General features: G+C 42.1%; 1 protein-coding gene across 3 annotated transcripts; it reads left to right on the top strand.

Moving 5' to 3' along the window:
* Nucleotides 1–21,103: 21,103 nt before the first annotated feature.
* PANK1 (pantothenate kinase 1) lies at nt 21,104–79,644 on the top strand. Of its 3 annotated transcripts, none has more exons than XM_073240716.1 (7): nt 21,104–21,806; nt 45,617–45,969; nt 66,182–66,435; nt 70,887–71,063; nt 71,530–71,653; nt 75,167–75,292; nt 78,159–79,644. In XM_073240716.1, the coding sequence occupies exons 1-7, from the start codon at nt 21,119–21,121 to the stop codon at nt 78,216–78,218; spliced, it is 1,782 nt and encodes a 593-aa protein (XP_073096817.1). In that variant the 5' UTR covers nt 21,104–21,118; the 3' UTR covers nt 78,219–79,644. The 3 variants fall into 3 exon arrangements, with proteins under 3 accessions (XP_073096817.1, XP_073096818.1, XP_073096819.1); XM_073240718.1 differs by lacking the exon at nt 21,104–21,806 and adding an exon at nt 22,501–22,722; XM_073240717.1 differs by lacking the exon at nt 70,887–71,063 and having other exon boundaries at nt 21,174–21,806.
* Nucleotides 79,645–144,179: the final 64,535 nt, after the last annotated feature.

A 144,179-nucleotide genomic window follows, 5' to 3' on the forward strand; every position in this document is an offset into this window, starting at 1 on the left:
CCCATTGTCACCATTGCCTGTCTTTAATAGTCATGGTCAAATGCACTCTTTTCTTTCCTTTTTACTAGTTTTTATAAAATATGCATTTCCCCCATTTAAAATATAGGCTCTTCATAAGCCTTTTTAATGGCTGAAGGTCTTATCCTACAGCTACATTACAGTTGCCTTAACTAGTTTTCTGTTATTCGACGCAGAGGGACTGTCTTCCAGAAAATCCGCTCTTTGGGATTCCATGCCTTGCATCTTAAACTGCCATTGGTGTACATGGCTAAGTGTCAGGGGTTTTTGGATGCTACAGGATAAATATCTTCTTAGAGTAACCAATTTTCCACAAAACTGGAAGAGGACATTAATTCTAAAATAAACACAACCCACTCATATTATCAAACAGAACTAGAAATGTATATATTTTTAAATAATGCTATAGATGGAACCTGCATTTTTAGAACTACGTGGTTGGTCTCTTGTGATACTTAATTTTGCATCTTCTTGATGTATACTTAAGAAAGCAGTGTCTGTATGAATATATATGAAAACAAATCAACCAATCCTTGCCTTGCTTTTATTGAGAAATTTCTATTGGTGTGGGCACAGGTAGGAAGGGTAAGGGGGATAAAGGTTTACAACAATTCTCAATCATAATATAACTTGGTCACAGAGATGGAAGTGCAGCATGGAGAGTATAGGCAATGATTCTGTAACATCTTTCTATGTTGACAGACAGTAACTGCACTAGTTGGAGTGAGGATTTAGTAATTGGTGTAACTGTTGAACCATATACTTGAAACCAATATGTTATTGTACATCACCTGTACTTCAATAAAAAAGAATAGAATTTCTAGGACTGAGTATCTGCTCCGTGCTCCATTTGAAGTATGTATAACCTTTGCTTGTATTTTACTTAACAAAACAAGAAAAGAGCCCTTTATTGTTGAACATATCGACATTATTTTCCTTATTTTTCTTTCTATTTGCATTATTTGAAGTGAGATTTATTTTATGTATGCTTTTCTTACTTATTCAAAACATTTTATGTTTAAAAATGGATTTATGAAGTGGCTTTTATAGCTCATTTTTTTCCAAAATTAAAAAACTATTATTAAAAAACAAAATTTACCCATCTCAACCATTTTTAAGTGTACAGTTCAGTAGTTTTAAATATATTTACATTGTTATGAGACATATCTCCAGAACTTTTTGTCTTACAAATCTGAAATTATATATCCATTAAACAGTACCTCTTTTCTTTTCTCCCTCACCACCAGCCCCTGGTAAATGCCATTCTACTTTCCTTTTTTATAAACTTGAGATACCTCAAATAATAGAATCATACAATATGACTGGCTTATTTCATTTAGCATAATGTCCTCAAAATTCATCCATGTTAGCATGTGACAGGATATCCTTCCTTTTTAAGGCTGAATGATATTCATATATATATATATATACACACCAAATTTTGCTTTTCCACTCACCCATTAGTAGACATTTGGGTTAATTCTACTTCTTGGTAATTGCAAATTGTGCTGCTATGAACATGAGTGTGCAAATATCTCTTTGAATCCCTGCTTTTGGTTCCTTTGGGTATACACCCAGCAGTGGGATTTATGGATCATATAATGGTTGTATTTTTATTTCTGGAGATCCTCTATACTATTTTCCATAGTGGTATTACCCATTTTTTTAAAAAGAAGAAATGGCAAAGAAATAGCATACTGGTGGAGGGTCATGTTGGACCAACACCCTAGATTCCCAAGGGGTAGGAATTCACTTCTGCAATGTCCCCTGTCCCCATTCCTTTCTCTGACAAAGCCCTGATTTCATTCAAGTGTTTACTATTCCTTCAGGAGGCTCATGAGTCAAAGGAATTGAACTTCATCCCCAGCGTTGGGAGTATATCTTGCTTACTCTAAACCACTCATGATGTGACCACTACCTTGCCACTGAACAGCTTAGGAACTCAGGCTGCAGTCATTCAGGAACAGCTTTCCTTGGAGAGGTGTTATTGGGAGAGGTGTGGGCTTGTGACCTAAGCTGGCCCAATCAGTTTTAAGGGAAAGGTTCCATGGTACAGTTGGGTAAAGGGTTTTCTTTTTCACCTTTAGAATATGAACAAAGAAACATATGACCCCATTTGCCCCTGTAAGCTGTTTATTAACAATGAGGGGCCATAGTCTGGAGACAGAACTGATAAAGGAAGACCAAACCAAAAGAACATCAAACAGATGGAATGGAGTCCTCTTGGCTTTGGGCCTGGAACCCTTCTGAAGTCTGGACTGCCTGTTAGTAAACTTCTTTGTTTAAGCTAGGTTTAGCTGGATATTGTTACTTGCAGCCTAATGCGTCCTACGTGATAAAACTCTCCTCTGTGTTCAGGAACTTTTGGGGAAAAGTTTGAGAATCACCTCTTTACATATTGGCTGGTCATTGCAGTCTAGTCTTTATATTACCAACCTGGGGACATTATGCCTAAGGACATTTTAAAATCTGAGAGGTTTCTGTTCTGTTGCTAAAGGTTGGATGAAGAAGGGGTTACCTCTTCTGCCAGGAGACGCCCTGTGACTAGATCTAACCTAGAGGAGGTGAGGTGGTTCCTTGGTGGTGACTTTGTAAGGGATGGAGTGCGTGCAGGATTGCTTGCCCATACTACCTTTATATGTGTACTTGAAAAAAAAATGCCCTTCCCAAGACACTTTACATCCATACAAAGGTAAACTGTCATAAGATACTGAGTATGTTAGCACAAAACATTTTTCTTTTGTTTGCCAGAAAATTTTCATAATGAATACACAAGTGTATGGGAAGTGAACAGCTCCTTCTTAGTTAGATCTGGTGCCATAAGCATGGCACCATCTGGACCAAGGAATGTGCAGCCTGTTGGAGACAGAATACAGAATGCAGAGCAGATGAGGAAGCTGGTAGAGATGTACTTACAGTTCATTGTCTTTTAGTTCAGACAGAATTTTGGTAAGAAAACAACTTTAATGAATAAACCAGAGAGAAAGTCTTTTTTTTTTTTTAGTTTTTCATTTTAAAATAATTGCAGACTATCAAAAAAGATGCAAAAAAAAAAAAAACCCCACACAAAAAACTCATCACCAAAAACCAAAAATCAGTTCTCATATATCCTTCACCCAGCTTCCCAGATGTTTACAACTTATGTAATAGTAGTACAACTTTGAAAAGCAAGATATTAACTTTGATACCATACTATTAACTAATCTACAGATCTTACTCAAATTTCACTGATCGCACACTACTATTTTTTATAGTGCTGAATCTGATCCAGGATCACACATTGCATTTAATTCTCATATTTCCCTTATCTCTTTCAACCTAAGATAGTTCCTCCATGTTTCTTTCTCTTTCATGACAATATGCTTTTGGAGAGCACTGATCATTTGTTTTGTAGAATGTGCCTGATATCCTCATGATTAAATTCAGGTTACACACTTTTGGCAAGAATACAACAGAAGTGACACCGTGGCCTTCTAGTGCATCATTTCAGGAGTCATGTGATGTTGATATGTCTCATTGCTATTGATGTTAAGTCTGATTACTTGGTTATGGTGATGTACACCTGTCTTCTCCACTGTAAATTTGCTCTTATTCTCTTTATAACTAATATCCTTTTTGGAGATGCTTTGATGATATGCATATATCCTGTTTCTCATCAAACTTTGTCCCACTAGTTTTATCATCCATTGATGATTCTTACCTACAACAATGATTTACTGTGGTATTGGTCAAAATTGGCCAAGATTTGAGCTTCATAATTAAGTTTAGAAAGATGCCTCAGGAGAAGGTGAGAAACATCTTGCAATCTGCGATATAATGAGTTATAATACATATTTGGTCATTCAGATGACCAAATATATATTTCCCGGGTATATTTCATCTTCATTCACAGTTCCTGAAAACACTTCAGGGCCTTAAAGGTGAAATGGGTGTCTTGTCATGTTAATGGACTTTTGGGACCCACCCAAGGGTGGGGCTGCAGGCTGAATCAGCCAATATCCAGTGATTTAGTCAATCATGACTATGCAATGAGGCCTCACAAAACGCTGAAAAGAACATACCTCTCTCTTGGATTCTTCTTTTCTGTAGGAGAGCTTCTGCACTTGCAGAACCAGAACGCTTCCATGCGCTATTCAGCCAGGCTGCAAGCTCCACAAGGATTAGAAGCTCCTTTATTGGAACTTTGCCCTAATGTATCTCTTCATCTGGTTGTTAACTTATATCCTTTATTAAAGTGGTAAACCTAAGTATTTTCCTGAGTTCTGTGAGCCTCTCTAGCAAATTAATCAAACCTAAAGGAGAGGTTGTGGGAACCTCCAATCTGTAGCTGGTTGTTCAGAAACGCAGGAAGCCTGGGGCTTGCAACTGGAGTCGAGTCGGGGATGGAGGGCAGTCTTGGAGGATGGAACTCTTAACCTGTGGGACGTGGTACTGTCTCTGGGTAGATAGTGTCAGAATTGAGTTGAGTTCTTGGACACCCTGCTGGTGTTGGTGAATAGATTGGTGGTGTGTGGGGGATGACTCCCTCACACACGCACATGCACATGCACACACACTGGAATCGGGCATGAGAACCCGAAAGGAGTTATACTATTACTGTGTACATTATTGCCTTATATTGAAAAAATACACAATCTGATAGTATAATGTGGTGACAAAGAGCAGGAGCTTTGCAATCAGACAGATCCAAATAGACATACTGACTCCATTGTGTATTAGCTGCATTATTTTAAGCGATTTAACTTTTCTGGGTATCAGTTCCCTTATTGGTGCAGTAGGGATTATGGAGTCTACCTTATAGAGTCTCATGATGAATATAACGAACATAAAGCACTTTGCAAACTGTCTGGCACACAGTAAATGCTAAGTAAATGCTAAGCTATTATTATAATGATAATGGTTATTGTTATTGAATCAATCTTCAGCAGAAAGAAAACCCAAAGGTACTTTCTTGGTTTAGTTACTTATGTGAAAAATACCCTTTCTTTTTTCAAAATTTGTAGTCTTTTATGAAATCTACCTGGGAAGAATATACTCCTGATGTACCAGTTAAATGAGCAAGAAACTAGATTCAACACACACATACACCCCCCACATGCCCATAATTTTGAGTGTGATGACAAAAGAGAGAGACTGGCAAAGATAAAAGTTAATATAAACATGGAATCTAGGATTACTGAGCACACCACCGACACTGCTGGGTTTTTGTTTTTGTTTTTGTTTTTTTTGACCCAGTAGTTGATACCCTGTTCACAGTAGTAGAACTCTACTGTGTGAGCAAATGGAAACGTGCCACCCTAAAAAAAAACCTTTATTTCTCAAGTTCCCTTGCAACCAATGGTGGCTAATATGACCAATAATCAAAAGTAAGTAAGCAAAAAGAGCTACAAATATTACATGTTGACTACTAACAGCTCCAGTTTGGTTAACAAAAATGCCCAGGCAGTTCTCTGGCACTTCATCTTTTACTCATGCCAGTAAATAAGACCAAATAGTAATAAGCAACTCATGATGAGTGTCACCACCAAGTAGTTGCTACCCAAAGGGCTCATCTAAACAGCATGGCCTGAGACAGAGGTGGCAAAGAGATGGTATTTATGTTTTGATTGGCTGGTGTGGATGTTTAATAAATTGTGTGAGTTATTAAGTATCACACAGTAATTGAGATTTCTTGATGTTCTTATAAAATTCTAGGTCTGAGGTTTTGGGTGGTACCAGTTAACTGCAGCTGCCCCACTCTAGCACACCTTTCTATTCGATATTGCTTTTCTTACTGTTTCCAACTATCATCAGGTTTGTTCTACTGTTCTTCTTATAATAAAACATATTTTAATTTTAACGAATATTTGATCTCTGTCTAAAAGAAAAATAGATGGATAGAGCTTTGTTTTTTATACCTCATGCACTGGCAATTCAGTTACCTGCCAGAGGGCACAGAATTTGAAAAAACATTCAAACACATGCTTTCCAACTTCATCTGCAGATCAGCAATCCTTCTAGCTCATTCCCAATGCCCCATTTCATGTATGTTACTTTAGCCACCTTCACAACCACCATTGAAGGAAGCATTAGCATCTCATTAGGATGGGAGATATTAGAATGATTTTTCCGAGGTATTGTTGTGTAATTACTGTGCTGAAATTTTGACTGCTGTTTTGTTGATTTGCAAAGTTGTTATCTCTGAGTGTTCTTTTTCAGAAAACAGGAATGGGTAGAATAGGTAGACCAAAGGACATTTGTGTCACCTAAATTGGTGACCTCACATCATTGCTTCTTCACCAACCTTTTCCTTGTCATTTATAATGAGCTATTATTATTGAGCACTGTGTGACAGGCATTACACTGAGGGCTTTACCTCCACTGAAAAAGTTAATCATAATAACAACACTTTGAAGTCTGTTGAAAGATTAATTTCTTTTTAAGTTGACTCAGGATGCATATATAAATATAACATGAACATGCATCTGTGATTTTATTTAACATATCAATTAATGATGAAATAAGTAAGATGTTACAACCAGTTTAAGGGAGAACCCAAAGAGCAGACATATGTGTTTATCCCTCAAGAAAGCTAAAATGAACTTACTTTATAGGTGCAAAACTGATCTAGTCACAGGACAATTGATCGTATACCGCTAGACACAATTTGCACATCTATGGACAAGAATGATTTGCATTACTCTGTTGTCTACAACTTACAGAGTTGGAAATAGCTCAAAAACAATGGAATGCAGAGATGTTTTAATGGGATATCCCACCAGTCTTTTTTTATTTTCATTTCATAGTTTTTCCTGAAAAGTACTTCTATTGTTATTCCCCCTTTAAAAATGAGGAAATTGTAGCCAAAAAAGGTTACATACATTTTCCAAGATCTCATAACCAGTAAGTGGTGGAAGCATATCTGAACACAAATGTAACTGAATCTGGAAAAAAATAATTCAGTTTATTAAATCTGTTTTCCTCTTGGATTCATTGTGCTTGCAAAATTCAATTCAAAGCAAGCAAGAATCAAAAAACAGGAGCCTACTCCTTCTTGCTTTCCATGCTATAGCTGTTATAAACTGGCAGCCTGAATTCAGCCCAAGGAAATTTTTTTTTACTTGCTCAACTTAAAAAAAATTTTTTTAAATTAGTTTTGACCATTATTATTTACCTGTTACCATGCAACAAAATTCCTTCAAACTTAGTGGCTTAAAAACAATAAGAATCTATGGTCTCAGTGTCTTACCTGAGTGGTTCTGGCTCAGGGTCTCCCAAGAGTTTGCAGACAGGATGTTGGCTGGCACTGCATCACCTGAAGGCTTGACTGGGAGTTGGCTCACTCCCCTTGTTGGCCTGGTGTACAGGCTGGTCGCTGGGAGTTCTCAGTTACTTCCATGTGGACCTCTTCCCAGGTTACCTGAGTGTTCTCATTTCAGTGTGGCTGGCTTCCCCCAGAGTGAGTGATCCCAGAGAAGGCAAGGCAGTCTTTCATACCTTTTATAATCTAGCCTTGGAAGTAGCTCACATATCTTCAGTTCTGCCCTATTTTATTGGGCACTCAGACCAACCCTGATGCCGTGATACAGTGCCCAGGACACATACCATGGAGAAAGGTTATGAGGCAGTCTCAGAGACTGACTACCACATGAACATTTGAACATCATGAGATTTCACCTCAGAATATGGATTTCTGCCTTCTCTTGAACATGCCAATCTGGCACCTCTGGGCCTGCATTTACACTTGACAATAAACAGTTGTGAAGTTGAAGTTGAATAGCTACTACTCACTTTGGAAGGGGCATGAACCTCCTGGATCCATCCTAGTTCCCACTCAACTCATTTACATAACCCGTTTGGCCCTGTGACATCTTTTTCGCATTAAAAGTAATGCGCAAGATCTCCTTGTCTTTTGACAGGCTTTAAAAAAAATTTAATGAATGACAAAAGGAGAAAAATGTAAAGGTGATCGGGTTTTCTGGGTGCTGCATGTTTCCCTCAGTTGGAGTGCTATCATCCCCTTCCCTGTTTCCCACCGGCCACTGTGTGTCTACTCCCTTCTGCTTTATTTGATAGTTACTGTGTCTGTGAGACTGTTTGGGAGTTGCTAAGTGTAACTCCTAGGGAAGTTTTGAGGTGGGAAGATGAACATTATTCCATTTGGTGACCTTTCATGGGGAGAAAGTACATAATTTTTTCAAGGCATGTAATCAAGATAAATCCAGGTAATTTCATGATGAGGGCTTGACAGGTAAAAGGAAATATCCTTATGAAAAACTGGGAAGTATGCCTTGACCTTATTTTAGCTGGTTGTCACTTCATCCTGTAATATTTTTTCCATTGCTCCTTTCTCCTTTTTCCATTGTTCCTTTCCATTTCTTCTTTCTTGACTAATGTCAGTCAAGTTTTTAAATAAATTATAACTCTCAATGCAACTTGAGATAAGAGTTGACCCTGGCCATTAGCTCTAGGATTGCATGTGTGACAGTTCTGGTAAGGAGATCCAAGTTCCCTGGCTACATGGATCAGTAAAAGAAGACAGTGACCCAACAGGACCCATCAGAACTGATCCCAGGACTTTTTTTTTTTAACTATTGAAGGTCCTACCTAAGGATGAGGCTAACACAGAAGTAAGGAAAGTTGAGAGATTAGAGACTGATTCCTGATGATACTTTTGAACACTTGGATCTAACCATGTATGACTAACTTATCGCTAAACTTTTCAGTTACATAAGCAAATAAATTCCCTTTTTCACTTGAGTCATATTGAGTGAGGTTTCCATTACTGTAACCAAGAGTTCTGAATAATACAGCAAATCTGCAAATGAGACTGACTTGGGTTCCAGTTTTGGTTCTGCCACTTACCAGCCATGTGACTTTACACAAATACCTTAATCTATTTAAACCCTGAATTTTCTCATTTGCAAAGTAGGAATAAAACTAGAACTTAACTCATGAGGCTGTTAGGAAAATGAAATGAAAAAGTCACAAAATGCTTAACATAGTATTTGACAGAGAAAATACTCAGTAAATATTTTCACAGTTCACAGGTTCTGTGCTGTACAGCAATGATTTATTTTAGTCATTTCCTCATACACCTCACAGTAGGGAAGGTAGGTGTGATTTTCCTCACCCTAGAAATCAGGATACTGTGTCTTAAAATAGTTAAGATACTGGCCTGAGACTTTTTTGAAGTGTGGTTGACAGACAGTATTTTGTTAGTTTCAGGTGTACCACAAAGTGATTCAACATTTGTATACATTGCAAAGTGATCACCATGATAAATTCAGCTACCATCTGTCATTGCACAAAGTTGTTACATATTGTTAACTACTTTCCTGATGCCGTACATTGTATCCCTGTGTCTTACTTATTTTATAAGTGGGAGTTTGTACCTTTTAATCCCCTTTCCCTATTTAGCCCATTCTCTCCTCCCCCTACCCACCCTGGCAACCACCAGATTGTTCTCTGTATCTGTGAGTCAGCTTCTTTTCTGTTTTGTTTGTTCATTTGTATTGTTTTTTTAGATTCCACATATAAGTGAAATCCTATTTGTCTTTCTGATTTATTCCACTTAGCATAATACCCTCTGGCCCATCCATGTTGTCCCCAAAGCAAGATTTCATTCTTTTTTATGGCTAAGTAATATTCTATTAGGTTGCATATACCACATTTTTTGTCCATTTGTGGGTGTACCACATGTTCTTTGTCCATTCATCTACTGATGGACAGTCAGGTTGCTCCCAAATCTTGGTTATTGTAAATAATGCTGCAATGAACATAGGGTGTATATGTCTTTTTAAATAAGTATTTTTGGGTTTTTTTGGATAAATACCCTGAAGTAGATTTTGCTGGATCTTTTTTATTTTGAGGAACCTCCATACCATTTTCCACAGTGGCTACACCATTTTACATTCCCACCAACAGTGCATGAGGTCTCCCTTTCTCCACATTCTTGCCAACACTTGTTATTTCTGAAAAAAACCAACTCTTTATTGACTGAAATAAGACATGTCATCTGCCACTGAGCCCAGAGTTCTTGCGGTTTGTGTCTGTCATGGTTCAGGAAACAGAGACTAATGTGGGTATTATAAGCAGAAATCACTTAATTATCTAAAATAGTTGTTTATAATTCCATTTATTAGGTGGGGGAACTCTGCTTTTAATATCGTGTAGCTAGGAGTTATAATGGACCAACCCATGCCACAACAACCTAGTTAACATATATATATGTAAGTGACTTTCTACATCTAGGAGTGCAGCTGCTGGATCCCAAAATATATGAAAATTCAACATTATAAGATTATGTCAAATTATTTCCAAAATGGTGTCTCATTTCACAATCCCACTCCAGTCAAAACTGCCACCACTAGCTGTCCCAGTCTGTCCCCTACCTGCTCTGCTTTCATTTGTTCATGTGGGAGTCTCCCCAGAGACCTCCTCTTCCTTTCTGGCAATGAGAGATACTTCACCGAGTGTGTTGTACTGGAGGAACCTTTGAGGTAGGGCAGGAGGATGGGCTGAGGACGAGCACATAGACAGGACAGACGTTACTGGTTAAGTTTTAGCCATTGGGTTGAAAGTGGGCTCATGAATGTTACTTGCATTATTATAAACAAAGATACAGGCAAAAATAAATAATGGAGGTAAAAAAAATTTTTTTTAATATACTTCACTGGAAGGACTGAAGGACTGGCTTCAAGTGGAGTTTGCAGAAAGCACTCCCAGAACCTGACATAACTTACCATACAGGGATGCCATACACTGGAGGCCAGGACAGCTGAATTCAAGAACAAGTCATTGTATCTCCACTGTAAGCTAAAGATTGGAAATCACAGAGCCACTGCGATTGCCACTACAACTTGATACCTGGAAAGCTGAAGAATGGATGCTGGAGAAAGCTGCTGCAGGAAAACCTGTGTTTCCTAATACGCTTGCAGTAGGAAGCAGCCAGTGAGGCCTCTGCCTCATTTCCTACCTTCCAGAGCTCATTTGGGTGCACCCAGTTGACAGAACTGAATTAGCAGAACCAAATTAGCATCCGGAAATCTAGCTGCAAAGGAGTCTTAGAAATGTTTTAGCTTTTCAGCCTTAGAAATATAGAACGTTACCCCAGAAGGATGAAATGGAAACCAAGCAAACTAATCAATAGTATCTATGGCAGAGACAATGCTGTTTTCATCAAACCCACTTCATTTTCCTGTCAGGCCTATAACTAAACTACATTCCCTTCTTCCCAAGGTCAGTGAAGCCATATGGCTGACTTCTGAATATGTCAAATGAAATATGTGCAGAAGTGATCTGCCACTCACAAGCTGGGCTCCTAAAACATCCCTGGTGGTCATCATGCTCTCTATCCTCTCCCAGCTGCTGGCTGGATACCCACACTCTGGCAAACTTAGGAGTCATGCTTTGAAGATGGTTGGAGCCTCTGCTAGCTTTGGCTCTGTTACTTGACTGCATGGAGCAGAGTTGCCTCTCAACCTCCCCCCTCTACATTGGACTATAGAGTGAAAAATGAACTTTATTGTGCTATTGTGTATATTGTGTTAAGCCACTAAGACTCAGAAGTTCTTTTTTTGCAACTAGCATTAATACTATGATGAAAACCACAAATGGAACCTTGAAGTGCGAGGGTCGCTCCAAAAACAAAAACCTAAAATAAGTGGCACTGGCTTATGATGCCAGCTGTAGGAACAAAGGAAATTGATTCCAAAGGCAGAAAAGGTGGCAGTCCATGCTGTGTGATGGCAAAACACTCAGTAAAAATTCTCGCTTATAATTACTTAAGAGGCAGGACATATGCTTACTGAGCTGTCCGCTCTAAGAGAAGCAGTTGGAAAGACCCAAGCTGTTAGTGTGAATTGGCTGCTGCTGGCTGGCAAGTTCAGGCAGTTTGCAGGAAGAAATGTGAGAAAATAAGAAAATTATATAAATTGGTATCTTGAAGTGGACCACTTCTAGGCCCCAAACAGTAGGAAGTAAGGTTCAGAAAACTATGAGCAACAAAAGCCTATGACAAAGGTGACATTAAAGTTGTGGTCTTCCCGCTCAGTCCTGACAGATTCAAGGTGGGTGCCACCATTAAGTTGAAAGAAGCATGAGGATTAGTAAAAAAGACACAAAGAAAAGAACTATGTCTAGGAAAGTATTTTGAGTATAGTTGGTGGCACAAGAACTATCTAAAAGGAAATCAATGAGAAGCTTGTTAAGTTTCTGAGGAAATAATATTTCCAAAGAAAACAAAAGTCTAAGACAAAGGCTAGTTAAGGCACAAAACAACACTCAGCCTTGGACTCCCAGCTTTCCAGAGGAAGGAAACAGACTCCAAAGTAGGCATAGCCCCAGAAATAGCTTCCTCCCTACCACCCCCTTCAGATATCTCCATGGAGGGTAATGGCCAATCCAAAGAATTCCCAAAGACAGGAACCAGGGGGCACAGAGAAATATGGGTGAAGTAATTCCTGTCCTAGAAGAGAAACAGAGTCCGATCAAAGACATTTAATGGTACTTCTGGTCGGGGAAACGTCATAATGCCCTCTGACTGCTTTGGACCACTGTCAACTTTGTCTTTCATTTCTTCCCTTTCCAAATAGGACACTGAATTTATTTGTCTGCTTGCTTCTGTATAATTGAGGATGAGAAAGGAGCAGGTATAACTTCAGCTTGTAAATTACTCAACCAAAAAGAACTACATGGGTACCAGATGAGGATGACTGAGCATCACTCATGGCTTTTAGCTGGATTCAGTGGCTTTGGAGAAGGTTCTCAGGGGTGGAGGTGGGGAGGAATTTATTCTATACTGGGAGGAAGAATGAATGGGAAATTCTGTTGAGCAGAGAGCAAATAGTGGCAGAGACAGACCATATGTTTTCCAAGCTCATTTCTCTTTCCTCCCAGGCATTGAACTACAATTCTCAAACTCCTAAAATTAGATGGAGGCCACTTGATTGAGTTCTGGCCAACAAGATGTGGACAAAGAAGCTGTATTATATTTCTAGGCCTAGTCCCTAAAACATTCCCCACATCCTCTATGCTCTTGTTTGTCCTTCATCTCCTATCTTGATGTCAACACGGCGGGTAACACTAGGCTCCTAAATGACTGCCCAGAGTGGAAACCCCCATCTGACCACTTTGAGAGCAACAAAGAAGTTTTTATTGTTTTAAGTCACGGATATTTCAGAATTATTTATTACAGAAACTAGTGTTAATTATGTTAATAAAATCTCCACAGTACTAATGTAACATGCTAAACGTTATATGAAAAATGGGCAGCTAGATGTTTACTCAGAGACTCCAGACCTTTTAAATACATTATTTCAGCTGTTAGATGATCACAGACCAGCCCATCTGATAAATAAATTTCAATTTTCTAGGGACTGCATTTCTGACACAAATATACCCACCCACAATGAAACAATGGATATATCTTATCTAAGTGTGCCTGAGGGGTGGGCCAGAAAGATGCCAAGTGAAGTGGGGAAAGCCTTAACATTGTTTACAGGTACGGTTCCAGATCGAATCCTGCATCAGTGTCACAGATGGTCTGTCACTCAAGACCCAACCCAGGGAAGAGAAACCACCTGCATGTCTAGAAGACAAGAACTATGGGGCAGGAAAGAAGGAGAGGCAGAGAAGCTAATCAGAGACAGCGAGGCAACGCAGACATGAGCAATGTAAGAAGCCACTACCACCCTCAGACTGGCAAGACACAGGGGCAGGTGGTATATTCACAGCCCAGGAGTTGAGATCACCCAGCAGGAGAGAGAATCAAGGCAGACGGGTGCCATAGGCACTGGAGACCTCAGAAGCCAGAATGCCTCCCAAGGTGGTGTGGGAAGGAGAGGAAGACCCTGCCATTCCCTGTCCGGTGTGTCCCCCTGACTAAAGCAGCACAAAGACAACCAACCTGGGAGCCCAAGAAAGACCACCTGTGGGAGCCTGCCTGCCCACTTCACTGAGCAGGGCAGGGGGATGTCAGGCAGAGGATCTGGGCTCACACAAGCATAGGATCCACAGAAACTGCCCTGAGACTGCCATGCTATGTGGAAGGGTCATGTGGAGGGAGAATGATGACCAGCCAGCCCCAGGTTCTCTAGTCATTCCAACCTGGTGCCAGACATGGAAATGAAAGAGCCACCTTGGACATTTCAGCTCCAGCAGACACGAGTTAGAGAAAAACTGAGGAACCAAACCACAGCTAGAATTTCAGTCTCAGAGATACAAGTAAATAAGGCCCCAGTTAAACAAACCACCCCACTATCCAGTCATCATTAAATAGACGAGCTATTTCTGAGCTCTGTCCAAATTCCAGATCCACAAAATCAGAAGCATAACAAATGTTATTTAATGCCACTAAACAAACAAAAACTTTTTTAGTACACCATGAGATTTGAAAAAGATAACTTGAATGAGACATACTGGCTGCAAGAAGTGCCATTCCTACCCTAGCCGCTGAACTGGATCCTATGTAAAAAGCAGTTGCTCACCATTGGCATTGACTTTGATTCCAAATAACATGTGTGACCTCTGCAGAGCAGCAACAGGGATGCCAGCTGAAGGCTCATCCTGGCAAAGTTCTCTTCTGCTTGAGCCCAGAGGACAGGGGAGATCTGTGAAAGCTGGCACTCTTCCAACTGCTGAGGGGCGCTCCAGCCACTCTGTTACCTGACACAGCAACCCCGTCTTGCCGTACCGGGAAGGCAGAGAAAGATCTGGCTTTGTTTAACTACATTATTGGGGTTAAATGAACCTCACTTAATGGGCATTTAATAATAACGATAGCTAATATTTACTGAGCATCTCACAAATGATTTTAAATTCCTTATCACCATTCTCAAATGGTCACTCAAACTGCCTGGCAGTTTCAGAAGTAAGCTAAATACCCATCTTCTCTCAATACCCACTGCCATCCTCTTTCTCCTCTCTGTAAGCTGAGGACCTCACCTCATGTTTCACTGTGATCTCCAAAACTAGACTTCTTCCTGCCATCTGATTTACTTCTTTTCTCTTTCAACAATGGAGGAAGTACCCCTCCTCCTATTAAAGACCTCCTTCCATTTGTGTTCTAGATCATCCCACCACCTTCACTCTCTCCTCTGATCATTCTATCAGCACTCAAATAGGCTCCACTTTGAAAACTTTGCTTTGACCGCTAAGGTCCCTCCAGGTACTGCCCTGTTTCTCTCCTCATCATGGGACCCTCACTGCTTGGAACAATGGCTTGCACATGGTAGCATCATTTTTAAATATTTGTTGAATGAATATACAAAATAGAGATTGTTAGAGCTAGGACATTTTTAAAAGAGAAATGAGGCTCTTTTGGAAACAAGATTCAAGACCAGACTGCAAAAGAAATAAGAGGACCCAATAATTGTGATGAACTGCAGTACTGTTCAGGCACTGGAATATCATAGCAGATGTTCACAACCATGGTGTTAGGTAATACGAGATATACCGCCTTTTGGGAGGCACTATGGGTGAGTTATGAAGCATGCAGTTTCTAGAGCCACCTAGACCTGAGTTCAGTGTCAGTTAATCATTTTTTGCTTTGTGAACTTGGATGAGTCAATGAGCCCCTCTCAGTTTTAGGGGTTCCTGCAACTGGAACATGAGGATAGTAATAGGATCCATTTCACATGACTACTCTGATTAAAGAGACAACACTTACAGTGTAAATATTAGATAATAAGACTAAAATTTTGCTAAACCCAGCTCCATTCCTAAAATTATGCCCAATACTTAGGGTCACTCTGAGTATAGCCTATCACATTTCTAGGCAGCCGTACCCCATCCTTAACCAAATCATAATTAGAAGATACTCAAAAAATATTGATGACTGACAGGGAATTTGTTCATGTGGGGTATGTTTCATTGCGGTACAGTTGTTATTGGTAGTGCTGATGCTATATTTTCCCATCTCTGTTGACCAAAAAAACCCCAAGGAACCTAAATAGGCAACAAGAGTATTAGGTAGAAAATACTCCATCAGCAGGGAGAAGAGTAACCAGTTTAGATGAACAATAACAGAAAAGGACTGGCCTGGGCCTTCTCCAATGATTAGTTCCAATAGGTAATTTTCCTTACATTTGATTTATCCTAATGGGAAGGACCTTCTATTCAGCAAGTATCTGTGAAGTGCTACCATATTTGATACAGCATACGCTAAGAGTACCTCCTCTACGTCCACCCCAACCTTAGTTAACCTCTATTTGATATTTAGAGTTCACCTTGGGTATCATCTCCTCCGCTAAAGCTTAAGACAAGGTCAGGGCACCGGCGGACATGTTCTGACAGCACTGGGAGCTTTACCTTTCTTGCACTTTGCAGGTGCGCTTACACCTTTACTTTTGTGGTGATTGTGTGTTGAACGCCTGTCTTTTCTGGAATCTAGATAAGGATAGGGACTTTGTCTGGTTTTGCTCAAGCTTGTATCTCTGGTACTTAGCTTGGTGCCTGCTCTGTAGTAGTTGCTCAATTCCAAGGAAAGGAAAAGACTGAGGCTCTGATGAGGCTTTCATGTCACTGTTAATGACAAACACTGCAGAGCAGGTTTTGCTTGTTTTTGGTGACCTCTCACTCCCCAAGGCAGCTCTGCTCCTAGGGCCCTGCAGAAAGCAGTATGAAAGCCTTTTTATATATATATATTTTTTTTCATTAAAATATAATTTATATACAATATTATATTGGTTTCAAGCATACAACATAGTGATTTGACAGTTAAATACATTATTAAATTAAATGCTCACCTCCACTAGTATAATTACTGTCAACATAGATGTTACAGAACTATAGACTGTATCCTCTACGCTGTACTTTCATCCCCATGACTCCTTTATATTATGATTGAGATTTTGTGTCTTTTTATCCCCTTCACCTGTTTCTCCCACCCACCCATGCAAATCATTTAAAATAGTCTCTTGTATTTCTTGCATGATGTGCTCCATGGCAAATCTCTAAAGAAGGTGCCAACACCAATAACAAAACAAAAATGAAAAAAAGTTCATCTAGGATCAATATTATTCTGGTAGTCAAAGTTCTAGTAATTCTTTTTGAACTATGCCTTGAATTGTCTTTTCTGGGTGCTCACACTGTAACATAAATGTGGGTAAGTGGATGGATGCTTGGGAATGCTTGATGCTATCTCCATTTTAGCAAGTACCTAAAATTTCTATAGTGATAGTGTATAATGACGGTGTGGCAACGGGTTTTGTGTGTGTCTTCAGAAAGTAACAGTAAATCACCTCTTATATGGTATTTTCCAATATTATTATATTTGGTCTCCCAGCTAAGGACTTCCTCCCCCAATCCATTCTCCAGCCTGCTACTAGAGGTCCTTACAGAATGTAAATCTTGTAGTTTCTGACAGCCTAGAACTCTTGAATAATTTCCTGTGGCCCTCAGGAACAAGTCCAAGCTCTTTGCTATGTGCAGAAAACCATCTGAAATTTGGACCCCCATCTAATGTTTTCAGCTGCTATAGCTCACATCCTCCATTGGTAAGCTGTCCTTCAGCCTTATGGAACTCTTGGCAGTTTCCCAAACATGTCAGGTGGTTTCATACCACCCTCAAAATCTACTCCCTCAGGTCTGAATGGATTTCCTTCAACCTAACCTGAAGAAATCCCTTTTTTTTTTTTGAGAGGGCATCTCTCATCTTTATTGATCAAATGGTTGTTAACAACAATAAAATTCTGTATAGGGGACTCAATGCTCAATGCACAATCATTAATCCACCCCCAGCCTAATTCTCATCAGTCTCCAATCTTCTGAAGCATAGCGAACAAGTTCTTACATGGTGAACAAATTCTTACATAGTGAATAAGTTCTTACATGGTGAACAGTACAAGGGCAGTCATCACAGAAACTTTCGGTTTTGATCATGCATTATGAACTATAAACAATCAGGTCAAATATGAATATTCGTTTGATTTTTATACTTGATTTATATGTGAATCCCACATTTCTCCATTATTATTATTATTATTATTATTTTTAATAAACTGCTGAAGTGGTAGGTAGATGCAAGATAAAGGTAGAAAACATAGTTTAGTGTTGTAAGAGAGCAAATGTAGATGATCAGGTGTGTGCCTGTAGACTAAGTGTTAATCCAAGCTAGACAAGGGCAATAAAACATCCATGGATGCAGAAGATTTTTAAGAAATCCCATTTTTATTAAAAATTCAGCTTGAGGGTCATTTCCTCCCTGAAACCTGTTTTAACATTCATCTCAGTACCCCCTACACTTTCCCTACCCCAGGCTCACTCTCTCGAGTCCTCTGGAGTTACCTCTCATTGCACAGGTGACATACTTCACTTTGTTCATTGTTTCTTCCCTTAAAGCAGCCAGGGTAATCTGCAAAAGACCCCCTGCCTTTCTCCCTAAGAGAAAGTGACCTTGCCTAAAACAGTCCTAACTCCCCCACCTCCCGTCCATAAAATCTTTCCATTCTGTGCAGTTCTTCAGAGCATCTCTCTCCTTGCTAGAGGGGATGCTACCCAATTCATGAATCCCTTAATATAGCCAATTGATCTTCAAATTTACTTGGATGAATTTGATTTTTTAACAGTACGTACTGGAGATGCTAGAAAACCATCTGACTTCTCTTTCCCCTGAATAGTAAGCCCCTCGAGAACAGTGAAGGCACCTATTTTGTCTTTGTATTCCCACCATCTTTAGTGTCCACAACATAGCACACACTTAAAAAAAGATTGGTAAATAAATGAGTGAATGAATGAAGGGAAAGAAATGGCTTGTGGGTTCCTTTCTCCCTCATGTTCTTCCAAACGTTACTTGTTCCATGCCCCTGGTGGATGGAGCACGTGATAGCTCATGCCTCTGAGTTACACCGCTGAGACACACCCCCCTGAATAAACCTGTGAGATGCCACCTGACTTCCTACCACATGCCGGTGTAACTGATCCAGTGTATCAGCGTGACAAGGCGGGAGAAAGGAAGCAAGTGGAGGACATTCTGTCCCCAGGACCAGTACTTCTGCTCTGCCTGGGGCTGAGCCACCTGGCTCAGGCTTTCCTCACCATGCCTGGGAATCAAGCTGAAGAGAACAGATCCTTGGAGATACTGCATTGCTAAAGCTCTTATTTGTATCTCTGATGTAAATTGCTTCCTAAACTACTCAGCTTAAATTATATGGGAATTTGAAAACTTATCTATTTGAATATTTAGAAGTGGCAGTGGAGATTTTTTAGCAAATATACAGTAGAAAGTAAGAGACACTCTGGGTGAAATATCACCTAAGTCATCTATTCAGTCATAAATAATTACCAAGAGTTTCCTAGGGATACAATGATGAGTGAGAGTCATCTGCCTTAGTGGAGATCACAGTGCAGTGGGGGGAGACAGACAAACCAATAGTATTATCTGACTTTTTCATAGCACTTATGATGTGCTGGGCACTTTACATATATTAACTTATTTCATCATTGTAACAATTCGGTGATGTCCTATTATTATCCCCATTTACAAATGAGGGAACAGATGTATTGAAGAGTCATAAACTGAGAGTCATGAAGGTGAAGTATAGGGAGTAGAAAGACAGTCTAGTCCTAAGGATCAGGGAAGGTGTCTCTAAATCTAAGAGGTTGAAGTGAAAATCTGAGGACTGAGTTGGGATCTAGTAGACAAAGAAGCCTGAGGGAAGAGAGTTTCAGGGACTGGAAACAGCGATGCAGAGGGATAGTCATTTGTTCGAGGAACTGACTGACAGGCTGCTCTATAGCAGGGGAGGCAGGCAGAGGCCACAATCACCTAGGTTTTTTCCTCTATGTCTTCAAATAGTATAATAAGGTCCGAGAAGTAGAGAGAGATTTGGATTTAGTCGTAGCTTTGCTCTTAATATATAATAGCCTCAGTCATTTCTCTGTGGCTCAGTTTCCTTATCTGAAAAAAATGAGTGGATGCAACAGAGTCCTCAAGAGGTCCATACGCTTCTAGAGTTGGGGTTCTAGGTCAGGCTCTGCTAGAAGGAAGTGCCAATCTGAGGTGCAAGCCCAGGCTGTTGCTGAGCATGCTAAGGCCCAGGGGACCTGGCAACTCAGTGGACCTGCCAGCATTTGCCAGCAGGGACTCCTCTGTAGATTGAATAAATACAAATGATAGAGAACATAACATGTAATAAATCATACGGTAAGTATGACTGTGAGCATGGTTTGTTCCCCTTGCTTGAAATGAAGGGTGTACTGTTAACAATGACAGGGTAATAATGATAACTACCTCTTTGGAGCATTTACTGTGTGCCAGGAATTGTGCCAGGTACTAAGTACATGTCTCATAGCTCCTTGTTAGATTCAAAAGCTGAGGCCTCAAGGGATTACATAACTATGGGAAGGTCCTCACCACCCAAATTTGTCCTGCCTACTGAACATGCCTAGTCCTGTTTTCTAATGCCAGGTGTGTTAACTTGAGCAATGACCTTCTCTGGGTTTGCTCAGTGACTGAGTTGGAATCTGAACCAGCTCTGACTCCAAAGCTTATGGTGTTGCCCACCATGCAATGCTACCATCCCTTCTTAAAACACAGGCAACTCCTTACTCTATAAATAGAATGACATTGTCTCTTGAAGTTCTTTCTGGGTGAGGAAAGTGCTTTTTATAGCTTGGACTACTTCTGTTTACTTGATCTCTTCCAGCACTGGTTAATCCTGTCTACAGCTTTGTCCTTCACTGTCCTTACACTGTATTCCTAGGTTTCCTCCCTGCAAAAGACAAGTCCACGAGACCACATGGTGTCTATATGTGTGCCAGCAAAGAAATTTCACTCCCTGCCTCCCTAGATCGGCGTACCTTTCTATAAATAATCATTCTTCTTCTTCCCCTCAGGCCTGTGACTAGTTTGGTCACTTAACCACACAACCACACACACTCACAAAGCAGGGAAGGAGGGGTCAGCGGGGACACGGGTGGGAGGGGGCAACGTGAATGACCTTGCAAAGGTATTGAGCCCACTGGGAGCAGGATTAGCAAACCTGAAACCTGCACAAATGTTTGTCTTCCTCTCCGTTCCTCCCGAAGCTGCCTAATCCTCTCGCGCCCTCTCGGCTCTCTCCGCCATACAAAGCCCAACCAGCCCATCTCTTTGCAAACCCAGAGAACTTCAGTCCCCATGTTGAAACTCGTCGGTGGCTGTGGCGGGCAGGACTGGGCATGCTCAGTAGCAGGTCCAGGTCTGGGAGGCGAGGAAGCCGCGTTTGAAGTCGCGGGGCCCGGGGGTCCAGGGGAGGCGGGCTGCGGGGGCCCCGGCTGGGGGTGCGCGGGGATCCCGAGCTCTGCGCCCGGAGCGGACATGCTCCAGGCCGGGGCGGCGGGGCCGGCGCGTGGGGGCCAGGGCGCGGAGGAGGCGGGGGAGCCGGTAGGAGGAGGGGAGGAGCGCCCGGCTCGCCATTCCCCGGCGCCCGCTCTGCGGCTGCTGAATCGGAAGCCGCAGGGAGGATCCGGGCAAATAAAGACGCCCGAGAATGACCTCCAGCTAGGCCGCCTGAGCCGGGGCCCGCGCGCTGCCCCACCGGCCTCCGGCATGGGCGACCGGGGCAGGCAGCCGGAGCGCTCGGCACCGCACGCCCCGGGAGCCCCCGCGGACGCCGGCGCTGGCGCGGTGAACGGGCTGCTGCACAACGGCTTCCACCCACCGCGCCTCTGCAGCCGAGGCCCCGCGAGCGGCGGCGACACTGCGCCCCCGCGCCTCCCGCTCCTGCCCGAGCTCCAGCCGCAGCCGCCGCCCCCTCTGCACGACTCCCCGGCCAAGAAATGCCGGCTGCGGAGGAGGATGGACTCGGGGAAGAAGAACAGGCCGCGTAAGTCCCCCGGGAAGGTAGCGCCGGCGCGAGGCGGGCGCAGCGTTCGGGGCCCGACGCCCGGGATCCGAGGGGCAGGCGCCCCAGCGCACCCGGTGCGCCCCAGCGCCCACCATTGGGGGTGGACGGAGGGGGCGCCCGGGTCTGGATCTTTCCCTAGGGGCGCCAAGCCCTAAAGATCGCTGCCTGAACCTGACCCTTGTTTGCTTCCATCTGTAGAATGGGCTAGTTGTACGCGGAGCCTGAGCTGCGGCTTAGGCTCAATAAAAGGCGAACGCATTGCCCGCCTTCTAACTTGTTGGTGGGAAAATGCACGTGTGGGAACATTTAATGGGGTCCGGAGGTAGGGGTAGAGTAGAACCAACAGCCGGAGCTGCCCCCTCTCCCTTCTCGCGCTCTTCCTTTCTCAGAGAGCTCCTCTTTTGGGGACTGACGCTCCAGCAGCCAGCTTGCCCTTTGAATTCCAGAGTAGCCTTCTGCACCGTGGGTTTATTGGCGATCTCAAGGCCTGGAGGCGTGGAGTTTGACAACCCTCCAAATCACAGACTATTAAACGCTGCTTCTTCGCAGCCAATGAGAGGACTTGTTGGGAGGGACACACCCACTGATACCATGTGGGCCGGAACTATCTGGACCAATGAAGATTGGAGGTGAATTTTTTTTTTTCGGTGAGAGGGGCGGTAGAGTTGAGGGTTTCAGTGGTAATGCACAGCGCAGAAAGCTGGAATGCATTATTTCAGCATCTACAGCTTGTGTATAAAATGTTCATTTGTAAAGAGTACCTTCCCCGCAGTACGTTCTGGGATGTAAATTTGTAGACCGAGTTTACAGCCGGATTTTCCTAGCTGAGCTGAACCTCATTCAACTGGTCCTTTCTGGTTGGCTTTCATGAAGCTTTTAAATGGCAAAAAGCAAAGTAAGTAGAGAGCGTTCTAATAAGTGCATTCAATAAGTGATGGCTTTCAAACATGCACGTTTTGCATACACTTTAGTCTGTCTGATATAGGGAAATTGCTAGAGAGCTTTTGGATTTATCTGTGTGAAAGCTTGTTATTTGGCTAACAGGTTCTGTTTGGCAAACTTGTTTCTCTCTGTTTCTCAGTTTAGACTCTTAGCTTTTCGGATCCAATTAAAGTCCCTGAGACATCGGAAAGTATTTGAACGTGACTGTAGGACGAGGTGACTGATAACTTGTGTGTTGCAGTTCTGAAATGTTTAGGTTGAAAGTAAGGTCTTCTCTGGAACTTAGAAGCCACACAGCAGATTTGGCTACAGTTGTAAGGAAAGCATCTAGCACCAGTATTTGTATTTGCTTTTGTTTTTGAGACTCATTAGGAAATGACTTTGTTTATGGACTTAATATTGATTACTTATGATTTATTTACCCTTTTACCTTTTCGGAAGCCATGTTCTAGTTATTTCTCTGATCTGCATTCACAGGTTATATGAGAGTTTGCAATTTAGTAGCTAAAATAAAATGAAAGAACTGTATTGAACTTTAGTATCGCTAGCTAAAATGGCCTATATTTAATTGAGGGCATAACAGCTCTTGAAATAATTCTTGAAGAATTGACAATATACTGTCTTAATAATAGCCTGGAGGCAGAGAAAAAAATAACCTTTAACCTTAACTTGTGCTTGTGAACCTACAGGAATTATTATTTTACAATACAAGAAAATATAACTTCATGCCTGTGTGCTTTCTGTCAGAAGTTGAAGCAGTTTGTATGTTTTACAAAATAAAAACCTCCATTATTTAATTTTAGGAACGATGATACTGATTTATAAACTTTTAAAAAGTATTCATCGAAATTGACTTCTTGTTTTCCTATCATGTTTTGTTTTCTCAAATTTGAACAAAGATTTATGAAGTTTTACCTATTCCAAGTCACATTTGCTATGTTCACTACCAAAATTTCTTAGTTAAAACTAGTTTTAATATCTTTATGCTTGCCTATTTACATTTAGAAATCTTTTTTATTTAAAAAAACATGTTACTCAATCAGTTGATATTTAGGTACAATTTTTGATGACTGGCAGGTTTTATATAAACAGTTATTAGAAAGAGTATTGGGTGCTTCAAATGGAATTTAAGAGTAATGTTGGGGTGGAAGCATCAAAGGTGAACAACTAATTCCCACTTACCAATTTACGACATCAGATGCCTGCTTCTGTCCCAATCAGAAGCAGTGCCTGGAATGCATATGTGGGTAGGTGTGTTTCTATTTGGTGATATTTTGGGTGGAGTGCAATACACATTAAAATACTTAATGTTTAAAAATGATGAATTGAATGAAACAATACAGTAGTGTTTGATTATTTTAAAAATTTAAATCTGAACCCTTAGTGCAGGACTACTCACAATCTTATAATCTAAAAAATCAGGCCAGTGTCAGGTTGACTTTACTAAACCAGGGAAGGAGAATATTGATCCTCTGTTTTCATCTCACCTATCATTGTCTTAACTCTACTTATCCTTGGAAAGGTTTTCTAAGACTGACTGCTTCCTCAAGCTTCCTTAGTTACTTTACCTTACCCTGCTACTTAGCAGCCGAGTGACCTCAACCAAGTTACCAGCTCTCATCTTGAAATGCTGGAGTTGTCTTAGGTGATCTCCAGTTGTTGTTTCTTGTACCCCTAAAACTGATGATACTTCGGAGCTTAACAGTTCTTCCTATATGATCTATATGATGTCTACACTAGTTACTCCCTCTGCCACATGACTTAGCATTTAATTATGCTTTGTTTTTGCCAATTGTTTCATGGTGTTGCTTGTCTTATCTCCCCAAGGCAGTTGGCAGTCTAGGTATAGATGTATTTTTTTCTCCAGGCCTTACACCCTGGGCGCCCGGGTATTTGACTGTTGTCACAGAAAAAAAGTACAAGTGACATCATTACCACCTCACTAAGGTAGTTGATTCCATCCCTACAAAGATGGCAAAAGGCCTTCAGTGGAGTTTCCATAAGGTAGCAGTAGGGAGAGTCCTTTTGTATGTTCCTTGGTGCTCTGATTCTTTGACACATACATAGTACCACCTTTCAGAGTCAGTTCATTTCCCAAATATTTTGAAACTAATGATAGTCCTAATTAAATGCTGTGAGGGCCTAATATGTTGTAAATGGTGTACCCATTCAAACTGGAGAGGGCTTGAGTTTCAATTGTAGCTGCATGATGTGGGGCCAATTACTTAATCTTTATGCTTCAATTTCAGTTTAGAAAGATGTATATAATCATTGTTACCTCACTGAACTGGTGTGAGGATTAAATGAAGTGGTGTATATAGAGAGAGACGTTAGATCTCTGCTTAGCATCTAGCAGTTATTTAGTAAATGCCAGCAGTCATCGCCGTCTACTGAACACCACCCACTGTTAGTCCATAGGACAGGGCAGTTGAGCTGGCAGAGACAACCTCAGATTGACTTTCTTACTTAAAAAAAAATTCAGTTCTAGAATAAGAAAGACCAACATGTTTTATTTGATTAGCTATAACACTCTTATCCCACAATTACTTTTTCTCTTACCCTTTCCCAATAAAAATACTGGATAATACAAAAATGTAGGAAAAAAGTAGAAAAAAGTACTCACAATCCTATTACTCAGAGAAAACAACTGTTTAAAGGTAATTTTTTAAAGCCATATTTTAAAGGTAATTTTGGATCATACAGAGATAAGACTTTGACAACATTTTTATTTGAATATTATATCATATCCCCTAACATCTAAACTACATTGATCTATAATAACTGCACTAGAGGGAATAAGGATTTAATATGGGTATCTGTTGAACCACTGTTGTGTATTTGAAACTAGCAGAAGATTGTATACCAATGATACTTTAATAAAAAAAAATTTTTATCATAAGACTTTTCTTACGGCATTAAAACATCATTTTAGTGGCTATATTATATTCCCAGTGTTCCATTATGTGGATATATCAGATTTATTTAACCTGTCTCTCATAGCTATAGGCTACAGCTAGGGTCTCCACAACAGCAACTTTGTACATAACTCTTACATTACTTTCAGTGAAATTGGTGAATACGTACTTTTAGAGGAGGAACAGAAATGGCACAAAGTGGTATATATAGATGTTGCCTTGAAATCCTGGATATTTATGACCCCAGGGACACTGTTAAATGAGCCACACTTGCAGACCAAGGAGAAAAATTGTTTGAGTCACCCAGCACAATGCTGCCAAAAAGGCAAATATTTGAGCATCATCAGAAGGCTCGGGGATAAATGCTGCCCTCTTCCTTCCCTATCCTGTTGGGTGGCAACAGGCAGGAATATGGCCTGGACCAATGCCAGCAGCCTCCTTGGGAAGATCTGACTTCCAAGTGGTCCAGATAGCACACTGGCAGAAAAATGGATGAGAGTTCATTACGCTCTTGACATACCCTGGGTACATGCTGAAGAAACCCAAAATCTGTTTCTCTAGTTTTAGTAACATTGTGAAAGTTCAAGGCTTTAATTTTCTAAATAATGGGATATTTAGTTTTGGCATTTGGGCTTTCTACTACCTCTGAATCAGGCTAATTAGGAAAATGAGGATTAAAAAAATAAGGTAGAACTTTCTGGTTGTATCTGCATAGAGGATGGGCATATATGTGGTCTTTTTTTTTTTTTTAACATGTTTGATACTTCTGAATGGATAGGAAGCATTGCAAATTCAAGAACAGAAGACTAAAATGGAAAGCAAGGATGTACTCTAGTACTGCTACCTTCTAGGATATGGTCAGATTCCCAGGTTTATCAATAAAGTTATGAATTGTGCAATGCCCATTTGCACTGAAAATTAAGAATTTATGGCCCAAGAGTCCAGCGTCTTGAGTTTAACTCCGGTATCAGGATCTGTTAGACATATGAATACCACTTTTCCCCAAAGACCAGTTAATGAATTTCAACATTAATACAAGGCATGTTTAATTTGGCATACTGACCAAAGATGAAAAGAGTGCTGTTAATTTTTAACACATGCAACATTTAACACGTGAATAAAACAAAATTCATTATGGTTTTGGAGATGAAATTAGTAGGGAAACAAAATTGAGGTTTTTTTGCATGTGATAATTTGTAATAGCATGCATGTATGTGTGTGTGTGTTTTAAAACAAACCAATTACCATGAAAATAATAAATCAATGTTTGACTTCTACTGTATGTAATTTCATGTGCTGTAATATGTAAGCCAGCATTCTATCTTGGGATAACAGTATTCTGTATCAGATATGGAACCGTTCAGTGTACCCAGCGTGACGCACAGAATTTCTAAGTAGACCTTTTCTCTAGATAGTGCAGCTGTCAAGCTTGGTATCACATTACTTAATCTATGATGTCTTCTAGATGCTTAGAGTTGGCTAATCATATGTGTGTCTGTGTGCGCATGTGCATTTTCTCCTTGGGAACATATCTGAAAGCGGCAATTTGAAGGGGTGAAGGAATTATATTGAAATAATAATCTGGACATTCCAACAGTTTGGAAAGAGGATGGAGAAATTCATGACATAGTGGCTACCTACAATAATCACTCTGAGTAATTAAAGTAGCTATTATTGAGCACCAGCTATGTGCCCATTGTTCTGTATATGTTTCTACAAAAGCCTGCAATTACCACTCCCACTCTCCATTTCCCAGAAGGGGAAAGAGGCTCAGAGAAGTGAAGCACCCTACCCCAAGCCCTGTAGTCAGTGAGTGGCAGGGCCAAAATGCAACCCCCAGTCTAACTCCATTGCCAGCTAGCTGGCTTTCTTTTCTGCCACAGTAAGCCTGTTATTTATGTTGGGAAAAGGAAGTGTTCTACAAAACTTCAGAAAAGATGAGTGTGTGCAGTCTGTGTACCTGTGGGAAAAAGCTCATCCATGTGTCTGTGCAAGTAACAGTAGCCAGAGTTAAAGGGCATTACTCTGTGCTCGATACGGAGCTAAGCGCTCTGGGTGGATCATCTGATCAAATGCTCCCAGACCTGGATTCAGAGCCTCATTGCACTGCTTCCAAACAGGGTAGCTGAAGATGGGATTCTAACTTCTCAATGACTCACTTTGGTGAATAGTGATAATGATGCCCATCTTATCAGTTGTGAGGCCAAATGTGGAAAATATAGATAAAGTGTAGACTAGAATGCCTGTACCTTGGTATGTGGGTGGTAAAAGATATTTCACTATAATACTAGCTAATATTAATAAAAGGCATTCAATATTAATATTATTGCTGTTAGTCACAGAGGCTTTCAAAACTTTCGGAAATCTCAGGATTTCCATGAACTCATCCTGCCCCAACTGAGAACCTTTGGAATTGGGTTTCAGGATCTGACATCACGTCTTGAATGGAAGCTCCCTGATTCCCTCTGACGCTTTTACAAGCAGAATGCATGACCTGTGTCACAAGTCTTGACCTCACTGTCACTTTCATAATTCACTCCACTGCAACTCCTGTGACCGAGTAAGAGTGTGCCCTGTCTGAGAGTGCTCTTGGCAACTTTGTGAATTAGAAAACTGTGTCACTTATGTTACTGCTAATCTAATGTCAGGACAAAGTTATTTTTTAAAAAGAAAGAATCTTCCTTTGATCTTTACTGTTGGATGTCTCAACCCTTGAGTGAGGCAGATATGCAGGAAAGAGATGAGAAGGATTAGGAAGGTGGGCACTTCTCCTTTATAAAAGCTGCATGAATTGAACAAGGCTTCAGAATTCACAGCAGCTGCATCCAGCTCCCAGGCCTTCTGTGTAATTCACAGACTAGCAAACTGGCTTGGCAGAGGATGAGATGCACATTTCTGGGCACTTGTTGCCTTAAAGACCAGCACATGAAACTTCTCGTGTGCCTGGCCTTGACTCTGTGCTGAATCAGAGGTCACAAGGACTTAAGATAGCAGCTCAGGACAGTCTGGACCTGCATGAACCTCTGTGAACTGTGGCCAGCCTGGGCAGTGCCAGTTACTAGGAATTCTCTGAGGCTTCTGGACAAACAAATCCTTTGCAGCCTGAGATGAGCAGTCCTGGAGTGCAAAAGGGAGGGATGTACTTAGTTGTCTTCAAGTTCAATATAGGTCAGCAGTAAGGCAAGTCTTCCATCAAAACATAAACACTCAGTAAATGTCAGCTATTATTATGGCGGGTGGTGTTAGATGTCCTTCCTTACACGAAGTCAAGATCTGCCTCCCCATAATTTCCACCCTGTCTTCCTTGACAATGCAGTGTTCTATCTTATATATGACATCTCATTAGATATTTAAAGACAGCTATTTTATCTTGACTTTTCCTTAAGGTCCTACCTTCTAAAGAACCAAGACCCACACTCTCGCCTGCTAGACTCCACCACCCATGTTATTCAGCTTGGGTTGTACTGGGTTGCCGGAAATTATTGCAGCTTAGACTGGAGGTTGGCTTCTTGGGGTTGTCTTGAAGGGAATCAGGTTAAGTATTGACTAGGGTGACCTTGAATGGTGAGATTTAGTAACCCCTATGGTTTCCACAAAGGTTAACCAACTTTATTCCTTTGAGCCAGTTAGACTCTGAATGAGATACTCAGCTTCATATAATACCACCTGGAGTGTAGCCTGAGACCAGTTGCCTCACTTGATTTTACTCAAATGCTACGGCAGTTCCATAAGTCACTAAACTCTGTATGATTGGAAGATTGAACATAATTGCAGCTGTTTATCATTCCCCAATTATTTGTATTTGTTGAAAAACATCTAAAGAAATGCTCTGTATTTAGGGGAAATGTCATGTATTTTAAGAAAGGTAATGTCAGTTTGGTCAAGGAGATAATCTTCTTACCTTTCATGGAAGGTTTTTACTATGAGGATGTGGTTTGAATGTGATTTATTCTTTGGGGTGACCACATAATATTTCCTCAACAGTTCTAAAGAGTGGTAGAGGGTACCATTAATAATTATGCCAGGGCCACAGTCATACACTGGGATTATCCTTGTCAAGCCAGGAGTCCTCGTGGTGTGCTGGAGCTGGCTGCCACAGACTCTGGGAGCTGGTTAGGCACATTACTTCCCAACTTTGTACTCAGTGTCCTTGCATTGGTGAGGCACAAAATCGTCCATAGTGGGTGTATTTGCATAATGGAAACTGGAAAATGCTGAAAATCAGGGCTTTATTTTCAGAGAGCCAATTGTTAAATATTTACCAGTACACCACTGACTGGGATACAGGTCACAGGTCACTCAGAGAACAGTCCCAGGGAGGGAGCATCAGTAATACAGACTGAATTATTAAAATAATTGAGGCAGAGAATGAGAGGGAAAGGTCAGCCTGGCCTCTGCTAAGTAGGACAATAGCAGAGGATGAAAAGTTAGACAAGGGAGATTCATTCTCAGGAAAGAAAGTACTGTATTCTACAAACTGAGGCCCACTATGAGATAAGGTTAGAATTTAGAATCACGTCATTGTCTGCCTCCCTTTCTCCCTCTTAAATTTCTACTTGGAGTATAGCTGGGCTCAGTGCTGGATTATCCAATAGATTGAACAAGCTGGTGTTAGTGTACCAGCAGTGCAGCAGGGGAACCAAGGAAAGGAGAAAATATACATGCCTTTATGTATATACATAGATAGACATTATATGTATATAGACTGATAGATGTTGTATCTATCTGTATACTTGCGTGCAGCAAAGTTATATCACAGGAAAGTCATAACTTGGGTCTTTATACTTATTTCATGATTCGCTATTGTTTTTATTTTGAATGACTTGAATTATTTTGAGTTATGTGTTATTATTTGTGGTTTGAGGAACACCAGTATTTTTTTCTTTAAATAGGGGTCAATCAGGCCCCAGGTGAGCCTCGTACCTTTCTAGGGTACTCGGTCCCCTTATTGCTGCTGCAGTGGCAGGGTGGAGTTGCCACAGTGTCTTCATTTCATATTTCTGGTTAGTGCAGGCAGGTTGAAATTTGTCCCAGCCAAGAGGGAAAGGAGTTTGGTATGTTTGGTTCCGTAAGTAGGATCTGTGAGGAAAAAGAGGGACTTCCCCAGTTCATCCCCATTTGAATTTTACTCCAAAGGTAACTCATTGTGCTCCGTGTGACCTCACAGTCTCCTGAATGAGTATTTGGAGCGAGTGAAAAGATTTTTAAAGAGATTGTTTTATTTAGGAGAATTTCAAGTGCTATACAAAACTAGAGTGTACAATATAACTAACTGCTAATTCCTCACCACTCAACTTCTATAATTATCAACCCATGTCCAATCTTATTTTATCTATTACGTACAAGCCTTCACCTCCCAAACTGGATGATATTGTAGTGAATCTCAAATATCATATCATTTCAGTGATAAATGTTTTCATCTGTATTTCTAAGAAAAAACTCCTTTTGAAAGACATAAACATAATCTAGTATTTGCTGAAAAAGTTAACAATGTGTTATACCTAGTTGAGACTAGTATTTTGTGATGCACAGTCAGGTGAGTAAATTCAGTTATCTAGCCACAGTTAAAATTGTTACATCCTGTTTGTTGAAGAAAAACTGATATTCTTTTGCTCCAGAGGTTTATTTGTTTGCCAGTACCTGTTATGTTTGTTTATGATTAATTTTTAACCAATTTTTCTCGGTCTGAGATTTGAAACCTCATTCTTGGAATGAAATAGTCAGTGCCCAAAAGGGTGCTTTGGGATCACCTCAAAGTCACTGGACTAGAAGTGATTAGTATCTCCAATGTAGTTTTTGTCTTGAAATTGAGATGAGAGATTAGGAACAGTAGTAAAGGAATTCCACCCCTCTCATTTCCCCTGAAGTCATTAGGGTGGGGGCCGGCAAGCTAGCACTCACCCTAAAGAAGGTGAGAAGTGAAGGATGGGGCTCAGGCCTGGGAATCTGGAGGTGCTCGATTCAGAGTTGATCCTGGGGTTTATAGGAGGTTAACAGGATGGGTACTGCTGAAATGTGTTGAGATTTGCAATTCTAGGTAACCTTTAGACCTGTGACTCTGTATTAGAGTAACCGCAAGAACAAAGGAAAAGATCCCGAATCTATGTAGTATCTGTATCAGTTTTGTTTGGCAAGCGTTCCTGGGCCTGAAACCAGTTAAATGTCAGTGAATTCTTATCTGTATATAACTGTCAGGACTGGTTTAACTTTTGTCAGTTTTATGAAAAATGTGCTTCAAGTACATTTTATACACCCCTGCCTTCTTTGAAAGAATAAGTATAATTTAATATTTTCAGATAATTTAGGGACAACATTAATACCTGTTTTTATACTAGGCTATATAAGTAATGGGGTATAAAGTGTTTAGGTTTGCTCTTTTGTTTTGCAGTGAATGTATATTTGTTATCAGCTATGTGTAGGATGGAACTTCCAAGGGCTCCACGTGTTTCCTTCAAAATTCTTCTTTAAAAATATTTTTGTCTATTTAAAAGTTTTAATTAAAAAGCATACTGGACATGGAGAAGACAAGTAATGACTCCATAGCATCTTACTGCACTGATAGACAGTGACTGCAGTGGGAGGGTGGAGGACTTGATAATATATATATGGGTGAATGTTGAAACCACAATGTTGTTTATGTGAAACCTTAATAAAATTGTATATCAATGATACTTTAATAAGAAAAAAAAAGCATGCTGGAGACCACCTAACAAATATTTGGGTGAGTTCTTTAACCTCTCTGAACCTCAGTTTCATCATCCATAAAATGGGTATTATAATAATAATGCCTATCTTGTTGGGTAATGAGAATTAAATATTGCATGTAAAGCTCCTAGCACAGTACCTGGCACATAGTAAACCCTTAATGTTAATTGATAGACAGGCTGCTGCTGGATTAACTCATTTTTTATAGACCTTAGAATAAGCTTCTTCTGAATTATTATTAACAGACCATTGATTGGCAAGTTTGTAGCTCTGAAACCTCTTTAAAAGTTTGGGCTGTGCATGTGTGTCCACATAAAATTGCACAAGCTAATATACCACTTCAGCACAAGTATATCACACTTGATTAAATTTTAGGCAAGGCTCAGGCATACTTATTTGGCAAATTTACTAGCTTAGGTTGGTTACATAATAAGCAAAAGAGTAACCTGTCAAGTCCTGATAAGGCTGCCTTAGTGTTTTAGCACTTATTATAAGGTCTAGATGCTTTTGTTTGGTGAAATTACAGTAAACTTTTGTGAAACAGTTCAGTAAATTCAAGATACTGAATCATTTTTTATTCAAAAATCCCTGAGATTGCAAGGAAAGCAGTTCAAAAATCAGTTAGGCTTTGCACCTACTCTCTGTGAATCAAGCTGTTCCCCATATTGTGTAATCCAAACAAACTCCAATAGTAAATCGAACACTGAAGTTCATGAAACTGCCGCTATCATGTGTAGTGGCAGTTCTCCAGCCTTTGTGATTCTCAATACAGCAGCCTTCTCCCTGATGAACTGTATATTAAACATGTGGTAAGTTTTGTAAAATAAACCAATGTAAATAAGATGTTGCTTTTATCTCTTTCACATGTGAGGTCCAGAGTTAAGATGTGATTAAAAGGTTTCAGTGCTAAGGAGTTTGAAAATCTCACCTTAATGATATAGAACAGCACTCTAAATGGCACCAGATAAATAAAATATTTTGAATGTTCATACTTACACTTTTACAGTTTTAATCTCTTCTCCCAATTAGTTATTATATCTAGCTGTGACTTTGATAAAAATTGTTATAGTAAAAAACATTTCTTACTAATTACAATGATCATCACTCTGGCCACTTGCCAGCGGTAATCCAAGAGGCAGCTCAGAACCTGGGAGGACAACAAATTCGGTGCTGGAAAGTAGGTGAAATTGGAGAAGCTTGTGCATTTTGTACATGGAAGTACTTCCTGTGCTCTGTTTCTTCTTACCAAAGTCACAGTTTTAACAGACTTGATTTTCTGGTTACTCTGCATTCATACATAGCAGTTTTGGTATAGACCTATTGTAGCAACACTGATAACAGCAAGCAATCAACAGCATTAATTCAAAAGCAAGACACAGAAAGCTTTGTAACAGAGACAAAAGAATAGTCAAACTGTAGCAGCCTGGAAAGCACAGGGTTAGGTGGTCCCTGAGGGCATCAGTGTATATGAGGCATAATAACTGATTCTCATAGGACCCTGAATCATCAGAAAGAGCAAACATTTTTTTCTGTTTATTTTCTTTACAATTATGGGAAAGTGGGTCATGCATTTTAGAAAGATTTCCTTCAAAAACAGTTATAATTTGGCATTCATATTTTAAAAGTTATCTATAAATGGAAGGTTGAGCCAGAACTTTATATATCTATAAAATCCACTTTATTGAGGTATAATTCACATGTAAATTTACCTATTTAAAGTATACAATTCAGTGGTTTTTAGCATATTGACAGAGTGCAGCCATCACCTCAATCCATTTTAGAATCTTTATCACTCCCAGAAAACTTATATGAGTAGTCACTTCTCTTTTTCTCCACAACTCCCAACCCTAGGCAACCACTATTCCTTCGTCTCTATAGATTTGCCTATTGTGGACATTTCATATAAATAGAATCATATAATATGTGGTCTTTTGTGATTTCACTTAGCATGGTATTCTTAAGATTCACCCATGTCTTTGTGTGTATCAGTATTTTGTTCCTTTTCATCGCCAAATAATATTTCACCGTATGGAGATAGCCCACGTTAACTTCCTGATGGATGTTTGAGTCATTTCCACTTTTTGGCTATATGAATAGTGCTGCTGACAGTTTAAACATTTACATACAAGTCTTGTGTGGCCATATGTTTTCGTTTCTCTTGGGTTTATACCTAAGCATGGTTTTGCCAGATCATATACTAACTTATGTGAAACCTCTTGCAGAATTGCCAGACTGTTTTCCAAAGTGACTGCAGTATTTTATATTCCTGCCAGTGGTGTACGAGGGTTTCAATTTCTCCACATCCTCAGCAACACTTGTTATTTTCCATTTTTTAAGTTATAGCCATGCTAGTGGGTTTGAAGTAGTATCTCCCTGTGGTTTTGATGTGTACTTCCCTAAAAGAGCTCGTATGCCCCTCCAACACTAACATCTTGTGATTTTAAACTTTTTGTAGGTTTGAATGTCATCTCCAGCTTAATTAGAAGATTCTTGAATGGCTAGGAAGTGTCAGGCTACATTTTGTGATAGTTACTCTGCTTAAGAGGGAACCTGCATAAAGCTGGCAGAGTTTTCACTCCTTTCCAGACTGTTCTTTGTTAATGATCAGTCCTTACGGGCTAGATCCTAAGTGCCAAGGGGGCAAGTTCATTGCTGCATGTACCATAGTGCCTCACACTGTCTAGGAACAAAACAAATAACTGTTCAATGAATCAGTCAATGCATAAGCATGAAGTTGGTCTTGGATTATTTGAAGAGGTTGCTGTGATCTCCTCTTTCTTTCAGCTTGCATTGCCATGTGAGCAGTTGGCATGTCTTGACTTAGTCCCCACCCAGTTTGACTTCAAAAATTTACCAGACTTCCCCAGTGGAGCAAAAATAAATGAATAGAACCCATTTCTGGTAGACCTGTTTGTTCTGCCTGGCAGTACCGCCTAGCAATCTGTTCTCCCCAAAGCCTCTCTAATTAACCACTCCCTGGTAATAAATTGTCAGCAGTATCCCTAGAGTGAGTAAGCTTGCTCTGGTGGCTTATCAAGATATAAAGCTAAACCTCTTGGTGGTTTAAATTGGGATTTGTTTAAGTAGGTAATAAGATTACCATCTTGAGCCTTGGTGTGGGCATTAGGTAGCTGAAGGAGCCATTCCTGGGTGGATGCTGTGACCAACTGTGGTGGCTGAAATGACCACATTGGAAATAGACATACAGGTGCACTGAACTCATGTCCCATGGCACTTCTGTGCACAGTCAAAACTATGAAATCTTCTTTTTAGTGCAGGGATTGTATTTCTGTTGACGAAGGTAGCATAATTAAAGCTGAGGTTGATGCTCAGCATCCATTGCTTCTCTACTGGGCAGGGCAGGCAGCTTCCTGACTGAAGAAATGGAGATGATGACCATAACTGTCTGCAGTTGTGTTTTCCTCCCATCTCCTTAGCCTGAGAACATTACTGTGGGATGGGACACCAATTTCCTACCATTTCCCCTCCTGAAGACCTAGCACAAAAATACAGGGCTTGACTACAGGGGCGACAGGGAGAAGATGAGCTCCGTGATTACTAGAGTGACACCTCTCTTTCTGCTCTGATGTCTTTCATGAGGGTGGCAGGGAGAGGCTCCAGGACCTTGGGAAAGAAACTGCACCTCACTGAGCTGCTCGGGGACTTGATGAAGAAACTCCAGGAAAAGTTCAAGCCCAAAAAGTTGACGTTTTGGGCGCCATTAGCTCTAGCTGCATCTTGCCCCTTCTTGCTCATCCTGGCTCACATCCGAGCTAAGAATATATTTATAGAGGCCACCAGAATGGCACCCTGCAAGGGCTTTTTTTCCACCCAAATCTTAACCTGAAAAAAAAAAAGGAACATAGCTTTTATGTTGGTGTTTCTGTTTGTTGTTCTGATTTCATGTGGTTGCCTGTGTCAAGGTCAGCCACGTGGGTTGCGAATCAAAGAATGTCTGCCTGCCTGACCTCAATACATGAGGACTGTTGCCAGAGCTCACTTTTTCATGGAAGAATGCAGGGTTACCTCTCAAATGGGAGTCACTGGGAGAGAGGAGTGCACTGGTGAAATGTGATCATATGCGAAACATTCCTAAAGCCATAGCCATGGGGTTTAGTCATGGATGGATGATAACTTCAAAAGATGTATTTAAATTTGAAAATCACCTGCAGCATTCACATTATAAATGGTTCATAAATAATTTCATTAACTAGCAATTAGATGTGTTCGAATCCCTCCTGGGAATGGGACGTCTGGTGGGACATTACTGTGCATTGCCTTCAGCTGTCAGCCTGAGTGCTCTTGCAGTTAGTTACAAGCAAGGGTGGCTCATTCAAACTCTGACTTTTCACTTTTACACTGTGGTCTGGCTACTTACAGCATTCATTTTTATTCAGCTAGAACAGTGGTCTTGATCTTGCCCAGTGAGAATTCCAGGGCCCCCTCACTGAAGACATTTTCTCCAGTCCCACTGCACTGGAATCTCCAGGTATTTTTAACAAGTGCCAAAGGTGGCTTTTATGGTGAGGTGAATGTGAGAAACACCATGGTTGATTATAGCCAGTTATCTTTAAAAATAATTAAACCTTTGACTTTAAAATTTAGTTGTACCACATACTAAAATTAAAGTCTCTTTAAGGAAATACAATTGTAGGCAACACAGAGAGACCTAGTTCAAATTGCAAATGCAAAGTAGACTCTGGCCAGGTATCCTGTCAGTTCCAACCTTGGGTGGGGGTGGAGCAAAATGTAAATAGAGGGTCACGTTCATGGACCCCGGGCACCTTGGCCTTTAGTCCCCTTCCTTCATGCAAAATAAATAGAAGTCATATTTTGCGACTGTGTTGGTGTACAGATGAATGTATTGATATGAACATGACAACATTTTCTTTGACCTGAGAGTTCATCTTTTTCTTCTGATTTTAAAAGAAATTATAGTATTTCATGACTGCTTAAAAATCTTGCAGCTCCTGGGTACTGAGTCTAATGTGCCTAACAGGTAATTTGGGCCTGCGTGGCAGGATAGTGAAATTCAGACTTCGGGTCTGGTGGCTGATGTGAAATATTTCTTCTTGCCTCGGAAGTTCTGAAAGGTATCCTCGCTGTTCTCTTTTACCCTTTCGTATGTGGGAATTTGATCAGCCCCATCGTTCCTGCCCTTGTCTGGGTGAGGAGAAAGTTGATGGGATCCGAGGCTGTACCAGTGGCAGGAGGGCTCTTGTCACACGGGGTGCGTGGCCTTCCCCTCAGTGATCCTTCGCTGCAAATATGCCTACACTCCCGGAAGGGTCTAAAGTCACCCCGTTTAACATACAGGATTTGTCCTGACAACAGGGTAGGTGGGTGATGAGGACTTCCTACTCTAAATTCCCACCTTTGGGGGCCCTTGTGATATCAAGAGCCTAACTAGCTAAACAGCTCTGCTCTGGGGTGTCAGGCTTTCCCCGCCAGTGTGGGTGGCTTGTGTCTCAGCAGTTTCAGTAGCAGGCTTGATGTGGCTAGGGGACGGCCTGAACAGGGGAAGCTGCTGACCTGGGGAAAGCATACTGTTTTCACGGGCAGGACCACAGATGCTCTCTGCTCGTTGAAGCAAAGTTAAAACATTGGGTTTTTCTTTTGCATCATTACAGAGAAGTTTTTGATTGAGAATTCTAATATAATTCTGATTATGAAAATTAATGTATTGATTATAAACTGAAGTGCATCATCAAAAAAGTTGGAAGAAGAAAAAACACAAGCTAATCTATGATCCAGAGATAATGGCTGTTAACATTTTTATCTCATTTCCAGTCTTGTTTTCTGTGTACATAACCATTTAATTTTCACACAGAATTCTAATCATATGAAATGAACGATTTACTCACCTGCCCTTTTCACCTATATATAGGTGAAAACAATTCTAAATACTGTGGTGAAAATATTCAAGAAATTTTATTGGTAGTTGATGACTCTAAAACAAAGCCTGTTTCTTAAAGACCTTTTCAGAACACTGAAATAGTCTCTGAATATATAATGTATGTATATATTCAATATATATATGAACACTTATATATTGAACAATATACATATATATATAATGAACATTTTCCTTACATCATTAAATGCCACCCTACAAATGACTTTAATGTTGGTATGTTGTTCCTTTGCATTGATGGATGATCATTTATTTAACCCGCTCTCTATTTAGGGGCAGTAAGTTAGTTCTATTATTAGGAGTAAAACTTCAATTTTTTTTTTAAGATAACTTTTGGAATGCATGCATAATCACTTCTATAGGGTAAAGTGCAAGTAAGGTATCAAAGGGTATAAGAATCTGAAGCTTTTTAGTATATATTTCCAAATACCCCCATGGAAAGGTTACACCAGTTCACATTCCCATTCCCACTGGCACTCTCAGTGCTCTTTCCTTTTCCCCTTGCCAACACTGGGTATTGCCATGTGACTAAAATTCAAACTAAAGAAATCTGGTATGCATTACTTTTAAAGAAAACATGACTCAAGTTTCTTTGCATAAAGTATTTAATGTTTAGCAGATTGCTCTGTGTGCAATAATTATGGGTTTCTTTACAGTGTTATGGAAAACCTTTTATTACATTTTACATTTACCACTTTCTTCAAGGTCCTTAAATAGTTCTTTGGTTTTCAACTTTTATGTCTGATGCAGTTGTAAGTATGGTTTTGGAGAGCTTTGTGTGTGTGTACTGAGGATGACAGAATGTGAGAACCAAACAGAACTTTGGTATTTAGTTGGTGCACCTCCATCTTACAGCTTAGTAAATGGCCCAAGAAAGAAACTTGCTCACAATCATTCTGTTTGTTTGATGCTCTCAATTGCAAGTGACAAACAACTCAGCTCAGACTAGCTTTGAAAAATGGGGAATGTATTGGCTCATGAAGATCAAAATGGATTCTGTACCTACTGTGGGTAACCTTGGACAACTCCTTGATCTCTCTAAGCATTCATTTTTATATCCTTAAACAGGGTGTTGGACTCGACTGAAGGTCCCTTCCTCCTCAGAGTGTTAAATGCCTCTGTAAATATATTTGCAAAAAATTACATTATACTCTCAACCACATTTAGATGTCATAAAGGGAAGGCTGGCCCTCTGCAAATTTTTAAAGAAATACAATCCTATTACTCACCTGGATTCTAAATTAACAAACTTTTTTTTTTTGGAACATATGGTAGTCCTTAGGCAACTTCAACATAATTAGTATTGATGTTACTGTAAAAATATCTCTGAAGTGCTTTAAAATTCTTTTTATTTTTCTGTCAATTACGCAATCCTCAGAACATCTTTTCCACCTATTAGTTTGCTTAACAAATCTATTCACAAATAGTGGGAGAAATTCAGTCCTGCTGGTCTCTATTCACAACTATTACAACAAATTCTGACTCGGTGGAACCTTGAGATATCTGTTGAGCTGCCCAGAACAGCAACTGGTGACTGAGTCAGACTCAGTGCCCACAGGAACTAATCCTGAGCTCTCGGAATTTACATACAGAAAGAAATATTGGTGTTGGGGAACCTTGCCTTTCCAGGAACACCTCTTAAAGCTCTGTAACTTGTTGTTCAGGAGGAGATAGATTTTCTAATGTCAGACTCCCTTAGCCATTAGAACTGTTTCTTTGTTAGGAAACTTTTTCTGTGTGTGTGTGTGTGTGTGTGTGTGTGTGTGTGTGAGAGAGAGAGAGAGAGAGAGAGAGAGAGAGAGAGTGAGAGAGAGTGTGTGTGTTTCACTCTGCTCATTTTTTGCTATTTGGAGTTCACTGTATAACCCTTGAAATTTACTGCTGGAAAAATAAATGCCCCTCAGAGACTATTCCACTGTTCTGAAAAGGTCTTTAAGAAACAGGCTTTGTTTTAAAGCCATCAACTACCAATAAAATTTCTTGAATATTTTCACCAAGTATTTAGAATACAGATTCATTTCCTCGTTTTTATGATTACTAGGTTACCAATCTTGGTTTGATGTTTGGAGGAATTTTTAGACAGAAATAAATGCAGCAGGACCTACCTACCTTTTTATTAACACTCAGCTACCACATTTATCAGCAGTACTGACAGTCCCTGGATCTAGTCCTGTAGGAGAGGAATGGTTCCAGAGGAAAAAACCAGCCAAAGATTTTGATGAAAGGTATTCATCAGGATAGGCAAGATCATGCTGCAGTAACAAATAACCCTCAAATCTCAGTGGCTTTAAACAACAAATGTTTATTTTTCCTTCATATTACAAGTTTATTGAGTGGTGGTGGGGGCTCCATTCAGCCTTGTCTTCACTCTGTGACCCAGGTGATGGAGCAATCATTATCTTAGATTTTTCTGGTCATGCTAACAGAAAAAATTCTGAAAAGATCTCATACCAGCCATAAATTTCTTGCCTTGAAGTGACATACACCATTTCCATTCACAACTCCCTGGACAGCTAAGGCACATTGCCCAGCTCAGTTATAAAATGTCTTGGAATTGCATGTAGTCTAACCCCTATGGGCCTAGTAGGAGGAGAACCAGAAATATCCGGTGGCAGCACTAGTGACCGCCACAATTTGCTTTTTTGATTACCAGGTATTTGGCTTGCTTTCCCACCTTCAGGTGGAATACAGTCATCTTGTCTCCAAAGGGGCAACCTGCAAGCCCCACCCAGTCACGGCATCTGGATGCTGCCCAGGGCACTCTAAATTAGGGGGTGATACAAAGTCATTTTGACACAAACTTTAGACCAGGGTCCTCTTGAGCTCGAGACTTCTGAACTAAGAGAGGCAAGTTTTCTGATGTTGACCCCCTCCCCCACCTTGTATATTACTATGTAACAGTGAAACCAAAATTGGAAAACCCTTTGTGCACTGCAATTCATAAAGAGGGCAAGTGGAAGACATCCAGTCACTGGTCCTCAGTCATTTTAAAATGCTGAAGCCATTCCAAAATCCCTCTGGGATCCTGCCTTGTCCGTAGAGAATGTCTTGATTCTTCTCTTGGGGAGGTCCTCCCCAGTCTATTGCTGTCTTTGGCCCTTGGCATTTTCCAGTAACCTCCTTGACCACATCTAAAGTTGAGCACCGAAGAATATGCCCTCCTTAGGGCCTGCAGCCACTTTTTCAGCTGCTTCCCAGCTTTAAAGGGTTGGAGGCTTAACAGTTCTTTAGGAAAACTTTTCTCAGTTTTCCCACCTTTTTAGGTTCAGGCTGGTGGTTTCTTTAGCAGTACAACTCTTTTCAAAAAGACATAGGTTTCTTATCTATTTAACTCTAGATGATTCCATATGCCAAGCCCTCAGTTCTTGGCATGCTTTTATTCACTGTACACCTGAGGGCTTTTGCTTCCAATCTCTTAACATTTATTGACTTAATTGATGATACTTTGAACCTATCAGGCTTTGGTGGGGAAGCCACACCTCAAGTCTCTTTTTCCTATGCTAATTGAAAGAATTAACTAAGAAGCCACAACTTTAACTGCCTCTATTTGGAGACCTTCAATCTTTCAGTGTCAAGCCATTAAGCCAAGTGAGTGTGACCGCCATGCTCTTCCTTTAACCACACCCCAAAGCAAAATGCTAATTGATGTTTTTCACGCAAAGCCTTTCTCAGTTTTATCCTTTATCTGTTGGGGAAAAGAAGCAGCTGGTTTTTCCAACCTTGCAAGGCTGATTGGTGGACTCTATTCCCTTTCCTTGTTGCTTGTGAAGTGTCAGTTATTTAATGAGAGCATCTCTCTCTTTTTTTTTTTTTTTGGTTACCCATTTTAAAATGCAGCCAATAGTAGCCAATAGTAACCAACGCATGCTACTAACAGATGACTCTCAACCTCTCCCACAGAATCTACTAATTCTTTAGGTATGTTATCTGCCCTCCAAGTTACAAATTGGGTTTTATCAAATGCTTTTGCCAGCTTCCAGATCCGTTTCCTTACTCCCTGCTGCTTAGCCTCTAAGCCAGTGCCACATTTTTTGTTGCTGTTAAAGCAAGTCTTATTTCAAGAAGCAGTCAGAATAGGCCAGGCTCTGTTCTAACAGACAATACCCACATCTCGGTAGAGTAAAGGTTTATTTCATGCTCGTAGTGTATGTGCAATGAAGACTGGCTGCATCCTCCCTCCAAGAGCTAGGTTGACAGGTCAGCCACTATCTGGAATGCTTCCCATTGCCATGGGAAAGCTCTGTAGGGTTCCATGCCTGTACTTACCTGCTCTGGCCTGGAACTGATGACCTGAACATCACTTTTCACCATTAAAGCAGTTTTCCTTCAGCGTCATTTTTGAACTGTATCCATTTTGAGACATATAAATCTAATTGATCCTTGAAGTTATATAGTATTCCATCATAAACCACATTTTATTTACATATAGATGGACATCTAGACTGTTACCAGGTTTTTTATTATTAATATTGCAACAGTGAATATCTTTGTATATGTCTCCTAGTGCTCATGTGCAAGAATTTCTTTAGGAAATAGTTCTTTTTATTCTTTAGAATATGCTGAGAGAGAGGCTGGACCTAAAGTGAACTACTGATCTATACAGCACTTTGTTTCATGAACATCAGCTTCTAGTGTATACACACCTCACTGTGGTAAAAACCGTTTTGAAGGAGTACATCAGTTTCTTTGTTTGCAGTATTATTCTTGTCCACTTTCAACCCGGTCTCCTGCTGAGCATCATGATGCATATTCTAGAAAAATTTTTAAATGGCATCTAGTTTAAGGAGGAGGAGTAAAGGGTGAATGCAAACATTCTGAATCTAGAACCAGCATCACTTCTGGCAAACACAGAACAGACGCTTATCAGTGGTTCAGCTGATTTTATCAAAGCATCTGGGTATCCTGGATTGGAGAAAACATGCGTCATGTACAATAGCTATGTCAGGATGTCCGTCCTTCCCTTCTCTTCTATCTCCATCCACAGCTTGTATATGGGAAACGTAGTTTAGGTAGACCTTGACATCAGGAAGATGAATAAAACTGTATGCTTAAAATATGACAGTGTCCCATAAAGGCATTAAGATGTGATAGAGGAGCATTCAATTTTTCATGAAAGTAATAAATGAGCATAGGTAATTCAAAGCAGTTTCCATCACCATTTAAACTAATGCAGTATTCCAATTTGCCCATTTTATCTTAACCAAAACTGCTGTTAAATATTTAACTGAATCATCAAAACTTTACACTTTTTTCCACTGTTTTGTTGAGTTGCCAGCAAAAGCTTTGAAAAGACTCAAAAGTGAGCAGAAAGTAGGAAGGAGAAACCAGGATTCTAAATGACATATAATGTTTCAGTGTCTCCTGTTGCGTTTTTAAAAGTGAATCCTCTTTGTAGTTGGTTGTACTTACCAATATCCAACCAAACCAAAGGCCACATAGGGACTCTTCGTCCCACAGGGCTGGTGACAGCTGTGGCTGGGTGAATACTGAATTTCTGGTACAGAACTAGATTATTTTCTGGGTTTCACACAGCTTGTTCTGTCCATTCTATGCTGAGAGGTCTCGATTTTCCATCCTCACTGAATTCTTATTTTTTTTCCTTCTGCATGTCCTTAAAGTTCTAAGTGTAGAACTGTCTCCATCCCCTTATCTGATCTCTAGCCTTCACCCACACAGTCTGCTCATCCTGCGACCCCCTAATGATATTAACTTGAAGGGTTGGCCTTCTATACCTTTCTGTGTGTGCATATAATCATAAACACATAGGGGTCTTCCTTCCACTGTCCTTCCTTTTCTTACTCTCTTCCTCCCTTCTTCCCCTCCTTTTTTCAAACCAAATTGGGTAAATACATTATTTACACTTCTAGGCAGCTTTCAGTTTTCTCATTAACAAAGGATTGTGGCTATCTCTGCAGGCAGCTGGGCTAGATTTCATTCATTTCAATGGCTGCCCAGTATTCTGTGGTTTGGAAGTCATACACTTTACAGTGTCCCTTTTAAAGGGCAAGCACGTGTTTCCAGATTTTTTTGTTGTTGTTTTTAAATTTGGCTGCTCTAAAAGGTGCTGCAGTGAACACTTATACCTATCTTTGAATACTGGTGCTTTTCTTTTCTATGGACCAGGACATGAATTAGCTGGATTAAAAATATATGTGTACTTTTAATTTTAGTAGATATTGCCAGTGTCTTTCCAAAATGTGTTGCTTTCCTAGCAATGTTCCAGAATACACTTCCACCATGCTGTCCAGGAGTAGGTGTCTTCCCTATTTTGATAAGAATGGATTATAACCGTAGCACTGATTGCATAGCCCAGGCATCTGTTGACAAGTCATATAATATTTCGGTAGAGTTTAAAATGAGGGTACTGGTCAGCCTGTATGATTGAGGGGTGGTTGTGACTTTTTTTTGTATTTCTTAAAGTATCCGTAGGAAGCTTATAGTGGGGAAAGAACAGGAAACCTTTCTAATGCAATCCACCCTTTCACATGTAGGGGAACTGAGGTCCAGAGAGGTGGAGGGGTTGCAGTGAGCAAGTTCCTGTCTGCTGCTTCTGAATCCCAATTCGAGGCCTTACCTACTATCTACACCAGGCTGACTGTGAATTTTAAGCAATGGACCAAAAATGTTCTCTGTGAGCTGAATTCGACTAGTAGGCATGAACTGTTGCCGGTTGTCTCTGACCTCCTGTTAGGGCAAGCAAGCTTCCCAGCCTACACTGGGCTCTGTGGGATTTGCTTTGCAAACTTCTGCACAGAAAATAAGATCGTTGTTAACGTGGTTTTGTCAGTGGAATTTGCTGCTTTTAATCTTTCTGGGAGTTTAGGATTTTATTTTTCTATACTGTTAAGAGTTACTGCTTGCCTAGTGTGGAATAGCTGGCTTGGATCACAGCTAAAGTGAATCGCTGTTTCTTTAGCTGAGATTCTGATAAAACAGCATGTGGGAGCCATGATATATGCAAAATATATACAGATAAGGATTGTGATTACATGCAGCTTGGTGAGACGCTCAGGCCCTGTGAAGTACATGGGAATTGAGACTGGCCTAGGGAACTGCAGAATCCTAGTTCTCATCTCCCACTCAGTTCCAAGGCTGATTCTAATTGAGAGTACAGTGTGAGCAGAATCATGGACACCATCTAAATTGTAAATTTCTCCTTGCCAGTCTCTTCTTTTAGGCACAGAGAGTTGAATTCGTGTAAATTGAATGTTAAATGCATATGTGACACCACTTCATTTCATTCTTGAATATTCAAAAATTGAGTGTGTCTTTAAATGTACAAAATTCAGCAACACTGTCTTTCTGTCCACTAGCCTTCCCGTGGTTCGGCATGGATATCGGTGGAACGCTGGTTAAACTGGTCTACTTTGAACCGAAGGATATCACAGCTGAAGAGGAACAGGAGGAAGTGGAGAACCTGAAGAGCATCAGGAAGTATTTGACTTCTAACACTGCTTATGGGAAAACGGGCATCCGAGACGTCCACCTGGAACTGAAGAACTTGACCATGTGTGGTCGCAAAGGGAACCTGCACTTCATCCGCTTCCCCAGCTGCGCTATGCACAGGTTCATCCAGATGGGCAGCGAGAAGAACTTCTCCAGCCTTCACACTACACTCTGTGCCACGGGAGGCGGGGCTTTCAAGTTTGAGGAGGACTTCAGAATGGTAGGTCGGGCTTGTCCTTGCCAAAACAGCAAAACCCCCTGTGAGAGAAGGAAGGAGTGTGTCTCCTGCCCGTTCCCTAACTATGAGCCTCCTACGGAGGAGCTGGCCGATTCGCTGGGGGCTCTCGTTACTTCACCTTCCTTGCCTGCGTCTATACAAACAGTTTCTTCCTCAAGGGATTGTTACATGAAGGATTAAATGAGGTGATACGTACTTGGCATTTAGTAAATGCTCAGTAATTATTAGCCATTCTTGTCATCATTATTTCTGTTGCAATTACTACTGTGCAATGTGGTAAAGATGATGTAAACCCCCTTCTGAGGTATTTCAGTTAAGAATTTTCCATCCTCTCACTGCAGGTCCATGAAAAGCATAATCATTATGCCTGTTTTATAAATACATAGACTGAGGCCCTTGGGAAAGGCTATAACTCCTATGAAAAATTATTCTATCTATCCATTTGCTCTTTTGTGTTTTATGAATGTCATTCAGAAGTTTTGTTCACAAAAAAAAGTAATACCAACAATATTGATATTATTTATAAGTGAGTTGCTTTATTAATGAATAAGATTTAGGGAGTGTGGTTCTACATAATAATAATGCTGTAACCTGACCGGTAGTGCATACCATCTCTGTGTTGCTCATTTAGATTTGACAGATTTGGCTAAATGGAAAACATGAATGAGAAGCATTGAGTCCAGACTTTCTTTTTAGTTAGCAATCCTTTAACAGCTATGTGTTCCAGTTTTCCCATCTCTATATCCAAGATACTTTCTATAATGTCCAGCCTCATCTCATAGGGAATAAAATGAGAATAAAGTGAAATAATAGATATAGAAAATAAGGGAAGCTAGATTGAAGTGATTGAACATTAATCGCTTAAAGGAAAAAGGATTAGAAAATCTGGGGGTTAGTTTTGCCAGCAAGTTGTAAATATAGTGAGGTAAATTGTAAAATATATTTTCTCACAGAGTGCCCATGACTGGCATTTTGTCATGGAGCTAATGGAATGCAATCTTGCCATAAAATCTATCAGTTAATAAATCTACCATGAATAAATTAATCAATCAATGCATTATTCATGGCATTTAGTAAAGCTATAAATGCAAATTTATTTGTATCATCAAAAGTAACATCATTTATCTCATTGATGTACTAAGTAGTTTCTAAAAAAAGTTGTCAGTGGAGTCCTAGCACATATCTTAAGTAAGACTGATTATGTTCAAGTTTTGACTTTTTTCTTCCGTGTCCCCTCTCCCTACCCAGCAGTAGGATTCAATGCTGCCACTTAGTTAAATAATCCATGGGACCTTTTTCCCACCAAAGGGGTCCAGTGATCAAAGAAGTTTCTAAAACTGAGAAGGCTAAGATCCAGGAGCATGAAAAGTGAATTTGAGTTCATAATTTAAAAAGCTTTGGACCTGACTTCTAGTCCTGTTTCTGCATTTAACTGCCTGGGTGACTTAGGGCGGTACATATCCCTCCAGTGGGCTTCAGTTTTATCATCTGCAAAAAGGTGGTTGGTAAGGTGGTGAGAAGAGAAAGGATCATGAGACCTTTGAAGAACAGGACATGTAGAATTTTTGTACTGCATGGATAAGGAAATGAAAGCTAAAGAGAGATTAGGAGGCTCTGGTAGGGCCCCCAGGTAAGAGCTGAAACGCGCTCAATTCAGATTCAGAAGGAAACGTTGACCGCACTCTAGTGCCGTGAGTGCCCCAGGTCCCCCAAGGGAATCCTGTCTCTCCATCTCCACCAGGGAACTTGAAGAGAATCTAGGTAACCTGGAGCATTTATGCAACCCCTGTCAATGCCCATGTCCCTCCTGTGGAGTAATGTAGGTTGGCCGTGAGGAACTGTGTCTCTCAAGGTTCTGTACTGAGAAAGTTCCTGTCTATTAAAACCAAGATAAAGAAGCTTCTGCTCTTTTGGGCAGGGTTGCTGGAGCCTAATGAATAGCCTGAAGCGGAGAGCAAGTCTGGAGTATGTGCCCCAAATGATCTGGCCAGCTGGGCATACATCTATAAAGAAAGTATGCTGCTGCCTTCAGTGTCTGTGCTGTCTTGGCCAAAGTGAAGACACAATTGAGAAAGTCAGGTCTCTTCCCATAGCCTGCTTGTCAGTGCACTAAATGTTGTGCCTGTTCTTCCAGGGTTTGTGAGGATGAATAGGTTTTATCATCTTCCTATGCATTCATTCACTCATTCAACACGTATTTGTCATGTTCCTTCTATGTACCAAGTACTGTTATGAACAAAACAAAGCCCTTTGCGCCCCCGGGATTATGTTCTGATCAGGGAGACAGTCAATAATTAAATAAGAGAATATAGGATATACCAAATGGCCGTAAGTGCTGTGGAGGGGAACAAAGTAGGGCAACAGGGATAGGGCGAGTTGGAAGGTTTTTGTGTCTTGAGGTAACACTGGAGCAAACCAGGCCTGTATCTGGGGAAGAGTATTTTAGGCAGAGGGAACCGTAAGTGCTCAGGCTCTTTGATGTATGCTGCATCCAAACTCTTCCCCTTTCCAGAACAGAAAATTTTAAATGCTTTCCTGATTGTAAAGGAGCAATATATACTACTGTAAATAGTAAACATTCCAACAAACATTAAAACAGTGTATGCACATACTATAAATATACAATACAATAAATTTTTTTTTTCAATCACTGTTTTTGGTATAATACAACTTTGTAGAAATGTGTTTTAAAAATCTCAATAATTAGGGCTAACTAAAAGATGTTCAGCTGATCCTGGTTAGTTAGCAGTCATTAAACTTGATGACTATATCCTTTTCGTACATAGTAAATGTACTTATCCTTACTAATGTCACCTAGTCTTCATCCAATTTAGAATATGCAAGAAAAAGCTGTAAATCTTGGGACAAGCATTAAATTAGACCCTGTGTAGAATATTTTCAATTACACAAAGCTGTATTTCTCCCTCTTTCTTTTCTTCTTTTTTTCCTTTCCTCCTTCCTTCCTCCCTCCCTTCCTTCTTTTAACATTTAAGGATCACATCACACATTTCTGACTGGCAGAAATTAACCTTCACAAAATGGAACACAAAAGAAAGTCTTAATCTAACTACAAGTGGTCTAAGAAATTGACAAGCCAATGAGGAATCTGCAGCATTTAGAAAAGTGGTCCTCAAGGTGGAGATTCCGTGTGATTATGTAGATTTCAGGGAGCTTTGTGTTTATCCCCACTGTCCCTATCCTGTGAGTTTTGTTTTAGAGAACCTACCAGGACATTTTCTGAACCATATCTAGTATTTTCATCCACAATCCTAACTTGAACAAGAGTATCCCTCAGAATGTATTCTAATAGAAAATTTATAGAAAAAAGTCCTCCCTTTTGTCCACCTAGCTCTTCCGTACAATAGCTACTTTTCCATTGTGAGTTTTCAAGAGTAACATTAATTAGAAACTAGAGTGACTCTTAATAGTTAAAAAACCCAAAGACCCACCCTCTGAACAAACAAACATAGCACAACAATCTTATCTGGTCAACAGTAGATTTAGGGAACAGAAAAGGATTTTCTCCTTGCTTCATTACATTTTCTATAAGGTGTGAGGATGTAAGAGTTGGCCTTAAGCCAGAAATTTCCAAGGGAACAACCTAAAGAAGTTAATAATGGAAAAACCCTCAGGGGGTGTAGGGTTCTTGTGGATATTTGAAATCCTTAATCTCAGTGTTCTGTTCCATAACATTATTATTGGCAAGACTCCCGCTACTCTCCAGGCACTAACCTGTGGCACTGCAGGAGCACAAGGTGCAGTAGACACCGTCGTTTTCCACTTCATTCTGGCTTGACACCTTTGACCATTAACTCCGGCGCCTTTTATCGTAGGGTGTGCAGGAAGAAGCCATCTTTAAGGTTTTGTTATATTTCTCACTCATAGGACACATTTGAAATTCATCTCTCTCTCTCAGGTCTCTATTGTAAAGGTTTCCTTTAGGAGGAGAAAAGAGCCCTGTAATTTGTCATTCACAATCAACCATTTTGTATGCAAATTGTTCTTGGTTTGGTAAGATAACCTTTTCTGCCACTTCCAACATGATTTATGGAGCCAGTGTCAGCCAGGGCACCTTGGGAAGCATAAGGTATCATACAGATGTGCATTTTATTCATTTCTGAAATACAGTTTAGGGACTCATTTCCCAACTGCCAGGAGAGTGATATAAAGGGTGTGGTAGGTCCATAGAATACTCTCATAAGAGTAGGGATGGAACCTCTCGGGACAGCTTTTACCAGATTTATCTTTTGGGCTCTTTACTTAGTTATTTTTGATAAACCAAGCAGAAGCCCATAAGAACCTCTTACGAGTGTCTCCCAAGCATGCCTTGTGTTTAGGAGCCACCTTTTTTCTAACATAAAGGAATCACAGAATTTCCTCTAAAAAACAGAGTCTCGGTGTGGAAATAGTGTTTCCAAATGTATTTCAACTTGAGATAAGGAGAGCTGAATTATTTTACTTCTCACATAATTTGCACTCATGTTTCCCAAGCATTTTCACACAGCCATCTCATTTGGTTCTTGAAAGCCACCCAGTGAGTTAGCACAGCTGCTGTCAGGGAGAGGACGTGACCTTAGCAGCTGCCTGTGTCACCTCCCTGGGGTGTGCGGATGGACTCACGACCACTGTGTGGTCCCAGGATCAGCAGCTTCAGCCTCGCCTGGGCTGTTCTCAGAAACGGGGAGTGGGGCCCAGCACACTGTGTTCCCACAGACCCTGCAGGTGCCTGTGGTGACCCCTAACGCTTGAGAGCCCCACTGCACCCATGTTTGCTTGGGTGGTTTTGGTAGTGCTCCCAGCAGTGTTTTATTTCATCACAGTTACAGTTTGAAAGTTTTTTGTACTTGACTCCTTTCTTCCCCTACTTGGGATCCAGAGTAAGTCACTTAACCTGCTGATCCCTAGTGATGCATTTCATCTACAAAATGGGTAACAATAGCTTCTGGCATAAAGTCCTACACATGAGATTGATGTAGTTTTTTTATTAGCTTCCATTGTTTACACGGCATTTGAGTCTCAGGGCAAGCTCAGGCTTACTGTTTTTAAGTTTAGGGGTGTGGCTTAAATTTAGTAATTTAGGAATTAACAGAACTCATACCTTCTGGAAGTGCTAAGGAGAGTTAGAAGCATGAGCTTTTGGGGCCAGTTCCTCCTGCCATAAGATAGCCCGTGTGCGCATGTCTTCCTAGTTCCATGTTTAATGACATCATGTTGGTAGCTGAAGTTGGCCATGATGGGGGCAATTATGCCAACAAAATTGGTGATGCTATAATCCAGGGCTTTTGCTCCCAGATTGCTGGTGTTTAAGTATTTATCAGCACACTGTGGTTACAAGGTTATGTTCCCATTAGCTAAGCTGCATCTGCATGTTTGTTTGATCCAGTCTTTCAGATCTGTCATTACTGAAGACCCACGGCAGAGGTCAGCATTAGAATATATATAAAATAGTGGGATGGATGTCAGGGTCAGTCCCCAGATAGGTTTTGTTGGCCTCCGATATTAAAAAAAAAAAAAAAAAAGAATCAACTAGTTCTCAGCACTTAAAAACTGGATGATTTCACATAAAAATCTGGATTTCCAGCTCTCAGGAAAATGGGATCTTCTGGCACCACTGAGCCCCCTGTTACCATGGCAACAGTGGGCTGCTGCTGTGTTTTAAATATGTGCGGATTGCCTTGAATGCCCCAATCCCCCTCATTCTGTTACTGTACATCTAGTCAAGGGCTTCACTCTTACAGGTTTCCATACTGTCACCTGTAGGCATTTGCATTTGTTACCCCTGATAAAAAGAAAAACTAAGTCCAGAGAAAGAGGGTTTCTCCATAGCTAGGATCTGAGCATGCTGTTTCAAGCTTTTCGCAAAGCTAATTCAGTTGTACTAATGAGCTGCAGAATCTGAGGAGTAAGTTCCACCTTATTCTGAATTTCAGATGGTTTGTTTGAAAATCCAGTTAACGACTGGAGTCATTGCTTGCCTTTGGGAGCCTGTCCTTTTTCCTGGAGGGTGAAGACTCGACTGAGGTCTGAATAGGTCTCACTCAAAGTGACTGACGTTTCTTTTTCCCAATTTGGAGCTGCATGACTTCAGAAATATTCATCCCCCAGTAAAACATGAAGAACACGTGTTTGCTCCTAGCACTTTATTTGAAAATGTTTTTGAGGGGAAAGGGTGAGATAACAATGTTCCTTTCAGATCAGAGTTGTGTGTTTCTAAGACCTAGTTTATTTGCCTTGACAAGTTTTTCTTTTTCCCTAGCATAGTTTCAGGACAGCCAGCTGGACAAACTGCGTCTCTGTCCATGTTTGTGATGTTGGCTTTGGGAATGACCGTCAATATTGTTGATGGACTTCTGATTAATTTTTAAGCAGGTTAACCTAGTCCCAGGACTGGCTGTTGAAGTTGGTACTTTTCCGTTTGGGTTGTTCCAGGAGGTCATAACTTTGCCTGTGCCATTTAACAAATGTTTGCTAAGCAACTATGACAGACAGGACTTTGAGCATGCTGCTGCAGGGCACCCAGTGAACCAGAATGTAACTAACGCTGTAAGTGTGATGACAGAGGTTAATGGGAGACTGAGAAATCTGGGAGGACTGAGCACATAGCATTCCCACTGCCATGTCTCACTGTAGTTTTTTAGGCTCCAGATAGTTTTATACCTATAGTATTAGCCCCTTGAGTTTGTTTTTTCTTTTTTTTTTGGAGGGCATCTCTCATATTTATTGATCAAATGGTTGTTAACAACAATAAAATTCTGTATAGGGGACTCAGTGCACAATCATTAATCAACCCCAAGCCTAATTCTCAACAGTCTCCAATCTTCTGAAGCATAATGAACAAATTCTTACATGGTGAACAAGTTCTTACATAGTGAATAAGTTCTTACATGGTGAACAGTGCAAGGGCAGCATATCACAGAAACTTTCGGTTTTGATCACGCATCATGAACTATAAACAATCAAGTCAGATATGATTATTCATTTGATTTTTATACTTGATTTATATGTGAACCCCACATTTCTCCCTTATTTTTTTTTTTAATAAAATGCTGAAGTGGTAGGTAGATGCAAGATAAAGGTAGAAAACATAATTTAGTGCTGCAAGAGGGCAAATGTAGATGATCAGGTCTGTGCCTATAGACTAAGTATTAATCCAAGCTAGACAACGGCAACAAAATATCCACAGATGCAGATTTCTCTCAAAAAACAGGGGGTTGAGGTTCTAAGTCTCACCTCTGTTGATCCCCAATTTCTCACCTGATGGCCCCCCTGCGACTGTGCCTGTCTTAGGTTGTTCCTCCCTTGAGGAATCTTACCCGTCTCTGGCTAACCAGCCATCTTCTGGGGCCACACAGGGAAATGTAAAGTTGGTAAGTGAGAGAGAAGCAATATTCTTTGAAAAGGTTAGCTTTTTACTTTGCAGATTTATGCCCTGTGGCTTCTATGCCCAGCATTTGTCTTGAGGTATCTTTATCACTGGGAAGAATTATGATACTTGGTAATTTTTGATATGAGGTACGAATTCTACTAAAGGGTTGTAATTAGGAAGGAAGAAGAAAACCTATAGAAGTAGCAGACAGAAGAAAACATGGGAAGATTGATTATTTCTTTGACATAACCTCTTGTAGAGTAACATAAGCATGTATAGGTTTTAACAAACTACTAATTAAATTGCGTATACACATTAACATAATAGGAATACAGCTACATAACCAAAGCAGACCTACAATTACCAGCCATATGCAGTGAAACCAAGAAAACCAGTTAGGTACCCTAGGCATTTGTGAAAACTTATCAATGATATGATGGATATTGTCTAACTGAATTTGAATAGTCTGAGAAAAATCAGACAAATTAAAACAACACATTCCTGGGAACTGTTCATATCCCATATGTTCTTTTTTTTTTTGAGAGGGCATCTCATATTTATTGATCAAATGGTTGTTAACAACAATAAAATGCAGTATAGGAGGGTAAATGCTCAATGTACAATCATTAATCCACCTCAAGTCTAATTCTCGTCAGTCTCCAATCTTCTGAAGCATAACGAACAAGTTCTTACATGGTGAACGAATTCTTACATAGTGAATAAGTTCTTACATGGTGAACAGTACAAGGGCATTCATCACAGAAACTTTCAGTTTTGATCACGCATTATGACCTATAAACAATCAGGTCAAATATGAATATTCGTTTGATTTTTGTACTTGATTTATATGTGGATCCCACATTTCTCCCTTTATTATTATTATTTTTTTATTTTTAATAAAATGCTGAAGTGGTAGGTAGATGCAAGATAAAGGTAGAAAACATAGTTTAGTGCTGTAAGAGGGCAAATGTAGATGATCAGATGATCAGGTGTGTGCCTATGGACTAAGTATTAATCCAGGCTAGACAAGGGCAGCAAAACATCCACGGATGCAGAAGATTTCTCTCAAAGCAGCGGGGGTGAGGTTCTGAGCCTCACCTCTGTTGATCCCCAAATTCTCACCTGATGGCCCCCCTGCGACTGTGCCTGTCTTAGGTTGTTCCTCCCTTGAGGAATCTTACCCGTCTCTGGCTAACCAGTCATCTACCGGGGCCAGACAGGGAAATGTAAAGTTGGTAAGTGAGAGAGAAGCCATATTGTTTGAAAAGGTTAGCTTTTTACTTCTTTGCAGATTTATGCCCTGTGGCTTCTATGCCCAGCACTTGTCTCGAGGTATCTTTACCACCTGGAGGAATTATGATACTCGGTAAATTCGATATGAGGCACAAATTCTATTTTAGGGTTGTAATTAGGAAGGAAGAAGAAAAGCTATAGATGTAGCATATGAAGGAAACATGGGAGGATTGATTATTTCTTTGACATATCTTCTTGTATAGTACCTTAAGTATGTATAGGTTTTAAACTACTAACTAATTTGCACACACGTATTAACATAATAGGAATACGGTGACATAAACAAAGCAAATCTATAATTACCATCTATCTCCAGAGAAGCCAAGAAAACCATTTAGGCACCCTAGGCATTTGTGAAAATTTATCTATGATATGATGGATATTGTCCAACTGTACTTGAACCATCAGACAAATTAAAGCAGCCCATTTCTGGGATCTGTTCACATCCCATATGTTCTTTTAACCATAGATAGTCTATAGTCATGAGATTTTGGAGTGCTACACCTTGCACCCCTCCCAACTCCTGGTTGAGTTCCAACAGTACAGATCCGGTCAAATTCGTTGTCTCACTGTATGCACATGCCAGCCTAGACATCTCCCTCCTCATTCCAATGGCAACTCCAGGAGACGGTGGGCTGGATGCAGCCACAACCACAGCATCGTATAGATCCCTGTGGAGGCTTTTTGATGATCATCCCCCGGCACAAGTCCTCCAGAGAGTGCTGATGCCGGAAGCTCCTCCTCATATCGTATCTTAGTTCATTTTCTGGGTATCCAAGCTAGGCCTTGATCTTCTGTTAGTCCATTTTTGGGTTCTGTAATTCCGCTGCTGTTTTGTTCCTTCAGTTTTTCCTTTGTTCCTATACTCCTCAGATGAGTGAAATCATTTGGTATTTCTCTTTCTCCGCTTGGCTTATTTCACTGAGCATAATACTCTCCAGCTCCATCCATGTTGCTGCAAATGGTTGGATTTTTCCACTTCTTATGGCTGAGTAGTATTCCATTGTGTATATGTACCACATTTTCTTTATCCATTCATCTACCGATGTACATTTAGGTTGCTTCCAATTCTTGGCTATTGTAAATAGTGCTGCGGTAAACATAGGGGTGCATCTGTCTTTCTCAAACTTGATTGCTGCGTTCTTAGGGTAAATTCCTAGGAGTGGAATTCCTGGGTCAAATGGTAGGTCTGTTTTGAGCATTTTGATGAACCTCCATACTGCTTTCCACAATGGTTGAACTAATTTACATTCCCACCAGCAGTGTAGGAGGGTTCCCCTTTCTCCACAGCCTCGCCAACATTTGTTGTTGTTTGTCTTTTGGATGGCAGCTATCCTTACTGGTGTGAGGTGATACCTCATTGTAGTTTTAATTTGCATTTCTCTGATAATTAGCGATGTGGAGCATCTTTTCATGTGTCTCTTGGCCATCTGTATTTCTTTTTTAGAGAACTGTCTGTTCAGTTCCTCTGCCCATTTTTTAATTGGGTTATTTGTTTTTTGTTTGTTGAGGCATGTGAGCTCTTTATATATTCTGGACGTCAAGCCTTTATCGGATGTGTCATTTTCAAATATATTCTCCCATACTGTAGGGTTCCTTTTTGTTCTATTGATGGTGTCTTTCGCTGTACAGAAGCTTTTCAGCTTAATGTAGTCCCACTTGCTCATTTTTGCTGTTGTTTTCCTTGCCCAGGGAGATATGTTCAAGAAGAGGTCACTCATGTTTATGTCTAATAAGAGGTTTTTGCCTATGTTTTTTCCCAAGAGTTTAATGGTTTCATGACTTACATTTAGGTCTTTGATCCATTTTGAGTTTACCTTTGTATATGGGGTTAGACAATGGTCCAGTTTCATTCCCCTACATGTAGCTGTCCAGTTTTGCCAGCACCATCTGTTAAAGAGACTGTCATTTTGCCATTGTATGTCCATGGCTCCTTTATCAAATATTAATTGACCATATATGTTTGGGATAATGTCTGGAGTCTCTAATCTGTTCCACTGGTCTGTGGCTCTGTTCTTGTGCCAGTACCAAATTGTCTTGATTACTATGGCTTTGTAGTAGAGCTTGAAGTTGGGGAGTGAGATCCCCCCTACTTTATTCTTCTTTTTCAGGATTGCTTTGGCTATTCGGGGTCTCTGGTGTTTCCATATGAATTTTTGAATTATTTGTTCCAATTCATTGAAGAATGTTGCTGGTAATTTGAGAGGGATTGCATCAAATCTGTATATTGCTTTGGGCAGGATGGCCATTTTGATGATATTAATTCTTCCTAGCCATGAGCATGGGATGAGTTTCCATTTATTAGTGTCCCCTTTAATTTCTCTTAAGAGTGACTTGTAGTTTTCAGAGTATAAGTCTTTCACTTCTTTGGTTAGGTTTATTCCTAGGTATTTTATTCTTTTTGATGCAATGGTGAATGGAATTGTTTTCCTGATTTCTCTTTCTATTGATTCGTTGTTAGTGTATCGGAAAGCTACAGATTTCTGTGTGTTAATTTTGTATCCTGCAACTTTGCTGTATTCCGATATCAGTTCTAGTAGTTTTGGAGTTGAGTCTTTAGGGTTTTTTATGTACAGTATCATATCATCTGCAAATAGTGACAGTTTAACTTCTTCTTTACCAATCTGGATTCCTTGTATTTCTTTGTTTTGTCTGATTGCCGTGGCTAGGACCTCCAGTACTATGTTAAATAACAGTGGGGAGAGTGGGCATCCCTGTCTGGTTCCCGATCTCACAGGAAATGCTTTAAGCAATGCTCTAAGCTTCTCGCTGTTCAGTATAATGCTAGCTGTGGGTTTATCATATATGGCCTTTATTATGTTGAGGTACTTGCCCTCTATTCCCATTTTGCTGAGAGTTTTTATCATGAATGGATGTTGAATTTTGTCAAATGCTTTTTCAGCATCTATGGAGATGATCATGTGGTTTTTGTCCTTCTTTTTGTTGATGTGGTGGATGATGTTGATGGATTTTCGAATGTTGTACCATCCTTGCATCCCTGGGATGAATCCCACTTGGTCATGGTGTATGATCCTTTTGATATACTGTTGAATTCTGTTTGCTAATATTTTATTGAGTATTTTTGCATCTACATTCATCAGGGATATTGGTCTGTAATTTTCTTTTTTGGTGGGGTCTTTGCCTGGTTTTGGTATTAGGGTGATGTTGGCTTCATAGAATGAGTTTGGGAGTATTCCCTCTTCTTCTATTTTTTGGAACACTTTAAGGAGAATGGGTATTATGTCTTCTCTGTGTGTCTGATAAAATTCCGAGGTAAATCCGTCCGGCCCCGGGGTTTTGTTCTTGGGTAGTTTTTTTATTTCCATTTCAATTTCTTTGCTCGTAATTGGTTTGTTTAACTTTTGTGTTTCTTCCTTGGTCAGTCTTGGGAGGTTGTATTTTTCTAGGAAGTTGTCCATTTCTTCTAGGTTTTCCAGCTTGTTGGCATATAGGTTTTCATAGTAGTCTTTAATAATTCTTTGTATTTCTGTGGAGTCTGTCGTGATTTTTCCATTCTCATTTCTGATTATGTTGATTTGGGTTGATTCTCTTTTTCTCTTAATAAGTTGGGCTAGAGGCTTATCTATTTTGTTTATTTTCTCAAAGAACCACCTCTTGGTTTCGTTGATTTTTGCTATTGTTTTATTCTTCCCAATTTTGTTTATTTCTTCTCTGATCTTTATTATGTCCCTCCTTCTGCTGACTTTAGGCCTCATTTGTTCTACTTTTTCCAGTTTTGATAATTTTGATGTTAGACTATTCATTTGGGATTGTTCTTCCTTCTTCAAATGTGCCTGGATTGCTATATACTTTCCTCTTAAGACTGCTTTCGCTGCGTCCCACAGAAGTTGGGGCTTAGTGTTGTTGTTGTCATTTGTTTCTATATATTCCTTGATCTCTATTTTGATTTGTTCATTGGTCCATTGATTATTTAGTAGCATGTTGTTAAGCCTCCATGTGTTTGTGAGCCTTTTTGTTTTCTTTGTAGAATTTATTTCTACTTTTATACCTTTGTGGTCTGAAAAATTGGTTGGTAGAATTTCAATATTTTGGAGTTTACTGAGGCTCTTTTTGTGAGCTAGTATGTGGTCTATTCTGGAGAATGTTCCATGTGCACTTGAGAAGAATGTATATCCTGTTGCTTTTGGATGTAGAGTTGTATAGATGTCTATTAGGTCCATCTGTTCTAGGGTGTTGTTCAGTGCCTCTGTGTCCTTACTTATTTTCTGCCCGGTGGATCTATCCTTCGGGGTGAGTGGTGTGTTGAAGTCTCCTAAAATGAATGCATTGCAATCTATTTCCCTCTTTAGTTCTGTTAGTATTTGCTTCACATATGCTGGTGCTCCTGTATTGGGTGCATATATATTTAGAATGGTTATATCCTCTTGTTGGACTGAGCCCTTTATCATTATGTAGTGTCCTTCTTTATCTCTTGTTACTTTCTTTGTTTTGAAGTCTATTTTGTCTGATATTAGTACTGCAACCCCTGCTTTCTTCTCACTGTTGTTTGCTTGAAATATGTTTTTCCATCCCTTGACTTTTAGTCTGTGCTTATCTTTGGGTTTAAGGTGAGTTTCTTGTAAGCAGCATATAGATGGGTCTTGCTTTTTTATCCATTCTATTACTCTATGTCTTTTGATTGGTGCATTAAGTCCATTTACATTTAGGGTGACTATTGAGAGATATGTACTTATTGCCATTGCAGGCTTTAGGTTCGTGGATACCAAAGATTCAAGGTTAGCTTCTTTAGTATCTTACTGCCTAACTTAGCTCGCTTATTGAGCTGTTATATACACTGTCTGGAGATTCTTTTCTTCTCTCCCTTCTTATTCCTCCTCCTCCATTCTTCATATGTTGTGTGTTTTGTTCTGTGCTCTTTTTAGGGGTGCTCCCATTTAGAGCAGTCCCTGTAGGATGCCCTGTATAGGTGGTTTGTGGGAAGCAAATTCCCTCAGCTTTTGCTTGTCTGGGAATTGTTTAATCCCACCATCATATTTAAATGATAGTCGTGCTGGATACAGTATCCTTGGTTCAAGGCCCTTCTGTTTCATTGCATTAAGTATATCATGGCATTCTCTTCTGGCCTGTAGGGTTTCTGTCGAGAAGTCTGATGTTAGCCTGATGGGTTTTCCTTTATAGGTGACCTTTCTCTCTCTAGCTGCCTTTAAAACTCTTTCCTCGTCCTTGATCCTTGCCATTTTAATTACTATGTGTCTTGGTGTTGTTCTCCTTGGATCCTTTCTGTTGGGGGTTCTGTGTAATTCCATCGTGTGTTCGATTATTTCCTTCCCCAGTTTGGGGAAGTTTTCAGCAATTATTTCTTCAAAGAGACTTTCTATCCCTTTTCCTCTTTCTTCTTCTGGTATCCCTATAATACAAATATTATTCCTTTTGGCTTGGTCACATAGTTCTCTTAGTGTTGTTTCATTCCTGGAGATCCTTTTATCTCTCTCTATGTCAGCTTCTATACGTTCCTGTTCTCTGGCTTCTATTCCTTCAATGGCCTCTTGCATCTTATCCATTCTGCTTATAAATCCTTCCAGGGATTGTTTCACTTCTGTGATCTCCTTCCTGACATATGTGATCTCCCTCCAGACTTTATCCCACTGCTCTTGCATTTTTCTCTGCATCTCATCCCATTGCTCTTGCATTTTTCTCTGCATCTCTGTCAGCATGTTCATGATTTTATTTTGAATTCTTTTTCAGGAGGACTGGTTAGGTCTGTCTCCTTCTCAGGTGTTCTCTCTGTGATCTTTGTCTGCCTGTAGTTTTGTCTTTTCATGGTGATAGAGATAGTTTGCAGAGCTGGTACAAGTGGCCACTGGAAGAGCTTCCCTTCTTGTTGGTTTGTTGCCTTCCTCACCTGAGAGAATAGCGACCTCTAGTGGCTTGTGCTGGGCAGCTGTGTGCAGACAGGGCTTCTGCTTCCTGCCCGGTTGCTATGGGGTTTATCTCCGCTGTTGCTGTGGGCGTGGCCTGGCTGGGGCTGCTCCTCCAAAATGGTGGAGCCCCGTTGGAGGGGGAGCGGCTGGGAGGCTATTTATCTCCGTAAGGGGCGTCTGTGCTCCCTGCTGCCCAGGGGGTTAGAGTGCCCAGAGATCCCCAGATTCCCTGCCTCTGGTCTAAGTGACCTGTCCTGCCCCTTTAAGACTTCCAAAAAGCACTCTCCAAACCAAAACAACAGCAACAATTAGAGAGGGAACAGAAAAAAAAAAAAAAAGGAAAAAACACTTGATTTTTTTTTTGTCCTCAGGTGCCGGTCCCAGGCACCCGCTCACTGGTCCTGCTGCCCTGCCTCCCTAGCACCAGGGTCCCTGTCCCTTCAAGGCTTCCAAAAAGCACCCGCCCACTGGTCCCGCAGGGAAAAATGCATGATATTCTTTGTCCTCAGGCACCGGTCCCAGGCACCCGCTCACCAGTCCCGCCACCCTGCCTCCCTAGCACCAGGGTCCCTGTCCCTTTAAGGCTTCCAAAAAGCACTCACCAAAAAGAGAAAAAAAAAAGGGGAAAAACTCGCGATTTCCTCCGTCCACAGGTGCCGGTCTCAGGCACCCGCCCACCGGTTCCGCAGGGAAAAACACGGGATATTCTTTGTCCTCAGGTGCCGGTCCCAGGCACCTGCTCACCAGTCCCGCCGCCCTGCCTCCCTAGCACCAGGCTCCCTGTCCCTTTAAGGCTTCCAAAAAGCACTCACCAAAAAGAGAAAAAAAAAGGGGAAAAACTCGCAATTTCCTCCGTCCTCAAGTGCCGGTCCCAGGCACCCGCTCACCGGTTCCACCACCCTGCCTCCCTAGCAACGGGGTCTCTGTCCCTTTAAGGCTTCCAAAAAGCACTCGCCAAAAAAAAAGAAAAAAACTGCTCCGGTTTCTTTCCACCCGCCCGGAGCCAGGGGGAGGGGCGCTCGGGTCCCGCCGGGCCAGGGCTTGTATCTTACCCCCTTCGCAAGGTGCTGGGTTCTTGCAGGTGTGGATGTGGTCTGGATGTTGTCCTGTGTCCTGTGGTCTCTATTTTAGGAAGATTTTTCTTTGTTATATTTTCATAACTCTAGGTGTTTTTGGGAGATTTCCACTGCTCTGCTCACGCCGCCATCTTGGCTCCGCCTCCCAGATAACTTTTGACATGTAGATACTGGGTATGTACATTGGCTTTTTTCGAAGCCCTGCCATAACGTCATCTTGCCTATAGTTTCATGCCTGAATATTGTGATCAGTATCAAGTATAAAAGTGTCTCTGTAATCGAAGTGAACTACATGAAGTGGCTAAGAGCACAGTCTTCAGAAAGAGAGAGTGCTGGGTTCACACCACACACTTCTCTTCCCTAATGCCAGGCACCTCAGGAAATGATTTAACCTCCCCCATATGTTCTTTTAACAGTAGATAGTCTGTAGTCGCATGATTTTGGAGCACTGCAACTTGCACTTCTCTTAATTCTTGTTTGAGTTCCGACAATATAGATTCCATCAAACTTGTTGTTTTACTGTATGCACAGGCCAGCTTAAATATCTCCTTCTTCATTCCAATGGGAAGTCCAAGTACCGGTGGGAAGAATGCAGCTACAACTGCAAGAGCACCAGCATCTTTGTTGAAGTTTTTTGATGATCATCTTCTGGAATGACTCTTCCAGAGGGTGGTGATGTTGGAAGTTCTTCTTCATATCGTATCTTAATTTGTTTTCTGGGTAGCCAAATTAGGCTTTGATCCTCTGTATAAACACAAACAAACCCTTTGCCCACACTTTGATATGACCTTTATACCATTGTGAAGAACCTATTGGAGACCACCACACAGGATCTGCTTTTTTTTTTGAAGAGAAGGAAATATTATCAGAAAAATGTACTTCCATAGCTGATCATCCGACACCCTTTCAAAGATCAAAATTAAGGATATGTAAAGCATGCATTAATCGTTGATTTGCAGTTAATTTTATCCTGTCAGGGAGTAATCCTCCCCATTTTTTTTGTTATCATTAATCTACAATTACATGAAGAATATTATATTTACTAGGCTCTTCCCTACACCAAGTCCCCCCCCACAAACCCCATTACAGTCACTGTCCATCAGCATAGCAAAATGTTGTAGAATCACTACTTGTCTTCTCTGTGTTACACAGCCTCCCCTTTTCCTCACCCCCCACATTATACATGCTAATCATAATACCCCCTTTCTTATTCCCTGCCCTTATCCCTCCCTACTCTTCCATTCTCCCCAGTCTCTTTTCCTTTGGTAACTGATCTTGGGTTCTGTGGTTCTGCTGCTGTTTTGTTCCTTCAGTTTTTCTTTTGTTCTTATACTCCACAGATGAGTGAAATCATTTGGTATTTGTCTTTCTCCACTTGGCTTATTTCACTGAGCATAATACCGTCTAGCTCCATCCATGTTATTGCAAATGGTAGGATTTGTTTTCTTCTTATGTCTGAATAATATTCCATTGTATATATGTACCACATCTTCTTTATCCATTCATCTACTGATGGACACTTAGGTTGCTTCCATTTCTTGGCTATTGTAAATAGTGCTGTGATAAACATAGGCGTGCATCTGTCTTTTTCATACTGGAGGCTGCATTCTTAGGGTAAATTCCTTGAACTAGAATTCTTGGGTCAATTGGTAAGTCTATTTTGAGCATTTTGAGGAACCTCCTTACTGCTTTCCACAATGGTTGGACTAATTTACATTCCCACCAGCAGTGTAGGAGGGTTCCCCTTTCTCCACAACCTCGCCAACATTTGTTGTTGTTTGTCTTTTCGATGATGGCGATCCTTACTGGTGTGAGGTGATATCTCATTGTGGTTTTAATTTGCATTTTCTCTGATGATTAGCAATGTGGAGCATCTTTTCATGTGCCTGTTGGCCATCTGGATTTCTTCTTTAGAGAACTATCTATTCAGCTAATCTGCCCATTTTTTAATTGGATTATTTGTTTTTTGTTTGTTGAGGCATGTGAGCTCTTTATATATTCTGGATGTCAATCCTTTATCGGATCTGTCATTTATGAATATAGTCTCCCATACTGTAGGATACCTTTTTGTTCTATTGATGGGGTCCTTTGCTGTGCAGAAGCTTTTTAGCTTGATATAGTCCCACTTGTTCATTTTTGCTTTTGTTTTCCTTCCCCGGGGAGATATGTTCATGAAGAAGTCGCTAATGTTTATGTCCAAGAGATTTTTGCCTATGTTTTTTTCTAAGAGTTATATGGTTTCATGACTTACATTCAGGTCTTTGATCCATTTCAAATTTACTTTTGTGTATGGGGTTAGACAGTGGTTCAGTTTCATTCTCTTACATGTAGCTGTCTAGTTTTGCCAGCACCATCTGTTGAAGAGATTGTCATTTCCCCATTGTATGTCCATGGTTCCTTTATTGAATATTAATTTACCATATACGTTTGGGTTAATGTCTGGAGTCTCTAATCTGTTCCACTGGTCTGTGGCTCTGTTCTTGTGCCAGTACTAAATTGTCTTGATTACTATGGCTTTGTAGTAGAGCTTGAATTTGGGGAGTGAGATCCCCCCTACTTTATTCTTCTTTCTCAGGATTGCTTTAGCTATTTGGGGTCTTTGGTGTTTCCATATGAATTTTTGAACTATTTGTTCCAGTTAGTTGAAGAATGTTGCTAGTAATTTGATAGGGATTGCATCAAATCTGTATATTGCTTTAGCCCCTTGAGTTTTATATCTGTAGTATTAGCCCCTTGAAACATGTATAAAGAATGCATCTCACTCAGAAGTTTCCCCTGGTAAAAAATGGAATGATTAGAATAATTTATGAGATAGATTTACTTTATCACCCAGTGTTATTTAGAATGATTGTTTCCGTGTGTCTAGGAAACTTCTCCCACCTTGCTGCTGACCTACTCAAACTCTGCCCTGCAGGCAAACCTTCAGTGGATTGTGTTGAATGGGAAATTCAGATGAGTAACACAAAATCAAAAGCTTTCTTCTAGCTGTTAACTTTTGTAATGAAGATGAAGTCTTTTTGGCAAAATGTCTGAGTATAGTACTTGTTTAGGTTGTTTCCAGATCCCAGAAGCAGTATGCATAGTGAATGAAAAGAAGAATAACAAGTCCTGGGGATAACCATGCATAAAGATACTACCTACTTAAAGGGTGTTTGTGAAAATTCGTGGTCTAGTTCATGTGCTTGACATGTAGTAAACAATCACTACCTATTTTTTTTTAAGAGATTTAAAAAAAAATTTAAGTTAGACCTTATAAATTAAGTCTTCCTTCATTGGTTCAGTTTCATATTGGTGATTGATAGAATTTTTTTTTTTGTCCAGGGAAAATGATCATCAACCCACACCTCTGGACAAGCAGTAATACTGATTCTGAGGACCAGGAATTAACTTTTTGAGGATGTGATTGGATGCTTTCCCCTAAGGCTGGCCCACAGCAGTCCATTCCCCTTTACTTTTTTCCCCTTGTACCTCACAGAATGGGAATTTTTGTTTTGTAAAAGCGTGAAAGTTCACTTTGGGATCACCTCAGCTGTTAATAAAAGAACATTTTTTTGAGCCCTTTGTCCACGCCAAGCTCTGTAAGCATTTTACATGTACTACCACCATGCAGTCTTTACAACAACAGTAGCCAGGGGGCATTATCTCCATTTCATAGAGGGGGAGACTGAGTCTGGAGCAGCTAAGTAACTTGCCCCACGTCCTTCAGCTAAGTGTTTTAGGCTGGAATTCAAAGCCATGACTGTTAAACTCTGAAGCTTAGGCCTGAGGAAAGGAGAGTCAGGCTTCGTGGGCTGCGTGGAGGTGGTCCCAGCTCCCAGGCTCACCAGGCCTCCCTCGGGATGTCATGGGCTGCCAAGGAATGGCAGGATCCTTTCTGCTTTCAGAAAATTCTCTCTCTCCTCACCCTGTAGCAAAGCCTGGTCAGTGGTATAGTGTATTCACTTCCTGTAACAAATGACCACAAACTTAGTGGCTGAGAACCACAGAAATGTACTCAGTCATAGTTCTGGAGGCCAGAGGCCTGAAATCAAGGTGTTGACAGGGCCCCCCTTCATTCAGAGGCTCTCGGGCCGCTTTCATTCCTTGCCTCTTCCAGCTTCTGGTGCTGTTGGCGTGCCTTGGCCTGTGGTGCGTTATTCAGTCTCTGCCATCGTCTTTCCATGGCCTTCTCCTCTGTGTCCACCCAGTCTTTCCTGGCATCTCATAAGGAAACTTGCAGTGGACCTAGGGCCTATCCAGATAGTCCAGGATATTCACTTCATTTCAAGACCTTTCACTTTAATTACATCTGAAAAGACCCTTGTCCCAAGTAAAGTAACATTCACAGGTTCTGAAAATGAGGCCATGGACATATCTTTCAGGAGCCACCATTCAGCCCACTAGCCAGGTGGGCTCCTGTCCTTCAGCATGCCCTGTGGGCAGTCATGGTGTCCCACAGTGGAGTGACTGATTGGCATCGAGATTTCAACACTTGGGGCTTCTGTGCTCTTAATGATACATTTTAAGTCCAGCTAAGCCCTCTGAGGCTTCCCCTGAGGTGGTTGTAGCCTCTCTCACAAGGTTTTGTTCTCTTGCAGATTGCTGACCTGCAGCTCCATAAACTGGATGAACTGGACTGTCTGATTCAGGGCCTGCTTTACGTGGACTCCGTTGGCTTCAACGGCAAGCCGGAGTGTTACTATTTTGAAAATCCCACAAATCCTGAATTATGTCAGAAAAAGCCGTACTGCCTTGATAACCCGTACCCTATGTTGCTGGTGAACATGGGCTCGGGTGTGAGCATTCTAGCAGTGTACTCCAAGGACAACTATAAAAGAGTTACAGGGACCAGGTAAACATGGTTTCCACCAGGAGAATCTTTTGGTGCTTAAACCCAGCTCCCTTCCTTGAAGACCAGTTTATAAAAAAGTTTTTATATTCAATACCTTAAAAAAAAAAAACCTTACCCTCCTCAGTCCATCAAAAAGGTTTGATTGAATGTGTTAAAATATTAAAAAATAGTAAAAGGGTGACTTATATAAAAGTTAATGAAATACAGTCCTTGCCCTGCTGGAAACTCATCAGGTTAAGGGAAGAAGGTCACACCCATGAGCAGTTTTCCAAAAAGGCAGTACATATTAAGTGCCACATGAATGGCAGGGACAATGAGCAAGTAGAATCCAGATGGACGGATGTTTGGGATGGTCAGAAAGGGCTACAGAACCTCCTTGGTGCCTAGCACAGGACGAATTGCTTGAAATAATATGTCATACCAACCAGTAAACCAAACTGGCTTTCCAAAGACCAATTTTTTATCCTCAGGTAAATGCTCCAGCTGAAACTGGAATAGTTAACATACTTTACAGGGACTTTTGGAGTGCAGTGGGTGGGAAAACAACCCTGTAACCAAGGTTGTTGGGCATGTACACCCCCCGCCCCCAACGACAGATGGGCTCAGCTAACTTACTCGAAAAGAGGATCCTTTTTTGGAGCAACAACTTAAGGCATTAGTGCCATGTAGAAGTGCTTTGGGACATGGTATTGAAACCATTGTTTCTGATGGACCAAGAGACCGTGTAACTTCTCTGGGCCTTGGTATCCTTGTCTGCACCACGAAGGGGGTGTTCTTAGACAGTGTCTGCAGTCTTTTCTGCCACCGAAATCCTGCACTACTACTCACCCGTTAGGAGGAGAGCACTGCTTTTCTGTGGTGTTTCCATGACTTGTGATGGGTCTGTGTAAATCGGTGGCTCGCCACTGGGGAAGGGAAGATTTAGCACCTCGGGATTTGGGCAGTATTTGGAAACATATTATTCTGATTGTCACACCTGGAGGTGGGGTGCTTTTGGCTTCTCATGGCCAGAGGTCAGGGATACCACTAAGTGCCATAGGGCAGCCCCCTCCCAACAAAAAAGTCCTGAGCCCCAGAAGTCAATAGTACTAGTGTTGCACACACAGTCACACTCGCACTGAGTCCCACTTGTGCCCAGAATATAGGCTTTGCTCTAGACTAACTGCCATTAGGCATGTATTTTCTCACTGAACTAAGCTTAGTATAGATAAGCTTATACAAGCTTCTTAATCATAGAAGAATCACAACTGATCCCATGGCCTCTTTAGGACTGTCAGAATAAAGAATATGTCAACTGAGCTGGTATTGCCTTAAAGAGTAATCTCCTCATAAAGGTACAATTTTTAAAAAATCATAGGGTCCTTCTCAGAAGTAGTCATGGAATTGGTAGAACTAGTCCCAAGATAACAACAAGCTAAACATTTTCCACAATCACAGATACTTACAGTTTTGTTGATTAACACTTAACAAATTCATAAATTACATCCCAGATACACTTTCTCAAACTTGGAGGTTCCAGGGATCTGCTAGTTGTACTAATGAACTGAGCTGCAAGTTCTTCTTCTTGGAAAGCAGCCAATGAGCTAATTGTGTTGTTGACTTATATCACGTGTCATAGTGCCTGTGAATTCCAGTTACTGGTAAATGCCCATTAATGACCAGCGCTTTGTGCATCACCAAATCCTGTCTGGATGCTCAGGTTTCCCTGCAAGTTCTCTTCAAGCAGTAGTTTTAGAAATGGGCTGCAGAGACTGCAGGGTAAGAGCCCTTTCAGGGGCAGGCAGGGGATGGGGAGGGAACAATTCTATGGGCCCTAGGTCCTCCTACTCCCACCAGAGTTGTTGTTCTGTCAAAGGGTTCTCTTGATCCAAATTAGAAAAGCGCTGATACAAATATTATGGTCAGCAGTGAACATTGGTACCTGAACACACTTTGGGGAACCACTGATCTAAGTAAATGACTTAAGCTATAATTTTGCTACTCCTCTTGTGAACTGATAGCTGTTAACTCCAGGTTTTTCATTATTGTATAATACCCTATTACCCCCTTAAACTAAAAGTGCTTTGGGACATGATATTGAAAGTCACATCATTACAGGATGCCAGTTTTCTTTTAAACATGATTTTAAACGATTCATTTCAATGTTGTGTAATTTTATTGCATCCTACATTAGGTAGCAACATTCTTTATTGACACAACCCCAACTTTATTATAGAAGTCAATGGAAAAAATAGGACTTTACAGCTGACATTATTAGAATGTGCAGCCTATTAAAAGAGGAATGCAAAGAATTTTGAAACTTGAGTGTAGAAACAGTACAGCTCATCTCATTGTTTTGGAAGCTATTTTAAGGGCACAAGCACTCAGTAATTGAAGGGTTCTTCCTACTTCTCCCTAAAATCCCTCACTACAGGTCTGTTGGGGGGTTCTTTTTAATGACAATTTTCAACACCTGTTTCTAGCAATATGTTTTTGCCTCTGATTTGCTGAGGGTCTTCCTGGGTGCCTGCTGAGACAGATGAGCCTGACCACGAGCAAGAGAATCACTTGCTTAGATAATGCTTGGCAGGGCGAGGATATTAATAAAGTGCTCTTCCACGGCTGTGCGTTCTTCCCTCCTCTGCAGTGTCCTAGCAGCACACATACAGCGTCCCCCACCCAGCTCCGTGCTCTGTCTGGAGCCACTTGTCGTGTTCTAGTCGTACAAAGCACTTGTCCTCCTTCCTTCGTACCAACACCTCAATTGATGAGTTGCATTCTTTCTGAGCCAGCCAGTGTCCTCAGTTGCCTGTGTTTGGGGTAGGTTGGTGAATATCTTGATTAATAGAGATAGCTAATCTTCAAAGAAAGGTTACTAGTGTGGATGAAAGAAGCTAGAAATGTGAACAAAGACTTTTAAAAATGTATAGAGAGAAAACAAGACAAATCCAGACAGCATGCAAACAAAAAGTATAGGATATCCTGAGCTTTGTAGAGTATGCTGAGACAACATGCATGCCATGCCATGTTAAATGTAGATAAAGATAAACGTTCTTAGAGGAAATATAAAGTTTCTCCTGTGACTAGGTTATCCTGGCAATAATGTCCATCGAGCTCTTTATTGCCTCACGGTACTGCACCTTCCATTTGGCTAGTTGCTCTTCTGGGTGCCTACTACCTAATTTTCCACAAGAACCTATCATCTTAATCAAGCATGTTTTTGTAAGAATCACTAGTTGAGAAATATTACATAACAGTTACACTTTAGATGTGATTTAAAGAACTATGTGCCTGTCTACAGTCTGGAACCTTCTTGTTCACAATTATTGATAGTAAATATACTTTACCTTAAGTTTTTGTGTTTTTTTTCAAATTTAAGTTTTATATGACTTTAATCTCAACTTGAATTTTCTCTTAGAATTAAAAGTCAGTTACCAAACACATAGGGCTTCCAAGGCTAGCAGCTCTTGGAGCTTCAGATCGAACTGATATGAGCAATTTGCTCTTCTACATTTAACTCTTCTGCTAAATAGCATGAAAACCATGGCCACGTCAGTGTGCCTTTTCCTGCCAGGACTTGACTGATGACAGCTTTACTCTGAGTCTGCTCTCCCTTACCTCAGGTAACTGATAAAACACAGTTGAGTTCTTTCTCAACTACTGTAATAAATTTCTAATTTTGTCTGAAATACTATTTTAGAAGAATTCCACCCCCCTCAAAAAAAAAACAAACTGAAAGCTTTAAATCATAGTTGAGCATTGGAACCATTTTATGACCTTTGTTAACATTTTTGACTGTTGGTGGTAAGTAAAATGTTAATGACCTTTTTCAGAGTCTACTGGAGAAATGTCAGTATGAGATCAGTCAGTGGTTTCCTTTTAAAAATTTCTGAAGAGGTTGAATGAAATGATCTCTGCTGGAGACGCAAGGTCAGGTGGAAGATGCAGTTTGGGGCTGGCTATTCCTGGCAGAGTCCTGGCAGAGTTTGACTCTGTAGATGCAAGCTCTGCTTCATGTACACATAATTCCTTTTTCTAAGTATCTGTGTTCATCTACATATGGTTGTTTTGTTTTGTTTTTAATAGCAGTCATTTCTCTGTTTATTCACTGCTTTCAGACCACCCACATAAGAGAGATCATTAGTTGGCCCCCTTTTTATAGGTGAGAAGACTGAGTGAAGCACTTAGGTTAGTGGCTAGTTGAAGGTCTCACAACAGAAATCAGTGAGTCTTTCTATGGTTTTGTTCATAAATTTAGGGGCAAGTTTTGCTTGACATTTCTTTTTAGCTTCTGCCCTCTTTTTTATCCAATCTACCCTAAAGCTCTTTGATACCCTAGCACTTTAACTCAAGTGCCCCTTTATTTTTCTTCCTTTTTTTATTAACCCATTTTAGTGTTCTTGATGTAGTTGGGGACTTGGAGGGGCATATCTTAAAGTAAAATTTAAAAATAAACCTTATTGTTCCTTCAGTCTTGGAGGTGGAACATTCCTAGGCCTATGTTGCTTGCTGACTGGTTGTGAGACCTTTGAAGAAGCTCTGGAAATGGCAGCTAAAGGCGACAGCACCAATGTTGATAAGCTGGTGAAGGACATTTACGGAGGAGACTATGAACGATTTGGCCTTCAAGGATCTGCTGTAGCATCAAGGTAGAAACTAAATAGCTAGGAGCAGTAGTGATTAAACATAAGGCAGTCTCTCCACCCTGGCCATTCATTTAGTTTGTTTTTTTTTTATGTCAAAAAATACCCACCAGCCTGGTGCAAGTATCTATGGTATTAGAGCTCAGACTTGATCTGCTCTTTATGAAGCACTGCTATGTTTATCTCTTGATGCTTGTGCTTAAAATAGGGCAGATATTTTTCCCCCAGATATCTAGAGAGATTTAAAAAAAATTTTTTTTTCCAATTAATAACCTTGCTACTTCATCCCTGCTAAGTCAAGGGCAGCCAGCCATTCATATTGTACTCCTGTCTGCTTGTAAATCATGGTAGCTGAATCAGGTCATTTGAGTTTGAACAGTTATTCATAAAGTTTTCCACAGTACTTTGATGGAAGCATGTAGGGCCTGCCCAAGGATGATTTTGAACACTCTCACTAATATTTCCAACATAGCTTTGGCAACATGATGAGTAAGGAAAAGCGAGATTCCATCAGCAAGGAAGACCTCGCCCGAGCCACACTGGTCACCATCACCAACAACATCGGCTCCATTGCTCGGATGTGTGCACTGAATGAGGTAAGGCCTGAGCCAAGGGACAGCCTTGTGTCATTCTCATACATCATCTTTAGCAGTGCAATCACTGTTGACCCATACAGAACTGTAGATCCTTGGGAAGCCTGCTCTTTGTCCTAGTGACACCTGTAGAATGTGAGAGGTGTGTTTGGAGGGAGGGGAGGAGTTATGTGTTGTATTTTTAAGTAGGCACTAGATGATAAATGATAAGCTATCTAGCCATGCAAACAAAGTAAAATTACAACCCATGCCATAACCTTCCTAACCATCTTCATTACCATGACCTGCTGAAGTGTGATGAAAAGCTGTAGGCATCCGTGCAAATAATTATAGGTAAAATGTTCCACTTGGAATATTCGATATTCTCTCTGCTTTCAGCTTCTTTACAGTGTTGCCTTGTGGCATGGAGTTCAAGCAGCATTGTACAGGGCTATCAAAGCACAGAGAGCTTGCTACAGCTGAGGCCAGCCAGAGACCCAGGCACAAGAAGGGATGGAGCTGGTGCTAGACAAAGCTTTGGTAACATGTTTTGAAACATTGCAGAATTCCTTTGAAAAAAATGGAAAGCTTTTCTGAAGTACAAGACAGCTAAGTAGAACATCTCTCACTGAGTTGTGTTAGGAAGACGAGAAAGAGGGGCTGGGCATGGAACAGGTAATAGGAGAAGTATTAAAAAATCAGAGTAGCATCAGTAATAGGGTTTTTTAAAATAAAAATTTTAATAGGAATATGGCATACATGCAGAAATGGGCTCAAATCATAAGTGTATATAGCTCAATGAGTTTTCACACACACCCACACCTGCATAACCACCACTCAGATCACGAGATCAAGCATGACCGGTACTTCAGTAACTGCCTCCAGTCCCCTGAAGAGTGGAGTGTTAAACAGAGTACAAGGCTTTTTGGTAGGTGGAAGCCAGCCCTGCCTTTCTCGGGGTTGCAAGAAAGACACTCTTTCTTTACAATATTGAGCAGAGTATGTCACTGGCCTGTGGGCCAGGGTCACAACTTTTTGTGAGTCCCCATTTCAGATGGAGTTTAAATGCAAGGCAGATACTCAGATGAAAGAATGTATTCCAGAGACGTGCCTTTCCAAGTCCACTTCAGTTATGGGACTCATTGTAACAGGATTTACTTTTTGACATTAACCTTTAAAGGGAGTTTTTCCGAGTAGCCAAACTGGCCCCAAGACTAATCTGTGTTTCGTTGGCTGTGTTAATGGATTCGCCAAAGTCAGTCGGATGCTAACATCCCGTGTGTGCCCCATAGAGCAACCGAATCCTTTCTCCTGCCTTCCACAGAGCTTGAGTGAGCCAGCAGTTCCTTTCACAGGAATTGTAACACTTTAGGGAGAGGGCAACTTGGATTTCAATTTCAATACCATTATTGGAGCATAGCAAAAGGGGCTGTTTGAAAGTATAACCACAGTTTCAGCAACTATTTTAGATGTTTCTGTGGAGTTGAATGAACAAGAGGAATCACGGATCACCTGGGGCAAGGACTGTGTTAGCTGGCGTCCTGCCAGGGCAGGCTCCCTGTGGACACCCCAGGAACTGGCCGCAACACGTTGCCCTGTGAGAGCCAAAACACAAGGCCTTCAGTCATTGAAAGGTTCATGGGACTCACTGCTGGCAGGACCTTTGATTGAACCATTTCATAGAGGGCTACCACATTTTCTGAATCTAAAATATTTTTGCTGATTGGAATGCTATGAAAGGCTTCTCCATCAACTTAAATTTTTTAAACAGAAAATACAAACACCTAATATAAAATTCCTAAGACACCAGAAGGGTATAAAGGGAAGTCAGTCACCATTTCCACCTCTGATTCTCAATGTAAAGTTTACTACAGGTAGCCATTGTTGGTAGTTTTTTAATTCTACATTGAATGCAATATAGGATTCACATATCCTTCCAAAGGCAGCAAACTCTATATAACATTCTTTTTCTTAACAGTGTTATTGAGATATAGTCACATACCATGCAGTTCACCCCTACATACTATTCCACATCTTGTTTTGATTGTTTGTTATCAACTTTTTGTTGTGAAAATCATAAACCTGCATAAAAGAGAGAGAATAGTATTAAAAAAGCTCCATGTATCTATCAACCCAAACTCAGTAGTTATCATATCTTGCCATACATGCTTTATCTACCTCTGTTTTCTTCCCCCTGCTCCTCCTCCTCTCTTTTTTGCTAAAATGTTAGAAAGCAAATTCCAGACATATCAGTGTACCATACATACTTCAATATGGACTTCTGGAAAGATTGCTTCTTGCCTTTTTACATGATAATACATCTGAGTGTTAATACCTTTTTCTGTTTCAACATTGTTTCTAGAAAGAATTCTCCTGTGGTTTCCTCTAGTCTCTCTACTTTTTTTTTTTGGCATGTATGTGTTTGACCCACCTGGAATTTATTTAGAGTGAGGAATGTCCATCACCTTTTAATGCCACTTCTTTTCTTCTGGCCTTCTACCAAAGTAAGGCAGGACTGGGACTTTGAGCAAGTCCTACCTTGGACTCCCTTGGTTTGGGAGAAGAGTCAGAATTTGTAAATTTAACTGAATTCCTCTTTAATCTGACTTTCTTATTCTGAGTATTCCTGCCACCTTTCAATCTGGGCAGTTTGTGGCAATAGTTCTTATTTGTGGAAACTATTAAAACCAGCTCTCACCCCTCCACTCATGGAAAATCTTCACAGTAGTTAATGGGTTCATCAACTTGTATTGTTACAACTTGAGATGGTTAAAAGGCAATGTTCCCAGACCCTGATTACTTTTGATAGACTGCACAGAAAATAATGCAGCTTCCAAGACACCCTTCCCTTCAGTATGAGTGACCCTAACAACTGGCTATGACTGAGGGAGTGGTGAGCAGCCTCTGCATGGCCGATAGGCTGGGCCCTGTCTTAAGGCTGTGTTCAGAATGCAGATCTAGAGCCATGACAACAAAAATACAAATGTATTTTTCGTTACCATATTTTAAACCCTCATGTTGTCCAAACAGGCTATTCCACCGTATATCCTAAGTAGAGACCTAAGGAGACTAATGGTTCCTTTTGTATTTCGAGTGTTTGGCACAGAGCAAACTGAGCAAACTCATTAGATGAATAAGCCATACCATGGCCATTTTATTTGTGAAATGGTTAACAGATTTTACAGTTGGAAGTTTATGGGGATTGAAGGAATGCACAAGCAAAGATAGCTACACTTAAACTCCAATTACAATTTTATATACATATGTTGGGAACTGAATCAACATGACATAATACCTGCAAATAAGCCCCATATTGATCTCTGCCTTGCCCGATGAAAATCTCACCTTTTTGCTCTTGTGGAATACACACTGAAATCTGTTCCACTTTGTCTTGGAAATGCTGAAATAATGCCACTGGGAAAAAAAGTCACTCTGCAAGGTCCTGGGAGTACAGCGAAGTACAAAACGTTGGGTCTTTGCTACCTGCTATTTCTATGCCATGGTTCAGTTGCTTTTCTTTAATTTTTTTTTTTCCAGAATATTGACAGAGTTGTGTTTGTTGGGAATTTTCTCAGAATCAATATGGTCTCCATGAAGCTGCTAGCATATGCCATGGATTTTTGGTCCAAAGGACAGCTAAAAGCTCTGTTTTTGGAACATGAGGTAGGTTGAACTTGCTTGGATTCAGTTGTCCCTCATGGAGTATATTTTGGGTTGTCCAACTCTCGAGTAAGTCTCTTAGTTTTAAAATTGATCATGTAGAGTTGCCATTTATGCAAAGGATAAGGAAGAACTACATATAAAATGGGAGCTTTCTTATCCAATAATCAGGATCGGTATTTGGTTAGCCGAAAAAAGTCAGTTAAAATGGGTAATCATTAAAAAATACCTTTCTACTTTAACAATTTTATTTTAACGTAAAAGGTCCAAATGTTCATTCAGTCATCAATATTTTCATGTTATGACCAAGACCTATTTTTGAGCCTGAAGTCTGCTGATTAGAGCTCAGCAGTTACACTTTTTAACATAATCCACCTTCTTTGATTTCTCGTTTGTTTCTTTAAAGAGGGTAAAAAATTAAAGATATTTACATGGCGATTTAGTTGCATAATCCTTCTAGATTTTTCCCTTAATCTTTCATGTATGGAACCCACCTTAATAGAGAGCAATGACTTGTGACTACCTTTTTCAGTCTTGTTCAAGAATGTGACTGGATTTTCATAGACAAGACCATTCAATTTGTACTCTTTATTGGTTTAGGTGGCATGTAATTAAATTAGATTATTACATTAACAATAAAATGTCATAAACAAAGTTGAAGATTAACACAGCAGACTGTCCAAATAAATAACTTTACTGGTGACAACAGAAGTGCTTGAGCTACTAAGGGTAGCCTGATGTCCTTAAGAGGCTGGTGTCCATGGGCATGACCTAGCCTGTTTACAGAGGAAATGGAGAGCATCAACTGATTCAGAGAGTCCCTTGTATTGAGTTTCTACAGTTTCATAAATCAGAGGTTTCTAAGAGTGGGGGGGCCCTCCTCTTTTCTCTCACCTCCTCTGCCATCCCCTTTAAAATCAGTACTGTAGAGGCAACTGTTTATTGTAGGAAGTACCTAATCCCTTGGGCATATTGCAGCAAAAAGAAAAACACATGGCAAGAACGAGTATCATAAACCTCAGTTCTAGTAACTACTGTGGCAAATACTTCTCATCTCCAAACTGAACTATTTCTATTTGAAAAGTTGCTGATGCCTTTATAAGCTGTTTAGAGCTCTCTAAGCCACATTTTCTTTTAGTAAAGCATATAAAACAACAGGAACTTAAATTCTAAGTAGTTAATGCCCAGTGATAGAAATTAATACTAAAGAAAGCATATTCTTTTCAAGCAGGTTCAAAGGCATGGGGTGATAGAACTTTTGGTTGGGGAGGGGGATGGAGTCCCAGATTTTCACTCCTCCTCCCCCAATCAGAGCAGCTCCCTTTTTATCTGCCTATTTATCGAGTTTCCACACAATATTTTGCTTGATACAGAAAAAAGCACCTCAGCTTTAAAAAAATAATTAAGATGAAAAAAGAAAACCACTGTTCTGGTCCAGCTGGAGTTGCCATATTTAGTAATTAAAAATACAGGACACATTTATTTTGTCTGGCATTTATCTGTATTTTATCTGGCAGCCCTAACTGCAGATCCTTTTGGGCTAATGCAGAAAACAAACCCCGGAAGCCTTCAAGGCTTGAAGCCACCCCAGCAGCAAAGTCACACGAGTAGTTAGTTGAATAAGGGATAAGATACAACGTTTTGAGAAAACTCACTTCTGTAGGTAAAAATGCAGTCATCTTTGTTACTTTGTACAATGCTAGGCCTTGGACTAGGCTTTGCTTTGTTATCCTTTGTAACAGAGTTCCAAAGATAACTCTTTGTAAAAGAGTTACAACAGAGTTGTAGAGAGTTATAAGCCTTTGTAAGTATCTCTCAGAAAATTCTCTGTATTCTCACTGTGGCTTAGGCAGGCCTTCTTGCAGGTTCCTACAGCGAGAGAACTTTCGGGAGGCACTAGGATGGTGGCTTTTCTGCCTTGCCCCAGGGGACCCCCCTCACCCAGTCTCTCATTCATTCAACTGATATTACTGAGAAGTAGCCCCAGCTGAGCCAGTAAGAACACAGCTTCTTACTGACCAGACCTCAGACAATGACTCTACCTCTCCACCTGTTTCAGCATTTGTCAAGTGGGGTGCTTACAGTATTGTCCATCAAGTTATTGTGAGGAGTAAGTGAATAAATACAAGTAAAGTGCTTAGAACAATTTCTAGCATATTATAAAGCTTCATTAAATGTTAGTTGGAGGCAGCAGAAGCAAGGCTCCTGCCCTGTGGCACCAGTCCTGACACCTTGTCACCCATTTCTGCAGTAACTTTTGAGTCAGACAAATACCAGAGGAGTGGAGTCTACTGCCTTTTGCAAAACAGGTTCTCTAAAAATTTCTATTTTTCAGTGACTTTCATTGTCACAGAAATATGGACTTTTATTTTGCAGATTAACAAAGTGAAGCTTGGGCTAATTTAGATGCCTTTCCAAGATCTATCGAGGGAAGCTTAGAGTTCTTTGCTGTGAGATATCAACTCTGAAGTCAGACCAGATTTGGAGCTGAGCCGTAGGACAAGCATATGACCCTGTAAGGGCAATTTACTTTATTACCTCTTATGTCTCACCTGTGAAATGGCGGTAATAATGTGAATTGCCATGGCAAAGATTAAAATGAAATTATAATACAATATCCAGCACTGATGTAGCATATACTAAATGCCAGACATTTTTCTAAGTTTTATTTAAATCATTGTTAACTTATTAAAAAATATATAAACAAGCATGTATGTATGTATTATTATGCCACCATGTTCATGGCAGAGTTCCAGTTTTAAATTTATCTACAACCATAGGGGGCAGCATTCTTAGAATTATTAAAGCCATAGTTATTTGGCTGAGGTTCAGAGGCATTCCTACAGAGGGTTTCCTGTTGTTTTTGTAGGGTTATTTTGGAGCAGTTGGGGCACTGTTGGAACTGTTCAAAATGACTGATGAGCAGTAGAGATGGAACAGCCTTCTATGAGAACAGAAAACTAGGAACAGCCGCTGGAGAAAGTGAAAGCTCCTTTGGGACGGAAGCCAAGCCATTATGGCAGATGAACCTGCTGGATTTGTAAATAATTAAAAATCCTTTTAGCTGATCTTTTACCCTGGGGTTTTGAGCTTATGATTCAAAATGGGGAATACAAGAGTTTTTTCTGTATACTGTATTTTTAAAAAAAAAACGTTTTGTGCAGTGTGGCCAAACCTACCAATTTTATGCATTAACATTGGAAAGTTGTATGATGTTTAAGAAGGACCTGAAATGTAAGTGCTGTTTATTTTTCTTCTGGGGTTTACTGATCAGTGTGGTAATTTTAACTTCATTTAGTAATTACTCTAGGAGATTTTACCTTTACTTATACTTTTCATGACGTTTCATGATTTGCTGTTGGTTTCAAATGAAACTACAAATCTGGCATGTTTTACTGTGAACACTATTTTGTTTGTTTATCCTTTTCTGTCTTGGTTTTTTTTCTGTCTGAATGTCTTATGGATAAAGAGAGTCCTTCCCCCTGTTTTTGTCCTCAGATAACAAGCCGTCCACCCCAATAACTTTCTTTAATGGAATTTTTCCTATTTACCAAGGTGCTGACCAACTCAATGCAAAGTTAAGCATGAGATCTAAAGCTCTCAAAAGCTCTGTGAAGAGAAAACTCTGAAGGTGTTTGTGAATTTTAAGTCTTGCAAAAGTTGAAAATTATATGCAAATTTGTCTTAACCCTTATGAATATACCCTGCTTTGTTGGGTTTATTTTATGTTAGGTTGCATTAAATTGGAATGTTCTATCATGAAATGTCCTCATCCACGCACAGCATATAAATGGCAGCAAATCTGTGCAGGACTTTGGAACATGCAGGGCAGTCTCCCAGTAGATTAACTGTTCATATTGGGAGATTTAGGAAAAATCATGGGTTGAAGTGTCATATAGTCATATCTATTTGTTCTGTACATGTATGTACCTAGAAGTTTTGTAAGAAGGCATCTTGAACAATAAAGCTTTTTCATTTGGAAGATTTTTAACTGAGAACAATTTCGATCCCAGTTTCTAAAATTAAAAAAAAATTATGATATTGATCTATCTATATATATATATATATTTTTTTTCTTTTTGAGAAGCATCATTGGGACCGATGGGTAACTTTCAAATGACAGTCTTGCACAAATATCTAAACGCATGAGATCTAATGATTTAGAACTAATTAATCTTTTGAGTTGAGCATATTGTTGATATTTTTGAAGGGCAGAACAATTGCTCCATGAGGAATCTTTCCCTCTCTGCCTTATGAGCACCACCTTTGAGTTCCGTATCTTCACGTCTTGAAGAAGTTGATGTAATTGAAGTATTCACTTCGTCTGGTTGAAATAAAGCCTGTTTCTGTTGTGATGTTTTTAGTGTATGTGTTATTTTCATTTCTTAATCTTCATGTTCATACTATCCACTTTTGTACCATAAAATGAACGTATGTTGTATTTCTGCTATTCTACATTTCACAGAGGCTTTCCTGTAAGTGGTAGGTTCCAAAACACTGTGTCTTCAGTTGAAGCAGTAACTCTATACAGCGACTTTTTTTTATATGTAGCTTTATTGTTCGTATACAACTAGCTCCTTATTGTCAAAATATCACTACTATATATTTAGTAATTCTGAAAGAGTTTCAAAATTTAGTCATTGCAAATACATTTTATTAGTTCTTGCTTGGCTTAAAACTAAGATGTTCTTGAGAAACAGAAGTGTAAAAATCTGCATATTCTCTATGTTGGTGCCTTTTTGATTGTTCTCTTCTACCATTCCTACTCTCATCTTCAGGGAATAGCAGACCTTGGATCATGGTTCTGCAAAAGAAATCAGGGCAAGTTCATGTGACTGTCTAATTTTTTAATTGTCTGGGATCACCTGATCCCTCATTACAAATGTGTAAAACATTGGTTTAGCTGAAGAAATAAATTATTCTATTATACAAGTATTAGTTAAATGTTGGCTACCTATAGCCATACTTTTTTTTTTTTTATAATGAGGAGCTTGTAGCCTGAGAAATCACTTGAATTACAGAAACTTTTGCTCAACATCATGAAGAAACCTGGCAAGACTAAAGAATTTTTATCTCGAACTATATGAAGTCTGGATGGTCAAGTGTCCAGAGCCTGGCTTTTGATTGTGAGACAGCTTTAGTTTAGATCCAGTTCAGCCTTGACTAGCTATGCAGGCGAGTTGCTAATCCTCTATCTAAACTCTAGCTTCCTCACTCATAAAATGGAGCAAATACTAGTTTTTACTTCCCTGTTTAAATTGCTTGCATAGGGAATTGCACATAATAAATGCTTCATTAAAATGTTAGCTAGCCTGAAAAAAAATTTTGATGTCTTAAGTTAATGCATTAAATAAGTGATTTCTAACCTTCTGGAATGTGGGGAACCCTCTTTAGCCTGGAGATACTGATCTCCATGTGCTAGTACACGTCCACAGTCCTGTGTCCATAATTCCAAAATCTCAAACTCTTTAAACTTGTCTTGATAATTCACTTGAGGAAAAAAAACTGACTTGAGCATTATATATCACTCTGTAGGACCCTTAACGTGTTTTGTTGCAAAGCTATTAATATGTTTGATTACAGGGTGGGTACTGCCCCACACCCTAAGAGGCGTAGTTACATAGTGAACAATTTTGAATTTTGAAAAACATCTAGTCCCAGGAGTTTGAGATAAAGAGATTGTGGAAATATAGTAGTATTCTTCAGCTTATGTTGTGTGCATGGATTCAGAGTCCTTTTCTTGGGAACTTGTAAAGGAGTGCAGAGAGCATTAAGAGTCAGGAAAAAGAACTAATAAAACTTAGCTAAACCTTAACAGCAGACCATTCCGGAATAGTAAGAGATTCAATGTCTAAACTTAGAGAGAGACTAGATCAAAGGAAGAGAGAGCGAGAGGCCAGCCAAGGGCTATTTGAATCCTAGTTTACTAAATCCCCATGGTTTACAACCCTGATATCCACCCTGGCAGGGCCCTTGCTTATTTTTATACTGCTTCTCACTTTAGGTCCCTGTATCTTAAACCGGCTAATAGCCTTTGTTAGGGAAAGAGTGAGTGCTGTTCAGGTGCTAATGCTGAGACGGCAGTATCATTCACTCACACAGCAGGAAGAAACAAACATTCCATGATTGGAATGGTCAAAGGAAAGTGGGGAAATGTAGAATCTAAGCATTAGTAAGATTAGTAAATTAGCATAAGCATAGCCATCTTAGAAACCTAGAAACCATTTTCTGAGAGTGTGACTCAGAGGAAAGAAAAACAAAAAACAAAAAAAACAAACCCTGGGCCTGGGTAAGGCCTTGAAAAACAAGTTAATCATGAGCACCGGGTGGTGGGCAGCTGTGACCCTTGGTCAGCTAACCTTGGTCAGTAAATCTTACATACCAAGCTTATCGTGCAGAACCTCCCTAACCATTGAGGAGTAGTCTTACCCTGCCCTTGCTTAACCCCAAGATATATGTCTTGCAAGAATAATGTATAGTTATAGAAAATTGCTATGAGTTAAGTGCTTTGAAATTGCTATATAAACCCTTGGCTCTGAGTGCTCGGGGTCCTTGTTGAGACCCGCTGCATCGGGCTGACTTGGACCTCAGCTAGCTAGCTGAATAAAGACTTTGCTTGAATTTACATCTCTATGCCTGTGTAGTTTGTTCTCTGGGGAAGCCTCGGAAGCCTGGACCCTAACATTTGGGGGCTCGTCCAGGATTCGAGCAGCTTCCCTGAGAACAAAGGACAGCTGGAGGCAAGGTCTAATTGTCCGGACGGGGCAGTGTAATTCGAGGGTCGCCCCCTCGTGTCTGCATAAATCCATTATAAAGCGGGAGTCGCCATCCCGTGTATGGTCTCGGGTTAGTGGTCCCGAGTGAGGAAGTCCGGGCTGGTAGTCCCGGCCCCCAGGTTAGTGACCCTGGGTAAAAGTCCAGGTAACCAATCCTGGCCCTAGGGTCCGAGTGACTCGGCCTTAGGAAGGCAAATCCGATCGGCAGAAAACTGGCACCCGAGGAGGAAAAGATCGAGCTCGTCACCCTGCGGCAGTCCGAGTGGACACCCTTCGGGAGAATTACAAGAGTTTTTGAGGACCCTGAAAGTGGTGAGTGTGGTGCGCACCAGAGTGAGAGAAGGACCGGTCCGAACGAGTGCGATCAGATGTGGTGTGTATGTTTGGTGTTATCATTGATTGTTTTACTGTGTTTTGGTTTTGGTTTATATTTCTTTTTGCACTTCTCATTTTAAGTTTCCTTGTTCTAAGGTTCTCCTGCTCTCTCTGTTCCTCCTTTCTGCCACTACATCTTTCCCCGCGGGCATGGGTCGGGCAATTAAGAGCCATTAGGGCGCCCACCGCTAGAAGACTCCCGTGACAGGATAAGGGGGTCACAGCCGCGAATCCCAGATAAATTCGCATCCCCCGTGGAAGAAAAACTGTGCAATGACAGGCGCTCGTTCACAAGCACATACAACAGTCATTTTGTTTGTCTGTTCCTCCTTTCTGCCACTACATCATTCCCTGCGGGCACGGGTCGGGCAATTAAGAGCCATTAGGGCGCCCGCCGCTAGAAGACTCCCGTGACAGGATAAGGGGGTCACAGCCACGAATCCCAGATAAATTCGCGTCCCCCGCGGAAGAAAAACTGTGCAACGACAGGCACTCGTTTATAAGCACATACAACAGTCATTTTGTTTGAAGTGGCATCTTCATCCTTTGCCTTTGTCTCCCTCATATTCTTTTTCCTTCTTCTTTCTCACCATGGGTCAGACTCAGGCTACTTCTAAGAGTCTGATCCTCTCCCATTTCCCCAAGGTCAAGGAACAGGCCTTAAGTATGAGCCTTGGCATCAAGAAGGGTAAGCTCGACACCTTTTGCTCAGTCGAGTGGCCTTCCTTAGGAGTAGGCTGGCCGGCCCAGGGGTCTCTTTCTTTGGACCTTATTGGCAAGATCAAAGCCATTATCTCCCGGCCAGGTCCTGAGGGCCACCCTGACCAACTTCCCTATATTCTTGTCCGGGAAAATTTAGCCGAGAATCCCCCTTCCTGGTTGGAGCCCTTTTTAGTGGAGAAACCTCATACTGACCCACAAAAGACCTCCGTCCTAGTTGCCCAGGAAAAATCAAAGCCCTCTGATCGCAGGGCCAGAAATCCTGTGCGCCCAAGTGCACCGCCTGTCCTCCCCGACAGTTCTCCTCTTTACCCCCTCCCGCCGATTGAGCAACCACTCCCGTATGCAGAGGAGAGGGGTGAAGCTGCCGGGGGGATAGAAAATGCGGCTAGGGAACTCAGCAGGAACCAGGCGGCTGCAGCTTCCCCAGATTCTTCAGCAGAGGGAGGCGGGAGGCCGGAAAGAGCTTCCTCACACTCCCCCGCCCTGGCCCCACGCTGGGTGCCAGGTAGAACTGGAGGAATGCAGCTAAGGTCTCGAGGGGCCAGGGAACAAGAAGGGGAGGCTCCCTCCTCCACCTCAGAAGGAGCAGTGCCAGTTCTGCCTGTGCGTGCCATCGGTACCGGCATTGCTCAGCAATATCAATATTGGCCCTTTTCATCTAGTGACCTTTATAATTGGAGGACTCAGAATCCTCCCTTCTCAGAGGACCCCAAGTGTCTTATAGGTTTAGTGGAGTCCATTATGTTTACCCATCGTCCCACATGGGACGACTGCCAGCAATTACTCCGCACTCTCTTCACAACGGAAGAACGAGAGCGTATCCTCAATGAAGCCAAGAAAAATGTCCTCGGAGAAAATGGAAGACCCACTACCCTCCAACCCATCATCGACGAGGCGTTCCCACTTACGCGCCCAGATTGGGACTTTGGAACTGCAGAAGGTAGGGAGCGTCTCCGGGTCTACCGCCAGACTCTGATGACTGGTCTCCGGGCGGCCGCCAGACGGCCCACTAACTTGGCTAAGGTAAAAACTATTGTTCAGGGGGAAATGGAAAGCCCAGCCGCGTATCTGGAAAGGCTGTTTGATGCTTACCGGCAGTATACCCCCATAAACCCGGAAACAGAGGAACATAGGTCAGCTGTAGTCCTCTCATTCATCAACCAGGCAGCCCCCGATATCCGGAGAAAACTCCACAAGCGGGAGGACCTAAGGGAGATCTCTATTAGAGAGCTGCTGCAGCAGGCAGAGAAGGTCTTCAATGCTAGAGAAACTCCGGAAGATAGAGAAGAAAGGCTGAGGAAAGAGAAATGGGTAATGCAGGAGAAAAATAGGAAGGAAGACAGAGAATTTCAGAAAAGGGAGAACAAGAAGCAGAGGGAAGAGATGGCCAGGATATTCCTGGCCGGGGTGAAGGAGGGCCCTAGGCCACCTCAAGGAACAGGACCCCGTCAATCCCAACTAGGACAAGATCAGTGCGCCCTGTGTAAGAAATACGGACATTGGAAGAGGGAGTGCCCCCAAAGGAGGGAACAAGGGAGAGGGAACCCTGTTAAGACCCTGCACCTAGGAGAGGAGGATTGACGGGGACGGGGCTCGGCACCCCTCCCCGAGTTCTGGGTAACCCTGTGCGTAGAGGGGACTCCCATTGGGTTTATGGTAGATACTGGGGCACAGTATTCAGTTCCTAACCAGGCCCACGGCCCCCTAAACCCAGGATGCACAAGTATAGTCCAGGGAGCGACAGGGTCCAGGAAATGTGCCTGGACTACTAACAGAAAAGTGGACCTAGGAAGGCATCAGGTCTCTCACTCATTCCTGGTCGTACCCGAAAGCCCCGCACCGTTGCTGGGCAGAGACTTATTAACCAAGGTCGGGGCTCGCATTCATTTTGAACCCGAAGGGATAAAAATCATGGACAAAGAAGGGCAGCCCCTACAACCGGCGCATGTGTTAACTCTTTCCCTGGCCGATGAACATCGTCTGTTTCAGGCGGATCAAGAAAAGGGGGGCCAGGGAGAGATAGACTCTTGGGTACAGAAGTTCCCTTCCGCATGGGCCGAGACCGGAGGAATTGGTCTCGCTAAACACCTATCCCCGGTTGTTGTTCAACTCAAAGCCGCAGCTCTACCCATCCGGGTCCGGCAATATCCAATGCCAGAAGAGGCTAGGAAAGGGATAGCACCCCATATCCATAGACTGTTAGAGACAGGAATCCTTAAGACCTGCCAATCTGCATGGAATACGCCTCTGCTTCCAGTGAGGAAGCCTGGCAGTAAAGATTATAGGCCAGTGCAAGACTTGCACAAAGTCAATGAGAGGGTAGAAGACATCCATCCTACAGTGCCTAACCCTTACACCTTACTCAGCCACCTGCCACCCACGCATGTGTGGTATACTACTCTAGACCTGAAAGATGCCTTCTTTAGTATTCCACTCTCTGAAGTTAGTCAGCCTTTGTTTGCCTTTGAGTGGCAAGAGCCAGGGGGAGGAAGAAAAGGGCAGCTTACCTGGACTAGACTGCCTCAGGGCTTCAAGAACTCTCCCACCTTATTCAATGAAGCCCTAAGCCAGGACTTGGAGCCCTTTCGCAGGAGCCACCCCCACGTGACGTTGTTGCAGTATGTAGATGACCTGTTGCTGGCCACAGAAACCCGTGAAGAGTGCGAAGAAGCCACGGGGAACTTGCTGGCTGAACTAAGTGAACTGGGATATCGAGCCAGCACCAAGAAAGCCCACATCTGTCAGAGGTCAGTAGTCTACTTGGGGTACACAATATCTAATGGGGCCAGATGGCTAACACAGGCCATGAAGCAAACTGTCCTGGCTATCCCCATCCCTTCCTCACCCCGGGGAGTGAGAGAATTTCTTGGCTCAGCCGGGTTTTGCAGGCTCTGGATTCCAGGGTACGCAGAAATAGCCCGACCACTATATGAAGCAACCAAAGAAGGGTCGAGCTGGCAATGGATGCAGGAACAACAAGAGGCATTTGACAGACTAAAAGAAGCTCTCCTCCGGGCCCCCGCCCTACCTCTGCCAGACCCAGAAAAACCCTTTATCCTGTTTGTAGATGAAAAGAAGGGAGTGGCTAAAAGAGTTCTGGCTCAGCAGCTGGGCCCGTGGAAGAGACCTGTGGCTTATTTGTCCAAGCGGCTAGACCCAGTGGCCTCCGGGTGGCCACCTTGTCTGCGTATCCTAGCAGCCATCGCTCTACTGGTAAAAGAGGCAGACAAGCTGACTTTTGGCCAAAATCTGAGAATAACAGCCCCACATACCGTGGAGGGGATCCTCAAGCATCCTCCAGGAAAATGGATGACGAACGCAAGACTTACCCACTATCAAGGGCTCCTACTAGATTCTCCCCGAATCGCCTTCTCTGACCCGGTAACCCTAAATCCTGCCACCCTTCTGCCGGACCCAGATCTGACGACCCCCATCCATGACTGTAGAGATATCCTTTCCGAAATTATCCAGGTGCGAGCAGACCTGAAAGACACACCGTTACTGAACTGTGAGCTAAATTGGTATATGGATGGGAGCAGCTTTGTGCAGGAGGGGGTCAGGAGAGCAGGGGCAGCAGTAGTAACCCACCATGGGGAAGTTGTCTGGAGCACAGCTCTGCCCCCTGGCACCTCAGCACAGAAGGCGGAACTTATTGCTCTCGCTGAGGCCCTAGAAAGAGCAGAAGGAAAGTGGGCCAACATTTACACAGATAGCAGATACGCCTTTGGCACTGTCCATGTCCATGGTGCCATCTACCGAGAAAGAGGATTACGTTCCGCGGAAGGGAAGGGACTGAGGAATCTGCAAGAAGTCCAAAGACTATTAGCTGCTGTTGAAAAACCTAAAGCAGTAGCAGTTATACATGTACTGGGCCACCAATCAAAGAAGACACCCGAGGCCATCGGCAACAGCCATGCAGATGCAGAAGCTAAAAGGGCAGCCCTCTCGGACTCTCTTGTGCTTGCGGCCCTCGAAATACCCATACCTGAACTGCCCGCACTGCCGCCCAAACCTGAGTATTCCCCTCAAGATCTTGAGTGGATTAGGAAACAAGTCCCGGGGGAAGTGTTTGGAGAGGCACATTGGGGTAGGGACCAGGAGGGTAGATTGATCTTGCCAGAAGCATTAGGACAGTACCTGCTTGCTAATCTGCATAAGTCCACCCATCTAGGTGGAAAAAAACTGCTCAGCCTTTTCCAGTCTGCGCAGTTGGTGTTTCCCCACCAGAATGAGGTGACTCGCCAGATCATGAAAGAATGCAGTAGCTGTGCAATGCTAAGACCAGCCCCAAGAGGGCTGCATCCAGCAGGTACCCGGGAAAGGGGGAGGGCTCCAGGGAGGAATTGGGAAATAGACTTCACCGAAATAAAACCAGGGAAGTATAGATACAGGTATTTGCTAGTTATGGTAGATACTTTCTCTGGGTGGATGGAGGCCTTTCCAACCAAGCATGAGACTAGCCAGGTAGTAGCAAAAAGATTAATTGAAGAAATCATCCCCAGATATGGGGTCCCTGAAGCAATAGGTTCTGATAACAGCCCGGCTTTCGTTAGCAAAGTCCTGCAAGGACTAGCCCTAGCTTTGGGAATAGATTGGAAGTTACATTGTGCTTATAACCCACAAAGCTCTGGGCAGGTAGAGAGAATGAATCGGACCTTGAAAGAGACCCTTTCTAAATTGGTATTGGAGACTGGTGGGGACTGGGTGACTCTCCTTCCCTTAGCCATCTTCCGCGCTCGGAACTCCCCCTATGTACATGGTTTAACTCCATTTGAGATAATGTATGGGGCCCCTCCACCTATAACTCGACGAGTGCAGCTTCCCGATGCAGAGGACCCGGCCCCTGACTATCTGAATGTGTTGCAAGTTCTTGCTAAAGTGCAGCAAGAAATCTGGCCCCTGATCAGAGCATATTATGAGGGCGAGAAAATTCCGAGCCCGGAACATGGCATAGTCCCAGGGGATATAGTATGGGTCAAAAGACATCAAGTGAAGACTCTCGAGCCCAGGTGGAAAGGACCTTATGTTGTATTGTTTACCACCCCCACTGCTCTCAAGGTTGATGGTATCGCTCCCTGGGTACACCACACCCACGTTCGGAAGGTCCTGCCTCATAAAGACCCAGGGGCCTGTAAGGAAAAGTAGAAGGTGCAGCAGCATCCTGCCAATCCCTTAAAACTACACCTAAGCCGAAGATGAAAAGAGCCACATCTCGTCGAGGCAATGGGACCGGCTCCTAGAAGTTGTCCATCCAGGAAGCCTATCGGCCAGAGGACCTTTCGGTACCTCATCAGTTCCGGGTGAGAGACCCTGTTTACGTGAGACGACACAGAACGGGGACCCCCACCGGGCCCGGATTGGTGGGTAACTCAGACTAATAACCCCCTCAAGCTTCGCTTGTATAAAAAGAACCATGCTATTGGTGATTCTGATGCTCCTGCTACCTCCAACCCACCAGAACCCTAACCCCCATGTCCCCTATCAGCTCACCTGGGAAATAGAAAACTGGGAAACTCATGAAATATACAACCGCACTTCCCACACGACTCCCTTAGGCACGTGGTTCCCTAACCTGTACTTTAACCTAGATAGAGTAGCGGACTTAGAAAAGAGAGGCGGAAAAAGCAAGAGTCAGCATTCAGGCCTCCCTCTTCCCTGCGCCCCTCAGTTCTGTCCTGTTAGAATGGGAGGAGGAGACTGGCGAGAAAAGCAGCGCAGAGTCTCTGTGAGTCGAAATGAGTTTTATGTGTGCCCAGGGTTTCGAACAGGGCCAGCGAAGCAGCAGTGTGGAGGGGCTAAAGCCCGATACTGTGCATGCTGGAGTTGTGTTACCACCAATGACGGAGAGTGGAAGTGGCAAGTAACTCCCCAGCTCATCACTCTCTCATTTGTTAAACCGTGCACCCGAACTAAGTACAGCCCAGACTGTAATCTGCTCAAGCTCCAGTTCACAGAACAAGGAAAAAAAAACACCCAATGGCAGACAGGGTTAACCTGGGGCCTATATCTTTATCAGACCCCTCCCTTTGGAACCCTTATCCGAGTCAAATTAAAAGTTGAGCCAATAGTCAAGAAAGCCTTAGGTCCCAACCCAGTCATAAGTCCTCAGAAACCTTCAATCCAAGACAAGGGCCTGAGTAAAAAGGATGAAAAAATGCTGACCAGAACGCTTGCTCTAGAGCCCATGAGAGGACCGAGTCCATCGACCTCTGGGTTATGGGCCCAGCACACCCCCTCCGGGTTAGATAATCCCATGTGGGAAATGGTGCAGGCAGTTGTAGAGACTCTTAACCACACCACTTCCTCCCTCACCGATCCCTGTTGGCTATGCTACCCAGGTTCACCCCCCTTCTATGAGGCAATCGGGATAAATGGCTCCTACACTATCAACAACTCCCATCCCACTTACTGGGACGAGAGACCGTGGAGACTTACAATCGCTCAAGTCTCAGTCGTTGGTACGTGTGTAGGCACAGTCCCGACGACCCAGAGCCAGTTATGCTCCTCCTATAATAACACTACGTGGGAGCAGGGAAAGTAGATTATACCCTCCTCGGGCTGGTGGCTCTGCTCAAAGACAGGCCTCACTCTGGCCCTATCCACCTCTGTGTTCAATGCTAACAGTGAGTTTTGTGTGCTGGTGGCCCTTCTACCTTGCCTAATGTATCATTCTCATGAATCTCTCCTTTCTTATTGGGAAGAAAGGCTGAGCCCCCACCGGAGCAAGAGGGAGGTTGTTACTGCCCTGACCATTGGAACCCTCTTCACCCTAGGGATGGCAGGGGCAAGCACGGGGGTTGCAGCCCTTGTAACTCGAGAAAAGGGGCTCACAGCCCTGAGGCTGGCAATCGACAGAGACCTAGAACAACTCCGACAGACAATATCAGACCTAGAGCAATCCCTCACCTCCTTGTCCGAGGTGGTCCTACAGAACCGAAGAGGCCTGGACCTCTTGTTCTTAAAGGAAGGTGGGTTATGCGCAGCCTTAAGAGAAGAGTGCTGTTTCTATGTAGACAAAACAGGTGCAGTCAGAGATTCCTTGGCCAAACTGAAAAAAGATTTAGAGAAGAGGCGTAAAGAATATGAAAGTAGCGAAGGCTAGTTTGAGTCTTGGTTCAAATACAAGCCTTGGTTTGCTACCCTTCTCTCGGCCGTTGCGGGGCCGCTCGTCATCCTGCTGTTGCTGTTTACGATTGGCCCATGCATAATTAACAGGCTTGTTAAGTTTGTGCAGGAAAGAATTGACACTGTCCAACTCTTAATCCTTCGTCAAAGGTATCAGGACCCAGATGCCGCTGTGGAAGATTCCACAGTCTAATCAAGAAAAGGGGGGAAATGTAAAGGAGTGCAGAGAGCATTAAGAGTCAGGAAAAAGAACTAATAAAACTTAGCTAATCCTTAACAGCAGACCATTCCGGAATAGTAAGAGATTCAATGTCTAAACTTAGAGAGAGACCAGATCAAAGGAAGAGAGAGCGAGAGGCCAGCCAAGGGCTATTTGAATCCTAGTTTACTAAATCCCCATGGTTTACAACCCTGATATCCACCCTGGCAGGGCCCTTGCTTATTTTTATACTGCTTCTCACTTTAGGTCCCTGTATCTTAAACCGGCTAATAGCCTTTGTTAGGGAAAGAGTGAGTGCTGTTCAGGTGCTAATGCTGAGACGCAGTATCATTCACTCACACAGCAGGAAGAAACAAACATTCCATGATTGGAATGGTCAAAGGAAAGTGGGGAAATGTAGAATCTAAGCATTAGTAAGATTAGTAAATTAGCATAAGCATAGCCATCTTAGAAACCTAGAAACCATTTTCTGAGAGTGTGACTCAGAGGAAAGAAAAACAAAAAACAAAAAAAACAAACCCTGGGCCTGGGTAAGGCCTTGAAAAACAAGTTAATCATGAGCACCGGGTGGTGGGCAGCTGTGACCCTTGGTCAGCTAACCTTGGTCAGTAAATCTTACATACCAAGCTTATCGTGCAGAACCTCCCTAACCATTGAGGAGTAGTCTTACCCTGCCCTTGCTTAACCCCAAGATATATGTCTTGCAAGAATAATGTATAGTTATAGAAAATTGCTATGAGTTAAGTGCTTTGAAATTGCTATATAAACCCTTGGCTCTGAGTGCTCGGGGTCCTTGTTGAGACCCGCTGCATCGGGCTGACTTGGACCTCAGCTAGCTAGCTGAATAAAGACTTTGCTTGAATTTACATCTCTATGCCTGTGTAGTTTGTTCTCTGGGGAAGCCTCGGAAGCCTGGACCCTAACAAACTGTTGTTACAGGTAATTTATGCTTGGTATCATTCTGTCAGTCATACAAGGAGTATTAAAGAGTTACTTTGTGCTGACGAGACCAAGGAATGGATACAACCCCTGCTGTCCAATGTGTTGGTAGGGGGAGGAAGACAGGTCACACAGATGTCTCAAAACAACTCATGTAATAAAATGCCACAGGTGTCATTCATGCATGCATTCATTCATTCACAGATATGTATAGCAGTGAACAAAAGATCCATCGTCACAGAGCTTACATTCTAGAAGGAAAAACAGATACATTATAAACATATAATGTTAGATCAGTACTACGAAAAGAAAGGAAGGCACGGTAAAAGGATTGAGAAGGGGGTAGGTCTGCTTTGAAAAAAGAAGGGGAAAAACTTCTTTGTGTAGAGCAGTCGCAGGCAATGTCTCTGAGGAGGTGAAATGGGAGTAGAGTCGAATGAGGTCAAGAACACACCACGTGAATACACGGGAGAAACTTTTTTACTCCCGGCAAATGGACGTTTGAGGAGCTGCAGGGAAGCCAGCTGGCAAGGAGTGAACACTGGGAAGAGTGCTGGGAAACGCCGGGTTGGGAGGAGGCCTCGGGTGAGATCTGTAAGGGAGGCGGGGGGCTGCTCCAGAAGGGGGAATCTGTCACTCCGCCTGGAAGGACCGACGGATGGAGATCACCGAGCAGACCTGGAAAGGAATGCTCCCCGAGCAGAGGGAAGCATGGAGAAGAGAGACAGTCTGGCTTATTCAGGGAACTGGAACTGTTTTCTTCAGCTGGAGTGTGGAGCCTGGTCAGTGAGAAAGAAACCAGGTCATGGGGAGAGAGGACACCAGCCAGATTATGGAAGGACTTGTTTCCCATGCTAAAGATTTTGGTCTTTTTTGTAGTCAGTGTGGAGCCATCAAAGAGTTTCAAGTAAAGTGAAACTAGAATTAATCTGGCTTCAATGTGATAACAGAGGAAAATGTCCTGTTGAGGTAAATGAGTAAACCAGTTAATTGTGCTTTTGAACTGTTAACAGCATTCCACTACCATGTTCACTACTGTTGTTCCTCTATTGTGCCCCACCTCAAGCGATAGCTGCTTAGTTAGACCAAGTTTCTTTATAACTAATTTGGTTATGTAAACTCTAGAGAATTTTCCCATAGGACAAAGGCAACTAATAGCTACAATTCAACTCTGATTCTCTTCAGTGAGGAAGAAGGTTCCAACACCAGTGATCACCATAAACTCTATTACTTGGAGAACTGTTTGAAGAGAAGGCACTCTTCCTCCCAGTGATCAGAAGATGACCCCGAATTTGTGAGGAAGATTTCATTAATGCACGTTTTCTATTAAGCCTACCAGGTATTCATGATTTCTCCACATCTATTTTACTGAATGTCTGTGATCAGGGAGGCATTGGTGCCATTCAGGATACATTCAGTTGCGAATAAGACAGCAAGGTCCCTGCTTTCATTGGGTTTACATTCTGGTGAGGAAGGTAGGCTTTAAGTACATAATCCAGTAAATAAACAAGAAAATAGCAGCTGGTGATGAATGCTGTGAAGGAAAGAATCAAGATGATGTGCTAGAGAAGAAAGAGGACTTCCTTAACTAGATGGGTGTGAGATGCAAATATGAAAGTTCTGGCCTTGGATTTTGAAGAATGATAGTCATATTTATCTTGCTTTCATTCATCACCACCTCATGAAAGATGTTCTTTCTTTTTATTCACTTTCGTTGTTTTACTTAGAATGTTCGGTTTAGTTCACATATTTAAAATCATATTTGACATGAAATAATATATTAATTTAGTAACATAGATTTTTTTCCTACTCATTTCATGAAACAGTATTGACCTGTTCAATATTATTTGAACAGTCATTTAGTAGTTTCCAAAGCACACCAAATCTGACATACAGCACTTTTTGAATTGTATGATATTGACACTGGACTTCTTTTTTACCAAGCCACAAACATCTATTCCCACAATGAACTTAATTGCTTGTTTCATTTTCCAAAAGGTGTTAAATTGGTGATGCTACAGTGTAACTTAAGTCTGTGCCTTTCATGGTCAACCTTAAAAGGTTAGTTTACAACTATTCATTTGCAATATAAATAAAAATTTGTATTAAGTCTTTGCTTCTGTTTATACTCACTCTATCCATAAACACTAACCCTTCCAAAGTAGAATTAATTGAGGTGCTTTCAGTTGATGTCACCAAGCAGTTCTCAACCAGTCTGCAGTGAGAATTCATCTTCTTTTTAAATGTCTTTTCTAAAAAATTTCAACTTTTCCATGCATGTGATCTAAAAAGTCCAATAGTTCCACAAGAGTATGAAAAATAGTAATACCATGTTTTCTTGTTTTATTTCACCATTTTGAGCATAGCAGCTTCCTAGAAAAGGGTAGGACAATGAGGGGAAATTTTTTTGAGTATTTGCATATCCCAAAACTTCTAAATATATATTTATTCTACCCTTATACTCAACTGATGGTTTTGAAAAGTACATTTAGGTTAGATAATACTTTTCTTCAGTAGTGTTGCTGTGAAAAAGCTTAATGCCATTCTGGCACCTGGTCTTTGTATGGAACTGTTTTTACCCCCTTTCTTTTCTGGAAGTTTTTAGAAACTTTCCAACTTCTGATTTCAGCTCCAACATATAAAGAACTTGGAATTCATCACTCTATCCTTCTAAGAAAAAAGCTGGACAAACTGAAAATCAATGAGTTTTCTTGGACCCTGTCAGTCCGGGGAAAGGAAATCCTGGGGCAAAATAACCCTAAAAACCAAAATCAGTCAAAGGGAGAAATAAAGTTTAAAACCCATTTATTTCTCACAAACTGCAGTCTCAGGGCGTCTTTCTTCTCTGCTCCAGCAGCCACAACACCGGCCCTCCCTCTCACCTCTCAGGTACAGATGAGCCCTCTGTTGCCCAGGTAATCACCTATTGATATGGAGATGAACTTCTCCACCCCTGAGGAAAGATGCAAATGTACTAAAGCCACACTTCTTTCCACCTCTGAACGCCTATTGATATGCAGATGCACCAAAGCCAGGCGAGATATTCTGGAAATGTTACAATTTTACCCACACCCATCAGATCAGAGAACTGAGGTCAAAGGAAAACTGTCACCCTGAAATTTGAAGAGAGAGGCAAAAACAGAAAATAAATTACAGCTGAAATTAATTCCTACCATTCATAAACAGGTAGAAACACTTCAATGGTACTTTTGACAAATTGGTGGAGGCTGAGTGTGGACTAGCATAAGAGTGAGAAATTCTTGGTGGGCCACAGTCTTGGGGTGGGGGCTCTCCGTACTTCTGTGGGTTGTACCTCCAAGGACCCCACCAGGTTCACATGGTGAAGAACAAAGAAAAGTTATCTTGTGTTTTTGGAAGGGGAAAAGTAGTCATTTGAGATATATCTAGAGTATTCTCCATGAAAAAGGATTATTTTCGAAGGGAAAATATTTTATTAGAGATTTATTCCACCTCAGGGGGAAGGGCAGTTACCTAACTTCAGCCTCGTCTTGCCTTCCTGTCTCAGCTAAGTCTGAGGCAGGGGAGGAGGTGGCTGGGTGGGGAGGGGACAGAAACGCTAGGAAACACTTGGCGAGGGTCACAGCCAAGGGACACAGGCCCAACGAAAAAGACTGAGATGTCATCATAAAATTAAGGAATGCTTCCCCTCCTCACATTTTACCTCCATATCAGTAGGACTCCAGTACAGTAACAGTGGATTATTGCTGAGAATGCAGCACGGTGAAGATTCTATTTAAAAAGGGCTTGTTAGAGAAATCCAGACAACAGAGGAGTTAAAACAAAGAACTAGAGGGATTTGAAGCCTCTGGCACCTACAGCTACAGCAAACATTAAGCACAGGCAAACTCCTAGCCAGATTAAAATAAACCTCAATAAAACTAATGGCCATTTTACCTCAGTTCCTATCACCCAATATGTCATGTCTAGTCTTCAATGAAAGATTTCAAAACATGCTAAAAGGTGAGAAAAAAAACAGTCTGAAGAGACAAAGCAAGCATCAGTATTGGACTCCAATAAGCATAGATTATGGAATTACCAGTCACGGAAATGTAACAGATATAATTAATATGTAAGGATGCTAGTGGGAAAAGTAGACAACATGCAAGGGCAGATTGGTAATGTAAACAGAGAGATGGAAACTCTAATAAGGAATCTAAGGGAAATGCTAGAAATTAAAAACAGTAACAGAAATAAAGAATGCCTTTGATAGGCTCCTCAGGAGACCAGACCTGGCTAAGAAAAGAATAAATGAGCCTGAAGATATGTCAATAAAAACTTCTCAAACTGAAATTCAAAGAGAAAAAGGAATGACAAATACAGAACAGAATACCCAAGAGCTGTGTGACAACTTCAAAAAGTATACATGTGCATAGGCAGTACATCAGAAGAGGAAATGGAGCAGAAGGAATATTTGAAGTAGTAATAGCTGATAATTTTCCAAAACTGAAAGACACCAAGCCACAGATTCAGGAAGCTTGAGAATCCAAGTGGAATAAATACCCCAAAAAATCTATACCTGGGCCATATCATTTTCTAACTGCAGAAAAAGACAAAGAGAAAACTTGCAAAGAAGCCAGGGATTGGGAGGTCTTTACATATCAGGGAACAATGATAAGAATTATAGGGGACATCCCTTCAGAGCTCATACAAGTGATGAGGGAGTTTGTTAAAAATACTTTAGTTGTTTAAAGAAATTTTTCTATGTCACCAGTGAAGGGTCCCCACCAGTAAGATGGCAAACTTCCGGCTTCTTTTTGGGGTCCTCGGTTCCTGCCGGCGCCACCTGAAGCCCAATCACCTCTCACCCCCCTCCCAATCCCAGCACCTAGCCAACAGCCACCAGCCCCGTAGAAGTAACACCACAATCACCCTATGCCCCTTCCTATATAACCCAGCACCTTTCCCTAATAAAGCGGAACTCTCCGGTGAATTGCTGTTGTGTGTCGCTCCTTTCCTTTCATTGGTGCCGAAACCCGGGAGATGGGACACCCCAACTGGGCCCCATCTTCCCCCAACACCAGCAGCAGCTTGCCCTCGTCCTCTTTTTCCGGTGCTGGCTCATCACACTCACCACTCCTCTCTGGCCTTTAGGTAAGTTCCCCCCCCCCGACCCCGGGGTGGGCCACTCTTCCCTGAGCTATCGCAGTGCCATTGACCGTGATCGTCCGGCAAGGCCCTGACGCTCGGGGACGAGGAGGGAACGCTCCCCGCCTCAGGCCTTCACGGCTGCGGTGGACCCTCAGGCCCCTCCCCCGACAGCCATAAATCCCCGCCTCAGGCCTTCACGGCTGCAGCGGACCCTCAGGCCCCTCCTCCAAAAGCCATAAACCCCCACCTCAAGCCTTCACAGCTGCAGCAGACTCTCAGACCCCCCCCCCCAACAGCCATAAATGAGGTGACTCCTTTGCGGATGAGAATGCTCCCTTTCCCGCCCCCTCCTCCTTCTGTTCTGTCCGCCGAAACCTGTTCGGTCTGCCGAAAACGCCTAGCGCTAGGTACCTCGTGACTCCGGCACTCTGCCTTCTTAGGGAAGTCTGGGTGACGACCCACACTTCCTAAGAAATTCCGACTCGTATACGAGTTTCCGCAGACCACCAAGGATCATCAGGGATGCCCTTTGTCTCCTTGTGGTCTGCCTACAGTCCGAGGATCCCCATTCATCTTCCCCTGTTTGTCTCCTTCTCTGTCCGTTAGCCATTTTGTCTCCTTGTGGTCTGCCTCCAGTCCGAGGATCTCCGTTTGTCTTCCCCTGTTTGTCTCCTTCTCTGTCCTTTAGCCATGGGAGCCTCCTCATCCCTCCCTGAAAGTTCACCTCTTGAATGCCTGCTTAAGCATCTGGCTACCCTCTCCCTGACGCCTGATATAAAACCAAAACTTCTCCGTAAATATTGCTCCCAAGATTGGCCGACATACCCCCTAGACAGTAACAACCAATGGCCCGCAGGGGGAACTCTTGATCCTAACATCACTCGCAATCTCTTTAACTACTGCCAGCGCCTGAAAAAATGGAAGGAGATTCCCTATATCGAAGCTTTTCGCCTCCTAGTTCAAAATCCCAGCCTCTGCACCACCTGCTCCCCACCCCAAGTTCTCCTAGCCTGCAAGCCGTCTCCCTCCCCTCCACACACTCCCAGTCCCTCCTCAATTACCTTTGACCCGGCCTACGAGCCTCCGCCATACAGACTTCCCCCTTCAGCCCCTCCCCCTCGTACAACCCCTCCACCCTCCGCCGCCACTGCCACCTCTTTCCCCATGGCAGAAGCCTCCCGTCCTCTCCCTTCCCCTTCTTCTCCTACAACAGCCCCTCCCCCTTCCTCTACCGCCGCCACCGCTGCCGCTTTCCCCTCGGCGGAAGCTTCCCATCCTCTCCCTTCCCCTTCTCCTCCTACAACAGCCCCTCCCCCTTCCTCTATCGCCGCCGCCACCTCCACCCCCGCCGCAGTCTGCCCTTCTCTCCCCTCCCCCTCCTCCACCATCTCCTCCTGCACCTCACCACCTCCTCCTCCGTCCCCCTCACCTTCCCCCCTCCCGCAAATCGAGCCTGAGCCTTTCAGCCCCCCTCTAACTAAGTTCCAAGAGCCTCGTCCGTCTTTACCCCCTCAGATTCGGTCCCGAGAGCCTCCCAAAATTATCGCGGCTTTGCCCCCATCACCTGTTTCCCCCGCACAGACTGAGCCAGAACCCTTCAGTCCCCCTCAGACTCGGTCCCGAGGGCCTCCCAAAATTATCGCCCCGCTCCGGGAGGTAGCAGGATCCGAAGGCATCTTGTGCGTTCACGTCCCTTTCTCCTTAGGAGATTTAGCCCAACTAGAGAAACGCCTAGGTTCCTTTTCCACTGATCCCACGACCTACATCAGGGAGTTTCAATGGACCCTCCAGTCTTACAGCCTCACGCATCATGACATTTTCATGCTCCTGGCCAATACTCTCCTCCCTGAGGAGCGTAGACGAGCTTGGGACTTCGCCCAAATGCATGCTACCGAAACCCACAGGACTGACCCCACCTGTCCCCCTGGTCCCACTGCTGTCCCCGAACAAGACCCACACTGGGATTATAACACCGCTGTGGGTCTCCACTCTCGAGATGTTTTTGCCTCCTGCTTAATAGCAGGTCTAAAAAAGGCAGCTCGTAAAGTAGTCAATTTTCAAAAGCTCCAAGACATAATTCAAAAGAGAGACGAAACCCCCTCCGAGTTCTTAGATAGACTCACTCAAGCCCTATTACAGTATACCAGCCTGGACCCAGAAACACCTGAAGGAAGACAGGTCCTTATGACATACCTCCTAGCTCAAAGCTACCCCGACATTAAAGCTAAACTCAAAAAGTTAGAACAGGGCCCCGCTACCCCACAGACTGAGATCCAAACAGTGGCCTTTAAAGTCTTCCATAACCGGGAGGAGGAGAAAGAACGCCGTAAACAAAAAGCTGATCAGGCCAATTTCCAGATGTTGGCCCAGCTGATAAAACCACAACCTGGGCGCCCCTCTACAGACAAGCCCCTCCCAGGAGCTTGTTTCAAGTGCGGAAAAGAGGGACATTGGTCAAGGGCGTGCCCCTCCCCCAGATCTCCTACCACCCCATGCCCCAGATGCCACAAAAAGGGCCACTGGGGGTCTGATTGCCCAACCACCCGAAGGGGAGGCTGGACGAACAACCCCCATCCTAAGCCCACCGTAGTGGGGCTGGCAGAAGAAGATTGACGGGGCCCGGGGGCTTCTCGCCCGACCATTTCCATCACCAAACAGGAGCCCAGGGTTACTTTAACAGTAGACGGTCTCCCCATCTCCTTCCTCCTAGATACAGGAGCCACCTTCTCAGTCTTGCGAGAATACCGGGGCCCTACCACGCCAGCCATTACTCCTATAGTCGGGGTAGGAGGTAAACAGATTTTCCCATTAAACCCCCCCCCCTTTATGCACAATCCTAGACAGTCCCATACCTTTCTCCCACTCCTTCCTAGTTATGCCCCAGTGTCCCTTCCCTTTACTAGGACGGGACATCCTTTCCCTCCTCCACGTTTCCATAACTATATCCAATCCCACAGCCCCCAGTACTCCCTTTCTGATGTCCCTCATAGCCGACAACCACCCTCTACCCAATGAAAGCTCCAGTTCTGCCCTCATACACCCTATAAATCCCAAAGTTTGGGACATTACAAGCCCCTCCATGGCCCTATGTCCCCCTGCCTCTATCAAATTACGTGACCCCTCTCAGTATATCTGTCAGGCCCAATACCCCCTAACCACTTCAGCCCTCATAGGCCTCCAACCCATCATTCAAGATCTCTTAAACAAAAACTACCTCAGACCCACTCACTCCCCATTTAATACCCCCATATTAGCTGTGAAAAAAAACAACGGATCTTTCCGCCTTGTCCAAGACCTTCGCCTCATCAACATAGCCGTTGTCCCTATCCATCCCTTAGTTCCAAATCCATACACCCTTTTATTGCAGATCCCTGCTTCTGCATCCTACTTCTCAGTCCTAGATCTCAAGGACCCATTTTTTTCTATTCCTCTAGACCCCTCCTCCCAAGATTTTTTTGCCTTCACCTGGACGGACCCATACACCAGACATTCTGTACAGCTTACTTGGACAGTTTTACCACAAGGCTTCCGAGATAGTCCCCATATTTTTGGACAAGTCCTAGCTCAAGACCTCAAACAGTTTCACCATGATCACCCTGAGTCCACTTTATTACAATATGTAGATGATCTTCTGCTCTGCAGTCCCTGGTGGGAACAGTCTCAACTTGACACTGCGTCTCTACTTAACCTTCTAGCTTCCAGAGGTTACCGAGTATCCCCTGTCAAAGCTCAAATCTCTTCCCCTTCTGTCACTTACCTTGGATTCCTTCTGTCTCAGCAAAGAAAGTCCATTACCTTAGACAGAAAATGACTCCTCTCTGACCTGCCCGTTCCCAAAACCAAGACAGAAATCCTTTCCTTTCTAGGCTTGGCTGGGTATTTTAGAGCGTGGATCCCTAACTTCTCCCTGTTGGCAAGACCCCTATACGACCTCAGCAAGGGCCCCCCTGAAGAACCATTATCATCCTCACCCCGACACTCCTTCATTAAGCTCCATCAAGCCCTTGTAAAAGCTCCAGCTCTCCATCTCCCTGATTTGTCAAAACCCTTCTCATTATACATTCATGAGAGGTCCAGTCAAGCTCTAGGAGTCCTAGGCCAATATTATGGCCCATCCTTTGCCCCAGTAGCTTATCTCTCCAAGCAATTAGACCCCACAGTTCGGGGATGGGCCCCCTGCCTACGGGCATTAGCCGCTGGACAGCTCTTGCAGAAAGAAGCTCATAAACTAACATTCGGAGCACCCCTTACCATTCTGTCCCCACATCACCTAAAAGATCTCTTAACCTACAAAAATTTACAGACTCTCCCCCCCTCCAGACTCCTGACCTTACTGTCCTCTTTCCTCCAAAATCCAAACATTTCTTTCCTCCCCTGCCCGCCCCTAAATCCGGCCACTCTTCTTCCTCTGCCCTACTCTCCTCATACTCCCTCGCATGATTGCCTGGAAGCCCTTCACAACTTCCTTCCGTGCCACTCCACGATCTCCGAAGGAGCTCTCTCACACTACGACCTCATCTGGTTTACTGATGGGTCCTCCTTTAAACATGAGGGCATCCACTACTCAGGATATGCAGTAGTCTCCCTCGAAGATGTCATTGAAGCACGAGCCCTACCCCCTGGTACAACCAATCAGCAGGCTGAACTCATTGCAGCCACCAGAGCTTGCACTCTGGCCCGGGACACGTCTCTCACATTGTACACTGACTCCAAGTACGTATTCCACATTCTCTTGTCCCACGCGGCAGTATGGAAAGAACGAGGCCTCCTCACCACAAAAGGGAATTCCATAACTAATTCAGCCTTAATTACTAAACTTTTAGAGGCTTCACAACTCCCACACCGACTAGGCATAGTCCACTGCAAATCACATCAAAAAGATGACTCCCCCATTGCAAGAGGTAACAACAAGGCCGACAGAGTAGCCTGGTCAGTTGCCCTATCAGAAAACGCACCAGACAACAATCCGTCTGCCCTTGCAGTTTTAGCCTTATCACAAGACGCCCTCTGCTCTCAGGACAAAGAGTCTCTCTTCCGCCTCTTACATGACCTGTTCCATCCCAGCCCCCAATCCTTAATCCATTTTTTAGAATCTTTTTTTCCTCTTTCTCCTGAAGACAAAACCCTACTTAACCAAATCACCTGTAAGTGCACCATCTGCCAACGCACTAACCCTAATACCCCCCTCAAAGCCCGACCCTTCCCAGCTCATCAAGCAAGGGGTAAAGTCCCCGCTGCAGATTGGCAAATAGACTTCACTAACATGCCCCCTGTACGACGTACCAGATACCTACTCGTGCTAGTAGATACATTTTCAGGATGGGTCGAAGCTTTCCCCACCACTAACAAATGAGCATCCGTAGTTGCCTCTATCCTCCTCACCCAGATCTTTCCTAGGTTCGGGATGCCCACTTCCCTCCAATCAGATAACGGCCCTGAGTTCACTGCCCAAATTATCCAGAACCTCTCCAAGTCGCTCTCGCTCCCCTGGCATTTACATTGTCCTTATCGACCACAAGCTTCAGGAAAAGTAGAAAGAGCCAATAGGACTCTAAAAGACATCCTGACCAAACTATCTCTAGAACTACACCTTGACTGGGTTCGCTTACTTCCCTTAGCTCTACTCCGCATTCGAGCCCTCCCAAAGAAACCTTCCTTCTTGTCACCCTTTGAAATCATGTACGGCCGCCCGATTCTACCCCCGGGGCTCCCTTCCCACAAAGGACCAATTCCTCCCAATATAGCCCTTCCACTACTCTCTCTCCTCTGCACTGAATTGTGGAAATATCAGGATTGGCTCCTTCCTGATCCATCCGCCTCCCAAAATCCTCCTGTCTTACAGCCCGGCCAACTAGTGTTTTATAAGCCACCAGAAGATCAGCCCTCTCTCACCCCGAAATGGGAAGGTCCACACCCAGTTATTCTCTGCACCCCCTCGGCCACCAAGCTCTCACTGCCTGATAACTCTGTCACCCCTTGGATTCGTATCTCCAGGTTGAAACCAAATACCCAAGACTCACCTTCTCTGGACACCCAAGACCCATCAGTCACAATCCAGAGTCCTTCGGATACAGCCCAAGACGCTGTCTACTCTACCACGCCTCATCCCTCTGATCCCTTGAAGCTCCGCATCTCCAGTGCACCCTCTTTGCCATCCATACCTGAATCATGACTTTTTCCTCCTTTATTGCTCTCTCGCTTTTTTCCCTCATTCCTATTGTCTTCCCTGCCGCCCCACCCTCCTTTGTATGGCGATTCAAAGTCAAGCAGACTTACACACAGCATCAAACAAAAGTTACTGCCCTCATTGCCACATCAGACTGCCCTCTGAAAGGCTGCTCTGAGCCTTTGTACCTCCACTTTCCTCCCTCCACTGAAGTATTCATTTACAGCTACCTTTATTCTCCCTACCTCTGCTTCCTCTATGACCAAAGACAAGCCTATTGCAGGTGATGGCAAGACACCTACGGGGGATGCCCCTACTGGTCTTGCACCATTCACTACATGGGTGACTTCCAGTACCCACAGTATTACTCCTCCAACCGTTTCATGAAATATCCCAACAGCTCATTCTCCTTATTAATCCCAGATCCCTGGGACTCTCGATGGGCTGCTGGAGTAACAGCCTCAGTTTACTACAAGGGGTCCTCGACCCCCCATGGTACCCTTCATATCTCTCGAGAGTATGTTCCCTCTCGCTCCCAGATCTCTCAAGTTGCATCAGATATCAGACATTCCGAAAAAGTCATTATCCAAACTCTTGACGGCGCCTCTTCATCTTCTTATTCCTCCTACTCTTGGTTACAGCTCATTCAAGACACCACCATCTTTCTCAACCACACCCTCAACACCGCCAATTGTTTCTTGTGCGCATCACTACAGCGCCCACTGCTGGCCGCTGTGCCCCTCAATATTTCCAACTACTCCTTCCATGCAGAAGGACAACCCCTCCGTCCCCTGGCAGACATACCCCTGTGGGAATCAGAATACCCAGATAATCTCACCATCCACCACTGTGTAGGCCCAATTCCACCCCCCTCCAGTGCACTTCACTGCCTCTCTATCTACACCCCTACCTCCGGCTCTAAGACTTTTACACAACCGGGACACTTCTTTTGGTGTAATGGCAGCCTTTTCAACTCACTACCTCTCAAGTCCGATACACCCTGCATTCTCGTCACCCTAATCCCACAGCTTACACTTTACAGCATGGCAGAATTCCTTGAGCTCCAACCTCCCTTGCACTCGCGCACAAAAAGGGCTGCTTTCCTTCCCATCATGGTCGGTATCTCTTTAATCACCTCAGCCATTGGGGTGGGGTTTTCGGGAGGAGCCTTGGGTCACTCTCTATGGGCAGTTAGAGATCTCGACACCAAACTTGAGGGAGCCCTGACATCCACTGCCGATTCCCTAGCCTCTCTCCAAAGACAGGTCACTTCGCTAGCTAAAGTCACCCTTCAAAACCGGCGGGCCCTAGATCTGCTTACAGCCAAGAAGGGCGGCACCTGCGTCTTCCTCCAGGAAGAGTGCTGCTATTACATCAACGAATCCGGCATTGTAGAAACTGACATCACCAAACTCACCGACCTTGCCTCCAGCCTCCACTCTGCTTCCAATTCCAACCCATTCTCTTCAGTACTAAGAAACCCCCTCCTCACCTGGCTCTGGCCCATTGCAGGCCCCATAATAGTCATTCTTCTCGTCTGTCTCTTCTTACCCTGTATAATAAAGTTCATCAAATCCCAAATTGGAAAAATCTCTAATCAAGCTTTCAACCAGCTTTTACTCAGGAACTACCAGCTTTTGGCCACAGAAGACCCCTCACCCTCACGTGACCTCCTCACCACATGCTGAGATGGACCCCTCTCTCCGCTGGAAACTGTTCCTGGAAACAATGGCCGCAGACGCCTGGCTCCTGACACCCATATCCTCTTGGCACCATTGGAATCAACAGGTCCTCAACCTATGGTTACAGGGAACCTTCATTGATTTCCAACCTGAAGAAGTCCACATCTACTCATCCTTACTGTGGGGAGTCCTATCAACCCTTTCCTCCCAATCCTCAAACCCTCACTCCCTTCTCCGCCCCTGTTCAGCAGGAAGCAGTCAGAGAGAAAGCAATGTCCACAAACCCATAGAGGAGAAAGGGGGGAATGAAGGGTCCCCACCAGTAAGATGGCAAACTTCCGGCTTCTTTTCGGGGTCCTCGGTTCCCGCCGGCGCCACCTGAAGCCCAATCACCTCTCGCCCCCCTCCCAATCCCAGCACCTAGCCAACAGCCACCAGCCCCATAGAAGTAACACCACAATCACCCTATGCCCCTTCCTATATAACCCAGTACCTTTCCCTAATAAAGCGGAACTCTCCGGTGAATTGCTGCTGTGTGTCGCTCCTTTCCTTCCAGTACTCTGAAAATTCATAACAATAGGCCTTGGTGTGAATGTATTTTCATTGCCTAAACTGATTACATGATGGATTACTTCAAGCTAGAAATTCACATCTGAATGATGGATTATTATATTATTTGTTTGATAATTCCATCTCTGTTCTCTGTCAGGAACTACTAGTGTTTGGACGTTGGATTTCCTAAACTGGTTCTATAATTTTCATATCCTTTTCTTTCTTTTCTCTATCTTAATCATTTGCTCCAATTCAACTTTATCTTCCACTTCTTTTATTAAGTTTCTATTATCATGCTTGAAATCCAAAGACCTCTTTTTGTGCTCTAATTTTTTTTTTTGCAGCTAATGTTTCATTTCTCAAAAGATATATTGTCTTTTATGTTTTTATATCTCTGAATAATCTCTCTTCTAGGTTGCTTCTTCCGATCTGTTTTCATCTCTTTCATTTTAGAGGCTTTCCTTCGGTGTCCTGTAATCCTGGACTGTGAGCTCGTACATTAGAATGGATACCAACAAAAAACGGATTGAGACCTTTATGCAAGCATGGAGCTGGATGGTTGGGCTCCACCATAAAGTGATCTGGCTCAGCCATTTCTTTGGAGAACCCCTGTTGTTGTATCTTTGAGTCTTTTTTTGGGGTTGGTGATAATCTCCAGAAAAGGCACTTCCCGCCTCCTCTCTGCAGGTACACTGGACTGCAGCATTTTGGGAGTGGAGTGGAGGGAGGAATCTGGACATTCAGAATAAGAGGAACTAAGGTGTAGCAGTTAAGAGACAATGCTCTGGGGCCACCTGCTGTATGCGCTCAGGAAAGTTATTTAACTTCCCTATGATTCACTTTCCTTATCTGTTAAATGTGAAGAAAGATGGTTAGGAGGATTAAACCAAGTGATATACATAAAATTTTGAAAAGACTACCCAACTGCCAGATAAGTGTTGGCTATTATAAATAGACTGACTTAATTCCCCTATTTTCATGATCACTCCCTATGCACAGCTATACCAAATGTTGACCTATCCTGGAATGTCTATTTTTATATTTTATTTTTCAATGGTTACTGTCAAATTGCCCTTCCAGAAAATATGAGTCTACACACTGCAAGTGATTTTTAATAGTGCCTATTTTCCTATACACTTACCCACACTAAGTAGTACCAACCCTTTCATAATTGCCAGTCTTATAGGTGAAAAACAGTATCGCATTTTAAGAAGCATAGAAAGTCTTTAACGTCTTCCTAATCTGGAGGTTTTGACTCTACTGTTGGGAATCACAGTGAATTTGTCTGATCAAAAGAGAAGAGACCTTACAGTCTTTGGGAAGGCAGGTCAGTTGAGGGGGTTAGCAAAGACTGTAATGAATCTGCTTTGCTTGAGGCCTGCTATCAAGCTGCTTTGTGACGTTGGTAAGTCCACTAACCTCTGAAAGCCTTAGTTAGTCCATCTGTAAAACAGGGATAAAATTAATTCTACCCTCATATGATTGTGCACATTAAATGATAATGAAAAAAGAGCTGAGGACTGTACCTGGCCTAGATGCTCAGTAAAAGTCAGCCATGGGAGCAGCCATTCACTCTGCCTCTGCCTCTGCCTCCAGGAGTTCACGGTGTGACATGGCACATTATCTTTCTTTTCTGGCCTTATGCAATGCTCAATTTATTTCTTATGTGTGAGCAATCATTTCCTTTTATTAATTTTATTTTAAAAAATCTTTATTTAAGTATTATTAATATACAATCTTATGTTGATTTCAAATGTACATCACAGTGGTTCAGCAGTCCCCACGATCAACTTATACTGTGACTGTGAATTATTGTGCCCTTTTATCCCTCACAATCATTTTCGTTTTATGCAAGCTCTTAGGTTTAAAAGTGTACTTGTTAACTCTATTTAAATTTTCAAAGTGTCTCATTTATTAGCCATTTTATCCTCACAGTATCTATATGAACTAGGCAAACAGGTGTGTTATCTATACAGTCATGGAAAAGAAGACAGAGAAAGCCAAAGCAATGTCTCTAGGTTAAAAGAATAAGTTGATAGTAGATCTTGGATAAAAACTTAGATTTTAAAAGTTAAGAAGTACCCAAGTGTCACTTTATTCCAAGTGAGGTAACTTGGTATAACATATTGAGACAGGGACCATAGATGTAGTCAGAATAGAGTGAGGGCCTCCGGAGGGGGCAGGGTGAGACATCTGCTGTGAGAGCAATGTAACTACATGCAAGGAAACTGCGCTCCCACCCCCCACCCCCGCTAAAACTGTGTTAAACATTGAGCTCTAGAATCATTCTTCAGTGAAATCAGTTCATGTTACCCAGGTAAAGAACAGTAGCACATGTTTTATCATGCTAATAATTTGTAACCATGTGTAAGATTCACTTTAGCATGCTAAAAGGCCCAGGCCTATGTGCTGTCTTTCCTCCTTCAGATCTGACAAGGTGATTTTGCAAACTGAGCAACTAACTTAGCATGCAGACAAACTAATAATTTGTAACCATGTGTAAGATTCACTTCAGCATGCTAAAAGGCCCAGGCCTATGTGCTGTCTTTCCTCCTTCAGATCTGACAAGGTGATTTTGCAAACTGAGCAACTAACTAAGCATGCAGACCCAGCTGTAGACGGCATGGTAAAAGGCAGGAAGAATTCCATTTTAAAGATAAAATTGCATTTTAACCCAGGAAGTTCAAGAGGCAAGATTCTTTAGCAAGTAGACAATACCTCAGCCCACCTTAGGGGCTGGGCAAGCAGCCTTTTGATATGCTCCTAGACCAAGGCGCTGGTGTCCCAAAGAGAAATCAAGGCAGGAAATTCCTTATGTTAAGTTAATTTTTAATATTCAGAGACCACTTAACAAGTCCCCACCCCTAAGTTTTTTCATGTTCTTGGAAAATCCTCAACTGCCTATAAAACCCCCTAGACAACGCACCAACAACGGACTCTCTTGTCCCCTCCTGGCGTGAGCCAGGGAGCTCTGTCCTTTCACTTTCTCTCTAAATAAAAGCCTGTACCTTGCTCTCCTACCTTGACTGTTTGTGAAGCTCATTCTTCAGCTCTGCAAACAAGAACCCTGGCATCAATATGAATACCTGTTCTAATAGGTAAATAAGAATGAGTTATAATTCACATAATAGTCATTCACAGATAAACATACTTCATTTCTAAAATGCTAATGGTTTTTGAAAACTGCGAAATAGAGTATTTTCCTTACAAATGTTCTGGAATTAGTAGCAGTACATCTATTCTGCAAAGTAATAAACTAAGCTTCTGTTATATTTGTATTGTAAGTAAAGCAAATCAAACTGATTCTGACTTTTAAGAGCAGAGATGGATCCTTAAAAATAGTTGCTGTCTCAGAATCTCTTGTAACATAAGGCTTCCTGAAAATTACTCATAAGAATTTAGGCAAGTATATATTAGCAAATATGAGGATTAAAAAAAAAATCCAGAGAACATAATAACATAGCTCCAAATTACATGAAACAAAAATGGATAGAATTTAAATGAGAAATAGAAAATTCAACAATAGTCAGAAATTTCAGTGCCCCATTTTCCATAGTGGGTAGAAGAACGATGAAATATAAACTGGAAAAACACTATAAATCAAGTAAACCTAAGAGACATCTATAAAACACTCTAAATACATCTTCTTCTCAAGGGCATGTGGAATATTTTCCAGACCATGTGATAGGCCAAACAACAATAGGTTCAAAAGGATTGAAATCATACAAGTTATGTTCTCTGATGATCATGGCATTATTAGATTATCAACAACAAAAGAGATTTGGAAGTACACAAACGTGAAAATTAAACAGTACACTCCTATATAATCAATGTGTCAAAGAAAAAGTCACAAAGGAAATCAGAAAATACTTTGAGATGAATGAAAATTACAAAACAGCATGTCACAACTTACTGGATGCAGCAAAAGCAGTGCCTAGGAAGAAATTTATAGCTGTCAATATTGCCTAGCCATAAAAAGAAATTAAGTACTGATACCTATACATGGGTGAACCTTGAAAACATTAAGCAAAGCAAAAGAAACCAGTCACTAAAGACCACATATTGTATGATTCCATTTATATAAAATATCCAGAATAGACAAATCTATAGAGACAGTAAGTAGAGTAGTGGTTTCCTAGGGCTGGGGAATTTAGGAGAAATAAGGAGTTATTGCTAATAGATACGATGTTTCTTTTTTGGATGATGCAAATGTTCTAAAATTGATTGAGGTGATAATTGTACCATTCAATTTGAAATCATACACTCTAAATGGATTAAATAGTACATGAATTGTATGTCAATAAAGCTGTTTCTCAAAAAGCAAAATCTGAAGACTGAAAAAATCCTTTGAATCCTTTGTGAAAGGAAAGGAGCGACACACAGCAGCAATTCACTGGAGAATTCCGCTTTATTAGGGAAAGGTGCTGGGTTATATAGGAAGGGGCATGGGCTGATTGTGGTGTTACTTCTACGGGGCTGGTGGCTGTTGGCCAGGTGCTGGGATTAGGAGGGGGGCGAGAGGTGATTGGGCTTCAGGTGGAGCCGGCGGGAACCGAGGACCCCGAAGAGAAGCCGGAAGTTTGCCATCTTACTGGTGGGGGCCCTTCATTCCCCACTTTATCCTCTATGGGGTTGTGGACGTTGCTTTCTCTCTGGCTGCTTCCTGCTGAACAGGAGCGGAGAAGGGAGTGAGGGCTTGAGGATTGGGAGGAAAGGGTTGATAGGACTCCCCACAGTAAGGATGAGTAGATGTGGACTTCTTCAGGTTTGGAAATCAATGAAGGTTCCCTGTAACCATAGGTTGAGGACCTGTTGATTCCAATGGTGCCAAGAGGATATGGGTGTCAGAAGCCAGGCATCTGCGGCCATTGTTTCCAGGAACAGTTTCCAGTGGAGAGAGAGGTCCATCTCAGCGTGTGGTGAGGAGGTCACGTGAGGGTGAGGGATCTTCTGTGGCCAAAAGCTGGTAGTTCCTGAGTAAAAGCTGGTTGAAAGCTTGATTAGAGATTTTTCCAATTTGGGATTTGATGAACTTTATTATACAGGGTAAGAAGAGACAGGCGAGAAGAATGATTATTATGGGGCCTGCAATGGGCCAGACCCAGGTAAGGAGAGGGTTTGTTAGTATTGAAGAGAATGGGTTGGAATTGGAAGCAGAATGGAGACTGGAGGCAAGGTCGGTGAGTTTGGTGATGTCAGTTTCTACAATGCCGGATTTGTTGATGTAATAGCAGCACTCTTCCCGGAGGAAGATGCAGGTGCCACCCTTCTCGGCTGTAAGCAGATCTAGGGCCCGCCGGTTTTGAAGGGTGACTTTAGCTAGCAAAGTGACCTGTCTTTGGAGCGAGGCTAGGGAATCGGCAGTGGATGTCAGGGCTCCCTCAAGTTTGGCGTTGAGATCTCTAACTGCCCATAGAGAGTGACTCAAGGCTCCTCCCGAAAACCCTGCCCCAATGGCTGAGGTGGTCAAAGAGATACCGACCATGATGGGAAGGAAAGCAGCCCTTTTTGTGCACGAGGGCAAGGGAGGTTGGAGCTCAAGGAATTCCGCCATGCTGTAAAGTGTAAGCTGTGGGATTAGGGTGACGAGAATGCAGGGTGTGCTGGAGTTGGGAGGCAGTGAAGTGCGCTGGAGGAGGGTGGAGTCGGGCCTACACAGTGGTGGATGGTGAGATTATCTGTGTATTCTGGTTCCCATAGGGGTATGTCTGCCAGGGGGCAGAGGGGTTGTCTTTCTGCATGGAAGGAGTAGTTGGAAATATTAAGGGGCACGGCGGCCAGCAGTGAGCGCTGTAGTGATGGACACAAGAAATAATTGGTGGTGTTAAGGGTGTGGTTGAGAAAGATGGTGGTGTCCTGAATGAGTTGTAACCAAGAGTAGGAGGAATGGGAAGAGGGGCGGGGATAAGATGAAGAGGCGCCATCAAGAGTTTGGATAATGACTTTTTCAGAATGTCTGATATCTGATGCAACTTGAGAGATCTGGGAATGAGAGGGAACATACTTTCAAGAGATATGAAGGGTACCGTGGGGGGTTGAGGACCCTACGTAGTAAACTGAGGCTGTGACTCCGGCAGCCCATTGAGAGTCCCAGGGATCTGGGATTGATAAGGAGAATGAGCTGTTGGGATATTTCATGAAACGGTTGGAGGAGTAATACTGTGGGTACTGGAAGTTACCCATGTAGTGAATGGCGCAAGACCAGTAGGGACATCTCCTGTAGGTGTCTGGCCATGGCCTGCAATAGGCTTGTTTTTGGTCATAGAGGAAGCAGAGGTAGGGAGAATAAAGGTAGCTGCTAGTGAACACTTCGGTGGAGGGAGGAAAGTGGAGGTATAAAGGCTCAGAGCAGCTTTTCAGAGGGCAGTCTGGTGTGGCAATGAGGGCAGTAACTTTTGTTTGATGCTGTGTGTAAGTCTGTCTGACTTTGAATCGCCATACAAAGGAGGCTGGGGTGGTGGGGAAGACAATAGGAATGAGGAAAAAAAGCAAGAGAGCAGTAAAGGAGGAAAAAGTCATGATTCAGGTATGGATGGCAAAGGGGGTGAATGGGATTTTGGAGGAAAGAGGACAGTAAGGTCAGGAGTCTGGAGGGAGGGAGAGTCTATAAACTTTTGTAGGTTAAGAGATCTTTTAGGTGATGTGGGGACAGAATGGTAAGGGGCGCTCCGAATGTTAGTTTATGAGCTTCCTTCTGCAAGAGCTGTCTAGCGGCTAATGCTCGTAGGCAGGGGGCCCATCTCCGAACTGTGGGGTCTAATTGCTTGGAGAGATAAGCTACTGGGGCAAAGGATGGGCCATGATATTGGCCTAGGACTCCTAGAGCTTGACTGGACCTCTCATGAATGTATAATGAGAAGGGCTTCAACAAATCAGGAAGATGGAGAGCTGGGGCTTCCACAAGGGCTTGACGGAGCTTAATGAAGGAGTGTCAGGGTGAGGAGGATAATGGTTCTTTAGAGGGGCCCTTGCTGAGGTCGTATAGGGGTCTTGCCAGCAGGGAGAAGTTAGGGATCTATGTTCTAAAATATCTAGCCATGCCTAGAAAGGAAAGGATTTCTGTCTTGGTTTTGGGAACGGGCAGGTCAGAGAGGAGCCATTTTCTGTCTAAGGTAATGGACTTTGTTGAGATAGAAGGAATCTGAGGTAAGTGACAGGAGGGGAAGAGATTTGAGCTTTGACGGGGGATACTCGGTAACTTCTGGAAGCTAGAAGGTTAAGAAGGGAGGCAGTGTCAAGTTGAGACTGTTCCCACGAGGGACTGCAGAGTAGAAGATTGTCCACGTATTGTAATAAGGTGGACTCAGAGTGATCATGATGAAAGTGTTTGAGGTTCTGAGCTAGAACCTGTCTAAAAATATGGGGACTATCTCGGAAGCTTTGTGGCAAAACTGTCCAAGTGAGTTGTTCAGAATGTCTTGTGTATGGGTCTATCCAGGTGAAGGCGAAAAAATCTTGGGAGGAGGGTTCCAGAGGGATAGGAAAAATGCGTCTTTGAGATCTAGGACTGAGAAGTGGGAGGCCGAGGCAGGGATCTGCGATTAAAGGGTGTACGGATTTGGAACTAAGGGATGGATAGGGACAATGGCCATGTTGATGAGGCGAAGGTCTTGGACAAGGCGGAAAGATCTGTTGGTTTTTTTAACAGCTAATATGGGGGTATTAAACAGGGAGTGAGTGGGTCTGAGGTAATTTTTGTTTAAGAGATCTTGAATGATGGGTTGGAGGCCTATGAGGGCTGAAGTGCTGAAGTGGTTAGGGGGTATTGGGCCTGACAGATATACTGAGAGGGGTCATGTAATTTGATAGAGGCAGGGGGACACAGGGCCACGGAGGGGCTTGTAATGTCCCAAACTTTGGGATTTACAGGTGTATGAGGGCGGAACTGGAGCTTTCATTGGGTAGAGGGGGGTCGTCGGCTATGAGGGCCATCAGAAAAGGAGTACTGGGGGCTGTGGGAGTGGATATAGTTATGGAAACGTGGAGAGAAAGGATGTCCCATCCTAGTAAAGGGATGGGACACTGGGGCATAACCAGGAAGGAGTGGGAGAAAGGTATGGGATTGTCTTGGATTGTGCATAAAACAGGGGGGGGGGTTAATGGGAAAATCTGTTTATCTCCTACCCCGACTATAGGAGTAATGGCAGGCGTGGTAGGGCCCCAGTATTCCCGCAAGACCGAGAAGGTGGCTCCTGTATCTAGGACGAAGGAGATGGGGTGACCGTCTACTATGAAAGTAACGCTGGGCTCCTGTTTGGTGATTGAAATGATCGGGCGAGAAGCGCCCGGGTCCCGTCAATCTTCCTCTGCCAGCCCCACTACGGCGGGCTTAGGATGGGGGTTGTTCATCCAGCCTCCCCTTTGGGTGGTTGGGCAATCAGACCCCCAGTGGCCCTTTTTGTGGCATCTGGGGCATGGGGTGGTAGGAGATCTGGGGGAGGGGCACGCCCTTGACCAATGTCCCTCTTTTCCGCACTTGAAACAAGCTCCTGGAGGGGGCTTGTTTGTAGAGGGGCGCCCAGGTTGTGGTTTTATCAGCTGGGCCAACATTTGGAAATTGGCCTGATCAGCTTTTTGTTTACGGCGTTCTTTCTCCTCCTCCCGCTTATGGAAGACTTTAAAGGCCACTGTTAGGATCTCAGTCTGTGGGGTAGTGGGGCCCTGTTCTAACTTTTTGAGTTTAGCTTTAATGTCGGGGTAGCTTTGAGCTAGGAACTTTGTCATAAGGACATGTTTTCCTTCAGGTGTTTCTGGGTCTAGGCTGGTATACTGTAATAGGGCTTGACTGAGTCTGTCTAAGAACTCGGAGGGGGTTTCGTCTCTCTTTTGAATTATGTCTTGGAGCTTTTGAAAATTGACTACTTTACGAGCTGCCTTTTTCAGACCTGCTATTAAGCAGGAGGCAAAAATATCTCGAGAGCGGAGACCTATGGCAGTGTTATAATCCCAGTGTGGGTCTTGTTCGGGGACAGCAGTGGGGCCAGGGGGATAGGTGGGGTCAGTCCTGTGGGTTTCGGTAGCTTGTGTTTGGGCGAAGTCCCAAACTCATCTACGCTCTTCAGGGAGGAGAGTATTGGCCTGGAGCATGAAAATGTCATGATGTGTGAGGCTGTAAGACTGGAGGGTCCATTGAAACTCCCTGATGTGTCGTGGGATCAGTGGAAAAGGAACCTAGGCATTTCTCTAGTTGGGCTAAATCTCCTAAGGAGAAAGGGATGTGAACGCGCACGATGCCTTCAGATCCTGCTACCTCCCTGAGGGGGGCAATAATTTTGGGAGGCCCTCAGGACCGAGTCTGAGGGGGACTGAAGGGTTCTGGCTCAGTCTGTGGGGGAGTGACGTGGTCTAGCCGCGCCTAGTCGAGCAGGTCTTGAAGTGTGGAAGGGGGGCAAAGAAAATAAAGAAAGATAGAATCAGACCTATGTGTCGCCAGCCAGCAGCCCAGCTGCTTGCCTCTGCCGCTCTAGTTGGGCTTGAACTCATGACTCTGAGGTTAAGAGTCCCATGCTCTTCTAACTGAGCTACAGCAGGGCTCCAGTTAATTGCTTATGGAATGTGTAAACAGAATGTTCTTTGTTCTCCATTCCTGCCACATCGGCAAGTGGGGGAAGGGCATAGCTAGAAGCAGGGGCGGTGTTTCTACACATCTTCAAGGTCTCCCTATTTTCAGAGTGAGGAGTCTTGGCTCATCTTCGAGGACAAGATATGTTTTTGTGGACAGATAACTTCCAATGACTGCACTGGTTGTTCTGTAGCTTGTGCTTTCTCATGCTGCATTCAGACATGGGGGAAGGTGCTTTCCCATTCTCCCTACAAACATGTGAGAAGACAAAGGCGGTCCCTAACAGGGAAGAAACAGGTGATGAGGGCAAAGATGGAGGAGACCCCCGGGACTTAGTTAAAGGGGGGCTGAAAGACTCAGGCTTAATCTGCGGGGGACAAGGCAGAGGAGGTGAGATGGGGGAGGAGATGGTGGGGGAGGAAGGGAGAAAGGCTGTTGTAGGAGAAGAAGGGGAGGGGAGTGAACAGGAGGCTTCTGTGGGGGCGGCGGCTTGCAGGCTAGGAGAACTTGAGGGGGGTGGGGGGTAGGAGGCGGAAAGCTTCAATATAGGGAATCTCCTTCCATTTTTTCAGGCGCTGGCAGTAGTTAAAGAGATTGCGAGTGATGTTAGGATCAAGAGTTCTCCCTGCTGGCCATTGGTTGTTATTGTCTAGGGGGTATGTCGGCCAATCTTGGGAGCAATATTTACGGAGAAGTTTTGGTTTTATATCAGGCGTCAGGGAGAGGGTAGCCAGATGCTTAAGCAGGCATTCAAGAGGTGAACTTTCAGGGAGGGATGAGGAGGCTCCCATGGCTAAAGGACAGAGAAGGAGACAAACAGGGGAAGACGACGGAGATCCTCGGACTGGAAGCAGACCACAAGGGGACAAAGGGTGTCCCCAATGATCCTTGGTGGTCTGCGGAAACTCATATACGAGTCGGAATTTCTTAGGAAGTGTGGGTCGTCACCCAGACTTCCCTAAGAAGGCAGAGTGCCGGAGTCACGAGGTACCTAACGCTAGGAATTTTCGGCAGACAGAACAGATTCCGGCAGACGGAACAGAAGGAGGAGGGGGGGAAAAAGGGAGCATTCTCATCCGCAAAGGAGTCACCTCGTTTATGGCTGTTGGAGGGGGGCCTGAGGGTCTGCCGCAGCCGTGAAGGCCTGAGGTGGGGATTTATGGCTGCCGGAGGAGGGGCCTGAGCGTCCGCCGCAGCCGTAAAGGCTTGAGGCAGGGATTTATGGCTGTTGGCGGAGGGGCCTGAGGGTCCACCGCAGCCGTGAAGGCCTGAGGCAGGGAGAGTTCCCTCCTCGTCCTGGAGCGTCAGGGCCTTGCCAGACGATCACGGTCAATGGCACTGCGATAGCTCGGGGAAGAGTGGCTCACTCCAGGGGGAAAACTTACCTAAAGGCCAGAGAGGAGTGGTGAGTGTGATGAGCCAGCGCCGGAAAAAGAGGACGAGGGCAAGCTGCTGCTGGTGTCAGGGGGAAGACGGGGCGCAGTTGGGGTGTCCCGTCTCCCGGGTTTCGGCACCAATGAAAGGAAAGGAGCGACACACAGCAGCAATTCACTGGAGAATTCCGCTTTATTAGGGAAAGGTGCTGGGTTATATAGGAAGGGGCATGGGGTGATTGTGGCGTTACTTCTATGGGGCTGGTGGCTGTTGGCTAGGCGCTGGGATTGGGAGGGGGGCGAGAGGTGATTGGGCTTCAGGTGGCGCCGGCGGGAACCAAGGACCCCGAAGAGAAGCCGGAAGTTTGCCATCTTACTGGTGGGGGCTCTTCACTTTGAACCGCACAAAAGTGAAGTTACATACATTAATTGGATGATGTTCTTCATTCTTTAACCTAACTGGTATCATTTTCAATTTTGTAAAATATTCTACTTGTTGTTTTTGCATTTCCACCTTCTTTTCCCTGTACAGTCTTTGAATTATCACATTTTTAGATAGATCCACCAAGTGCACTTAACCAAAATTGTGTGGCCCAAAGTTGATGTGGTTACAGCAAGGACACTCTGATATAAACACAAACAACCTCTGCCCCAGTTGCCTAAGCTTTTTTTTTTTAAACAAATAGATTTCCTTTTTAAATTTTGCAGTTACATCTTAAGAAACATTCTGAATTTTCCCTTAGGTTATAAAGAAATTGGAAAGAATTATACCTTCCTCCTCCACCCAAGAACCTTTTTTATATTAGACTTTTTCCTTCCCATCTCTTCCTCCCCTTCACTCAGTTCATGGAATTTGCTCTTGCTATTTTAACCAGGCTTGGCATCTAAAGAATTCATGCCATTTGGCTGCCATGACATGGCTAATGCAGTACGTGTCTATTGACACATTTCATAAGTGAGCCAGGTGGTTTTTGTCTTTTTCGTAGCTTTAAGAAATACCTAAATTTTAAAGAAATCTTAAATTTTAAAATAATTGTTTTCCATTAATTACTCATGCTTATTTACCCCAACATATTAAATATTTTTGTAGTATATTCTCAAGACTACGTTTTGTAGCATTTATGTTGTATTTGCTCTATCTGTGGTGTTTTTACATATGTAGCATATTGGGGCAGAGACAGGCCCCAAGTCAATCCTGCAAGTAATAGATCTAGGGTTTATACTAAAAGTATAATTTAGGCAGACTATATTTTTAAACTCAATACTTGAATAGTTGGTCAAATGTCACATTTTTAAAAATACAGGCCAAGAGCATTTTGCATTAAGCTCTGTAAGAGTGGGTTGAAATTAGGCACATTAGTGATTGTGACTTTTAAACAGGAACATTTTCAAGCATTCTCCTTTAGGATTTGATTACTATTTATATTGGATTTATAAAACTTACAGTGAGCAGTCATTCTTATCTGTCTATCACAAGCCAGCATCAACATTGCACTAATCAAGTAGTTATTTATGCAATGTTTAGACAGGCAAAACGAAATGGAGAAGGGAGGCAATTATTTGTAGATCCTATCCACACAGCTTTCAGCAACGGTGGAGAAAATGGTTTGGTTTTCCAGAACAGTTGAGTTTTATTGGTTTTGCGCTGGACGTTTAGTTAACAACACAATCCTTCCCATCCTTTAGTATGTGTTTCTACAGTCCATGTATGACCTCAGCTGTCCACAGCAGTCACAGCTGTGGTTGTTAATTAACCCATAAGGACTGTGTCAGCAAAATCCACCTCCCTTCCCCTGTCCACTCTAAAGCCTGGTCTCAGAGAACCTTAAAGACCATTTCATCTGTAGCACAAACTGTTTTAGTGGCCATAGACAAAGATATTACCAAGATGTAACTTCATTGGCTATAAGAAATTAACTTTTCTAAAAGGGTATATGGCATTAAGATTTGTTTAAAAAAGAAAACAAAAACTTGTGCCTTGTTTGTAGATGCCAAGCAAATTCTTAATATACTGGCATGCAAACTTTGAAGATGTGGAGATTTATTAACTCAGTATGTAATATTATTTATCAGTTAATTAATACTCATATTTAATGTCAGCTTTTACTCCTGGTTCCAGAGCTGCAAAACAGACTTTGGAAATGATATGGAGTCTTACATGCGATTCAGGAGAAGTTAACTTCAATCACTCAAGTGGTAAATTACAGAACTTGCTAAAGTTCTTGCACAAAGCAGGATTACCAAGTATGAGAAGTGGATATTACACTGTTCACTATTATTCTTCTTTTAAAATACCTAACTAAATGTGAAACAACTCTTTAGGAAATATCAGTTAGGAAGGTGCCAAATCCTGCTTTGAACTCCAAGGGTCTGACCTGGAACTGGTTAGGGGGCAACTTTGGAACAGAAATCATTTTCAATGTCCTTCCAAACCTGAGCTCCTGTGAGTCTAATAATCAGGCATTGAGCCTGCCTTTTATGGAGCTATCACATGGGAATAAAAGGCGTTTCCGTGGAATAGAATCCATAACAATAACAGCTTTGATAGATTAAGGCTTTCATGTGCTTGGTACTCTGTGTACATGACCTCCTTTAATCCATCCAGACCATGGATGAAAAGTATGCAGAAAAGTATGAGGCAGAAGTAAAGGAACATGCTCACGACCATGTACCAATAATCAAGAATTCTAAAATAGCCTTCTGGGAAAAGTCAAGGCCTCTTTGGGTTCAAATGATCCAGATTTTTGCTTCCCTTCTCCAAAAGAGACTGTGTACAGAGACAGTATCTGACTGCGTAACTGTTACTCCTGTCATTCATCTCTGAGATGTCTCCCTGTCCAGCTTCAGTGTCACATTGGCTGGTCTGAGGTCTGACCTCATGCCTTTCTCTGTTTTTCAGTTAACACTGACCTCCCTCCCTGTGGCCTTTTCTTTTTCCCTTCATCGTACTTCCACCACAACCTGCACAAACACTGATGCCAGACTTAAGCATATTAGAATACTATTTTTAAAAAAACTTATTGAGTAAATTTCTATGTGTTTAAAATCGTATGTATGCCATGTTGTTCAGGAAGAAGTTTGACTCTGCAAAATACTGACTTGTCATTGTGTAGACCGTGTCAAAATGATTTTTGGAACATCGAACAATAATTGATTTCTACGTCAATTTTCTCTGTTATGATTTGAAAAATATTTCCTATCATATTCAATCACTTGCATTCCTTAGCTCTGATGTCACTTGTGAAAATTTATATTTTTCAAGAAATCAGTTCATTTTGATGTGATTTTTTTTTTACTAATATTTCAACTGCTGAGTTTTGAGAGAGAAGAATTATGGTATTTGGCTTTTAGTATTTCTCCTTAGATTTAAAATATTTAGTGGTGACTCAATTTTTGTGTCAGTGAGCAAACCTCTTTTCAATAGTAATTTTTTAAATGACCTGTTATTATGTCATTTTATTTATATTATGAAGAACTTGTCTTCTAAATATATTGCCATCCTTGCAGATGGTTTAAAAAGGAATTATTATTGAATTATTTTTATTCCTGTTAAATTTTTCTTGTCCTTAGAAATAATGTAGGTCAAAGAGAGCTTTCTTTTTTTAAATAGAATCCTATGTTCTCAATAATTGAGCCCAGCACAATCGCTTGGGTAATTGTAGCATCTCAAATGTCAGATGGCTTATATTGAGGGAGATGATCATAAAACAGAGTTTCTTAAAGTGTCGTGTAGGCCAGCATGCCTCAAGAATAATCTGGAGAGTTTGCTTAAAATGCCTATTTGGGGACCTCTCTCCAGACCTTCCAAATCCAAATCTCTGGGAGTGGGGTCCCAGAATGCATTTTTAAAAGTTTCCCCAGATCATCCTTAAACACTTTGAGAATTCCTGTATTAAAAGTTGTATTACTACCAGCATTAAAAATCATCTACACACTTAAGTCTTCCTGAGTCTCTGACAGATCACACTCAATTGCAGGCAAGTAGCATTGTTTGATTAAACAAATCCAATTGTTGTCTCTATGTTCAAAGTGATGGTGCCACATAGACGTTGGTAGCCACAATCAACTATGGCTACTGCCCGGTGACTGGCCCTCCTTAATAGACACAGATGTGCCTCCCACCTTATGTCGAAACTGACTTCGCCAGCACAGTTTTGTCATCTAGTTTTCAGTTTCTGTTCCACTCCCACGTGTTTCCAGTGCCTCCTTTGGCATAAGAAGGGAATGTTCTGGGTTTTGTTGGCAGGGGAGAAGGATTTCTTAGCTGGACGGTTACTCATCCGGGTGAACCACTATCCTCTCTGCAAGTACAAAAGTAACAAAAGCCATCTATGTAACGTCAGCCAGCACTTACCCTGGCTGTCATCTCTGATGACTCAAATAAATATTTTGCAATTTCAAAGTGCTCTGCAAACATTCTGGAAACTTTAAAGAAACTTACATTCCATTTCTTCCAAAAAGACCATTATATTGAATGGCAGAGATGCATTGTGTCATAGTGACTTTAGGCTATGGGCAAGCAGTAATCACACCTTGGCAGCCATATAGTCCTTCTTCACCTAGTGATCTTCCAAATTTTCTCCAACAATAACAGCAACAAAAATCTATGACAAAAAACTCAGTTTTCTAACAGAGAACATGTTTATGAAGGTCTCCACGACAGAAGTTAAGCTAAACCCTGTCTGTTCATCTCCATTCCATGAAATGCCTCCTAAATTCAACGAGTATTACTAACTACTTCTTAGGAGCCCAGCACTGTGTTCAGTCCCAAATCCCTTGTTAAGGTGGGCGGGATCCACAGCCCTTTCATTATCTTGAGAGACATCTTTCCAATTCCCCCAAATTTCAACATAAAAGTAATTGAAAGTCATTACTACTTCTTTTTTAAAATAAGTAGTGCTTCCCATGAATTGAGAAGAGGAGAGGGGTTGTCTTATATTCTTCCAGCTCTGAAATGTCAAAGTTCCCAAGTGACTGCAAATCACTTACTCATCTAGGTATTTGGGTATCTTTACAAAGCTCTATTAATTTCTTGTATATCCTGAAACATGTTACTTTGAAAAACCTGTACTATATTAAATTAAAATTATGAAAATAAACATCCTGTCTTCAACTCTTGAAAGTAATTGCTGAAATTTTTCTCCCCAGTCATTCAATTTATCTAGAACTGAAGACATGTTCCTTTTTTCCCCACTTAATGAGATGATAATGAAGTGAAGCTACAAAGAAAAAAAGCCTTTTTTTTTTTTTGCTCTGTATACCCTATATTATCCTGAAAGTGAAAGTCCATCAATTTGAAAACTTAAACTCTATGAATCATTTCACTGCAAAGATATGTCTACATCCATGTTAATACAGCTGTTTCATGGACTTATAGTATGTGTTCATAGACTGCTATTTAATCATTAATAAACATTTATATTAAAAACTCTATTCAAAGTAAATTTTTATTAGCTGTCTTATTTCATGCAATTAGGACCTCCTAAAGGTTACTTGTTGCATTTAAAGAGTTAATAGGGGGTATACAAAATCCCCAACGGAGTTTAACATTTGAACCACTGGTGTCCCTTGAGCCAAGACTCATTGTTCTTTAAAGCCACAGGTGGCTGTTCTAATTGGCAGGCTGCCCACCAGCCCCCCAAGGAGGGGTGTTGTTAAGACTGTAGGCACATAGTCTGCTTCCAAAATCAGCACTGCATAGAGATTATTTCTCTCTCTGTCTAGTTTCTTCCCCCTTCCCTGTTACTTTATTTTCAATAATCTTCACTTTCTTGGAAGTACTGATCAGAGGATAGGGCAGGAGACAGAGACCACCTCTCTTTTAAAAAAAGTTAAGAATGGTATTTTAATCAAGCAAAGGCTGAGGCTATAAGGAACATTCTAATCTTCTGACTACACATTTTTTATGTTTAAGTCAAGTCAGGGTTACAATGATGATTAGTAACACACATTGACTAAAAAAGCTAACTGGTATGATTATGAAGGGTAAAATTTTCTGGTTTTAGTGGAGAAACAAAATAAGCATATAATTGACCTTTCCACTCCATTTGACTTGAAAAAGTCTTCCCAGCCTTTTAAAAAGTCTTCATACTTCTGTTGCATATCAAACTTGGAATTATATGCTTTAAAGATGTGCTATTTCATCTTGCCAGCCAGTTCACATATTTATTTAATAATACACAGCAGTTGTGGCACTCACAATTTAAGACAGATGGCAGGGCTACACTGGAACCGTGAATTCATAGCAGTAATCTGTTTGAATTTTCTTAAAATTTTGTGGCTTGAAGATTGAGGGGACATAACTTAGCCTCTTTTACTCTGCCCTCAGAGAAGCACAAAGGTTTGGAATGCTAACTCAGAAATAATGACTCTGAAGATGTAGGCAGCTGCTTAGGACAGTGAATGTAAGAGGCTGGGACCCGCAGGATCCTTGCCTCCCACCCCCTTCCAGCTAACGTATTCTGTCTTCTTCTTAGGACATTTACTTCATTTTCTGGGTCTTTAGGGACTAGTGTTGGCACATATGCCCACAGTAAGGCAATTCATTTTCCTCCTGAGAAAGACTAAGAAAATAATAGAGGAATGTGTGGAGGCAAATGTATGTCGCCAGGATTTCTCTCTCCACCTCAGGTATTAAGTGTAAGGTTGAAGGCACTGGGGGGAGGGGGGAGCACGTCAGACACTGATGATGTGCCAAAGTCCGGCTGCTGCCCCCTCCCAACCTGAAAAAATGTGCCTTAGCTGTAAATCTAAGCTCTGCCTCCCACTACCTTCTTTAAAAACTCGCTGCCTGTCTACTTTCGCGTGACTTCTCCGGCCTGTGATAACCAGACCGCGGAACCTCGCCCGGGGGCATTCAAAAAAATTACCTGGCCCTCTGTTGCCTCTCTTTGCCTGCTTATTTCAGCTAGAATTTATCTTACATTAAGGAACAAAAAGTTCTAGCCTTGGTAGAATGTTAATGACTCTAGGGTTCAGCACAGGGTCTGGCACATGGTAGGTACCTATAAATATTTAACAAATGAATGTTTCCTCCAGTTTGACTTCCCTCCGCTTGTTTGGACTCACAGGTAGCTTTTTTTATGTGTTTAATTATTTATTTATCCATTCAAACAAAATACATTTCTTAAGCACCTACTAAGCTGCCATTACAATGCAATAAATTTGACAAATATTTTGCCTAGACACTTGATTTGTATCCACAAGATTTTATTATACAAATAAACATCACTTAATTTTTAAAGCATTATTTGATTTTTTCTTTTTGGTTGTCAGTAGTTTTCACACATCACAGAATACATGTTTTGCTAATGAGGCCAAGCACCATATAGAAGTCTCAGTCAAATGGTAAGTTAAGTCTGTGTAAAAGTTTGGTCTGTGATATAACCATGAAGGAGCATGGGAATCACTTGAGGGTCTGGGTAGAATGCAGACTTCTTGGCTCTATCTCAGAGATTTCAATTAATTTGTCAGGAAAGGGGTCAGGTTGTCAGTGTATTTTAATTCTCCCTAAATGAGTCTCATGTGCAGTCAGAGTAGAGAACCCTGATTAAGGGCAGCAAAGAATACCAAAGGTAAGCACTCAATTGTTCAGCATCAATTTAGTGGCAACTTCTGGCTGCAGGACACTGTGAGGTGAAGGAAACTAGTGAAAGGTTTTCTGAGCAGAGAGATGATGTGATCTCAACGATGTTTAATTTTTGCCAATTAAAAAATTATAGGACTAATACAACCTTCTTGTCACAATTCAGTAACATATCAAATGAAAGTCCCATTGTGTTGCCTGAGAATTTCAGCCCCAAGCAAGTTCACTATGGACACAGTGAGACAGAGAATGACAACAGAACTTTCTAAACAGAAAAATACCCTGCTTTATTCTCCCGGTGGTAGGTAGAGCACTAGAGTCACGTCAGCATCCGCCAGTCTGCAGGCCCATAATCCACCTCCATCTCCGCCTCTGCCCAGAGCAGAGCTCTTTACCTATTGACTCAGTCAATAACAGCTCATTGCCTACGGATGTGGAAGCAGTAGCCTAGCAGTAGGCCAATTACATCATCAAGTAGTTCAGGGACAGGTGAAGATCCTGGCCATAAGATTTTCCATTTCCCCACACCCACCTACTCTTGATCCTATTTCATTCTCCCTGTCTCCCAAGAAGTAAGAACTGATGTCAGTTTGGTGTATGCATTCCCACATTTTTTCTGTTCACCTGCACTTAAAGGTACTCATAGAAAATATGCAGTGTTAATACTATAGATTGGTTATGGATATGTATTTACATATTAGATATATAGAAACATGCTTAGGAATAATAAACCCAAAGTTCAAGATACGATTATTTGAGGGAAAGAAAGACATAGGAAATGAACATGAGGTGGCATTATATTTTGAGAAATAAAGTGGATTTGGCGTATGAGTGTCCTTTATGTTATTAGCTATACCTCTCTAAATGCATTAAATGTAATACAAATCTATGCTTTTATTGTGTGTTCATATATACTTTAAAATATATTTTATGTTAGAACAGTTTTTAGATGTAGAGAAAAAATGTCAAGATTGTATAGAGTATTCCCATATATGGTACACCAGTTTCCTCAGTTGTTTACATTTTACATTAGCCATACATTTGTTATAATTAATGAGTCAATAATATTAACAAGCACTTCATTCAGATTGCCATAATTTTTACCTAATTTGGAATTCTGCTGCCTGGGAGACTTGTCTCTTCTCACCCATTTATTTACTTATTTGATCATTTATTTATTTCAATATGGATCCATGGATATTTATTTTAGGTTATAACCCAATAGTACTTTATTGATTTTGTGGCTCAAACTGTTCCAGCTTTGACCACTGGGAGCTTTTTCAGATTGTATATTTGGTAAATTGCTTTTTAAGAACAACTTTATTGAGACATAATTTACAAACCATACAATTCACTAATTTAAAGTGTGCAATTAAATGGCTCTTAATATAATCACAGTTGTGTGACTGTCACTACCACAGGTTTTAGAGCATTTTCATCAGTCCCCCCAAAACCCATACCTATTAACAGTCACTCCCCATTTCTCCCCAACCCTTCCCCTAAGATCTCGGCAACCACCACTCTCCTATTCATCTCTGTAGACTTGCTTGCTCTGGATATTGCATATAAATGGAATTATACAAATGCATTCTTTGTAACTTTCACTTAGCATAATGTTTTCAGGGTTCATTCATGTTGTAGCATGTGTCAGTACTTCATTTTTTTTGTTGCTGAATAGTATTCCATTATACGGACATACCACATTTTAAAAATCCATTCATTATTTGATGAGCACTTGGATTGTTTCCCAAATGTTATTGTGAACAATGCTGCTATGAACATTCTTGTACAAGTTTTTGTGTATGCCTATGCATGTAAGTTACCAACACTATATACCTCTATTATTCTTCATTCTAGCTGTCACATTCATGGTAATTCTACCTATAGGCTTAAGCTGTTTTATCTTTTATTATATTTAATATTTTGTATTATAAATTACTGTGTCTTTTTCTTCCTTTGCATTAATTTTAGGGCATTATGTTGATTCTTTTAAAATTTTGTAGTTATATCTAGGAATTTCATTTCAGGAGAGCCAAAAGAGAATTACAATATATCTTAAAAGGAAATGATGTTGGATCTGCTAAGATTAGGGAACACTGACCCTCCTCTTTCTTACAGCCAGATTTAGGGACTCCTGAGCACCCCTGTACTTTGTATATATCATCACTAAAGCAATTATGAGATTGTACGACAATTATTAACAGATCTGTTCTCCTTCAAAGACTGCGAGTGCCTGTGGGCAAGAACGCTGTCTTTTATTTTTATATTTCCAAGGTCTAGACAGTTTTTGGCACTCAGTAAATTAACTGCATGATGAATAATGGTGTACAAATGAGATGACACCCCAAAGGCAGCAAGGCCAGAGAAGAATACTAGGTGGGAAGAAGGAAGGAGAACAGTGTGCTGACATCTGAATCCAGGCTCTGCTGTCTCAGTTCTGACCTGATTCTCCGAATCAGCCTGCCCGGATCCTGGCTCTGATTCCATCAGGTGCAACTCCTCCAAGCCACTCCCATTCACCATCACCTGCTCCAACTCTGGGTGGCCAGGACCCCACAGATGGCCACTGGCTTTCAGCTAAGTGGGTGGTGGGAAGTTCACTTCCAGCTGTTGACCTAGTGTTGGCTAAGTGAGATCTGCCTTTCAGAGTGTTAGTGCCTGGATCTTCCTGCTGGAACAGGCACCAGTGAGGTTCACATGGCTGCAGTTGTTGGGTTTGATGGCAGGATATTTAAATTTAAGATAAAGTTCTCCACACAGTGTGTTGGTTTCCATCCAGCTCAGCTCTGAAACCACCTTCTCTAGGGCTCTCTGCTGCACTGCCACCCTGCCTCGGCCCCCACTGTGAAGTTGGGGCCCCTCTCCAGTTGACCAGATGACTGGAGTAGTTCTCTTTTCTCTCACTTGTACCATTTGTCACATTCCACCTTCTACTATTGTTATTTGAATGTACAACTCTTCACCACTGAATTATAATAGCAAATGCATGTGGAGAAAGTGAAGCTTCCTATGGCCAGGATTCTCACCTGGCCCTGGTTGGCTTGCTCACTACATAAGTGTGAAAAATAAGTCGTTATTATTGACTCTACATAAAGAGCTTTGCCCAGTGCTCTGGGTGACACAGTGGCACCGTTGCTGCAGGGCTGCAAGGCTGCAGGAGGGCAGAAGCTGGAGTGGTGACAGCACTGAGGACAGAGACTGGGATGGCTGCGGAGGCGGAGAGGCCCCGAGGCAGGGACCGGCTTGCTGCATGCAGACTTGCTCTGAATGGACGGGATTCCAGTGATTGACTCGCCACCGTGGGAATAAAGTTGGGTATAAATCCTTTCACCCCAAGAACATTCCATTGTCATTTTTCGGTCTCATTGAATCCATAGCAAACTTGTCTCGGTCTGAAACCCATTGGCAAGACACTGGGTCACCCATCTTCCTACCACTGCAGGGCCTCGGTTTATCATATGTTTCATGTAAATACAGGTATTGCAATTCATATGTTCTATATATTTATTTTATTAAATACATTTTAACAAAAACAATAAGTGAAGTTCATGTAACACAAAATCAACCATTTTAAAGTGAGCAATCCAGCGATGTTTAGCACAATCATACCTTATGCATCAACTGTCTAGTTCCAAAACATTTTCACCACTCCAAAAGAAATTCCCTGCCCTTTAAGCAGTTACTCCCCATTCTTCCCTCCCTGACTCTGGCAAACATTAATCTGCTTTCTGTCTTTATGGATTTACCTATTTGGGACATTTCATATAAATGGAATAATACCATATATGACCTTTTGTGTCTGATTTCTTTCACTTAGTACAATGTTTTCAAGATTCATATGTGATGTAGCATGTATCAATATTTCATTCTTTATTATGGTTGAATAAATTCTATATATTTTATTTGCAATTTATTGCAGGTACATTACATCTGTCTGATTTTACCAGTAGATGGCATTGTTTTCCTAGGAGTTTCCTGGTCATTGCCTATATTAGTGAAATTTAACTAAACTGTGAAATTATATCAATTCAAAGACTGTTTTCATTGCAAAGCTGATTGATGCCTAATGAATTAGCCATCATGGCTGCTTTGACACCGCAGCATACAAGATGTCATGGGTCTAGCCATTATATGTTGTTATATGCAACAGTGGCCTCAGGAAAGTAGATATTACTTTTCAGATGTGTTTTAAAAATATCAGTTATTTCATATTGAATTATCATAGCATGAATCTTTTTAGTAATAATAAAATTCTTGTCAAGCCTGGAATAACAAAATACTCTAGGGGGTTTTATCATGTCATTGTGAAATCTACATGGTACTTGGCTTGATTTAGAGACCTGGCTCCACCTATTAGCTCCAGGACCATGGACAAACCACAGGGCTTGCTTAATGCTCTCAAAAGGCATGAAAGTAGATTGACACCTTCCTTCTGGGGCTTTATTTTATGAGTATCAAGTGAGTGTCTCTGTGAAAATGCAGCATGCTCTGGGCAATGCTCTGCTAACTGTTGCTAACTTTGAGGATTTAAAAATTTATACTCACCAGTATTTATATCTCACATAAAATGTCTTTCTTTTTAAGGCAGTCAGTGAGTTAAGTTCAGGGCTTATCAAGAATTTTAACAATTTAGAAATCAATTCCATTTTGAGCATCTCTCTGAGACTACCATCAGAGAGAAGATTCTGTGAGAAAATTACAGCAATTTTAAATAAGTGTCTTCTGTCCTCTAAGTTCCTAGTTTGTGCAGTGTAGTTGGATGAGGTGACTTTAATTTGACTGAAAATATATTTTAATAGGAGAAGCATTTGTCCTGTTTGGTGATCATAGCTCAGAGCTTCCTTTCACCTGTAGTGACCAACAGTTTGACATACAATATGCCATAAGTATGTAATAACAAATGCATAAGAATTTCTGTTTCCTGCATTTCTCCCTTATTTTATTAGGAGCTTCTTTAGGGAAACAATAGTCTTATTGTTTATTGAATTCTTATTACCGAAGAGTGGCTGGTTCTCAAAAAAAAAAAAACAAAACAGAAAGTGTTTATTGGATATATAAACGAATAGCTAAATATATTACTGCTAAAAATGCAGAAAATATAGGTTGAAGACAGTTTATGTTTTTAAATTATTAACAGCCTACTTCAAAGTTACTTATTCTCCCCTAGTTGACCTAGTTACTTACTTAAAGCTACCTAAATAGTTCAAATCTATAAGCATCTTTTGACAGATCAAACCAAAGCAAGGTGATGGTGTTCGTAAGTAGATGTACAATGATTCACATGACATAAGTCTCTTAAAATGTAAGCAGTATAGAGTTGTTTGCAAGCATAGGAAGCACTGGGATCTTCCTAAGGGAGGAGGCATGGGGACAAATGGGTTAAATGCATTAAATGCCCACAAAGTATTCAACTCAATTTTCAGCTGCGGTGCCTTTATGCTCATTAGGTAAAGAACCCTCCGGGTAGGTGCAGCCCTGCGGGGTGGGGCTGGCAGATGCAGCTCAACAAACTGGGTGGGGATTGGATTTCTGTCCCCCATCTCTCTTGGGTGGCAGCGTTGCACAAGGCGCAGCCTGTAGGACTATTTGTGGAGGCCCTGGACTAACTATTGTCATTAAGAGATGGCAAGACAGTGGTCAGAACACCTCCCCAGCTTGCCAAGGAATGCCTACTAACAGAGGTTCTTTCTGCACATGGTTGCTCACTTGTGAAATGAGACAACATGCATTCACCTCACTGGATCATTATGCAGACTAAATGAGTGAGTGCATGTAAAACACAGAGAACAGTGTCTGGCAAATCTACATATTCCATAAAATATTAGGCATATTATCCATATTACCCAGTGAGACTAGTTCTCAAAAACACACAAGGTAAATCACACCGAGCCTTTGACCATCTTGAGGTATGGGATTTAGGATGGTGAGGCTTTGAAGGACAGGTTGTCCTCTGCAAAAAGCTCCCAGATGAGAAGTTCATGCCAAGTGGTCTTGCAGAGAAGTATGAGTAGTTAAACCCTATCAAGAACTGTCCAAATTTAGGGGAGTGGAATTCCTCCTTGTGACTCCTGGATCATATTTATTGTCTCCATTCCAAGGACTTATCTAGATGCTCAATACATATTTGTTTAGTGAGTTTATGGAGTAAGTGGAGATGCTGACAAGTCGCTGCTTTCTGTCCAACTCTGCCAGTCCATTTGTTAGGATTGGTAGTTTATTCTGAAGTCAAACGAGGCAGTATTTTCTCAATTTCATCCTCTGAGATGATTATTTCTGAGTACTTTTCCACATACTGCAGCATTCTGAAGCATATTCCTTTGTATCTCTTGAATTTGGTGTCACCTGCCCTTTCTTATCAGGAATATTTCTGTTCCTCAAATGGCAAGGGATCCAAACAAGCACAAGAGTTCCTTGAGGATTGAGCTCTGCTGGACTTGGAATAACAAACTTTCTCATCATGGACCTGAAAAAATTAGTAGACTTTATCTTTTAGAGCAGTTTTAGGTTCAGAGCAAAACTGAGAAGAAAATACATAGAATCCCCACACACTCTGATAGTCTGGACACGAAGATTGCCATTTTGAATAAGCCCACCTGCCATCTCAGAGGGATTTAGGTTTCATTTTACTTAGGCCACAGGCATTTTCTGGAGGACATGTCAGCAAGCCTCAAGCTTGCCCTTTCCCCAACCAGCACTCTCAAAAGCCCACCAAAAACCCTGCCAAAAGATGCTGTAAAAAGCCTCTTAGCCTGTAAGAGAGGCCCTCTTTGTTCTGCGGGCCAGAACAGAGAGGTTCCTCTCTTTAGCAATAAACCTGCTGGACTGTTGAGTTCGCCTCCCTTCTCTTTCTTTTACCCTCCCCACTAACTGCCACCTCCCTCATCAACGTCTGGCACCAGTGTAGTTCACTTGTTGCAGTCAGTGAACCAACGTGAGCACATCAGTATTAACCAAACCCCCTGGTTTGCATTAGGGATCATGCCTGATGTACATTCCATGGGCTGGGATAAATGTATAATGACATGTATCTACGATTATAATATCATACAGAGCAATTTCCTTGACCTAAAAATCCCCTATGCTCTTCTTATTCATCCCTCCCTCCCCCAAACCCCTAGTAACCATTGACCTTTTAACTATCTCCATAGTCCGGTCTTTTTCAGAGTGTCATATAGTTGGGGTTCCACAGGGTGTAGCTTTTTCAGACCACATTCTTGCACTTAGCAGTATACATTTAGGGTTCCTCCTTGTCTTGTCATGGCTTCATAGCTCATTTGATTTTAGTGCTGAATTATATTCCATCATTTGGATGTACCACAGTTTATTTATCCTCTCCCCTATGAAGGGCATATGGGTTGCTTCCAAGTTTTGGCAACTGTGAGTACAGCTGCTATGAGCATTCATGTGAAGGTTTTGTGTGAACATGTTTTCAGTTCCTTTGGGCAAGTACCAAGGAGTGGGGCCGCTGGGATGCATGATACTAACATGTTTAGTTTGGAAACCACTAACATGGCTTCCAAAGTGGCTGTATCATTTTGCATTCCCACCAACAATGAATGAGCGTTCCATGTGGAGAGTTCCTCCACAGCCTCGCCAGCATGTGGTGTCAGTGTTTGGGATTTTTTTCCGTTCTGGTAGGTGTGTTGTGGTATATCATTGTTTTGATTTGCAATTCCTTAGTGATGTATGACGACCATCTTGTCAAATGCTTATCTGCCTCCGTTTATCTTCCTTAGTGAGGTGTCTGTTCAGGTCTTTTGTGCACTTTGAGTCTTATGTTCTTACTGAGTTTCATTATGGTTTTGTTTTTTTAAGTCATGGAGACTTTAGTAAATGCAGAAAAGCACTTCTATCACTTAGAAATAACCAAAATGCCGTTTTATACCCTTTAGGCCTGTTTTCTCTGTACATATGTATAGTTCTATATAGTGAATAAAAATATTAGGATAACATCGATAACTACAGAAATGCCAGGGTTTGTAAATGCCCCTCCGCGAGTTAGCATTTCAGTAGGCTCCTTGGTGTTCGTGTCCTCCTCCTCGTTTTGCTTCAGCTCCAGATGCCCCCGTATATTCTTTGCTTCAGACCATGCCCACGTCTTCACTGTGACTGAATGATTGGCAGGTGGCCTTCCATCTTTCTTCGTTAAAATTCAGTGATGTTAAGCAATGATAATACAATATAGAAAGGTTTTCTGTAAATTTCTTGCAGATGGTGATTATTTATCAGAGCATTGGGAAAGTATACCAAAAAGCAGTTCCTAATTTACATGTGTCCATATTACAGCTTGGTGTAGTTTTGGACTTAGATAAATCAGGTTTCAAATGCTGGCTGGCTGTGGGTGGTAAAATGTAAATTATCTTACCTCTCTGATGTTACCTTTCTTATTTAAAGATGGAAGTAATAATCTCTAATTTATAGGATTCTTGGAAGATAAGGAATAATGACCAAGGGTGATGAGCCTACTGCAGTTCAGGGCTTGGCGTGGTTCATCTCAGTGACCCTTCATGGTTGGTAGCAAGTATTAAATGCCAGCATGCCAAGCAGGCACTACAAGCTGGGTTGACATTATTAGGGTTGATTACCAATGTTGTTTATTCATTCAACAGACATTATCTGTGTTAACCAGTTATTATGATCAGGTATTTACACATTGAAGATATTGAGAAAAAAAAGACAAAAAGTTCCCTCAAGAAGCTTGTTTTTTAGGGAGTGAAGCAGATCTATGTCACCAGCTGGAATGCAGGGATGGGCACTAGGATAGAGTTGGGCCCGTGTCAAGTGGTGTCAAGGTGTGCTGAGGGGATGCCTGTCTGGCCAGGGTGGGGCGAGGGTTGGTTAAGCTTGACTTAAAGTGTGAAGAGGAGTCAGCCTTCTCAGTAGAGGCAAGGAAGGCTTGGAAGGGTGAATGAATGAATACAATCTATCTGGAGAGCTGCAAATGGCTATGCATGGAGGGAGTAACTGCCTTGGTCAGTGGAAGGCGACTAATGCAAGAGGCAGTTTACAGCAGACTTTATGCGGCCTACAATTTGCCCTTGCTCCGGCCCCACCTCATTTCCTACAACTTCCTCCCTGGTTCACTCTGTTCCAATCCCACAGGGCCTCCATGCTTTTCCTCAAATATACCGAGCGCCCTTAAAACTCCTGTGCCTGAGGCTCAATCGCAGGCTTCTCCCTTCGGATAGCCACAGCCATACCCTCCTGTGGCTGCCTCAGCTCCTCCAGGTTCCTGTATGAATGCCACTTCCCAACCATTTTCCCTGCTGTGTTTTCTTGCCAACAACTGACATACTATATATTCCACCTGCTCTTTGTCTGTTGTCTGTCTCTGCAAGTGCACCCCATGATGGAAACAGTGCCTGACCTATGCTAGGCCTCTCCTGTATTTTTATTTTTAAATGAGAGCCACATCATGGCTGATAATTTGAAGTTTTGACAATGTGCCTTGTTGAATGTTAGTTTTGTTCATATTTACTTGTACCTTTATTTTTGTTTTATAGTCATATGAAAGTTAAATCCACAGAGGTCACACCTAGCCTTTTTTCCTGTACTAAAATAAAGCAGCAAGGGTTATGATCAAAATAATCTAAGTTGTCTTTGAGAAGTGGTGACAGAGAAATCTGTGAGAGAGTTTCCATTCCTTTAAAAGCAGTTCACACATTCCTCATATTTAAGAAACACTATTGTAATATCTCAGGTTCTTTACCTGTTTATTTTTATTTTTTCAGTTAGTGAAGAATATTGGAGTTAGACATTAAACATCTTAGTCCCATTACCTACTAGCTGTGCAATCTTATGCAAATTATTTACCTGCGAATTATCCACCTATAGTTTTTGAGAAGATTAAATGACAGAATGCCTGAGAAGTGCTTAGCACAGTGCCTGGGCATACAGACTCTCAATAAATGGAAGTATGGTATGCTAGCTATCTTGGGAAACTGAATAAAGCTGAATCATTTTCAAAGCACCCTATCTTTTCCTCCAAAATAGTTACTGCAGTTTGAAATTCCTATGTATTTGGAGGATTAGATCACTGATAAGCATTTCTCCTGAGGTCTCAGGATCTGTGTGCGTTGTGCTCATTGTGGCTGTAGCTCCTAGCAAGGTGCCCGGTGCACAGAAGACTCAGGCAGCAAAGGGGGTGTGAGTTCCAGTAGTGACCATGGCCAAAAGGGGGCAGTGTTCCACCACCTCTGCCCTCCTGGTCTCCATTCAGAAAGGATTTTGTGAACTGCATTTTTTAAGCCTGGTCTTAATCAGGGAAGCAAGTTCTTTATTCCTTTTAGGAGCAAGCCTACTATTTTTGCTTCACTACTTCCTGGAATATAAGCCTATCCTTTCTGTAGAACTAAAAGGAAAATCTAAAAGCCTGTCTTTGTAATCTAGGACTTGTTAGTAGGGAGTTTAAATAAATTATTTAAACCAAAGCAATTTAAACTGGCTTTCCCTCTCCATTGGGTGACATAAAATGGAACGGTATTGCAGTTAAAGTGATTGTACCCTCTTGCACACTAATTTGCCCTGTTACTCTCTGTGTACACTTTCCAAAGGTAATTGCTAGCCTTGAGTACTTCAGTCTACAAATATTTACCGAGTGCCTTCTAAGTACTAGGGACTTTTCTGAGGGCTGGAGATTTAAATGGGGAAGACAGACAAGGGTTTTATCTTTGCGTTTAGCCTGTTGGATATTCTGTCAGGAAAGGGAGAGAAGGATGTACCTGCTTGCAGAGTCTCAATACTCCTGAAAGAATGTCTTAGAAATGTTTAGATGTATTAAGATAAAGGGGGATTTAGAGATTATCTGCTGGAAACAGGTACCAAGAGGGGTCAGAAATAATATAAAATGGACCAGGGTGAGACTGCCATTAAGTGAAAAGCAGTCATCCAGTTTAAAGACCACTGCCTCCCAATCAGCTCAGACAAGAATATTCTCCTTTTTTAAGCCGAAAACAAGACCTGCTCCCTCAACACACACCCACACACACACACTTTTTTCTGGAGTCACTAAACAGAAAGAACTGCTCTAGGAAAGGTGGATTCAGAGAACCAGGAGGGGTGAGGGAGCGAGGTAAACCACCCTGCCCTCAGCCCCATCCCTCCTCAAATATTTTTTAAGCAAACCTATTCAACCCAAACTGTGATAGATACTGGACACAGCAAGATCACATATGAGGGGTGACCAAAGACTGTGGTATAGGTAAGATCCTGTCCTCCTCTTTCCTCAGTTTTCTAAGTTATTGAGAGAGCTTCCCTTTCTGCATCTGGTACTTCTAAGCCTCCTGTTAGATTCACTGGGAACAGGTCATGGGCATAACCATCTTCAGGTGCTATCAGAAGAGAACTGATGTAAATACAGGCAATAAACCGGTGGTTGTCAGAGGGCAGAGGGTTAAGGGACAGGACACAGATAGGATTAAGAGGTACAAACTTCCAATCATAAAGTGAAGAAGTTACGAGATGTAAAGTACAGCATGGGGGATATAACAATGATATTGTAGTAACTTTGTACAGTGACAGATGGCAACTAGACTTATCGTGGTGAGCATTTCATAATGGATATAACTGTCGAATCACTACATTGTATACCTGAAACTAATATCATATTGTATATCAAGTACATTTCAGGTATATTTCAATTAGAAAACTTTTAAAACCAAAAAACCCACAAAATGGCAAAAAGAGAGAAAAGCAACAATGTGGGTTAGTTGTGCCTTTCTCCTTTGTCATTTATGAATGGGAGATGGTGGCAGGGATCTCTAAGGCCAGATTTTTCAAGGGAATTCAAATTTTGATTTTTCAAGAAATCTGGAGTTTCCTATGGGAAATCTTCCGATTTTAGAAGGTTGCCGATGAATGAGAATTTTTTTAAATGCTGTAGGGGGCCAATCCAAGCTCACTGAGAAATAAACTGGTCTCATTGTTCAGTAGTTTAACCTCTAACCTAACTCAATCCTCTGACTTTTCCAGGAGATAACAGACTCAGAGAAGTTAATCACATGCCCAATATTTCCACATAATCCATATTTTTCCCATTTAGTCATAAAATAGCTGAAACAAGTGGAGGAAATGTCTGACACCTAAAGAGACAGCTCTCATCGACTTTAAATAGGCTAGAAATGAGCCACGCTATTTAGCAATGTTGGTGCTGAGATGGCTCAAAATAGTGTGATTTATATTAATAATGAATTTGGTACCTAATGTGGAAAATGGTGATTATTGTAGGAGAGCTAGTGAGGAAACAAAGGATACACCTGTCTGGCTGCCGTGACTTCAAATAGGCCCCATAACGGTGCTGTCAAGTGTGAGTAACCGTGAGCACTACAGTGTAGTGGGAAGAGGCTGCAGGCAGACGTGTCAAGAAATTGTTGGCAAGTCAGATGCTCTTATTATTTCATTAACCTAATGAGATGTACATATGGATTTTACTATTAAATTAAGAAAAAAATGGCTTAAAATCACCCAGGAAACACAATAAACATGAGTATGGTGAAGGAGCTCAAGTGAATGAAGGGATGAAGGAATATTTGAATGAAAGCAGTAGGGCATTCAAATTCTGAGGCCATGTCAAAGGTGTCCCATGGTCATTTCCTGGAACTAGGGACTAAAAATATTTTGATGCCAATCGAGAAAGTGCTATTTGGCTGATTACTTCATACACATGGCTAATTCTTGTGTCAAACTAACAATGCAAGAGGAGAGCCATGTGCTGACATCACCAACTGGTTTTGCTAAGTTTGTTCACCTCCTGTTCACCATCTCCATAATCTGTTAGGGCAGAGTTGTGTCTAAATTGTCCACTGTCATAGTCTCAGCCCAGTTCCTGGCCCTCAGAAGGCCCGCAATAACCGTTTGTTGAGTTGGGCTGAACTGGCTTAGCTGGACTTGAAGAATCAGAAGCAATTGGAAGGGACCTTAGAGTCATTTCTCATCATCTGCACCCACTCCCACACCTCCAAGTCTGACACCACGTCTTCCTCTCACACGTCCACTTCCATCAGTGATGAGAAATGCAATGTACTGCTGTGTCATAGCAAGCAGTCAAATCTAATTCAGTAATACTGCCCTACACCCCCCTCTACCTCCAAAATAGATGCCTACCTCCAAAATAGACATTATAATGTTCTTGGCCAAAAGCCTATTCTTTTCAAATGAGATTGCATGGATTCATATGTGCTTTAATATAGCCATCATATTTACTAATAACACTGTATAATCAGTGTACTCAAAATCTCATTTTTTATTGTAACATCTTTGTACTTACAAATGAACATTAATAAATCTCTCTTCACAAGGAGCAGAACAACCTTTTAGCCTCATGGAAGTTTCCCAGCACCAATGTGATCTAGCCCCAGTAGGCTGGAAGAGGAAGGGGCTTGGGAATTTCAGGTCACCAATCACCAATGTAACTCTGGAATGGCGTTAAATCTCTGAATGCACACTCTCACGCCATCCAAAATGAAAGTTTCTAACTTATCTCTATCAGGAACTTCCACACCTTGAAAACTGGACCCATGAATTTATACATTCCTCCAATAATTGAGTTCCTAATATAAGCTAGGCACCATGCTAGGTACCAGAGAAACAATGGTGAACGTGATGGATGTGGGTCTTATTCTCACCAAGCTTTTAGTTTAGAGCCAAACAAAATCAAAGCAAACAGCAGCAAAAAAATCAAGTTGCAATGAAAGTCATAAAGGGGGAATAAAGTGCTAAGATGGAAAATAATGGAGGAGAGAGATTGGGTTTAAATAGAATGGTCTTGGAAGACTTCTGGGGAGGTGACATTTAAGCTGAGGTCTTTGCAAATATAAATAAGTAAATAAATACAGAGCTTTCTCAGCCAGGAGGAAGAGCAAATGCAAAGGCCTCTACCCCCTTGGCTTTTTTTCTCCTGCAGAGAAAAAAAACCCAACTGTGGCTAGAGCTATAGCACATATGGGGCTGTGACACAAGTTGATGTAGAGACAGGCAGGGGCATGAAACACTGTGGGTCGTGGTCAGAGGAGCCCAGGTTTTGTTTGAGTGCTTTGAGAGCAAAGTTTTCAGAGGTGAGACAATGTGATCTAATTTAAAAAAATTAATTCAAGGAAATTTGAGAAAAACATTCTTGGTGTCCCTACTGAGAATGGACTGGAGAATGCTAAGAGCAGAAACAAGTCGATGGGTTAGCAGGCCATTGCAGGAGGAGGCAAAGAGAAGATGGCAGACTGGGCAGGGTGTTGGCAGTGCAGAGGGGAAAGAGGTGAGGCAGATCTGGAGATATATTTGGATGAGATAACTGATCATACTTGCTGATGGATTGATGTAGGAGGTAAAGAGTGACTCCTGGATTTCTGGCTTGAGGAAAGGAATAGATGGAGACCCAGTGTAATAAAACCCACAAAGTGAGCTGCTCTACTTGAAAAGGGAGGAAAGGAAAAGGGGGGACTGGGTCCTGCCTGCTGGAGGCCCTTCCCCATTCCCAACTTCCTTGGGTGTCTCCCTAGAATACCGAGGTATGGTTCTCAAATTTTAGGGTGCTGAGCCACTTGGAAAGCTTATTAAGATACTGGTTCCTACATGTCGTATTCCTAGAGCAGAGCACTTGGAGCACAGACCAGAAGGGTTAGTGTGGTTGTGTCTGTGACAAGTGCTATAGATCCCCTGCTTTCACCTAACCTGCAGATTGGTTGGAAACACCCTGCAGCAACTTGCAAGCAGTTTGCTGGCAGCGTTATGGCTCCTTTTTATAAACTTAAGAGAAACCCCAAACATACAAGGTAGCTTTTTGTTTTTCCCACTTTGGGCTTTTCTGTTCTTCACTCACGTGGATAAAATGAAAATTCCTGTGGCTAGGATTCTCACCTGGCCCTGGTTGGCTAGTTCACTACACACATGTGTGGGCAATACAGTTATTGACTCAATATAAAGAGCCCTGCCCAGTTCTCTGGGTGACATGGTGGTACGGCTGCAAGGCTGCAGGAGAGGAGAGCAGAGGCTGGAGTGGTGGCAGTGCCAAGGACAGAGGCCCAGAGGCAGAGACCGGCTTGCTGCATGCAGACTCGCTCTCAGTAAACAAGATTTTAGTGATTGACCTGCCACCATGGAAATAAAGCTGGGTATAACCCTTTCATCCTAAGAGCATTCTACTGTCGTTACTTTGGACACACTGAATCCATAGTGAACTTGCCTGGGGCTGAAACCCATTGGTAAGACAACTCACTACTAAAAAAATATAACTGGTGGCTATTTTTATTGGAGAAACTTTCAGTGTTCTCCCAGTGGTAGGATGAACTGTACTTTCTTCAGGATGTTATGACATCTATAATCATGAGAACTAATTAACGTGGCATGTAAATACGTGTCTCTGCTGAAGGAAGCATGTTCAATAATACTCCTTGTATAATGTGCTTAAGATCTAGCATAGAATCTAAAGGGCGATTTGGCCACTGTTGTTGACCTTGATGCTCTGTTTATTTGGAGTGGCTTTAATATTCATCAAACATTTTCTTCAATTTTCACTTTCTGAATTTATCAAAACTAATAAAGGTGAAGCAGAAACTTGCTAATTAATACATTAGAAAGATAAACACAGAGAGTCAATAGGGTAAATCAGCCCCAAATACAGCTGGCTGATTTTTTTTTTCTTTTTCTGCCAATAAATTTAACCAGTCTCTGCTGTGTTTCTGTTGTTAGTAGGTGAACTGTCCATCCGGAACCAGGCATCCCTTCTAATGGTTTACAGAAGCCAACTGGTCCTGCTGTGAGCAGGTCCTGCTCATTATCACTCTCTTGAAAGAGAATGTGTCCGCTCTGTTGGTATACGCCTCTCTCCCTTCTCTAAATAATTATCCCACTTCGGGAACTCATGTGGCACTTGCCAGATCGTGCTTAGTGGTCAGCTGTACACTTATCTGCTGTACTAGACATTGTGGGCATTCCCTAGGGTCCAGCCCTTGCCCTTATGCTCTGGTTTCATCTCTGCTCTTGTGCATTGAAGATTTTCAAACCATATCTCTAACTTTGACTTTTCCCCTTAGCCCCTGACCTGAATTTTCAACAGCCTGCTGGGTATTTCACTGCCTTTGCAAGCCCCACGTGTCTGATATCAAACAGTCCACCAGGTGCTCCCGCTCCTTTCTGTTAATGATCACCATTCTTCTGGCTGCAGACACACATGCTTCTCATGTCTCCTCCACTCCATATCTAATCAGTCACTCAGTCCAATTGATTTTCTCTGTTCTCATCAAAATGACCTATTTATTCACTGCCAAATACACCTTGCACTTTCCCACCACTAATACTATTACCTATAGATTCACCTATCAAAAGAAATTTCCTATCTGCTTATTGAAATGCTCTAAAGAGTCCCAGACCCACCTATAAAGTCAGCTTTCACCTAGGCAGCTTCTCTCCCAAGCATTCTGCTTCTCTGAATCCTCCTGGCAAGTGCTGACTTTCTCCATCCAAAGGATTGTGCACTTTTTCTTTTTGAAACATTGTGCATACTGCCTATACTGACTGAAATCAACACAGCTGTTATTTAAGAAAGACTGTTAAGAAAAATAAAGCTTATTCATAGCCTTACTGGGACCCATAGCCTGAAAGCAGCCCATCTGTGTGCTCTGATAAATGGCAAGAAGGCCCCTTCATTTGGAGACACCGTAAATACTTTTATAGCAGAGGATGTGTGCCAGAAAGAGGGTTACATTTATCAGAACATCAAGCAGTGTGGCTTGCATATATCTAGTGAGTGTCCTAAGAGATCATGCTATATGCACTTGGTACTATCTGTGTGTGAGAGAGAAGGCAAGAATAAGGGTCTCATTCGGTGGATGACCTCAACCTCCTTTGGGGATGGAGAGTGCATATGTGACATTATCTTATTGATACTGCCCAGAAAATTCCTGACAGTCTACATGGAGAGGTTGAAACTACAATTAGATTAGGCATTAAGCCTGGGTTTGGTGACTCGCCTTGGCAGAAGTGACTGCATGTTTTGCCTGTCTTTCTTTTTAACACAGACTAGACACTCAAAAACAGTGGTTGATTTGTTTGTGTTGGATTTGTCTGATGATAGAACTGGAGAGACATGCACTTTAGTTCAGTTTGCAATTTAGTTGCTCATTAAACTGGCCCACTGAACACAAATAATTTCTTTTTTCTTCTAATGTATTGCTCACAACGTGTTTTTTTCTCCCCCTTGAATAACTGATGAGACCGTAATAGCAGAATAAAATATTCTGATATATGTGCCTGTAAAAACTTTTTTCTTTATACTATTAAAAGGTATGTATAAGATTGCAGGCACTGTGAATTTGTATCAGTTATCTGATAACCACCCACAACATCTCAGAAGGGACAGTAATAAGCCTCTATTGTGGTGCATGAGGGTGTGGGTGGCCGGGCAGCTCTGCTGATCTGAGCTGGTCTCCGCGGGCTGACTTGTGTGCCCAAAGCCTGTTGCGGGGACAGCAGCCAGCTGTGCTCATCTTGGCTTGGCTCTCCTGGTGTGGCGCCTTGGCTGGGGTGACTGAGCTGACTGAGCTCACGGGCTTTCTCATCCTCCAGCAAAACTAGCCCAGCTTGTTTTCATGGCGATGAAAGATTCTTTAAAGTCCAAACTCAAAATTGGCCCACTGTTACTTCTCTTCCCCACTGGCTAAAACAAGCATTGGACTAGCCCTGGCTCAAGGGGCGGGGAAACACACTCACTTCCTGATGAGAGGAGTACAAATTCACATGGCAAAGGGTATGGGAACAGAAGTAGAGAGAATCTGAGCCATTGTTGGAATCAGTCTACCCCAGAGTTAGACAGACCTGGTTTCATACCATAGAAAACCAGCACGGTTTTCTAGTTGCACAATGTTGGGCAATTCATTTAACCACTCTGAGCCACTTTCCCTCAGTTAGTAAATAGGTACCCTGAGAATCAGATGAAATATACACAAGGCCTGGGACATTACAGGAATGCAATAAACATCAATAAATTCCTCACAACTCTTCCCTCTAGCTGTTCAGAGGCAGGAAGGAGGTGTACATCAGCTCTTAACATAGTGGAAATTAAATAATTTCAGTTACATTTAATTTTGAAAAGCAAAATGCTAAAACTGAACACATACTTCAGAAAAAAATGACAAAAGTTTCAGCAATCCTTTTAAAGATTTTGAGTCATTAACTGGGAAGCAAAGGCCAGTGTTATTAAACACAGTAGGGCTTGTGTGCTGAAAGGATAGGCTCAAGAAGGGGTTGGTCATGACGTCTGTGGGTCAGACCATGGGGCGTTCCTCACCTCCCTTTTTTCATACTCCACATCGGGTTGGGTGACAAAACCAGTAGCTTTCTGTCCTTCCCATTCTCCATATAAACATGCATGTCTATCCATGACAGGTTCTCAGAGGGAGTCTTGGCTTGGTCAGACATTTCACACTGCGCAGCAGGTCTGAACTAGGGAGACTGTTGATTTCAAGGATAAAGTGTTGGGTTAGGTGTGGGGCTATCATGGTCTGGCCCATGGTTGCTGTTTTGGTTCAGGGTGAATGCTTCATAAATGCTAATTGAATGAATCAATGACAGGAACAGTAACAGAGGTGATGCATAGCTGACATTCACTCATTCCACAAAGATTTATTGAACTTTCTATTCTGTCAGCTTTGGGGAGGTAGTAAATAAGACAGAGAAGTTTCCTGCTATCAAAAAGTTTATACCCTATGTGGTCAAGAGAGGAGTGTTTGTTTTGTTTTTTCAGCTAACATTAATTTTGAATTTTTCCCTTGGCTTTTTGAGGTATAATCAACAAAAATCAAATGTATTTAAGGTGTACAATGTGATTTGATATACATATACATTGTGAAGTAATTACAATTAAGCTAGTTAAAATATCCATCACCTCAAGTGTATGTGGTAAGAACACTGAAAACCTACTCAGAAAATTTCAGTATACAATACAGTATTACTATAATCACCATGTTGTACATTAAGTACCCAGAACTTGTTCATCTGATAATTAAAAGATTTTACTCTTTGACCAACATCTCCTCATTTCCCCTACCTCCTAGCCTCTGGCAACCACCATTCTACTCTCTGCTTCTGTGAGTTGGAATTCTTAAGATTCCACATAACAAGTGATAGCATATAGTATTTGTCTTCTGTCTGCCTTATGTCACTTAGTGTAATGTCCTCTAGGTTCGTCCATGTTGTTACTAATGGCAGGAGTTTCTTTTTTATTGCTGAATAATATATCCACCATATGTATATACACAATGTTTTCTTTATCCATTCACCCATCAATGGACACTTAGGTTGTTTCCATATCGTGACCACTGTGAACCATTCCACTAACATTTATTAAGTACTTACTGTGTGATCGCTACCGTGGTAGGCACTTCATAAGCATATGTCTTACTTAACCTTCACAGTAGTACAAAAGGAAGATGTTATGCTCTTTTCATAAATGAAGAAGCTGAAGTTTTGAGTTCTTATATAACTTGTCCAAGTTCACCCAGCTAGCAAGAGACGGAGCTGGCTTAGAACTCAGATCTGCCTGACAGCAGATTCTGTCCTAGATTCTAACCACAATGAGCTAGAGTTGGATAGGAAGGCTTTGATGTGTTTGTCTTATTTTTTACTTTATCTCAATTCTTTTTATTTTACTATAACAGTTTTCAAATATAGAGAAAAATCAAAATAATTATACAATGAATCCATATGCTGCTTCGTAGATTCTAGATTAACATTTTACTAAATTGCTTTATCACTTAACTATCCATCTCTCCATCCAACCATTAACCCATCTTATTTTTTTTATGCCTTTTAAAGGAAGTTGCATACATCAGTAGAATTTGGAATTTGAATTGGGCCTTGAAGGATGTTTTCAAGTCTACGAAGGCAGAAGAGAGAGGGAGAAGTCCAGATATGGAAAAGCACGTGGGTGGAATAACAGGGGAAGCGATATGCACGATGACTTCAAAGAACAGCAAAAGGCTGTGACTCAGGGTGATTGTTAGTATTGGGGAGCATGATAATGAAGGGCGGGGAGGAAAGCTGGATAGAAGGACGCTTGGGCCAACCAAAGGAGGAGTTGCATTTCAGTGACAGTCACCAGGGGAAACAGAACTACCAGAGTTTCCAGTGTGAAGGAGGCAAGTCACAAACAGTATCAGGAAGGTTAGCTGTACAGATGGGCAGGAAGAAGGAAGGACTAGACTGGCAGAAGTGTAGCAGGCCTAGTGGTCCAGGCATGAGGAAACAGGAGTCTGGAGAGCAGTAAGATAGGCAGGGAGAGAACAAAATTATTAAGAGAATGTAATGAAAGACATTTAGTTTTGTTGTTGCTTAAAGTAAAGAACAACATTTGCTAGGGTGTAATAATTCAGAACAATACAATTTAAATTAATTTTCCTACAAATGTTTTTCAGCTATGATCTTTAACTTGACAGTGTTTCATGACTGAGTGGACACCACAGTTTGCAAATGTTGACGTGGTCACAGGCCAGGCCAGCCACTTTCCTATGTGGGATCTCATGTAATCCTCGAAGACCCAGAGAGGAAGCTATCACTGCTCCTCCCAGAATTCCTCTAACCCAGTGGTTCTCAATAGGGGGCGATTTTGGCCCCTGCTCAGGGGGCATTTGGCAATATCTGAAGACAATTGTGACTGTCGTAACTAGGAGGATTGCAGCTGGCATGTAGTGGGTAAAGAACAGGGATGCAGCTAAACAT

The sequence above is a fragment of the Manis javanica genome, chromosome 7 (genome assembly GCF_040802235.1).
Source record: "Manis javanica isolate MJ-LG chromosome 7, MJ_LKY, whole genome shotgun sequence".
Lineage (NCBI taxonomy): Eukaryota > Metazoa > Chordata > Mammalia > Pholidota > Manidae > Manis > Manis javanica.

Bases quoted from the DNA above. Each gene is read 5' to 3' on its own strand.
- PANK1 (XM_073240716.1), top strand. From the start codon at position 21,119: ATGTTGAAACTCGTCGGTGGCTGTGGCGGGCAGGACTGGGCATGCTCA. The intron at 21,807-45,616 runs GTAAGTCCCCCG...TCTGTCCACTAG, and splicing joins GGGGAAGAAGAACAGGCCGC to CCTTCCCGTGGTTCGGCATG. The intron at 71,064-71,529 runs GTAGAAACTAAA...TTTCCAACATAG, and splicing joins GGATCTGCTGTAGCATCAAG to CTTTGGCAACATGATGAGTA.